We start from the raw sequence: 144179 nt of genomic DNA on the forward strand, positions 1-144179 counted from the left end.
TAAGTGTCCTGACTTTGGGGTGATTCAAGACCCAGCCTGGGCTTTGCACCTACTCTTCGGGGAACTTTTTGTCCTGGGGTGCTGGTAATCAGTCAATAACAATGCTTAGACTAGCTACCTTTCAAGAACCACAGAGGAACTCTCCAAACTTGGGTGGGGAGGGGTGGACTGGGGTGAGGAAGATGCCTAAGTGATGAAAATATTTCCTGTGTCCACACTCTCACCCGAGCTAAGATGAGTAGCTCAGCCCTGAGTTGAATGAGACTTGAGAAGCACAAATAAATCTTGTGTTTTTCTTCCATTCACTCAACCTAAAAGGATAGAGTTGATAAACGATTTGTCAAGATGACAAATATTTTCTCAGGGGAATATATAGTACCTAGAGAAAATGTTCCTTCCTCAGCAACTGGTAGGAGAATTCTCTGTAGGAAAAGATGCAGATTCATTGGAGAGAGATTCGTAGTAGAATCCAAAGAAGACTTCCAGGTTTTATGAGGAATAGGACACTAATTTATGTAATATGAAGGAAGTAGAGGGGAAGGGTGGGGAGTGCTATTAGCAGCAAAAAGGTACAAGTTTCCATAAAGAAGATAAGTCGGGGAACAGTGGCTCATGTTTATAATTCCAGATACTGGGGAGGCTGAGGCAGGAAGGTCACAAGTTTGAGTCTGGGAAACTCAGTGAGAACCTATTTCAAAAATGTAAAACAGAGGAAGAAAAGGAAGACAACATACTTAAGGCTCATTGTGATAGTTGGTGCACACTTATAATCCCAGCAACTTGGGAGATTGAGACAAGAGGATCCCAAGTGCAAGCCCAGCCTCAGTAATTTAGCAAGACTCTGTCTCAATACAAAAATTAAAAAGGGCCAGGGATGTATCTCAGTGGTAGAGTGACTATAGTTCAATCTTCAGTACTGCCAAGAAGAATGAGAAGAAAAAGACAAGAGGAGGAGGAGGAGGAAAAGATGGTGGTGGAAGAAGGGGAGGAGGAAGAAGCCACACATTTAGATTTCTGAACTTACAGACTTTAGGGAAAAGGGAAATTTCTAAGATCTTGTTAAATCATGGGCAAAAGACAGTAAAATTCAGCAAATACAGAGCAAAATTCCTCCACTTCTATTATGAAATTACCTTGTAATGCTTTCATTTATGATTAATACTTTCATAGTTTTGTGTTTTATGGGAGTAACTCAGAGCAAAAATTACCTGCCTGATACTTGAATTAGCTCTTGTGACAGTTAATTTTATGTATCAAATTGACTGAGCTAATGAATGCCCAGAGAGCTGGTAAAAACATTTTGGTTGTGTTTGTGAAGATATTTCAGAAGAGATTAGCACTTAAATCTGTATATTGAGTGAAGACTATTGCTCTCACTAGTGCCAGTGGTATTATCCAATCCACTTAGCACTCCAACAGTACAAAGAGGTGGATTATGGGTGAATTCTATGTTAACTTTAACTGGAATATCACTCCTAATTTTCCTGTCTTCTGACTCAGACCAGGACTTAAACCACTGCTCTGCTGCTTCTCAGACCTTCATGCTTAAACCAGAATCTCACCACTGGTTTTCCAAAAGATCACAGGACATTTTCAACTTTGTAACCAGGTGAGTCAATTTTTCATAGTAAATATCCTTCTGTATATCTACATATGTCCTATTGGTTCTATTTCTTTGGAAAATCCTGACTGGTACATTTCATGAAAAATGAAAGACTTCAGAAATACAGCCATTGATCACTGTTTTATCAATTGCTTATAGAATGAATACCCATAATTTTAACACCATCTTTTCAAGTTATTGTTTTCTGAGTTCTTCACAACAAAATGATATGGATAAATGAATGTGTTGTCATCATCCTTCTGATTTGTGGATGAGGAACAGTGGTTCACAGAGTAGGCAAATTGACCAAATTAGAAGTAACTTTGATTAGAAGTTACTTTGATTCTTGCCAATGAGTTTTGGGTTTCAAGGAACAAAAACCACTCAATTGCTAAATAAGGGGTCTCAGTGGTGCACTGGTAAATGTTTAACAAGTGAAAAAAAAGGCCAGAATTTGAATATTTCCTAGATTTCCATGGTGTGAAAACTTTTCTCCTCTGGCAATTTCAAGCCACCAGTAGTAATGATGAGCTGGGAAAAACTGTACATAATTGACAAGAGCAGTAATAACCGGCTCCAGCACACCCCTGGGTGTTTTATAGTGAGGAAAATAGGCAACCTTGAGGACATCAAGAGCAAGAAATGAATTATAGCTAGGACTTCTTTGAAAACATTTGATGGAAAATTTTTGTAGATTTTTTTTGATTTGCGTGGACATATTCACCCATCTTACCCTTGTCTCTGCAAGTTTACTTGGCTAAACTATGACTTTCAGAGTCCAAGACAGGAAAGGAAAGTTGCAAGTAGAGTCACCATGGTAATTTTCCCCCCTTCAGGGATGTGTAGCGGCAGGTTTCTGCTGATGCCAGAAGAGAGGTACTAAACACCAGGGCTGTCCTTGATCCCCCAGAAGTGTGCCATGGGGATGACAATCCAGTGAAATACAATTCAGAAACATGCAGCAAGAAAAACTAAAATTCACAGGAGGTGACTTTTCTCTCATAAGTTCTGAAACTTATATCACAGCCATGGAGACAATGATTCTGTCAGAATCTCCTGAGAACAGATAATTTTCTTATTAGAGAGATGCTACAAAGGGAAAAACAAGTAGGATTAGCTACATTGGAAATTTCCATTGGCATAGATTATGAGAATATCTCATGCTTAGCCCAATTTAGGACAAATAGTAGATCATCAATAAATATATTTAAATGATAATTTTTCAAACACTAGCACATATAAACATTCTACTTAGGATTTTCAAATGATCAGTTGAAATAGTTTAATATCACATGTAACTTGAAACAAATTCCTAATATCTACCTCCTTTATCTTGTGAAAGTAACTGGTTCTTCTAATCAGCAAGGAAGTGTACCCTCTGAACCAGGTTAAGAGGTACCTATTATACAAATGAGGACTCATAAAACATTCCCCTTAAGGAGATTATAGCCTAGCTTAAATCTTCAAATTGAAACCAAAAATAAGATTATGATTTTTTTTCAAAAATGAATTCAAATATACTAAAAAGCCATATTAAAATCACCTTAATTTTTTGTCTTTAGGAGCAAATATGTTTGCAATGAAATTTTATTGACTTTTCCTTCTTTCCTTGGGAGGATAAGAGGAACAATGCTTATCAAATGTTTAGCATAGATGTCTGGAATGGCAGGCATATGTTTATCTGTTATTTAATACCATTGTAAGTGCCTATCACTTACTTGTAAGATATCTTTTGGTGACAAGGTACTGTCACCAACCAGAACTCCATCTTTCTGTGTCTTTCTGAGTGACTGTTTTGAATAAACCTTAGAATCGTAACACACAGGGATTCCACCTCTTGGGTCCCCTTCTTCCTCCGGGAGAAGTCTTTTCTGCTGTCCTTTAATAAACTTCTAATTTCTACTCTGAAAAAAAAAAAAAAAAAAGAATCGTAACACACAGGATTAAGTCCCAAGCAATCTCTTTTTTGTGTGTGTGTTTAGGAATGGGTTGTTACAAATGGCACTAACTCTCCAGCATTCTTGGGTGACATAAGCAACCCTCTCCTTTTTGCTGTTGGATTCCTAGAAACCACACACAGATCTCTCCCAGGGCAGATACTTCACAAAATGATGTTTGTCTTTCTGGAGATCCACCTTGACTTTATCTCACTGCTTATGGACAAATGATTAGGCTTAGGTCTCAAAATGGTTCAAGTGGGAAATTATTTTCCTTACATTTAAAGAAACAGACAATTTTTTCCAAAAGCTTCATAACCTATAATGAGTAAGCAAGATCCAGGTGATTATATGAAATAAATTTCAAAAACATTGGATGGGAAGGGAATTGTGACTGGGGGGGGGCAAATTATAAACTTAATAGGAAAAGTGTATTGATATGAGACCATCGTCATCTTTGATTTAGAATATAATACCTTGACCTGGATGTCTGAAGTCAGCCCTAATATACTCTGAATTGCTCCTTGGAGTTTGAAGATAAGGATGGATGGTGGTGGAAGTGCCAACATTGTCTTGACAAAATATTGAGGAAGGCATCTTAATGCTCATTACCTAAGAGAACTCATCAATGGATTCTGTTACCTAGAAGGGCCTGGGAAGGCACTCTATATTAAAACCATGAAGAATACACCAGTGAGGGGGTGTTTGCAAAAAAACTAATGATGATCTAAGTTACCTCTTGGCCAAGATTGATAGTAGACAAAACAACTTTGAAAACGAGCTTCCTAGTAGTAACGAAGATAAGATTCTGGAATAACAGAAGTCAGATGTGTTACTTTGCCATTAAAGGTAAGGTTGACATAATTACTATATAAGCTACCAGCTATATTCATAACCCAGGAAACAACCAACTTGAAGGGTACTGGCTAATCAACCAGGGTATTCCTTGGAGTTAGATAAATAAGAAAGCAGTAAAAACTATTGCTTGATTTGTATAAGGAAAAACATCAAAAGCTGAAGAGTGCCGCAGTCTGGCTGGGCACACAATCACGAGCCACCACACAGCTTGTAGATTCAAACAGCAACTCTTTATTCCCGAACTCACACCAGCCATCTACAATCACGTTCTGGGCAAATCCACGTTCTCTGCCCAAATCCACCTCCACTGGGCTTCTGTCTCCCAAAAAATACTGTCTGAATCCCGTGAGAACTCAAGGGGAACTCAGGCAGCAGGATACGCCCTATTCCCAGCAGGAATAATCTTAAACCTGGAACGCCCTAAACCCGATTATCCTAAACCGGGAACACCCTAATCCCGGATCCGCCCTGGTCCTTGAGCAAGGTCACCTAACTGCAATGTCACTGCAAAATGGGGTACGCTGGCAAGGAAATTGTCATACCTACTTGGCTAATGGCTCCCAGCAGAAGAGCAAATGGTTGATTTCATTCATTACAATAGAAAATCATGATCATTGACCTGGTGTCTACATCTGAGCCAGTTCTTAGATGTAGGCCTCATTAATTGAGAAGGAGGTTTCCTACGCAAAGCGTTTTGCACTGCCAGAACAAGTATATAAAATAAATATTTCACCAATTTTTCATCAACAGAACCTCAGGGCCTTTTATCATTTCCACTGACCCCTGGAAAAGGGGTAATACCTAGATCTTTCAAGTGCTGCTGGAAAAGTGTCAAAGATGACACTGATGCTAGTACTTTATAGCCCCTATTCAAGTGGTGATCTATGGGGGTCAGGTGACAAATAGGGATCCCATCCCAAGTCCATCTAATTGTATGTCTACTGAGTCTAAGACCCCCCAGGAAATAATTTCCCTAATTATAAATGCAAAATTGGATATTCTTAGCAGCTAGCAGAAATCTTACAACAGTTCCTTTAACTGTTCAAAAGACTTATAGTAAGAAAGGTCAAATGGAATTCCCTGAAACCACCCCTGCAACCTGGTCAAAATAGTAAATCAAAAGCAATCTATAGCTCAGTCAGAAAGGCAAAAATTTGTGCTATCCTATGTCCAAAAGACAGAGGAAAGAAGGGCCCTATAATGGTCTCATTTAGTCCAATGTCATGGCCCCTACAAAAATCAGATGGAACACAACAAATAATGGAAGACAACTGCTGGGTGTGGTGGTGCATGCCTCCAATTCCAGTGACTTGGAAGGCTGAGGCAGGAGGATCTTAAGTTCAAGGCCAGACTTAGTAACTTAGTGAGTTCCATATTAAAAAATAAAAAGGGATGGGGGGTGTCACTCAGTGGTAAAGTGCCCTGGATTCAATCCCCAGGACTGCAAGAAGAAAGCAAAAAAAGATGACCATAAAATTAACCAAGTGGTATCTTTAAATATTGCTGCTATGTCATATGTATGTTATGCTAGAACAATTTAATAAAACTGATGTTGAAAATACATTTTTAAAAATTTCTATCAGGAAATAGGATCAAAAGCATTCAACATTCCCCTGGATGAAGAGCAGTTCAAGTCAATAGTCTTGCCTCAGATCTATGTTAATTATCTCCCTCTTTTTGCAATAGACATTGCATAGAACATTATGCTCATCCACTAAGGGAATGACATCATGTCAATCAAACTAGTGAGCATGAAGTAGCAAACACTTGAATGCTCTGGTTAGTCATATGAGAACTAGAAAGAAGATAAATCTAGTTTTAAAAAAAACAGGGTACCTCAGTAACATTTTTATGGCTCAATGTTTTTGTTTTGTTTTGTGGTACTAGGAATGGAATCGGGTGTGCTCCACCACTGAGCTATATCCCCAATCCCAGTTTTTGTTTATTGGTTTTTTTGTTTGTTTGTTTGTTTGTTTTTTTAATTTTGAGGCAGGATCTCACTGTTTTCCAGGCTGGCACTGAACTTGGGATCCTCCTGCCTCAATCTCTAGAGTAGCTAGGATTATAGGCATGTGCAACTACACCTCATTGGTCCAAAGTTCTGAGGCAAGACATCACTTCAATGTAAAGGACAAATCATTACCACAATCTTCCACCATAAAGAAGACATGGTGCTTTAGCCTCCTTGAATTTGGAGATATTCAATCATTTGGGTTCACTATCTTTTTTTTCATTTTTTTACTGATTTTTTTTAATTAAAAGAGAGTGGAATGAATTACAATTCTTATTACATGTATACATATCTCTGGTTGTATATAAAGTATGTTGACACCAATTCCTGTCTTCATACTTTGGATGATGATGTCTATCACATTCCACCATCCTTGCTAATCCCCTCCCCACTCCCTTTCCCCTCCCACCCCTCTGCCCTATCTAGAGTTCATCTATTCCTCCCATGCTCCCCCTCCCTACCCCACTATGAGTCAACCTCCTTATCTTACATTTCTTGCTCCTTGGGTTGTACAATTTAGAGGTGTATTCTTCTCAGTCTCTCAAAGGATCCTGACTAAAATGGAGCCCTGGGTGTCTATAAGAGCAACCAACTCACTAACACTGAATCTCGGATGGACTTTTCTCCTTACTTTTTTTCTCTGCACTATGACCTACAATGCATTCTGGTGACCTCCTCAATAAGTTATATCTAAATCCTTGTTCTGCTATTGGAGGAACCTAAACCAAGAGAGTTGATAAAGGCAGAAACAAGAAAATTAGTTACACAATCATTAGAGTAATCCAGACAGGAGATAATGATAGCTAAGAGTGGTAGCATTTGTAAAAATAATTAATTGAGAGATCAACAGGCTGGGGCAAAACCCAAAACCCAGGGCTTCCCTATTCCACTTTTAAAGCCCTCCCTTCTTGTCCCTTTTGTGGAGCCGTGAACTTACAGTCTGGAGCTGCCTAATTCATGAATCACTGTTTTGCTCAAATAAATTCTTTAAAACTCTAATGTGACGATATTTATCTTTTAATTCAATGGAGGTGATAGTACGTTGTCACGAATTACTCAATTCTGCATGTATTTTGAAGTTAGATGTATGAGGTTTGATGTATGATAAGAGAAAGGAGTCTGGGGTGTCTCCAATGATTTTGTCTGGATTAGTTGGAATGATCAAGCTTCTTTCAAGTGAGTTAGAAAATATTTCAGGGACAGCATATTTTGTGGGGAAGACATGGAGTTCAATTTTAGTCAGCTCCAGTTTGATATACCTACTAAATATTCAAAGGAGGCTTTTAAGTAGGCAACAGGTTACATGAACCTAGGGTTCAGAAAGAAGATCCATACAACAGATGCATATATGGGAGTCATTGACATATTCATGATATTTCCAACAATGAAGCTGAAATGACATCATCAAGAGAGTGAAGATGGAGAGAAAGAGAAGACCTGGGCCTGAGCAGGGGAACCCTCCAATGTTAAAATTGGAAAGAAGAGACACAGATGAAGGTTGGAAGCAGGTTATCAATGGGAGGAGGAAAACCAGGAAGCAGGATGTCCAAGAATTGAGGGGTTGGAAGAAAAAAATAATAATAATGAGGAAAAACTGATCTGCTGTCTCAAATGCTGTCAAAAAGTCAGGTCAAATAAGGACCTATCACTTAGCAATAGTCTTAGCAATGGCAAGATCAACTCAAGCCTGATGACAACTTTTAGTATCTAAAGATATCTTATGAGGCATTACTTCTAGAGTCCAGAGAGTTTAATATATATCTCGGTATTTGGGAGACTGAATATGATTCAGCCTTTCTAAAAACAATGGCACATGTATGCAGAAACAGATGGTAAGACTTTTACTCTGGCTTGTTTGTAGTTTTTGCCTGAGGTCAGCCATGTCATTAACAACAAACATTGGGAATAGTATGAATGGCAGATGAACAAATTCCTCTGGGTGCTCTGGAGGAGAAAATACAATAACACTAGACACTGCTTATAGTGGACCAGATTAATTTACTGAATGCTTTTATAGTGAATTTTGCTATAAAATAAATTGGATAGTAGATCCTACTGAAAAATACTACCTGAATACCTAACTGCAGAGTGTTTTGGCTTATTATAATCAATGGGAATCTCCCAGATACCCTGGAAATGATGGCTAGATTCAAGATGTGCAGCCACTGGATAATAATGCCAGAAGGCAGTCATCTGGCAGTAAGCACTAATCATTCAATGAGAACCCCAGAGGAATAAAGCCCCCACACACACTCAAAAAAAAAAAAAAAAGCCTCTTACACAAAAAGCAACTGTCCTTCCCAAATAGGAGGCAATATCAGTCCATGTAATCATTTCATCCATTCTCTATTTAGTAAGAAGTTGTGTTAGGTGTAGTTTTAACTTTGGTACAAATTATAACCTTTTTTTCCTTCTTATGATAGCATTTGATTTAGGTCGAGGAATTACTTTTATATTTCTCCATCAATGCCTAATGACATTGGAAAATGTTGTCTACTTGGTGCTTGCTTATTTTTATTCACCTTCTTTTTCTTGACAATCACCATACTCAGAATAAAATTGTAATATAACCTATAGGGTTATTACAAAGATAATGTAATATCTTAAATCACGTAGGACATTACTTGGGAAAGAGCTTGTGCTGTGTGAACAAGTGTTACCTCTTCTTTTTAATCTTTACGGGCTAAAGGTTTATAGGGAAGAAAATATCTCTTTTTTCACCCATTGCTAGATTCATGTCTGAGGCTCCTATAACAAAGACAGATTTAAAAAAAGAGAAAAACATTCAAATTTAATGTAAACTATGTGACATAGGAAATTTCATAATGAAATAAAGACCCAAGGAATTAGGTTCACTTGTGCATTTTTATGCTTAGGTTTGATGAACTGTAACAGGCAAATACAATGAAAGACCAAAGGGTCTGGTCCGATGTAGTAAGCAGGGGGAACTTGGTGAGTCTGGTTGTTCAGATTCCTCTTAGAGTCCCTGTGTCTTCAGAAATAAGGATATTTCTTCTTCTAGGTACTGGAAGGGCATCTCTCCAATGAGGATCTTGTGACTTGCTTCAGTGAAGAAGTAAAAGAAGGTGAGCAATGACCTTCCTGCCCTTGCTGTTTTCTTAAATACCAAGGTTTCATATTTTAGGGAGAGACATGCTGACCCCATTGAATTCTACTTTTGAATAGCCTATGTTTACTTGGGTCTCTGCTTCTTGGGACCATGACAATTATAAAATAAAGAACTTATTAAATCATTGTGAGAATGAATATTTCTAATTCTTGATTCATGGATGTGCACAGGTGATGATCCTGAAACCTTCAAACACCTCACAAATTTGGAGACAAAAGTCAGTATAAACCCTGGATCTGACCAAATAAGTAAATCTAAGGCCCTGGATCAGACCTGGGAGTCTTAAAATCTCCACATTTAAGCAAAACAATTGATATCTCCTGAGTATTTGTAGCAATTTCACACTTTTAAGGAAACTAAAACTATATATCTCCCTGCCAATCCCACCCCATCTTTCTCAGATTCATCAGGTCTTATTTTTAGCCCACACGGATCACAACTTAAAGTCCAAACCTGGATTTTCTTCAGAAGGAGGCTTTGCCATTGAAGGAAACCGGACTATGTCATCCCCATATACATCTCTTACACAGAAATTATTTTGAGCTAGCAAGGATGGTGGAATGTGATGGACATCATTATACAAAGTACATGTATAAAGACTTGAATTGCGTGTCAACATACTTTTTTTGTCAACATACTTTATATACAAACAGAGATATAAAAAATTGTGGTATATATGTGTATTAAGAGTTGTAATGCAAAAAAAAAACATAGTACATGTATAAAGGCATAAATTGGTGTGAACATACTTTATATACAGAGATACGAAAAATTGTGCTCTATATGTGTAATAAGAATTGTAATGCATTCCACTGCTGTCGTGTATTTAAAATAAATAAATAAAATCGATAAAAGATAAAAAAGAAATTATTTTGAGCTAAAGGCAATTAAGAAAGAACAAATGCAAAAAGAATTTTCTCTTCCCTCCCTTTCCTGCCCCAAAACAGGAGATAATGACTCCTTTGCTAGAGAATACTCTAGACCCATTGGGACAAACCTAGCACCAGAGGAATCTGCAAATAAATCTTGCTCCATTTGCTTCCTCCTATATGTTTACCTTCCTCACAATTTGCCACCCTTGGAAGCCTGAAACTACTTTCCTTTTTTTCGTCATTTCTTTGCAAATTTGTTTTTCTTTGTTAAAGATGCTCTCTATGCCAGAGTTCTAATCTGCAGGGTTCAATTACTCTTCAAATTTTCTCGTATGTGATGTATTGCTTATATTAATAAACTATTTTTCTCTAGTTAATCTGTCTTTTTTGTTAAAGAACACCAAAAGACAAAATTACAACAGTTAGTTTAAAGATATTAATTGGTTTTATTTGCAATTCTAGACTCAGGCAACACTTTGTTCCATAAAATAGATTGAGTATTCCAAGAGCTGAGCAGGGCAGGTTGGTTTTATAGCTAGAAAAGAGCTGAAGAAAGCAGAAACACAAACAAAAAGCAGATTGGTCATTTCAAAATTACTCCCCTTATAAGCTTGTAACAAGGAAACAAAACAATAGAAAAATAACTGATTAGTTAATATCAGATAACTCTGGGTTATTTATTTTTATTTTGGTAAGGAATAAAACAGAGAAATTATTTAGTTCTGATCATGCCAATTAAAACTAGCCTGTTTGGAAATTTTGGCTATTATCTCTCTCCTGATTTCTTGAAGGTCAGATAACAACTTAGTTTTGGTTTGGTGATGTGGAACCTTAGCAGGAGTGACTCCATTTTTGTTTTTAGTCTGATCTGTTGGGTCCTACTCCAGCAACTTGTTCTAAAACAACAGCCTCCTGTAATTTTATTTAATAAGAGTCCCCAGCTGAAAATCTAAGACAGATAAAGGTAAAGTTTTGCCTCCCCTGTACTGTTAACACCTGGGCACTGAGATCTTTGTGGTGTCTGGGAGCCTTGCTAACTGGAGTCGGTCTTTATTCTAGGAGGTGCTGCATGTACCAGGATGCTGTGAGTACAAGGAATGCAGTCCTGCTACTTCCAGAATCCCTGATCACCAAACTCTTTCTTGGTTTATTGTCTTTTACAAAACAAAACTTTCTTAACACTGCAATACAAACCTCAGGTCATCATTCAATCTAAAGCCCAGCTGCGACAGAAAAGGGTGTAAGAGAACAGGGGGAAAAGCTCTTGTGCTTCTGATCCATATATATAACTGTAATGATCAATCTGAATTGTCTACTTGATTGGATTAGGAGATGTTGAAGATTAAGAGGTTTCTAGCTGTGTCCAGTGTGTATAGGAATAGTTGGCAGGCGGGATAGTGAACTGAAATAGAGACCCTCCCTAAGTGTGGGCAGGACCATCCAATAAGATGGTGGCTTGGATGGAATAACAGTTATTAGAACAAGGAAGGAAACTGCAGATGCAAGCTCAATTCTTCTTGAATGGGTTCTTGAGTGCTACTGCAATAGCCTAAGGCTATCAGACTCCTCACTCCTTCACTCTTCCAAAACAGACTCTGCCAGTGATTCTCCAGGGAGTTTCCAGAAGCCTTCCCTCTAGTCTGGGGTAACACCATTGATTCCTCTTGTTCTGAGGCTGAAGCCTCTTGGACTGCACAGCTACTGGTTCCTCCAGCTCTCCAGTCTGCAGAAGGCCATTGTGGACTATCTAGTTCTGGTCATGTAAGCCAATTTAATAAATTCCCTTTTTATAATTGTACTTCCTGTTGATTCTGTTCCTCTAGAGAACTCTAATACAGTAACTGTGTAAATAAAACAGAAATTAATATCTCAATAGATGATCTGGCACACAGTAATGAAATGAACCATACCATCCCTTGTCTCTGACCTTCACATGTACAGCCTCTTCTGCCAGGAACCTATAGCTTCCCCCTCCTTTTTAGCTAGCTAACTCCTACTCACTCTTTACATCTTAGTTTAAACCTTGCTTAGCAAATTTAAACTATGGCTTGATTCATTACTTCAAAGAATCAACACAGATTAGAAATGTTAAGAACAAAAAGAAACTTCCTCATAGATGATATTCATTAGTACAGTGAGGATAGATGGCCTCCATGACCTATGAATAAGGAAAAGTTTCTATCAAGGGCTCCTGCTTCCCTCCAGCAACCTCCTCCACCATCCACTTTTTCAGGAGCTGTGGGCTCTACCCTGTCCTTCACCCTGTCTCAAGCTCTTTCCCCAGAAAAGAATCTCTGATCTTTCATTTTCATTTGAGTGAAAATGTAACTGGATGTGCTAAGTCTCCCAGGGATGAAGGAGATACTCTGGTGGAGTAGGAGACTTTGTTCCCAAATATAGTGGTGTTAAACTGTAAGGAGAAGGATTTTACTTATTTCAGTTCAGTACTGAGTGACTTTGAGCCTGCCCTCACCTCCATCAGTAAAATAATACTGAATATGATTTTCCCAAGGGTTATTTTCCTAAAAACCAAATGAGATAATATATTTGAAAATATCCATAAGTATGAAGTATTACACAAACGTGAGTGCTATTATTAGTAAATTTTATGAATTTAACGTTCATTGGCATTCAAGGCAAATCGGGAGATTTCTTATTCATAACTCCCAGATCTCAAAGTTGCTTTATTCTGTTCTGCAATTCAGTAGAAGTTGTAATTCCATGTAGATTTAACAACAGGTTCAGACTAGCTTCATAAAGCAAGAAAACATTTTTCTTTAAGAATAAAACAATACATGTGTCTTGCAAAGATGTTTTTTGTAATCTTTCTGAATTTTCTTTTCTGTCTCAGTGGGAATCTTCTGAGCCTTCCTTTCTTTTGCACCAGAGAGCATTCTATTTTCCTGTATGACTTGAAATATTTCTTTCCTGTCCTACCTATAAACCAAACTTTGATATTTATTAAAGTAAGTCATTTCTTCATTTTAAATAAAAATTGATTACCTCCTTCAGAAAAAAAAAAAGTATTTCTTATAGTCAAATTACACAGATCACTAGGGCTTTATATTTTAAAAATACATTTTTCTGTCATATCAAACATATGCAGTTCCTATATTAGCATGCATTTTGTATTTCCTGCATATCACTAAGGCACTATATTTTTTCTTTGATCAAATATTATGAATTTGCATGATTAAAAATAATCATTGCCAACCCATATTGAAAGTATATTTAAATATTTCCAAATACTTCAAGTTTTCCTTTTAGTGGTCCTTGTGAATCTCTTTTTCCCTGAAGTCAGAAAATGTTTTTTAAAGTAGGAAGTAAATTATGCTAAATAAATAAACAAATAAATGAAAGGATATGTTAATTTATTTTCTGTTTTATATTTTCTTTTCCAGTTCTGGGGACCAAACCTAGGACCTCACACATGCTAAACAAATTCTTTACCACTGACTCATAAACCCTGCCCCTATTTTCTGTTAAAAATGATATATACTAAGGAAGAGTATGGCAGCTTTATGGCTAGGTGGTAAATAATACTCTCTAATCCAAAAATTAAATGAGCCACTGAGTTTTTGTCACAATGATCCACTTAAGCACAATCGATCAATTATTCCCTAAACTAAGCCAACCTATCTCACGGGATCATTTATGTTGTCCACAGCTCTGGATATCAGAGAAATGAGTCAGCATTTTTAGATCCCAAGAGTGTTGAGCATTATTTTCATTCATTTATTCACCCACTATGCATTCAGCAAATATTTTTGGCCACTTACGTTCCAGGTACCCTTTTAGGTGAACAAGTCTGAGCTAGGCCTTCAGGTAAATAAGACACAGCATCTCCTGCCTTCATGAAGATCAAGATCAAGTAAGAAGAGTGTAAGGATATAAAACAAGATAATCAAGATGCAGGGTAAGGAGGGAGACTGATTGCACTAGGAAGGGGAAGGCAATTAATTTATATTAGAAGGCCAGGCAGTGTCTCTCTGAGGGCATGAAATTTGTTTCAAGATCTTAAGAATAAGAGACAACAAAGAATCAAGGGAAGAATGGTGCTGGCCTAAGGAACTGACAAGAACAGCCTTCAATTTCTTAGAGTTTCTGAAAGAAGCCAGTGTAGCTGCTACTGAGTAAACAGAGGGGAGAGTAGTGAACATTTGAAGTTCAAGGCAGAAGTAGGGCTATCTCACCAAGCTCATGAAAACCAAATAAAGAGTTTGGGTTTTACTTCAAGTGGGGGAAGCAGCCATAAGAGAGTTTATAGCAAAAGGAGCAAAAAAGGGACTGGGTCTGTTTGCCCTTACAAGATCACTGCTCTGTGGAGAATAAAGTGTCAGAGTAGAAATTCAGAGAACTAAGAGTGAAGTTGTTGTTGTAGCCTAGGAGAAAAATGGTGGTAATTTGGACCAGGATAAGAGTGAGGTAGTGAGAGACAAGTTAATGGATTTTTGATACATTTGAATACAGAGGCAACAACTATGAAATAAAGGTTAGATATTAAGAGAGGATGAAAGAAAGGGAGAAAAAGGGAGGAATCAAAGATATCACTTAAAATTTTTAATCAAGGCAGTGTGTTGATGGTGTGCCACTTACTGAATTAGAAGGCCAAAGGAAGGATACATTTTTGATGGAAAAATCAAGAGTTCCAAGAAAAGCGTGGACCACAGGCTGGAGAAAGTAACACACTAAAATAATATAGCAATTGGGTTATAGAATAAAACATATCAACCAGTGCTGGATGAACTGCAATTAAGCAGGCAAGAAATGTGGTTATTCCAGAGTTATCTTTCCTATGCTCAGAAGACCAATAAAGGAGCATAAGTAATTTAATGGGCTGTAGCTTAGGGAGTACAATGATTATGTTTAGGTGGAAAAGTACAATGGAATCATGGCACATTTTACAGAATATTGTAAAACAATGATATATTCCATTTCATCATATAAAGGAATATTTTGTTGGCAGAAAAACTATATATATATAATCTTGAAAAGTACATTTCTCATAGTATATACTTAAGAAATATTTGCTGAATGTATACAGTATGTATAAAATAATTATGAGTACATGTGCTCATGAAAAAGGCAAGTAAGCATCATTAACTATTTATAGTTGTGTCTAATCTAACTTGATTGTTAGACAAATGGTAGCAAATAACAAAGGTGAATACATAACAGCAGGTTTCCAGAAAATATGTAATTTGAGAACCACTGGGATAGTAGAATTCATTTTGAACTGGAGGAAAAACTAGATCCAGGTATCAGTTCTGCATAAATTATTAAATTTAGGACTCTCAAACATAAATGTCTACAGCCAGGCAGGAAGTAGGTGAACAAAAGGGACCAGAGGTATGTCCAGTTATGGATAATTTTTCAGATTTTGGAATACTTGCACATACATAATGAGATATGTTGGGGATGGAACCCCCCAGTCTGAACATGAAATCTGATTGCCTTATATATCTTATCTACCTAGCTTATAGGTAATTTTATACATTTTTAATGTACCTGCATGTTGACCACATGTAAAGGGTCAGCCCTTCCCATGGTAAAATGTGGATTTTCCACTTCTGAGGTCATGTCAATACTTGTTTTAGTCAGCTTTGGCATCACTGTGGCCAAATTCCCAACAAGAATAATCTAGAGGAGGGAGAGTTTATTTGGGACTCATAGTTTCAGAGATCTCTGTCCATACGCAAGTGACTCCATTGCTCTGGGCACAAGGCAATGAATAGGGGAAGGATGTGTCAGAAAGAAGCTGCTTCCTTCTTGGCAGCATGAAAACAGAGGGGAGAGGAGAAGCAGCCACAGGGAAGACACACCCTCTAGGACACCCCAGCCAGTGGACTCACCTTCTCAAGACACATATCAGCTGCCTAGAGTTACCACCTAGTCTATCCAAAGTAAAATGAACTGATTCGACTTTGGCTTTCATAATCTAATCACTTTACCTCTGAATAGTTCTGTGCCTCATAGTCAAACCATAATAATACTCAAAAAGATTTTGGATTTTGGAGCACTTTGGATTCTCAGATTAGAGATGTTCAACCTGTATTGGGAGTGGTGACCATGGGATAAACTGAGAGAGGCCACTTTCTTGGATCCAGGGGGCATACATTTCTCTGCTCTGGGTAGATACTTATTGCAATGCTACAACGTCATACTGCCAGATATTCCCATTTTTCAAAAACTTTTTTAAACACTCCAGTTTTTAGAAAATATATCAACTGTCTAAATCTATTCTTGGACTCTTAATTTTGACCTTGGAATTCATTTTGGGGGCCTTAGATTATGTAATTACATGACATTGATGTACAAGCTAAATACTATTTTCTCCCCCATGGTTCATAACACAAACTCCTTTACAAATTTGATGATATTATGGGCACTTTGCTCCCCCCCCCAAAAAAAAATCTCCAAATCGATGACATTTTGGATAAAATTTTACAATGTTCATCGATTCACTGAAGGTTGTTAATAAATTATTAAGAATTACATGGACTCATCTTAAGATTCCCTGGTTGAAAGAAATACAAAACCAAAGTATTACAATGATGTCTCTCTGTTTTTTTTTAATTGCTGATACAATATACAGGCTCAGTTCTGTAGCTCAATTATAATTTTATAAAATCTTAAAATATCTGATTTTTGGTTTGACTTTGCTCCTTAGTCTTGGCTTTGTAAAAAAAAATTCTTATATTACTTCTATTCTCTGAAATTATAAACTATGTTTCAAATATAGTTGTCTAGTTTATTGACTCAAATTTTGCTGCCCATCTAAAAAATTCCTTACACAAGAAATAAATAAGAAATGATAGTGAATCACATTATGAGTAATGCTAGTTTAGTCATAAAATTTTGTATCAAAATTTTTTTTTAAAATAAGAGTAACCATGAACTTGAGACAGTTTGTCTTGGCATCCTCAGACCTTTCTTTTCTGCTCTCATTTTCCCTGTATTGGTATTCCTCTGCCTCTTTGAGTGTGGCCTCAACTGCTCAGAGTTCTCCACAGGGCTGCTGTTCCTTGGCAGTACACTGTCTAGGTCTCCGACTCTGTGGGGCGAACCCCCTTAGCCTCTGCTGATGTTGCTGTCATTCAGTAGAACTTCGGGAGCACTTTCTGATCCTATGTCTCAATCTTGACACTTCATTGCATTCTGCTTCACTATGTTATTATATGTTCCACAACGTGATTGTGTCATAGGGCTGCTTAATGTTTGGTGTCTTGTCCCTCTTACAAGCTCCATAGAACTGAGCAACGGGTTCAGGATATATAACAGCTTAGTAGTCACAGATTACGTTTGATGGAACGGCTTCTGTTTCAAAGCTTCCTATTTTTCCACTTCTTTTTTCCAAATAGGGCAAATCACTCAACGAAAATGTCATTTTTAAAATAAGCTTTCACCTGCTGATGCAATGAAACCTGGATCCACAAGGGAACCTGAGGATTTGGGCAGATGAAGGATGTTCCTGTCTGGAAACTGTAAGAACTCATGCTGCAATGGCTTTGACTGGATTCTAGGGATGATTAAGTGAACACAGATCACTGGGAGCAGAAGATTAACTAGAGAATATGTTCTTTGCTATAGAGTAATAAGCTGGGAGTTTATGGTTTCTGATAATTTATCAATCCATTTTACATTTTTATTAAACCTGTGTTATTGGAGTAGAAGTTATTAGAATTTAGATGTAGCCTGTTATTCATCTCAAAACATAGCCTTCAAGTAAATGCTAATATGGCTTTTAAAGGTTAATGTTGCCAGTGTCAGATTTTTCTAGGCAGCAGTTTAAAAGGCTTGACATTTGCTGAGTAGCCCCTGAGAAAGTGCTTCTTATTAAAAGTGCACCTCCTCCCAGAAAGTGCAGTTCCAGGAGCTAAACTCAGTGCAGCAAAGAGTAAGTGCTATGGTATACAAGGCATCCTAGTGTGGGGAGAAAAGAGTGCCTATACTTAAGGCAGTGGAGACAGAGATTAGATTTAAACAAACAAACAAACAAAAAAAAACAACAACTGTACTCTGCCCATTCCCCACTGTAAAGAACCCAATGTGGACAGGTAACAAGAGAGTGTAAAGAACAACCCCACACCTGCTATAAGGCCCTGGGAGGACCAGAAAACCTTCCTGAAGGAGGTTACAAAGCAGCTAGTGTTTCATAGACAAGTTAGACTTAATGAGGTTTACTTGATTGATTGATTGATTGATTGATAATGGTGGTGCTGGGGATCAAACCCAGACTCTGTGTGCTCTGTCACTGAGCTAAAGCCCAACCCCTGATGTTTACATTTCTGATATCTATCAATACCACATATGTATCGTCCATTGTTTCTTTTTTATAAAAAATATTTCTTTTAGTTATAGATGGACACAATACCTTTATTTTTTTATTTGTGGTGCTGAAGATCGAACCCAGTGCCTCACACATGCTAGACAAGTACTCTATCACTAAGCCACGACCCCAGCTTCTCCATTGTTTCTTATATCTAAATTTGTATTGTATTGCTGGGCGCATAGCACATGCCTCTGCCTGGAGCCACCCTGGAGACGAAGAAGAGCATAAGTTTGAGGCCAGACTTGGCAACATAGCAAGACCCTGTCTCAAAATAAGAATTAAAAAAAAAAAAAAGACTAGGGACATAGCTCAGTGGGAAAGTACCCTTGATGTTTTAGTCAGCTTTTTTGTCACTGTGACCAAAAGACCCAACAAGGATAACTTTAGAGGAGGAAAAGTTTATTTGGCGCTCTTGGTTTCAGAGGTCTCAGTCCACAGGTGGCCAACTCCATTGCTCTAGACCTAAGGTGAGGCAGGTCATCATAGTGGAAAGGTGTAGAGGAGGAATGCCATTCAGAACACAGCCACCAGGAAGCAGAGAGAGCTCTTGCTCCCTAGGGACAAAATATAAACCCTAAAGTCACCCCCAGCAACTCTCACCTCTTTCAGCCACACCCTACCTGCCTAAAGTTACCACTGTAGGATTAATATACTGATTAAATTGAGGCTCTCATAATCCAATCATTTCACCTCTGAATCTTGTAGTATTGTCTCATACATGAGCTTTTGTGGGATGTCTAATATCTAAACCTGAATACCTGGATTCAATAGCCAGTTTAAAATATGCATATATATATATATATATATATATATATATATATATATATATGTATTAATTGTCATCTAAGCATCTAAGGATGGATATCATCTTAACTGACCAACTTTATATATTCAAACCACTAGAGTTTTAATCAATTCTTAACTTACACAATTGAAATATTGTGCACTTCTCAAATTTTATGCCCAGAGCAAAGGCTTATAGAAATACCTTTAAAGATGAGGTGTACCTGTGCACAGGTGCTGTGACATTCCTCAGACTTCAAGGAACATATTCTATTACTAGAAGTTTATTGAGTGCTATAGTTTGAATCTTCATTGTCCCACAAAGGCCCATTTGTTAAAGAATTGGTCACCAACCTGTGGGGTATTAGGAGATGGTGGAACCTTTAAGACATGAGCCTCATGGAAGGAAGTTAGGCCATTATATGTGTGCCCTTCAAGGGGACACTGAGACTCTTGCCCCTTCCTGTCTCTCTCTTTGTATTCTGGCTGCGAACAGTCATCCTTTACCACAGGTTTCTGCCATGATATACTATGCTGCCACAGGCCCAAAGCAGCAGGACTAAGCAACCAAGAGCCCAAATTAAACTTTCCTCATTTTAAGTTGATTATTTTAGCTATTATGCCACAAGGAAAGAAAGATAACTAAAATATTGGGCAGGGGGTGTAAAATGGTACATGGGAAAAGATGGAGGAACATTGTTTAAGCCTCACAAAGACTCTGAATGTTTCTCAATCTAAAGATTTTAACATAGCTTTGAAAAGAAAAAAAAAATGTTTCAGACTCTGATATTGACCTAAATTAGTACAAATATAAAACTAAACCTAAATTTCTTGGGTTCATAACTCTTATAAACTGAAAAAAAATGCATAAATAAAAAATAGAATTTCAAATTAAATATAAAATGTACAATGAATGTAATTTCAATGAAAACATTAGCATATATACTATTTGTTTGCTAATAAAAAAATTATGAAACATACTCAGATTTTACATTTATATGTACATTTTTGGGGGGGAGGGGAGTACCAGGGATTGAACCCAGGGGTCTTACCTTCTGTTATGATTTGGATGTAAAGTGTCCCCCAAAAGCTCACACGTGAGACAATGCAAGAAGGTTTAGAGGAGAAATGATTGGGTTGTGAGAGTCTTAACCCAATCAGTGATTAATCCCCGGCTAGGGATTCACTGAGTGGTAACTGAAGTGGTAGGGTGTGACTGCAGGAGATAGGAATTTCGGGGTTGGCTTTGGGGTATATATTTGTATCTGGTGAATGAAGTCTCTCTGTCTCTACTTCTTGATCATGTTGTGAGCTTCTTCCCTCTGCCACACTCTTCCACCTTGATGTTGAGCCTCACCTTGAGCCCCAAGGAATCAAGCCAGTCTTCCAAGGACTAAGACTCTGAAACACGAGCCCTCAAATAAACTCTTCCTTCTCTACAGTTGTTCTGGTCAGATCTTTTAGTCACAGCAGTGAAATAGCTGACTGAAACACCTGCTGAGTCAGATCTCCAGTCCTTTTTATGTTTTATTTTGAGACAGGGTCTTGCTAAGTTGCTTAGGGCCTCATACTTTATTAAAATTTTGTATGAGGTCATTCCTGGTTGTCATTTCATTAAATCTACTTTAAATAAGTACAGAGAGCCAGTTATTGGGGAAGAAAAGAAAACATCTATAAGATGTGTCTCCTATTCACTAAGTTGCTGAGGCTGGCTTGAACTTACAATCCTCTTGCCTCAGCCTCCCAAGCTGCTGAGATTACAGGCCTGTACCACTATACTTGGCACAATTTTTAACCTCTGTAAAAATAATACAGAGAATGTCAATTCACTTTAGTATTAGTAATTTCTTTTAAGTTATTTATTTTTATAGTATCTGATATTGACTCCAGGGGCTCTCTGAGCTACATCCCATTAATTTTTATTATTTATTTGGGAAAGGGGCTCACTAAGTTGCCCAGGCTGGCTTCGAACTTGCAACCCTTCTGCCTCAGCCTCTCAAGTCACCGGGCTCATAGATGTGCACCTCTGTACCCAGCTAGTATTGATAATTTTAAGAATGTGCTTGCTATTTGAAAATAAAAAGACCTCATACTTTATTAAAATTTTGTATGAGGTCATTCTCGATTGCCATTTCATTAAATCTACTTTAAATAAGTATATAGAGCCAGTTATTGGGGAGGAAAAGAAAACATCTATAAGGTGTATCTCCTATTTACTACATAGAAATGGGACATGCACCTTGAATCTCTATTAGTTTCCTACTAGTGATACCCAAATTGTCACAAATGTGGTGGCGTAAAACAACACATACTCATTCTCTTTCAATTCTTAAGGTCAAAAGTCCAAAATCAACTTTTTTCAAGTTCCATTACTGAGAAACTGGTATTAACTTTAGTTTGCCTTTAACTCAGTACATAAAATAAAAATACATCATAGAAACAGCATGAAATTGCATGACAGTACTCAACCGTAAGGTGGCCTTCCCAGTGATCCATAACGTGCTTGTCTCAGTTGATTTTTCAGACTATAACGCTATTAGCAGTCTCCAAGGCCCAGTCTAGCAGCTATGGAATAAGCATCAACAAGTACAACTGTGAATAAAGGACTTCCGACAGAACTGCTTCTCAGGCGGCTCTGGGCACTGCAGTTTGTCAGGGGTGTGCAGTGAAATTGCAAGTTTAATTGCATATATTTTTTCAGTAAAAGGAAAACACATTCCATGATTATGAGTCAATGGAATAATGAGAGTCACTAAGTAGTTACAATTGAAGAATACCCAATACCAAAGAAGAATACCCAAATTCATTAAATCTTATTCATTATCAGTTAAGCTGTGTACAAGGTTAAACATATTGCTGAGCACTTATGACAGAGAGGGAGGTGAGCTGAACTTGAGAAACCTGTCCAGAAGCTTTTATATCTTTATTGATTTTATTGCATGCAGGAGGTTTCTTCTCCTTGGAAGAAAGGAAGGGAAAAAATTGTTAAGGAAGGAATAAATGCAGAATCAGGTAAAAGCGAGAGAAGCCCATAGGAAAGACCAAGTTGCAATATGTCTAACTTTCCCAAACAAATTAAGTTGGAAAAAAAGCAAAAGAAGAGATGCAATAAAAACTTAAAATTTATGAATGTTGTGACTTCTAGAGTGAGCGGAAATCCCATTTCAAGCCACAGCATTTACACCTACAGTTCAGGATTTTTTCCACGACAATTTTATACCTATCATCTATATTGTCAAGAATTTGAAAGCTTTACAGAGATGGCATATGATGACCAAAGATGTTTTCAGTTCCATAGAGATTGTTTGGAAGAAAGATACAGTACTTACCATGGTTCAACATATTCATATTTTTTGCCATGTACTTCTCATGCTAATGTGTAATTTTTAAATCCCCTTAGGAAATTTTAAATAATTGGATAATTTTATATATACTGCTAAGTTTCTAAGAACTTACTAAATTTTGATATGCATGAACTAACCCTACTGTGTAATTGAGTTTACTGAGAAATTTAATTCAAAGACTAACAATCACTGAGATTAAGATAACATTTTTGTTTGTATTACTCCCCAAACTATAATTGCATTTTATATTGTCATAATTTATAATTATTTTTCCTACATATATCAAAACTTAACAAAAGTTAAGATCAAACTTACAAGCTGACTAATGATTTTTACCAATTTAAACTATCTTAGCAAAACACAATTAAAATAGAAAATATTTTATTGTTGACAAAGTATAACTCATACTTAAAAGTAGATAAGCAATTTTTCTCTACTTTATCTTTTGTAAATATTAAGATGAATAATTGACTTACTAAAAACAAGGTGTGTATTCCCAAAATTTGTTATTATGCCTTAAGAATAGCATAACAAGATTTCTAACAGTGAAATGATAACATGCTTCTAGGTTACATTTCCTTCCTATGAAAGTCTAGTCATTTATGTAGTATGTTTGGAATGACAGGTCATTCTTGATTACTCAGAGATCAGGATAGTCTTTCTCATGAGTTTTCATTATTGAATTTCTGGAATCGTACAAAATTGTGTAGGGAAGTAAAATACAAAATACATACAAATACATAATACAAAACTAGCCACCAAAAAATTAGTTACCAATCAACACAGAATTCTCTCTGACAAACTGTAGCTTCTAGATTTCCCATAGCTTAAAGCATTAATAGCTGGACAGCAAAATGTAAAATCCAATTCAAAGTGAAAATGCAAACATTACAGGAGATGTAATTTCTTGAAGTCATCAAAAGTACAAATGGAGATCTGTGAAAATCACAATCAAATGAGAGTAAACCACTCAACAACTGGAAAAGAGAAGGACACAGGTATGAGAATCCAAAGAGATTTATTTGAATATCAAAGGATTAAGACAAACCCTGAGAAAGATGTGGATTGAGAATGCCATTTTATACTATCAAAAACATTTTTAAAGTAAAATAGCTGTATTTTTTTAAATAAACTATTTTTTTAGAACAGTTTTAAGATTTATAGAAAATTTGCAAAGATAATACAATGAGTCCTATATATCCCATACTCGTTTTTCCTATTTTTTTATATCTTATATTAATATGGTATATCAGTTCCTATAACTTAGCCAATGTTGATACATTATTGTTTAACTAAAGTCCATATAGATTTCCTTAGTTTCCTGTCTAATGCCCTTTTTTTGTTACAGGATCTTTTCCCAGATACTACCAATATATTAAGTTACACTGTCTCCTTTGGTCCTCTCAATTGTGATAGTTTGACAGAATTTCCTGTTCAAAATTATTTTTTTGAAAAACTGGGTATGGTAGCTTGGAGAGCTGAGGCAAGAAGATTGCATATTCCGGGGCTGGGGTAGTGGCTCAGTGGTAGAGCACTTGCCTAGCATGTGTGAGGCACTGGGTTCGACTCTCAGCACTGCATATAAATAAATAAAATAAAGGTCCATTGACAACTAAAAAAATTTTTCAAAAAAGAAGTTTGCATATTCAAGGCTAACATAACAAGATCCTGTCTCAAAATTAAAACTAAAAAGGGCATGGGATGTAGCTCAGGGGTAGAGTAGTCCTGGGTTCTATCCCTAGTACAGCAAACAAACAAAAAACATTTCTTTTGCAATGTTAGAGATACAAACCAATAAAATTTTAGCTTTATTTTTCATTCGAAAAATCATTTAGTTGTAGTTATAAACTGAAGGTGAAATTTGATCATTTATTTTCACAATTTTTATTTTCTTTTCCATGCCAAAGAACCATCAAATCTTTTTAATCTTCCTCCTCTTCTTTCTTCTCTTCTTTTTCCTTGTTGGTATTCATTATGAAAATTTGGCCCACATGTTAAGGAGGATCCACCTTAAGTGAACTTTTCTCAGAGCCAAATAGTGTCAGATGATGCAGACCATCTGTACAATTACAGAATAAACCATGAGCCAAAGCCATCTTGAAGTTCAATGTTCTGAAAAAGAGGAAAGGGCAGGCACCTTTGGGACAAAGATGATAGCAATTGTTCAGGATTACCATCAAGTTTTTGGAAGAGTGTCCAAATCCTGTGTCCTGTTACCAATTCTCACTTCTCTTATCACTGGAGTAATGTCATTTAAAAAGACACTTAGAATTCCAAACACTTCTTCAAGGTACTTCAAGCCTAAATAATACATCCATTAAATCTTATGCATTAATGAAGTTTATTTTTTTTTCCCTTTAACCTTCTGATGGCTTGCTTCTCTTAACTCCTAACTAACAGCAGATATTTCCAGAAGTGCTTATCTCCTTTTCTCTGAGAACTATCTTCTTGAATGTTTTAGGAATCAGGAATCATGTTTTGAACTACTTTATATTTCATCTGGTAGAAAGGTACATTTCAGAAATCTTTCAAAATACTTTCTGAACAAAACAAAGTTCATTTTCTACATGAAAATCAAGTTTTAACAAAGCAAACAGTTGTAACTCGCAAAATCTCAGGAGGCCCTTATTGTATTACTGTTTTGTTGTGTGTAGAATAAATCTCTTTTATTCTGAATTTGAACTTTAATCTTTTCCCTATCTGTTATATTTTCTTTTAATTCTAAATATCAGAGAATCCCCTTGCCTGAATAAAATTTCAATCTCTTCCTGGGCTGAGTAATTGAGAAAGAAGATCTGACTGAATAGCCTTGCTCACATGTTCTGGCTAAGGCCATCTGTACAAGTGAGGAACAAGAAATATTGGTACATTCCTTCCCAGTACATTCTAATGTACCATAGCTAATTAGTACTTGATATTTTGATCATATTTGGTTCTGGTATAGATGTATAATAGAAGTAAATACTGGGCATAAATTTTAGTTTGAGTTCCAATATTAAGGGGCTATCTATAATTGCAAATTATATTCTTTAGCTACCTTGTAATTTAATCTCAAAAGACTATTTTAAAGAAAATTTGACCAGTGATATGGCTCCATATTTAAAATGTGAAATTATAAAGGATTTTGTTATATTTCACTTAAGTAATTAGGTAAAATTAAATAAAGTAATTAGGTAAATAATCATAATCTTTGATTATTATTATAAACTTTTATAAAATTTTCATGATACTCTTAATTTCACTGATGTAGAATGAATAGCACATTGTATGAGGAAGTTCCTATCCCTTCTAAATTCATGTTGGAAAGCAATAAAAATGGAGTATTATTTTTAAAAACAATTCACGATTTAAGATTATTCTTCCTATACTTCACTTCTGTGAGTTAAAATACTGCTTTTCACAAACTTTATTTTTTACTTTTATTATGTTAAAAAATAACAAACTTTGTAAAATAATGCAAAAACAACATTTTTATTCAAAATTATTTTTATTCAAAATATTTTTATTCAAAATTTATTCAAAATTCAAAATTCAGGCATGTTACCAGACCCAATTCCAACTGTTTACCACTCAAAAGCCAATACTCACAAGACAAAAGTAAAAAGGAAATTAATTTATTTAAGGGGTAGACATTCTGAGAAGATTAGGGGGAACTAATATCCCCAAAACAAAGACAAACTGAAGGAATTTGCATTCGTGAAAGGACTTTTATGGAAAGCTAAGACTTTAGCCAGGTCATAGACAGGAGGCCATGTCCTAAGTTGCTCACCCAGGTTCTATAACCAGCTCTGTCACTGAGGGCATGTTTCCCTTGGAATATCCTTGAGATAACAACCAACTTTAAACTCATAGGCCAGTCCCTGTAAATCTTTAGACAAATACATTATTTCCCTGCAAGTGAAATCATCCCACTATTAATTAAAGAACAAGAGTAGAAAGTCCTTGGCCTCACTTGGATATTATCTGAAGAACATCAGTTACTCCAAGCTTGGAAAAATTAAAGATTGTTGATTAGGGGGTCTTGGGACCAGAGCTTATTTAGTTCCTTTTCCTGCAGTAGTTAACTCTACAGTTATTTTCTTAGTCATTTTTAAAATTTAATTAAATTTTATATTTTGGTATGGGGATTAAACCCAGGGGCAATTTGCCAGTAAGCCACATCCCGAGCCTTTTTTTAATTTTTAATTTTTAAAATATTTATTTATATCTTAGTTGTAGTTGCACACAATACATTTACTTATATGTGGTGCTAAGATCGAACCCAGGGCCTCGCACATGCTAGGTAAACCTTCTACCACAGAGCCACAACACTGGCTGCATAATTTCTAATATAAATATAGACTCTCACTAAGTTGCTTAGGGCCTCACTAGGTTGCTGAGGCTGTCCTCGAAATTGCGATCGTCCTTAGTCAGCCTTCCAAGTTGCTGGGATTACAGATGTGCATCACTGTTCCTAGCTGTCTCAGTCATTAAATCAGTTTTCTTTAGAATGACAACATGAGTCAAAGGGGGGAAATGAAGAATAACTTTACAAGGGGCAATTTGCAAATTTAGAACTAATCTAAAGTGAGATGACATAAGACACAAGGATGTTGCCATTATTGTAGTTTCAGCCATTTTAATAAATAAACCATTTGTACTAAGTAGCATGAAAAACAAATCATTACATTCCAAGTACATTCTACTTGGAAAATGAAGGTATTTCCTTTCTTTTCCAAAAAGTGTAGTGTCATTTTTTCACCTTAAGTTTTTCCTTTAAGAAATGCATTACTTGGAATTCATATTGCTCTGTTACCAAGGCTGGGTTCTTTGCTGCCTTGACAGGATATGAAGGTCTTGATTCATGTGTGCATAGAACTAAGCTATCACAGTATATCATAGCACTAATGAACTATTTTACTGGCTTTCTGTCACATTACAAATTGATTTTAAAATATGTTTGCTGTATAAAGGCAAAGACTGCATTACTTGTGCTTCAACACTGCATAAACCATATTTAGTGATCTGTTTTTTTATTCATGTTTGCACGGATCACATTGCTTACACTTCAGAATAGCCAATTGTCTGCCATAATTTACTGCAGAATATTTTCCCCTATATTTCTAGAATCTGTAACTCTTTCAACCATATGAATTTAAAAATAATGAGTCAGTTTAATCTTACATACTATAATAATATATGTATACACTGTTCAATTGATATACATTTGATCTTAATTTCGATATATAGTGGATTTGTTCTATGCTTACTTAGTTGTAAATTTAAGTGAAGTGCAACAGAGAAATGCATACTGATACTGATTTAGTAACTGCAGACACATTTCAGTTTGTGGAAAAGATGATGTATTTATCTATTTTATTGTCTTATAATGTCTATATGGGTATCCTTTTTTTTTCAAAGTTAATAGCAACTGTATTTGGAAAATCAATGGATCAAATACCCATTAAAATGTCATTACCATTTCTGAAAATATGTGAACAAAATCAAAGTGTTGGGCTGGGACTGTAGCTCTGTGGTAGAGCACATGCCTTGAAGGTGTGAGGCCCTGGGTTCAATCCCCAGAACCACATAAAAATAAATAAACAAGTAAAGATTTTGTGTCCATCTACAACTAAAAAATTTTTAAAAACAAAACAAAACAACAACAACAACAAAAAAAAAAAAAAACCAAAGTGCTTTTGCTATTCTCTCACTCACCAATTAAAACAGAAGAATTCTGTGTCCCCCATTGCCAAAATTTATATGGGAACTTGTCCCTACCAGCAACTAATTAATCAGTTCTGTAGTGGACAGCAGTTGGCTGTCCTCTAATTCAATTCAGTTCTGACACTGTATCTGGAGGTACCAGTAGATCCCACAGGTTGAGGTCTCAGTCCCTCAAGACTGCTCCCAACTTTAGGTACCAACTGCAAGCTTCCTCCCTTGGGTTTGACTAATTCATTAGTGTGACTCACATAACTCAAGGGAATACTTACATTTACAATTTATTACAATGGGCATCACAAAGTTTACAGGTAAAGAGATGTATTGGGCAAGGCATGAAAAAGGGGTGTGCAGCTTCCTGCCATATCTGGGAGCTCAGTCCTCCAAGAACATCCATTATTTAAACCTGTCCCTTTCATGTTATATGAAGTTTCCATTATGTAAGAATTATTGATAAAAATCACTGTCCATTAGTGACCAACCTAACCTTTAGCATCCTGTCCCTTCCCCAGAGGTCTGTCAGGAGAGCTGTGAATTTTAACCCTGAGTACTTTTCTGGGTCCCCTGGCAGCCAGGGCTCAGGTCCTTTGGTTATGTAAAGACTTTTAAAAAATCACCTCCTTATCATAAACTCAGGTGAGGTTGAAAGGGGGTTGTTATAAGTAACAAAAAAGCTCTTTTACCTTTGAGGCTATTTAGCAACTATCTTAGGAGCCAAGGACAAAAGACTACCATTTTAAGAAAAGATACTTATTTTTCTAGTTATTTAGAAAACTTATAATAGTAGCCAGATGTGATGATGTCATGCCAGCTACTCAGGAGGCTGAGGCAGTCAGATCACAAGTTCCAAGCCAGCCTGGACAACTCAGTGAGACCTTGTCTCAAAATAAAAAATAGAAAAGGCTGAGTGGTAGAGCTCTTGCCTACCATGTGCAAAGCCCTGGGTACAATCTCTAGTACTGCATAAAACAAAAACAAAAATAAGACAAACAACTACCAGATTATTCAAGCTATAATCCAAGAACTGGGGCAAAACCCCAAAATATCATCATAGCAAAACCCTATGTTACACCTGGTATGCTTATCGACAATACTTAAAATATAATACTCATTTGAAGTAATATTTAATTTTTGAATTATGATAAAACATTTAGGAGAGCTGAGCTTATCAAGATTGCTTTCTCTGTGAGGATGTCAATCCTGTAATTTTATTTAAAGAAACAGAATATAAATAAGAACAGAAGAGGACATAGGGCTATGGTTCTATTTGATTCAAAATTAAATTTTTTCTCTACGAGACAAGAGAAAATTATTGTTTTAATTTAATATTTTTTTTTAAATTAGCCTTAGGTATGGATTTTTCACCGTCTTGTGCTGATGTTGTATAATAAAAAATTGCCTAACATCTGAGGATATTGCTATTAAAGTTACAGTTTTTTGGGTTTTTTTCTTTTGTTTTTGTGTCTGCAGTTCACCAACCAAGATAGAACAAATTAGATTTCGTGATTCTTACTCAATACTTCCACTGTTTATTCTGGCACCCTATAATTCAAGAAAGGAAATTTAATTCCTACTTGGAAATGAACCATACAAGCGAAATTTCAAAGGAAGCCACATTACCTATTGATCATAATGGGAATTGCACAAAACCTTGTGAGGTTTTTAAAGGAAGGTTTTTATTCCCAAAGGCAATTGCGCACTGACAATTGAAGTTAATAATTTTGTTTTAACTTTAACAAATGTGGGGTTGGCTGAGTACTTATTCTAGTTTGAACAAAGGGAAGTATAATAATAATCTCTCACATGTATGGTTTACAAATTGCCTTTACATAATGTATCCTCATTTGATCTTCACAGCAATGCTATGAAAAGGCAATTATTATTTTCCTTACTTTAGAGTTAATTAAAGGGAAGCACAGGTTGTATACTCTATGAGGCTGTGAGGATAGAGTTGGTCACTCATTTACCCCTGGGTTTCTAGAACCTAATAGTGACTGGCAGATGGGCAAGTGATAAGCTCTCCAAACCATTCGATTCATGAGAGTATTTGAAAAAAATTAAGCATGAAATAGCTTAACAAAGGTTAAAAAAAAATTGGAGTGTCTCGGCATTGACATATATTTTTCTAGCTTTAAGAACACCCCCCTGTTTTTTCTTTTCCCTCCGTCCCAGCTCCCTTTGATATTCATGCCTTCTTGTATTATACATCTTAAAAAATATTTTTCCTTTTAGTTTCAAGTACTCTTTACCATTAAAAATAGTTGGAAAACAAAGAGTGTTTTCTTTTTTCCGATCCTTCTTGGTTTTGATAATTACTGCTATCACAGCATCCACAATCACCTAGAGCAAAAAGCCAGAAAGATGTGAAAATCTTTGACTTGAAGTTACTGACTGTGAAAGCAGAACTCTATTGAGAGGATAATATGATCAGAAAAAAAAAAAAAACTCAGGTAATATGCTTTACCCATCAGGATTGTCATTTCTTACCTCTGGCAGGATGAGCCTGCATTTCATGGGCTGGTTGAAAAGTTTTAGAGTGAGACTGGAAAACAGAAACAGCTATTGGAACCTTTGCTTGTCTTAATCTAGTAGCAAAACATTTCCTGTTGTGGGCAGGAATTTGGTTTTTTTTTTTTTTTTTTTTTTTTTTTTTACAAATAACATATATCAATATGTGCATAGCTTGTTTATAAATCACCATGGTGTGGCCAAAGGGGCAGGGAGGGGTGGAAGGGAGGAGAGAGGGAGGGAAAAAGAGAGAAGAAGAGAGCATGGCTTCAAATATATTAATATATATCATATTTAATATATTAATATATATTATATATGATATATATTAATATATATTTATATAATATATTTGATATATTAATATATAACAAATACATCTATATTAATATATAAATAAATAAACACCAACCAACCAGTAAAAATACTAGAAGCCTGTGATACAGAACTCTATTAAAAAGATTAAAAAGATTGGATTTCAGTTAAGACCCTCCTCCCTTCATTCCTGTCCCCTCCCTTCTTCTCTCTTTTTTCCTCCCTCTCTCCTCCCTTCCATCCTCCCTGCCCCTTTTGGCCACACCATGGTGATTTATAAACAAGGTGTGCACCTACCTTTGCTTTCACAGAAGGGACCTGTTGGGCATGTAGTTTCTTTATCTTTATACTCAGTTATGTAGCTTTTCCAGGACTCATAAATCTGCAGATTTCAGGTTTGTTTCCATAGCAATCTTGCATGCTGCTAAAACATTCCCTATTGGCATCTCTTCTAAGTTCTCAGCCACTCAAATCCTAGAACTTTTCACTGGCTGCCTTTTCTTGTTTAAATCTGATCTCATGACATCTTGCCTCCTTTGCCTCTTCTCTCTCTTCTTCCTTTCCTGGCCCTAAACCTAGTTTTTCTTTCCTTGCCTCATGAAAAACAGTGTATACATTGTCATATTTCTACTTTGGGTTTGGCTAATAATCCCCATAGCCAAGGGTCTTATCAAGAATGGTCCCCAAACCATTGTATAAATTTGGTCTGAAATGTTAAGAAAGTAGATTTATTTATTTTTGGTACTGGGGATTGAACTCAGGGGCACTGAGCCACATCCCCATCCCTATTTTGTATTTTATTTAGAGACAAGGTCTCACTGAGTTGCTTAGTTCCTTGCTTTTGCTGAGGCTGGCTTTGAACTCGTGATCCTCCTGCCTCAGCCTCCCAAGCTGCTGGGATTACAGGTTTGTACCAATGCACCCAGATAAGCAAGTGGATTTTTAAGAGAAAGTTTTTGTATTAATATGTAAGTTGTAGGTAGAGCACATGCTTATTTTTTTCTCTTAAGACAATGTATCGCTAAGTTGCCCAGGGTGCCCTGGAACTTGCAATCCAAGGAGCTGGGGTTATAGGCCACCATGCCAGCCTCCTGGGTTTGATCCTAGCAGCATATATACACACAAATTTTCAAATAGTCACATATATAGATTGTATTATAATTGCTCCAATTACAACTTTATGTACAGTTAAGGGATGGCATGAAGAGAGAAAATAGACTGCAGCTATGCCACACCTATCAAGGAGCCAGAAGAACTGAGTCATTTTAGAAAACTCCTTGGACACAAATGATCTAGGAATCTCCAGGGGAAATAAATATATGCTAAGGAAACAGGAAAGAGAGCAAGTTGGGTTCAGAAATAATGCCTTAGCATCAAAAAGCCAAGTTGGTTTTGACCAATTTGTGAGTTCCTGTTTTATCCCTGGTGCTTTTCTGGATACAGGGGATGTGGTAATGGATGCATAAATATCCCTATTGTCTTGGAGCTTGGCATTCTATATAGAAATACAGATAGCAAATTAGATAATCGGGATAAATATTTAATGATGTGTGCTAGAAACAAAGGAAAAGTGGGCAAGGAAGTGTTCCTCCACACCAGCCCCTGGTGGCTTTGTAGAAAGCACAACAAAACCAAAAGAGTCAGTTTCATACCCCACTTCTGAGAGATAATGAAGGCAAAAGGCAATACTAAAAGAGTTCTGAGTCAGCCCCAAATTGAGGAAAAAGCATTTCTCCTTATTTTAATAGAGCAGTGTTGATATGGCATTCTTTGAAAGTTAGCAACTACAGATAGTTTTGGACTGGAGGGGTTCTGGAATCCAAAGAAACAAGGAACTTGTGATCTCTGGGCATGACAAGCTTCTGAGCCTAGGCAACAAAAATCCTCATGGGGCTCAGAGAAAGCCTGAGAGGAGGGGGAAAAAAATCAGGATGCCATGTTGTGAAGGTAGCCGCGTGTTCGTTAATAAATGTGAAACAGCCCAAGATTTCCACGGGATAGTAGTCATGGGAGACAGAAAACCTGATAGAATGGCTAGATGCACTGATGTGCTGGTAAATATTGAACAGTGCACTTTCTGTGTGAAGTTCCAACATACCTGTTGGTTGAAACTCGTGTTAAAATAATGGGCAAGACCAAAGTGAAATTTGTTCATCAGTGATGTGAGTGATCTGTTTGCTGAGCCAGTTTTAGATACTACAGATGATATCATCAATGTTTTGGGTCTGTTCACAATGCAACAGCTATAGACATTATAGTGTCTTGATTTAACATCTGAGCAGCCACCTTAGATGTTAACCACCATCTTATGAGATGTTTCCCCTTCCTGTACTTCCTCTTACCCAAACCCTCCACCCCCATTAGTGACTTATCCCATGGTACCATCTACCTAAACCAATCCCATACTATTCCCTACCCACCTAGCTCTGATGTAAGCACCCCGGATACTATCCCATAGCACCACAACTACAACTCTAAATTCCTACCCCACAAAAGCTGAACACCTGAACATCTTGGGGCCTCTCTCTCCTATACAGAGATGGTCTTTATTTGTCAGCTCTGACAAATCAACTCTTGTGTGTATCTCTGCCTGGTCTCCATCTTTCATTTCTCGCTTACCTGTCTCTCATTCCTCACTTTCCCTTCAGACATGACATTGCTTTTTCTGTGCTGGGGATAGAACCCATGGTCTTTGAGATGCTAAGCAAGCACTCTACCACTGACTATGCCCCCAGCCTGGCATAACATGCATTTAAGTCTAATCTGTATTATCAACACTTTCTTCACCTAATTCTAGAGTCAACAATGAACAAAACTATATATGAAGTCCAAATTGATAGCATAAATACTCTTACCATGGCTGATTTCAGGCTACCAAAGTGGTGTCACTGAACATAGGGTTGGCAAGAGATGTGCAAGAGCAACCCTTCAAATACTATAGTACTTCTGCCACAAAGATTTTAAAGAATGCATATAACATCAAGAACATAGATAATAAGAAAATGTAGTATAATACTTAGTTATGTATTGCATATTTATAACCATTACTTTAAAAATGATTTAATTCTAAGCTCACATAATATAATTTTAAATGACTATTTTGAGTAAATAGATGGTAAAATTTCTAAAAATGTAATACATGGTTCTAGTGAGTCCATTCTTGTCAGTTACCATACACCACGAATGCCAAAGCTATATAAATGTAGATTATTATTAATAAAGTGACAATGTTCAATCTCAAGCTCAAGTTGCCCTGAAAAGCAACTTGAGTTGCTTTAAAACAGACATTTCGGTTCCTTTTTTTTTTTTTTTTCTATTTCCTTTCATTAGATTAGGGATGTCTCTAACTAAGCACCACATTTTCAAATCTCTCTTCAGGTGAGCAGATAATTATTCAACCATTAGTTGATTCCTGCTAGCTTCCCTCTCCAATAGTGACTTTTCAAAAATTCCTAGGAGCTCCTTACTGCATTTGGCTATGTAATAACTGTAATCAATGCTACCAAATATGTATTAAATTGAGCCAAATGAAATTGCTATTGTCTGACCTTTTTTGACCTACGAAATCAGCAATTTCAAATGCTTAAATCTAATATCTTGGCTCTAGTAGAAGCTAGTGTTGTTTCCTTGTCATGTGTATGTTCATATGACTTTTCCTGTCTGAAATAATCTTAACCCCGCCCTTCTATTACTTAAAACCTATCTTCCAAAGACTTAATTCCTATTTTCACCTCTCCTACATAGCTATCCATGATCACTTCAATCTTCATTAAGCAATTTTAAGTATTCTCTCCCTTAACCTTTTTTGATACTTATATGTACACCTATGATTGAATATGTAATTATAGTCTTCTCATGTTATTTGTATTATTTCTTCCATTCATCTTGTCAGGAAGTTGGCAGTCAATTCTCTGAGAGGAGAGACTACAATTTAAAACTTCTTTTGCTGAAAATTAGTATGCACCCTAGTATTTAAACTGATTTGCCTTAAACAAATTTCTTTGACATTGGACTTAATTAAAACTAGGTTATGTAGATACTGAAAGCTCAGACTTTAAGATCAAGCAAACCTGGATTTATTTTCTTCTCTGCTACCTATAAGCTGTGTGTCCTTGGGAAAGTCACTTAACAATTCGAAGTCCCTTTTCTTCTTCTGTCAAGTGGAATGATGATGATGTTTATACTTTTGGGTTATTGTTAGGATTATATAATGAATCAGGATCATATACATTATTTTCTATAAATTAAAATAAATGGAATTTTTTCTCAATGATTTATATAATTTAGAGAAAGGAAAGTTTATCATTATGCATGTCTGGCTTAATGAAGACAAAGGTGCTGTCATGAAAGTTATTTTTTTAAGATACTGTATTTTGGTTTGACTCAACTTCCCAATCTCCCTAAAAGTGGTGCATTTAATACTTAAAAACGATGCATATATGCTTATAGATAGATAGACAGGTGGTTGCATATAGAAATAACTACATGCATACCTATGCATGGCTTTTGAGGGGCACAGATATTTTTAAAAGCTGAAATACACAGTGTTCCTGTCCAGTTAAGTATCCAGGAGGATATTGTGGTTACCTAAGAAAATTTTTCTTATCATTTTATTTTATTTTAATTATTTATTTTTTGAGATAGGATCTCGCTGTGTTGCCCAGGCTACTCTAGAACTCATAAGCTCAGGTGATCCTCTCCCTCAGCTTCCTGAGTATAGTCATGTGCCTTGAGGCCCAATGTCATTTTATTATTACTCTTGAACCTAGAGTTTTTTGTAAAGTAGTACATACTCTCATTTATTAAAAACTTACTATGTTGCAAGTACTTTGCTAAGTGCATCTGCTTATTTTATCCATACAACAGCAATGAAGTAGTTTCTATTTTCACTACTTCACTGATGAAAAAGACATGTAAGACATCTTTTGAGGTAGGGAGAAAAGTGACTATGTAAATGCATGTGCAATAATATCAAGGAGAGATTTAATAAACTATCTCTCACAGAGAGTGATTTTACAGTAGTAACTAAATTTTAATTCAGCTTTTTAAACTCTAAAATGTATTGTTGAAGGGCTATTACGGGTTCCTCCAAATACTAATAAAGTGAGTCCAATACAAACAAGGCATAATTTCCAAAATAATATATATGGATGGAAAAAATAAAGCTGAAATGCAATTTGTAATTGGTCACTGCTTTTATGGACAATGGCATACAATCATTCAGCATTTATGCCCATATTTATTGAACACTTATTGTGAATGAGGTATACTTAAATGTATCGGTTACTTCTTAGTTGTCGTTTGAAAGAAATTTAAACTATTGCATGAATTTTGATTAAACTGATTACAAAATTTTGAAACACAATGAAGCCCAAACTAGGGCCAATGCTCATTTCGTAAATGAACATTTTATGTGCAAACAAACAGCTGCTGGGATCCAACAGAATTTAAAACAAGCTGTTTGTAAATTTTACTGACAGCTGTTTTTGGTGATTTTTGTCAACAGAATTTTCCTGCTTTGCATCACAGCATTCTTTTATTACAGTGTCCCCTCGAAGAATAACTTGCTTGCTTTAATCACGTTTACAGAGATTTATGACTTGATGCTTATTTGGTGGTGGAGCTTCTCAACACAAAATGTCACTGAGCCTGTTATAAATTGCTTCTGGCATTCCCACTCTATCTTTTATTTGGCTGGGAGTATTTCCACCTGAAAGTGATAAATTCCTGCTATAACCGCTTTATGTGCTTCAGTAATTACACTGTACAGAAAAAGGGGGTTTCTACTGAGGTGTCTCCTTAAAAATAAGCAAGCAATAAAAGGCAGTGGAATGGGCTGAACTCTGAAGTCTATTGAACAAAAAACAATGACCAGTGAAATATCTGTGTCAGACCAAATTTGATAAATGATCAGGAAGTACAGAAGATACCAAAACCTTTACAACAATTGTTATAGGGACATATTAATGTAACTATGTCCTTAGACTAGTTGCTTTTGATCCTGTGACAGAAATTTGGCAGATGCTTACAAGAATGGAGTAAACATCCTTCCAAAAACTGTCTTAAACATCTAGTAGATACTTCTAGAGGCTTGGGTAAATTTTCACCGAATACCAAGGTCTACGTGACATTGTGACTGAATTTGTATGTGGGAAGCAGAGACTGTGGCAGTTCAGAATAGTTCAGGACAGCCCATTGCAGCCAATAACTTGATCAATACACATAAGCACAACTGAACCGATCAAGAGAAGATCCGCATTAATCATGATACCTATGGGTGGTAAGTATAGATTGGTTTTTGATCTACGTGGTGTGTTTACATCATAAAAACTGTCTGTAGTACACAGGAGCAAAATAGCTGTTTTTAATTACTGAGGTTTTTTTTTTCTCTTGAAGAAGCAAGAAAATGATTTTAATAAAAGATCTCCATGTTAATTAAACCAAAATTTTAAAGATTTTCATTATTAGGTCCTAATGTCATGCCAAGGATGGTGTTAGGAATATAGTAGCTGATGTATTTCAGATGATACTAAAAGAGATTATGAAAAAAAAAAAAAAAAAAAAAGTTTAATTCTTAGAGCAAAAAAAAAAAAAAAAAAAAAAAGAGATTATGATCATTAAATAGGATTTAAGCTTCCTTTCAGGGTTATTACATCATTTTACAAAGGAATTGCTATAGCAAGTATCTCTGTTCTAACAGTTACAAAATGAGAGGCTCCTTCTTGCGTAGAATATGTACTCTTTCATGAGAGAATTTTAAAGCAAATATATCTGGCTTAACTCAACAATGATAAAACCAGTCCTAAAAATGGGAAAATATATTGAGTGCTTATTGTACGTTAAGCTTCGATATTATTCACTGAAGTTCAATGAGTTAGTTTATTGTAATCAGCACCTTTGCTTGCTAACTGTATACCCAACCACTGCTGAGATTGGCAGATATTAATCCTAAATTTACAAAACATGAAATAAGTCCTCAGGTAGGTTAAACAAAAGATGAAAGACACAATCTTAGTAAATGGTAGGACCTGGTTTATAACCTGGTTTTGCTTATCTTCACTCTGTACACTTAATCACTATGCCACATTGGATTTCAGGAAAAAAAAATAGCACAGGGCATATCACTTTAACTTTGGCTGATAGCATTTCACACAGGGAGGCTATCTTAGATAATGCACAGAGCAACAGAGCAGACTCCATAGTCCTAGACTCTGGGGTGATTTGTTCCATTCTGTCAACTACTATATTTGATTACTCCTCATCAATTACTTTTGAACTGCATTATCTTTTTCCCCCTAAACTCTAGATTTCCTTTTAGTTCTTGCAAACAAAATTTGTATCTGACAAAGAAGATGAACTCAAAAGTATCAAAGTGCTTGATCCTATTGCATGATACCCTAATGAAAAGCCAGAAGAATTAGTATAAAGGCTGGAATTTGTAAAATATCTTCACGCTCCTTGGGAGGAGAGTCTGGGTATTACGATTATCCCATTTTTCTTGTTAGATAGGCTTAGCCAAGTGAATACAAGAAAGATTTATTACTTTCTAAAACCCTTCACAATACAACAGAAGAAAAAACATTAGTGATGAGACAGTTTTCAACAAACCATAATATTGAGCCTGAAGATTAGGAAAGAGATTCAGGCTGGAGATGCCTTTGTAGCAGAGCAGCACTACAGAGGATAATTGAAGCACTGTGTGGAAGAGGGAGGAAGCATGGAGAGAATCCTCCAGGACCAGAGTGTTACTCTGGGGGAGGGTGAATAACTTTGAATCTAACACACTTGGGGCTACTGCTTAGTTGGAAAAAAATAGACCAGGAGAGAGATGGAGCAATAAACCTAAACTTTTATGTACACAGGAAGTCCTTGCAGAGAAAGTCTGAAAGGAATATAAGAGATATCATTAAGCCTTTTTTAAAGTGAGAAGATATTGTTAATGCTGTAAACTGAGCCTGTGCTAAGACTTTATTGATGGATTGAATTTCTTTGCAGAACTTTTTTCCTCTGGGAGAAGAATTTCAGGATTTTATTTATTTATATGTTGATGTCATGAATTGAACCTAAGGCATTCATGCATGTGCTATATCTCCAAGCTACATCTCCGACTCAAGAATTCCAGGATTGTACACAATGTGGTGTACCTGGAAGAGTTGCTGTTTTTTGTTTTTTTTTGTTTTTTGAAGGGTTGCTGTTATGGTTTAGATATTAGGTGTCTCCCACAAGCTCCTGTATGAGACAATGCAAGAAAGCTTAGAATTGAAACAATTGGATTATGACAGCCTCAACCTACCGGGTACATTAGTCCACAGATAAGAATTAACTGGGTGGTTACTGTAGGCAGGTAGGGTGTGGCTGGAGCTGCTGGGTTGCTGGAGGTGTATCTTTGGGGTATATATTTGGTCCTTGTTGAACAGAGCTGTCTGCTTCTTGGTGCCATATTCTCAGCTGCTTTCTTCTGCCACAGTCTTCCGCCCTGATGTTCTTCCTCATCTTTGGCCTTAAGGAATGGAGTTGCCTCTTCATGGACTAAGACCACCTGAGTCCCCTAATAAGCTTTTCCTCCTCTACAGTTGTTCTTGTTGGGTCTTTTGATCACAGCAACAAAAAACTTGACTAAAACAATTGCTCATTGTTTACATACAAATGTACATGGACAAGTGAGAAGGAATTGGTTCTTGAAATTCAGGATCTAGTACTGAAGGGATTAACTGGTTCAAAAACACAACCCATCTCCCCTGAAAGCAAAGCACTAGCAACTTGAGCTATAGCAGACTAAGGCTTGAAGGAAGAAACAGGGATAGGAATTTGCAGTGGGAGAGTAACCTTGCTAGTTCTCTTTATGAGTTTACTATGGTTGTCAAGAATGTCATGAGCCTTGGGGAGAGGATAGAGGGCAATGTAGAAGGAGGGAAAATAGGAAACTAATAGGAGAAAGAACTCATTGCACCTGTATAATAACTGATTTATAGTATTGTACAAACAAGCCAATTACAATTGTCTGGCCCCCAAAGTATTTTACCAAAATGTGATTTTTTTATTTACTCTGCACAATTGTATCCTAACTTTAAAAAAAGAGTCTGAAAAAAATATAAAAGCATCTGATAAAAATACTCCATGGTATTTTTTTAGTAAGCAAAGCAGTAATTGTACTGATTATAATATACACACAAAATCATCTTCATATTAGATACCATTTATTAAGTATTTATGATATAGGTGATTTATATTTAATCTCACTTAGTAATTTCAAACATCTATATGGTAAGCATCATTTTCCCCCTTTTGCAGATAAAGAAACTAAATGCTCAGAGAGCTTGAGATTTGACTTAAATAGTTCCTAATGTGAGATCAGAAGTGGAACTGACTCAAGATGCTCAGTTTACTCCCTTAACACTGTAGTGTCTGTTCAAGTTTTAACATTAACGTTTTCTAGAGCTTGACTTTCCCAGTCCCCAGAAGACTAATCAATGGCTTAACAGGGTTCATAATCAAGGAACAACTTCTTAGGTACCTCTGAGTTTAAAAAAGTTATTTGGCTGTTATGGGCCAGGCTATATGGGCAATGACCAAACAGACTCCATTTTACCTTGAAACTCCAGGTCATGTAAGAAATGCTTCTCCCATGAGAAAACTCTGCCTCTGCCATCCTGAGCCTGCTTAGCATACCCTGCTTAGAAATGCAAATGTTTCTGTTCTTCTTATACAATGTAAAATTGTTCTCTTTTTGGTTATCATTTTTCTTGGGCAATGGACCCTAACCACATAGAATGTTAATGTTTGTCTAGAAGTTAGTAACCATTCTTCGACTTTTACACATTTAGATTCCTTTTGACCCACCTCCCCTTTTGCTTATGATTTTAGATCTCATGGTTTTTGTTTATGGTTTTGAATCATGACAACAGCCACTTATGGTTAATGTACTGATAGGCTTTACTTGTGGTTTTTGCTCTAACCCCCGGAAGGGGTCACAGAATGCAGGCTTGCAGCTTGCCCTCATCCTGCCAGCTCTGGTGAATAAAGATGGTTCCATCTCCTACTTTAAAATTGACTCAGATTTATTGCAATCTCACCATAACATGGCTAGCTTATATACATTCATAGGTCTAGTTAAAACATTTGTAAGACCTAATTTAGGAGCTGGGAGTATAGCTCAGTGGTGAAACACTTGGGTGACTTGGGGTTTGATCCCTAGTACTGGAAAAAAAAAAGACCTAATTTAGTTTTGTTCATTGAACCTGCACTAACAACTGGATGATTTCGATCCAGCCACTTAAACTTGTTGAACCTTCATAATTTAGTGGAGCCGTTGAAAATCAAAAAAGTCTGGGTAAAAATTCTGCCTCAAATCAATTAATATCTCTGAGCTACACCTGTATCCTCTTATGAAGGATGCTCCTTCCTTCCTTCCTTCCTTCCTTTCTGACATGGGGATTGAATCCAAGGGCACTTTACCATTACACTACATTTCTGGTCATTTTTATTTTTTATTTTGAGACAGGGTCTTGCTAATTTGCTAAGAGTCTCACTAAATTGCTGATGCTTAAACTTGTGTTCCTTCTGCCTCAGCCTGGCTGGGATTGCAGGCTGTGCCTGGCAAGTATGCTATCTTGGTTGGGGCTATTATAACAAAATACCATAGTTTTGATGGCTCCCACAAAACAAATGTATTTCTTACAATTCTGGAGGCTGGATGTACACATGTAAATTTGAGGTAAATCCAAATATTCAATTCAAAACAGATACAATACTCACTCATAGTGTTCCTTGGAGGCTTAAAGCAGGTATTATGGTGGTGGCAGTGGTGATGGTGGAGCAAAGCAGGCCTGCCATAAATGTAGTCCAGTAATTCCAATCCTTAAGACCTATTTAGAGTCATGCACTACATGTTACAGGCTGTTGCTAACTGGGGATCAGGTCAGACAACCAGTCTTTCGGGGGGGTTTGTACTGGAGGGGGAAACACATATACTCATATATGTATCTATGTATGCAGATTATAATGACAGGAAGCACTTGAAAGAATCTATTTGAGTGGCCAGGAAAGCATCTGAAGGGCTGTGTTGGGAGCTGAGATGGGTAGAATGAGTCTTGGTCAACTTGGGGAAGAGGACAAATCCAGATTCCAAATTGAATCTTTGTGCAAAAGCCCAGAGGCAGCCAGGTCCTTATTTGAAGGAAAGCCCTGTAGGGGTGGGACACTATTAGGTGGGGAATGTTTTGAGAAGCATCAGAGGTCATGTGAATCAAAGGGCAGGGAAATATCCTTAGAGTTTGAATAAAGTGCCAAGATGAATTTTGCATTTGGAAATATTTTAGATATTTCCTAGGATAGGAGGGAACTTGGGTGGACAAGCAGATGCCAGTTGAAGTGTTATACATCAGTACATGTGAGGATGAGACAACTGGGGCTGCAGAAGAGACACAGAAGTGGGTGCATTAAAGAGAAGGTTGGGGGAAAAAAAACAAAAACATGGACTTGGTGATGAATTGGGGTGGAGAATGGACAGGTGCTCCATTGGTGTTATTTGTAAAACATGACCTTTATGGAAAAAGTAAACACACTCTCTAATAAGCAAAATGCTTTTTGAAATTTTATTTGTCATATTGTAAAGTAAGCCAGAACTTTTTAAACATGCATTTGAAGAAATTTTTGCAATTAGTTTCATAAAATGAGATAGAAACCTTCCTTGTTTTTAATTGGCTCTTATACTCCACATTGGGGTAGGGAGAGGGAGAAAAGAAAAAGTTACTTTCTTTGGGGAAAAAGAGAGTGCTATCTGCATTGTCAGGGGCAAAGCTTTTCCAAGTTCAACAGCAGGCAAAACTTTTTTTTTTCTTTGTGGTGCTGGGAATCAAGAGTGCTTCAAATCCACGCTAGGCAAGCGCTCTACCCAGGCTACACCTCTCGTCCTAAGGGGCACTCTTTATAACGAAAAGTTTCTCCATTGGTGATTTTCAGTGAGTTAAATTTGGGCGACAGAACCATGGACTGGCAAAGACCCTGGGCTCCACCTCTCCCAGCGGCCGGCCCCACTTCCCGCCAACTCCAGGCGCGCCTCCGCGGCCCCTCCCACCCGGCCCACAGCGTGCCCTCGCGGCCCCGCCCCTTGGTCCCGCGCGCCGGGACTTTCAGCGCGATTGGGCCGCTCCGCCCCCCGGCGTCCCGCCCGCCCAGACGCGGGAACGGGTCGACCGGGTCGGTTCCCCGGCCAGCAGTGTGCCCCACGCTGCTCGAGTCCGCCTGGCCCCTCGGCCCCCGAGGAGCCTTTCCGCGACAGCGAGGCGATGCCGCGCAGCCGGCAGCCGAGGGTCCGCTCCGGGAACGAGACTCTCCCCGCGCCCGACATGGAACCGGCGGGTGACGGGGCCTGGGCCCACAGCCGCGCCGCGCTCGACCGCCTGGAGAAGCTGCTGCGCTGCTCGCGCTGGTAAAGACGGAGTCTGGCTCAAGGGGGTGGCCACGGGGGCAGTGGCTCTGGGCATGGTCGACCCCCGAGGGTCCTCTCCCACTTGCCGTTTCCTCCTGAGGTTCCTGTGCGGCTTTCGGGCCGGCGTGCAGAGTTAGTCCTGCCCCAGCGATCTGGCGTTAGTCGTCCCCGCCCAGGTCCCCATTCCCATCCTCTCCGGCCGGCTTTCCAGCCTCTTGCTCCATTCCGATCTAAAACGGAAGTTCTGGAACTTCAGCCGGCTGCAGAAGTGCTGGAGGTGTGGCCAAAATTGTGGGTCCCTGGCTCCACCTCCGGGGTTTGAACCTGTTGGGCTGGGGTGGGGCTAAGGCTTTGGCGCGTTTTATGGTGCCAGGCACGGTGGGAAGCCCTTGAACCCGGAATGCCCAGGGCTGGGGCCGCAATAGAGGAACTTGAAGTTTGAAGGGTAGTTAGTCTTTGCTGAGCTGGCCTTTTTGACATTTTCCTCATAACAACTTTAGGGGAATAGAGTGGAGTGTTAGAGACGCTTGTTAGGGGCTTATTGACAATGACGATGTGATGGGCACCACTATTCTAATTTTCCTTTCCTTGGTTGGATCAAAGGCCAGTGATATCCTGTATCACCGAGCCACATTTCTAGCTCCCCTCTTAGACTGTGTATTCGTTCCAAAGGCATCATTTAAACGACTGGTGTTTCTTGCTGCTGCTTTTCCTGTAGCCTTTTCTAGTATAGAATCCAAGAAGGTTTGTGAGTTCCAACAAGGGCTTTTTCATATCTTTAAAAGCATTTATTAAGCAACTGTTGTATGCACAGTTGAGTATTTCTGCATCAGGATCATCCTGGCATACTTTCTGCTTTTAACTGTCACAACAGTATTTCCTTTTGGACTTCGTTTTGATTTTTTTTTTTCCCTTTGATTTCCAACTTGTAGAATTCAGTTATTGCTGTGTTACATGCACAGATATTTTTTCTTTAAAAATAAAAACGACTTAACTGTCACAGAAATTTTGCACTTAATATTTTGTTTTACAAAAACTTTATATCTAACAAAATGACATCATTAGGCTCCTAAGAACAGTGGCATTTTTGCTAGAATGAATATATGAGGATATTCTGAGTTGTGTGTCTTTGTTTTCCCTAAACATATGGGTCATTCATCTGAGAATAAAAAATTTAAATGTAGCATTTCTAGTTGTAATAATAGAAGCAGTTGTAGTTCACACCCTAACAGTCAGTACTCTAAATTAAACGTTTAGATGACCAGTTTCTGTATGGAATGCATTTCACTTACTTAGACTGTAGACTGCCTGAGTTCATGTTCCAGCTTTGACACTATTGAATGAGCCAAGAAGTTCATTCTCTGTGTGTAAGTAATGATGAGCTCATTCTCCTGCAAGAATTTATTAATAATAATTGTAATAAATTTTATTCACCACCTGCAAGGTGCCAGATACTGCTCTGGGGACTTTGTAATAAACAAAGCAGACAAACAACTTTTATAGACCTTATATTCTGTGTGGAGAGGGGAGAAAATAGATGAAATTATACATGTAAATTGTTGAGTGGTGATTATCATAGAGTAAATGATAACTAATAAGTGCCATAAAAGTACAAAAAGATGTCTCTGCTTCTGAATGAACTAAACAGGAAGAGCCAAAAGTCTGATGGTAGCCATCAGTACCTAGGCCCAGATTTTTTTTAAACATAGGTTTATTTAGGAAGGTAGATACACACTCAAGGGAGAATGAATAAATCTCATAAAAAGAAGAAGCCTTTGGGGTAAAGCAAGGAATATGCACTCCAGGGAGAATGTGGGCCATCTTCAGGGGGAGAGATAGCCCCAGATTTTTTAATATCTTTCATCTAGTTGCTGAGAGAATAATACTGAATTCCGTTTTTTAAAATTTAATATTATAAACCACTAGTGGATGAACTGTAACTTTTTTAGAGTGTATATTCTCATAAGGCTCCACAGTTTTTTTCTGTAAAGTGTCAGTACATATTTTAGACTTTGAAGCCCTTGTTTCTATTCTTGTTTTTGTTTTTTTTACATCCCTTAAAAATGTGAATACCATTCTTTGCTTGGGAATTGTATGAAAACAGACTGCTGGCTTGATTTGGCCCACAGGCAATATAGTTTGCCATCTCAGTTTTAACAGGAAAAATGTCTTTAAATATAAAATTGTTTTTGATCTAAAATTTTATATCACATGGCACTTAATATTTAGAAGTGATTTTGCTTTCCCCTCTTGAAAGTTTGGAACTACTTATAGTGAGCAAAGATGGCCTGTTGTACCTTACCTTAGGGGGCAAATATATTCTTCTTATCTCTGTCTTTGCCCTAGTAGCTGTGTGACATTATTGCTGGAAGGTAGTAACTCAGGGTGGCCCGCTTCTTTCTTGCTTTCATTTGCCACCATTCAAAGCAGTGTCATGTTATTTGAAATTGTGTCAGTATGTCCTTTTACAGAGTTTCAAAGTTCTATCCAGTGGGCTAGTGATTACCCCGATTACCCTCACATTCAGCTTACAGCTGTCATCTATCTGGTGTTCCCAGCTGTCACCTGTCTTGGGTAGCACATTGGATCTGTTTTGCAGCAAGCATTTCTTGCTGGTGAGGGTGAATTGGCTACATTACAGGGCATCCTTTCTTGACCTTTAACATGAGTATAGCTTCAAGGTGAAGCTGATGAAAGTGTTCAAGAGGCCAGATGTGACATTTGTGTTAGGGCCAAGTCTCACAACAAGATAGAAGCTATTTAAAGATTTGGAAAAATGAGGCAGGAAGACCTTATCATTTGAGAGGCTGGCAGAGAGCATAGTAATAATGTATTTCTACAGGAAGCAGGAAATAGTAATAGGAGCTGCCCTATAAAAGCCCCAGGCGTTATATGGTGGAGTTTTGTGAATTAATTAAGTACCTCTTGTCATAAATTGTGGGTAGGGTGGTTTGGACTTACAACCATTGTGTTTTGGGCCTTTGTTATTATTTTTTGCAATGCTGGGATTGAACCTAGGGCCTCATGTGCTCTAGGCAAGCACTCTTAACACTGAACTTCATCCCCAACGCTATATTGGGCTTTAAAATTTTTTTTTTAGTAAAAAACTAAAATGTGATTTTATAACTTTTAGAGTAGGTGGGTCCCCCCTCCCCCACATCACCCTTGTCATTTAAAAGGCAATCAAAATTAATTTTGTATTGTTTTATATTTTGAGGCAGCCTAGCTCAATGGTTGTTTGAGCATGGATTCTAGAATCAGACTCTCTGATTTAAAATCCTTCAATGATTTTGGCCATGTTATTTGATCTTTGTATGCTTCCTTTTCTTTATCTGCAAAATGAGCTAGTAATTGTTTTTACCTTGCTAGGTTGTTATGGGAATTAAATGAATTGATACTCATAAATAAAGGATAGATTTCCTGACTCCAGCATTCAGCTTTTATCTTTCTTTAGGAGTTTTGAATGTTCAGAGGCATTCTTAACGGGCCAGTGATCCTTTAATGGAATGATTGCTCCCCTTGGTTTGCTCTGGTGCTGGTTATTCATTAGAATAACAAGAAATCACTGAAGCAGTATATTAGTTAGCATTGATGAATTTTATATCCTTACAGGATGTATACTTAATTTTAAGGGGTAAAATGTACACACAGTTCAGGGTATATTGTGATGAAGGCCAAGGGGATGTGGAGAAGCATACTTTGGGTGGGGGTCCAGTGCAGGAAAGCTTCATGGACTTCTGAATTAGTCTTTGAGGTATGGATAGATTTCTATAAATGGAGCCATTTCTAATAATGAGAGGGGGGATTATTAACAAATGACAGTGTGCTAAAAAGAATTGTAGGATAAATGGAGCTAAGACAGGATCAGATTGATACAGATTGTTCCATTTGTTCTTGTAGTTAATTTCCTACAGAGAACAATTCACATAGCTTTCCTGGACTCTGTTGTCTTTCTCTATAATATGAAGAACAAGAACTAGCTACCTTTAAAACCTGCCTGCACTTTGCAGGTTTCATAATTATTAGTGTTATTGTGTGTAAAATATTGGTAAAACTTTTTATCAAAATTTAATGTAGGGCTGGGATTGTAGCTCAGTGGTGGAGCATTTGCCTAGCATGTGGGAGGCACTGGGTTTGTTTCTCAGCACTGCAAATAAATTAAAATAAAGGTCCATTAACAACTAAAAAAATATTAATGTACACAAAAAAGGAGCACACACATTGTTGGTGTTCAGTTTGCATCATATCCTCCAAATTTGAATTTAATGTTTTGTGGGATTTATTTATTTATGTGATATTTTGATTGATGTTTGTCTCCTTCAATTATACTAAATATTTCATAAAGACAGGTTTACATTTTTTGCCACAGTACCAGACATGTAGTTTTTTAGTGTTTCTTAAATCATGAAAAAATTTAGATCAGGTAGGATCACAGTTACAAAATGGTAATACCAGAATGACCTAGTTAATTCACCTGAATCTGCAGGAATCCTTCTGAGGTTTCTGGGGTTAATTAATCAAACTGAGCAGAGACTTAAGCCTCAGGGCATTTGTAGATCTTGGTCTTTCTTTTGGGAGTTAGAGCTAAATCCACCATACCCACAGTTCTGTAATGGGTGAACACCCAGCTAGCATGACTGCTGGAGAAACATACAAGACATGTGGACACCCTTTCTTAAATTTTTCTTTTACTTTTTTTTTTTTTTAACAAATTATTTTGAGATAGGTCTCCATGTGTTCCCTAGGCTGGTCTCAAACTCCTGAACTTGGGTGCAGGCCTCTGCACTCAGCTGATGACCCTTTATACTGTCCCCCATAGCATAGGAAATGACTTTACAAGTGAAGTTATTGTTAAGCAAGTCTGGGTTCAGGAGAGATTTTAGGATGGCAGCAGGAAGTTTGATGCATATAAATGCTGATTGAAGGACCACTTCTAAGGGGGAGAAGGGAAGAGAGGAATGCCTAGGTGTGAGCCATGTACACTTAATATTTGAATGTCAGGTGGAAGAGATGGGGCTTTAAAAGATCAGGAAGAGGAGCAGTTACTTAGACATTGCTTTATTTTGGAGAAAAGAGAATAAAAGACGGAATAGCCAATACTGTTTAAGTCAGGCATACGTGGTATTCTCTGAGACTGAAATAGTAGATTCTCCTATGGTAATTAGATTTTATATTAATTTCCTGTTAAAAGACAGACTTCTGTTGCCCATTTGACTTTTGGGATATTTGACTCTATCATTCAATATTTATTGACTTTAAACAGTTTGATAAGATTTTGAATTTTCCCTTGTGATTTACTTGAATCTTATGTAAAAAATAAGTATATTGAACAAGATGCTTCCATGTCATTATCCATCACCATACTTACTAAAGACTTTGTGTATTTATTCTCCTAAAGATAAATATAACAAATTATTTGATTGGTTTGGAGAGCCTGTACATTTTCATATAAAACGCATTGGTCCATGACTTAAAAATACTTTGGGGATTCTCTAAAATGTAAGAGCACTGAGGTAGTTGTCCTGCCTAATTTTAAATAGCATTTGATTTCTTATAGGAACTTAGGGAGCCATTCAGTTAAAAAGTAATTCTCAGTCTTATAATCTAAACTGAGTCTTTTTTTCTTTTCAAGGAAAATTTTATATCAGTAGTATCTTTTTTTTTTTAAATTATTTGTTCTCACAACTTAGTTCTTCCCTAAATTATAATCCACTGACTGAACTGATCTAGTCAAATCAACTTAAAAAGTTATAGAAGTATGACTGAAGATGGGAAGAAAGTAGTTTAGTTGAATTTTGAAAGTACAGAAATCCTGTTTCATGCAAGTAAATGTCTTACTCATCTGGATTTTTTTATTCTAATATTTGTGTATATAAAACAGAAAAATAGATTAAGGATAAAAAGGAATTGCTAATACAAATACATTTTTGTATGTAGTCTTCTATTTGGTTTATTCATTAAGGATTTACTGAAATTTGCTCTCATGTAGCACCATGTTAGGCAGGTAATGTTGGGTTGGGGAGCTCAGATAAATGAAATTCAAGGTTTCTTGTCTGAAAGGCTATAATTTATTTGGAGATAAGGAAAATAGAGAATCAGTTAAAATTAAAACAAACAAAAACCCAACAACTTAGTTGATAATTGATAATGACATGGAATGGAATGCTATTGCTCATATTTTTTGGAACCTTATGATGTTTTATTCCTCTCAAGTCATATATTAATTTGGTTTTTATAACCATCCAGCTAGATTATAATTTCCTTAGGAAAGAGTGACACATAGTCAACTTCATGATCTTTATGTTTCTGGTGTCTGATGCGAATTTTGCATAAATGATGGCATGGAAACAAAACCCCAAGAATTCCTGTGCTTATTTGTTTAGCATCATTTTTATTAAGTGGGTAATGTGTTGGACTTGGATAGTTGCTTGGAAGATTGGAAGGTAGTCTGAGCCAAGTCCTGGGGCTGGAATTGAACATAAGATACTTGAGAATTGTTGCAGACACTGGTTTCACCAGAGTAGAACTTTTGTTAAGGAGCAGTGACAGAAAAGATGGCATGGGTAGAGTGTTAGTGATTATGAAGAAAATTTTAATGTTACATTATTTTTTCCCAGTACTGGAGATTGAACCCAGGAGTGCACTGAATTATACCCTCAGCCCCTCTTGATTTTTTACTTTGTGACAGGGTCTCAGTTGCAGGACCTCCTAAGTAGCTGGGATTACAGGTGTGCACCGTCATGCCTGGCTTACTGTTAAATTTTTAAAAAGTGAAAATAACACACACATAAATTCCTGATGGAATTAGTTGAATTACATTTGGCCTGGGGTTGTAGCTCAGTGAGAGTGCTCAAGGCCAGTCCCCACCACTAGCATGCACAAGGCCAGTCCCCACCACTGCAGAAAAATAAAGTTTGTTGCATTTAAAATTTTGGTCAGTAACTCCTAGTTGTAAAAAAAAAAAAAAAAAAAAAGTTCTTTTATTTCATGGCATCTTCTCAGCTAAAAGCCCTAGCCATTCTCAAAAAGCCTGGCTTTGGTACAGATTGGCGCCACTTCTGTGCATTGTCTGCCCTCTATCATCTTCTCTTGAACGCCATTGAGAATTGGCACTACCCAGTCTCTGCCTGGTCCTGAGCATACAGATATGCATATGCTTTTCATTCATATTTCCCTCATTTATTAACAACCTCAAAAAAGTCATCTAGCTCACTAATTAGAATAATTAGTTCTACTGATCAGTTATTCATAGATATTAAGTCACTGCTAATTACATGATAGCATCTTATTGCTAGGGTGAAGGGTAAGAACTATAGATAAAGGGTTCAGACTCATCTGAAGAAGTCAATTTAAAGTTTTGGAAGCAGAATCAAGGCACTGAATGAAGAATCAACAGAGAAAGCCAGGAGGCTGAGCCTGCATGGAGGTGGGTGTGCTGACATCCAGAGGTAGGAAAAGTAGCAGCTAAGGAAAAGCTAAAATGGGAAGGAGATGGAGTCTGCTGGTGTAGAGCACTTACTTTAGAGCTTTTATTTGTTCAAGACTGGGAGGAGCTGGGTCAGAAGGTAGAATGGGAGGCAGAGTCAAAAGGAAGTGGTTTTTAGGTAGGGGGAGAGATTACCTGTGCATATTTAGGTATGAGTGAATGAAGAAGCATAACTAATGATAATCAGTTCCTTTAGGACACATGGAAGATTTGGAAGCTAGAGACAAAGTATTCCATCTGAAGAAGGAAGAATGAGTGAAGACCTTGGGGAAGGGGAAGATTACTAGTGAAGTCATAGAAATGTGTCTAGGTTGTCACAAGCTCATACCATTGAGTCCAGTAAGGTTAAGGAGGTTTGGAAGCATGGTGATTGTTTTAAATAGGTATCTATTGGTTTGTTTATTCAAGATCATCTAATTCATCTAATACATCACTTTGGTGAGATACAAAGTTGAAAAAGATGCCAGTTTTTTAGGGATAAATTTGTGTATCTTTCTTTTTATCATGGTTCTTCATAGCCTGAGCAGGCAAGGAAGAAATAGATTCTGACTTGTCTAGCTTTGGAGATTGGTGTTCATCAGCGTTGAAGAGCTCAGCGGTATTAAAGTACTGGTAAAAATGGTTCTGAGGAGTTAAACCTGCAGCCTGTGCTGGATAGAGAATGCAGGGAACTACTAGGCTGAACAGAATCTTCTCAGTGTGGGGAGCAATTGGTATTGGCAAGGGTGATGAAATTAAAGAGAAAGAGGAAGGGTATTGTGATAGGAGAAAGTGTGATAATATCACACTTAGATCTTAAGAGGCAAAGCTTACAGTGAAGTAAAATTCAGCACACTTGATTGAAAAAAAGGGGTTAGTTTTCGTAGGTCAAATAATGAGCAAAAATTTTAGGGCAGTTTGAACATTGTATAAAAAAGATGATCTTAATTGCCAGAATCACAGAAGTCATATTTTTATCTGTATGTTCTATGTAGTGTGGCTGAAAAATCAGTTATTGTGAGTTTTTAAAAAGTAATGGGTTTTATAATGTCAGTGAGCACCCTTTTCAGTAGCCTGAGAAATAATATTGTGGCTGTGTACTCAGTTCTTTGTGTTCTTTCTGAAAGCTCAATTTCACTTTAATGTTTATATCTATTAAAATGTGCAGTGTGTTGCATTTGATCTTTCAAGAAATGGGCAGGACTATTTTTATTGATATGTGGTATGTGTGCAGAGGTAATTGAATAATGATGGTATAAATACCTGGAGATCCTGGGGTTGGCGTTATAAACCTAGTGCACATAATGTTCATCCATTCACGGCCTTACTTCTCTGGGTGCTCCTGCTGCATAATATGCACTGACTGTAGTGATATGTGTTTTTGATGTGTGTTTATTAGGTAGTACCGGCAGCTTTTTAGCGCTATCAAACTTAGCAGGTATTTGATGGACAACATTGGGAATATTTTGTTTCTGTCTTCTCTAAATGAAGTGAATGTCTTTTAGTCTATGGACTGCCAGCTTGATGATTTCTGTTTGCAGTTGCTGAAAGAACAAAGCAATCAACTTGCTGTGAATTGAGAGTGACTTTTTTTTTTTTTTTTTTTTTGGACAAGACATCTGTGAGAAATAGATGGCTACTTAATTGTCAGAAATACATGTTCGCGGGGCTGGGGATGTGGGTCAAGCGGTAGCACGCTCGCCTGGCATGCGCGGGGCGGGTGGGTTCGATCCTCAGCACCACATAAAAATAAAGATGTGTCCACCGAAAACTAAAAAATAAATATTAAAAAAATTTTTTCTCTCTCTCTCTCTCTAAAAAAAAAAGAAATACATGTTTGCTTAGGGGAATCTCTGGATTCTTATGGTCAAGGTGACTATATGTCCTAGTTTTCTTGGAATAGTCCTAGGTTGCATTTGTTGGTTACAGTTATCAACCACCCAAGAAATTTAATTATCAAGAAATTTCTCCATTGGATGGTAAATTATGTCATTGTGATTATTGGGTCACATTTTGAGACTTGTGGTCTTTACCATATTGGTTTTATTGTTTGGTGAAGATGGACCTTAGTAGGTGAAAGAAGATACCAATGGTTAGTTTTCTCACCAAGAAGTTTAGAGGTTTAGTGATGATTAAGCAAGGTCATTCCTTTGACTTACATTATAAAAAATGTTACCACTTGCACTGGGTTTTGATAGTTTTCAATTTGAATTCAGCAGTCATACTATGAGCATATTTAACTAGGGGAGTAAAAGCTTTTTAAATGAATTTATTCTTAGTATTTTCTTTCTATTTGGTGAAAGGAAAAATGTGGTGGTATTGGGCCTTGTTTTTAATGAAATAAATGTTGGGCATGAAATGTTCGTAATTTCTTAAGTCTTAACTATTTTCCTTTGTTCAAACAGCACTAATATTCTGAGGGAGCCCGTGTGTTTAGGAGGGTGTGAGCACATCTTCTGTAGGTAAGTAATTAGGGCTTGATATATATAATGTAACTATATTTTTAAATAGGTAACCATTGTATAATCATGTTGATAATGGTACTTCATGTCTGTGTAACTTTCATAGCCTGCAAAGCAACTTACTGTGCATAATCTCATATTGATCCTTATAACTGACGTAATTTACAAATAAAAATTAAGCTCCAAGAGTATAACTTGTCCAAAGTCACAAAGCTTAGTCCTTTGCTTTGCTACTTTTTGGGGAAGAATTAATGTCTTATATAATTCAAATGCCCTTTTTTTTTAAATCTAGACTTATAAATTATGAAAGTCTAATTCTTAGAATTTTTGTGTCAGTTTCCTGGGGCTGCTGTAACACAGAACCAAGAATGGATTGGTTTAGAACAATAGAAATTTATTGTCTTCAGAGTTCTGGAGGCTGAAAGTACAAGATCAAGGTGTTGACAGAGTTTATTCCTTCTGAAGGTTCTCAGAGTCTGTTCTTGACCCCTCCTTGTTTCTTCAAGGTTGCTCACAATCTTTGCAGTTTCTTGGCTTGTAGATGTATCTCTCTCTTCCTTCTTTGCTTTCCTGTTCATGGCATTCTCCCTTGTTGGCATGGCATATTTCTCTCCCTGGTTACATTTACCCTTTTCTAAGAATACCAGTTCTAGGGATTATGCCTCACCCTAGTAATTTCATCTTAATCATCTACAAAGACCTTGTTTCCAAACTGTGTCATATTCACAGGTACTAGGGAGTTGACTTCAGCATCTTTTGAGGGAACACAGTTCATATAATTGTATGGAATCATATCCATGTTATAATGTGAAAGGCCCTGGTTTATAGGTTATAAGATTATATTTTTATCTCATTTTGTTTCTTTGTCAGGAGAAATTAGTTGCAGAGTTTAATGTCTTGACCTAAGCATATAATATAGGCTCCTTTGAATGAGTCTTTTAATTATTTCTAGTTATGTGAGTGACTATCTGGCATGAACAAACTATATTCTGAAGTTTGAGTATGTATGAAAACAATTTAATATGTGAATTCAGTGATTTGAGGATACGTGGGAGGCAGTATGCTTGGGGTCTCATTTTCTTTCTAGAAATATATCCATATTACTTGAGGGTACATACAGTAGGAGGAGGGGTTAGGAGATGGTATTATTGCCTACCTGATATCTCCATTTGTATAATGAAACCACATTTCAAACTTGTTATGTTCACAGTACATCTCTTGATAATCTTCCCTTCATCCTGTTCCTGCCTTGGCAGTCTTCATTGAAGACTGTCTTTGCTTAAGGCAGAAAACCGCAACTCATACCTGATTACTCATTCATCTTATCCCACATGATTAATTTTTATCAATTGCACCTTAAAATGTGCGCTGAATCATGAATTTTCCTACTTTTTTCTATATTTGCCACTGAAAATCTTTTTTGTTTTCTTTCTCCCCAGACTGTTGTAATAGTTTCATACCTAGATTTTCCTTTTTGGCATCATTACCTCTTGTCCATTTTCTACTTTATTTATTTATTTTTAGTACTAGGGATCTAACCCAGGGCTGCTTTACCACCGAGCTACATTGCTAGCCCTACTTATTTATTTTTTTGAGACAGGACCCTGCCTCCAACTTGGGATCTTTCTGTCTCAGCCTTCCAAGTCACTGGGATTATAGGTGTGCTGTGCCTGGCCATTTCTACTTTCTTGTCAAGTGTTCTTTTAAATGTGTAAATCATATCCATATTATTGCCCTCCTTAAAATCCTTCAGTGGCTTCCTATTACAATTAGAATAAAGTCCAAACTCTGTATGTAGGTTCACAAGAGGCTGTACAGGAACTATAATTCTTCCTGTCTTGTGGACCTCATTTCCCTGTGACTCATATTATTCTAGCCACTTTCTCCTTAAACACTCTAAACTCGCCCCGGGGCTTTTGCACTTGTTATTTCTTCCATGTGGAATATACCTTGAGTCTGACTTTTCATGAGCTATGTTTCAGCTGAGCTGTCACTGCCTCCTAAAATACCTTCTGTGATCCCCTTAAGAATTCATCCACTCCCTGTCCCCACTCTGTAGCAAGCACATCTTGTTTCAGTTAATGCACCATGGGTTTGCTCACTGTGTACAATAGGTCACCAACAAAACTAGTAGAACATAATGAAATTATATGTAAAATGTGTGTGAGGAGAAAGAATCCATACCTTTAATCAGATTCTAAGGGGTCTATAACTTAAAATGGCCAATAAAAGATTAAGAGAGAAATGAGAATATCTTGAAAGAGAAAATGATTCTGTGTATATAACATGAACAGAGGAAAGAATCCATTCGGTGCAGTTAGGATTTGTTGTGATTAGATTATGCCAAGCATTAGGGCAGGTGTTTAGATTCTTTGTAGATTTTTTAAGTTTCATAAAACTGATGACTAGTGAATGTTAAAAGATGATTTTGAAATAATTCAACTGAAATAGAGGTAGGGCAGGGTGAAGAGGTACAAATTTTAATATTAAGTGTTGTGGTAATTTCAAGGTATGGCTGACTCTCTCCACAGTTCTCTTTCCTACATTCAATCAAACAGATCAAAATATTTAAAACAAAATTTCATTCCTATTAAACATATACAGGATTTTTTTTCATTTTCCCTGAATAGTACAGTTTAATAATAACTATTTTATAACATTTACATTGTATTAGGTATTACAAATAATAGAGATGATCTAAAGTGTATGGGAAAGCTGAGTGGGTGGCATGCGGAGGAGTGCAAGTTCCAGGCCAGTGTCAGTACTCAGCAACTTAGCATGAAGAAAGAATGAATACAGGAGAATGTGTATAGGTTATATGCAAATATTATGCCATTTTATATAAGGAACCGGAGCATTCAGAGATTTTGGTATCCACAGGGTATAGGGGACTGCAGAAGTCCTGTAACCAATCCCCTGTGAATATTGAGGGATGGTTATATGCTTGTGCCAATCCCTGATAAAGTATTTCATGTGCTCTCTTTAAGGTATAATTAATTTAAGGCATGTGGCAAGAATACTCAAACTTTTGGTCTCAGATCATTTTATACTTTTCAAAATTGAGAACCATAAAGAGCTTTTGTTTGTGTGTATGTGTGTTTGTGTATGAATTGATTGTATAAAATGGAGACTTTTTAAAACATAATAACTCATTTAAAATAACAATAAGCCCATTATGTACTAACATAAATAACACTTTAAAAATAACTGTTTTATAATCCAATTATTATACATTTTTGCAAATCTCTTTAATGTCTTGCTTAATAGATGACAACTAGATTCTCATGTTTGGTATAGTTTTTATTCTGTTGTGATGTGTGTCATTTTGATTCAAATATGTAGGGAATATCTCACCTTATGCATAGTTGTTGTTGGAAAAAGTCATGTTTTAATAGCTCTTTTAGGTAAACTATACCAAAACTTGACAAGTAGAATCTGAAGCTATATGTTTTTGGACTGTCTGCATTAAATTCCATTGGTTTCTCCAATACTTTGAATTGATCTTTTGGCTCACTGCATTATGTAGATCTATTGAGAAATGATGTATTTTTCAGAATTCTGGATTGATGTTTATATAATAATTTGAGAAAGTTATAAAACAGAATACAACTGAACATTCCTAATCCAGAAATCTGATACCCAGAATGCTCTGAAATGTGAAACTTTTTGAGTGCTGACATGATTCTCAAAAAGTTTTGGATTTTCATATTAGGCATGTTAAACTGATAAAGTCTGTACAGATATTCCAAAAGTCCTAAAACTTCAAGCTCTGAAACACTTCTGGTTCCAAACAGTTCTGGTTTCAGATGAGGGATGCTTAATCTGTATCTAAAATATAAAATAGCCTGCTCTAAGTAGTATTGCAGTGTTGGAAAGTGACTTAACTAACTGGATCTCATTTGCTTCATCTGAAAACATGTCAGTGGTTCTTAAGGAATGGATTTCAGATTGTATTTTACTGGTATTCCTCAAATGTTGTACACAAAAATCTATTTAAATTGCCTGGGTGTGTTGGGATCAAGAGAGTTCTTTTTCTTTATTTTGTAAATTTATTTATTTTTTTCTGTTCTTATTTGAGATAGTGTTCACTATGTAGCCCAGACTGGTACTGGGCTCAAATGATACTCCTGACTTAGCCTCCTGAGTATCTAGGACTACAAGTTCACACTGCTGTACCAGGATCAAGTTAAGCAGTGTAAGCAAACAAACTTAAGGAGTTGCTTTGGTAAAGAATTTGGGCATTTATTGAATTAGATGATCTCAAAGGTCTCTTCCAGCTCCAGAATAGTTGTTACAGATTCATTTTTAAATTTTTTTTTTTTTTTTTTTTTTTTTTTTTTTTTGTGGAGGGGGCAAGTGTTTTGTGTCAAAAATCATGCTAAGAACCAAGGATTAAAAAAAAAAAAAAATTGAAATACCACAGGTTTTGTCTAAGGATAGTTCATATTGTAGTGATCCTTTGTGCCTATAAATGAATGGGTTACATGGCAGTATAGTGCTTGGGGAAGACCTGACTTTTACAGTTATTATACTCCCATGTTAACTAACACCTATCTGATGAGGCAAAAGAAGGAGTAGATTTATAGGATTCTGGAGTTCAAAAATGTGCCTCAGGGGGCATTGTCGAGCACCATTACTCTTTTTAAAAGTTTTTACAGGAATCTGTATTTATGTTCATAAAATTTCCAGAGGGTTTGTAATCCCAAAAGTTAGAAAAACACTTTTATCCTAATGTTGAGACTGTAACACTCAGACAATTGAGGTAATTGAATCTACAGATTAACTTATCTGAAAGAACCAAAGATCTTCTCTCACAAACTAAAGCCTTAACATACTTGTCCAAAAATGAAACTAAAGATACTTTTCCAGTCTCTTTGCACTAGTTTTAGGCATTTCCATGAAGTAGAGTGTTCAGCTTTAGGATAGGAGAGGTTCAGATGCATGGCTACATTGACTTAGATACTGGATCTGTTTATTTACATCTTCACTTTACCTCATCCTTTAGCAGCTGTGGATTTATTTGCCTGATCAATGTCAGGCAAAGTGAAGTCTCTCATAGCAAATTACATCAACAGCTTTAGATTTAGATTTTATGTGTGTGTGTATGTGTGTTTGATAAAACACTAACTGAACAAATTGGCTGTTACATGTTAGAACAACCTCTGCTGTTTACTTCTGCTCAAAATCCACTGTTTTTTTATTTTGTTTTGTTGGAGTTCAGATTCTGATGTTTCTTTATTTTTTTAATTTAAGTGATTGTGTAAGTGACTGTATTGGAACTGGATGTCCAGTGTGTTACACTCCAGCCTGGATACTAGATGTCAAGATCAACAGACAGTTGGATAGCATGATCCAGCTTTGTAGTAAGCTTCGGAATTTGCTACAGAACAATACGCTTTCAGGTGAGAAATCTCTCTCTTCCTTGGTTAATCAACTAATGAATTGGTATTACTCGCATAAAGCATCTTACCAGAAATTATGAAAGACATTTCAGACTTTATGATCTATAGTGGTTGTTATTGTTTTGTTTTTTGGGGAATCATTTTGATAATTGACAGGAAACATAAGAGATGATCAATCTAAATCCCTTGTTTAGATTTAGATGGGAAACCAAGGTCCAGAAAGGTTAAGTGATCTTGCTTTCAGTCATTTATGTAGTTGGTAAGAAAAGCATTCCATTTGATTGTCAGTCCAGCAACTTTTTTTACTACTTCATATTGGCTGCTTTTTACAGTTATAATTTCTGTGGAATATATATAGAATAGTGATTTGGGCCTTAATAATGCCTAATTCACTTAAATGTACTTTTGCAATATAGAATACAGCTTTCTTCCGTGGATCACTTCTAGACTGAATTAATTAGATGAACACATTTTGAAAGAGCAAAAATCTAATATTCATTTTCTTTTCTATTTAAATAGGGGTTAATGTTTTTCAAATTGTTCTTAGTCTCTGTTTATTAACCATATATCTTTCCGTTGGGCTTTCTACTGAGAACTAATTAGCTGTGAAAAGAAAGGAAAGTGTTTTGAATCTTCATAATTGGATATTGGAGTTATCTTTTTATTGACCATATCATGTCATTTTAGTGTGTGTTTATAGGAGAACCTTTTCTTGCTTGGCAGGATGCCATTAATGATTGATAATGTTCATATAAAATTATTAAATATCTGTTTTTCAGTCTTTTGTTCTTTGAATTCTGTCATGATGTTATTGTCAGTTAATAAAGGTGAAATTGAAGAAAAAAAAGAAATGAGTTAAATAGGTAATGTTCATAATTTTAAGAAGAATTTAAATCATAGTCTACCTTTGACGAGTTTCATCTCATTATATGGATCATTGTATTAGACTTCATTTTTTATGATGAAATATGTTATGATGACATAGTTCTTATTTTCAGATATAGTTGTCCACAATTTTTTTTGAGGTGCTCTTTAAAAAAATAATATTATAGTTATAAACCTCTTTTAAGAATATAGAGGGGAAAAGTTTTGTCATTAGTTTTCTGGGCTCTTTCTCCTTATTCAAAGATGTGCTCGATGTGTTTATTTTCTAGTTGGAAAGATTGGTGTGTGATCTTGCCTCCCCCACCATACCCCCATACCTGTAGGCACTATGGATTGATGCAGGGATTCTCAGGCAAGGGTCTGTGCATCTTAAGCAGTGTTTGGAGTTGGTCAGGAAGGATCAGTGAGCCCCTTGATTCAATTGTACAATATGAACAAATTTCATGTTAGTGTGAAAGTGGCTTCATAAGATTCTTAAGAGTGTGTAATATGTTAAGATAATTTGCTGTGCATTCACATTTTGGGTTTTATCTTGAACTTTTTTTTTTTTTTAACTCTTTAAACATTTACTTCTTCAGTTTTAATACACATGGATGCTATTATGGGGCATGGGGAGGGGCTGAAGAGGGGCAGGTTATAGCCTCCATTGGGATCAGAATGTCAACAGTATTACTTATAAATTATATTACATCAATTTTATTTACTGATCTAGGGAGCCAGAGGATGGAAGGATATACAATGTGACGTAAACACATTCACACCAGGGGTGAGGGATGCTAGCAGGAGACACAGCTTTTTAACATCAAAAAATATATAAAGTATTTAGCAAAAGTTACAGAAAACAGACCAAACAAGCAAGTTTCTTTTGTTAGAAAATACTTTGAGACTCTTATTAGACAAAACTCTTCTAGTTATGGTGTAGTAATGTATCCATTTATTAGAGATACTGTAACAAAGTGTGACAGACTGGATGACTTAAAGAAGAGAAACTGGTTGTCTGGAGGATAGGAGAATGAGATCAAGGTATATGCAGAGTTGGTTACCTTTGAAGTCTGTGTGGGAGAATCTGTTCTGGGATTGACTCCTTGGCTCAGAAATGGCTGTCTTCCTGTTCACATGATGCTCTCCTTGTATGAATGTTTATCAAATTTCCCTTTTGTCAGATGTGGTGGCTCTTGTTGGTAATCCCATTGACTCAAGAGACTGAGGTGGGAGGATCACAATTTGAGGCCAGCCTGGGCAACTTAGTGAGATCCTGTTTCAAAATAAGAAATAAAAAGGACTAGAGATGTAGCTCATTGGTACAGCACCCTTAGATTCAATGTCTAGTACCAAAGGAAAGAAAAGAACTTTCCTTTTTTTTTCCCCCTGGAGTACCGGGGATTGAACTCAGGGACGCTCAACCACTGAGCCACATCTCCAGCCCTATTTTGTATTTTATTTAGAGACAGGGTCTCACTGAGTTGCTTAGCACCTTACTCTTGCTGAGGCTGGCTTTGAACTTGCGATCCTCCTATCTCAGCCTCCCAAGCTACTGGGATTACGGGCTTGCACCACTGTGCCCAGCTGAATTTAACTAATTACATCTACAATGATCCTGTTTCCAACGAAGGTTATATTCTGAGACACTAGGGTACATGTCCTCAACAAAGAACTTAGGGGACAAGTAAGGGACAACAGTTTAACCCATAACAAGTAACAATGACATTTTTAATAGTGTTAAAATGAGACGAGGACCATGCAACCTTAACTGCCCTCAGTTATGGCATACGGGGATCCTGGGGACCTTGGGGTACAAAAAAGAACAAGATCCACTCTTCCAGAAATTTTACTGTACTGAGTCGTTTGAGTCATTGGTATAATTTTCATATTTTATAGACTATGCAATATGAAATGCTCTAATATTTCATTATTAAAGAAGGTTTAGGAAAATTGAGTTTACAACAAGGTTCTAGGTGACATCTGAGGCCAAAAATACTGTCTAATCTAAGTATAGGTGAAGTTGGAAGAAAGATAATGGTAATTCATTTTCTGAAGGCATTTTGTGTTTATTTTCCTTACTATGATGAGTAAAATGCAAGGCCCTGGGTTCCATTGCCAGCACCAAAAGGAAAAAGTAATAATCCCTTCAGTCCTCGACAGAACTTAAATAATGCTGTCTTCAACATTACCTTATTTTAAGATGAATCAGAACTTCACTCTTTCAGATAAAGCATAACCAGTATTTTAGAAGAATAGGGAATCGTCTTTAATTCCCTCATCCTTGTAGGTGAGTAGACTGAAGACCATTTTTTTTTCCATTTAGTGCAATTTTTTGTTAGAAGTGTTAGTATTAACTTTTTCTTGAACTGAGTTGGGTGAAAAATGGCAGTGCTATTACTGATATCGTAGAAACTAAACTTAAGTAAAATAATATTAAAACAAATTCTGATATTTTGGTTCACATGATTCCTTTTGTATAATGTAATACCCTTTTTTGCTATTTTGATAGATAGTAAATCCATAGTATAATTAAGCTGAAATGTATCTATCCAGGTATGTTAATTCCATGTACAAAGCTTTTTAAAATTTTAATGTAAATTGCATCATTACAAGTTTGTCTACTTAAAGTCCTCCCAGAATATACTGGCCTTTAGGAGTATGTGGGATTTTTTTTCTGGGAGTATATTCCTTTATTTCCTTGTAGTTTATCTCGTTGGTACATTTAATGCAGTCCTCTGTGTTAGTTTATCTAGTAAGTACTTTTAAAACTGAAATGGTAATAAGGTATACCATATAGCAGCTAAAAGGAGACAGTAATTGCAAACAAATGATGTCAGTCCTTTTTATATGAAAATGATCTCATTATAAGATAAGGGTGTTAGATTAAGTGACTCTTAAGGTCTAGCTCCAAAATTGTATAATTCTGTTAAATCCCGTGCTGAAGATGATGAATTAAGTGGAATGGTTAAACATTTCTCACTTTTTCTCTGTCTTTTTAAAAACCATGTAGTTCACAATTTATCATCCAAATGAACCTTGTTACTTGCATTTACTATAAAATATATAATTACTGTAATTAAGGTGGGTAATTAGGAAGAACTTGTCAAATCATGGACATAGTGTATGGTATATTGAAGATAAAGAAGCCTGATTTATAGTAATACTTGCTTAAATCAGCTTCCAACAGATTTTTCTTGGTTCAGTGTACATTAAAGAGAAGAGGTTGTCTTTCATATTTTTCTGATGGCCATTTAGGGATAATTTTACCTTATTCTTTATAACATAATCTGCTTTGTACTAATAGAGTAAAATTTTAAAGTTTTTATTTTCCCTTGAGCCTCATCATATTAAATTAGACCTTGCAGGTGCTGGTTGAGTTTTATGAAACATGTTGGTGTTGGTAACATTAAAAAAAATGCTTTGATCAAGCTTTCATGGGTTCACAGTTTTCCAATTTAGAGAGAGATGCCAGTCTTTCTGGAGTGATTATATAATGTTTCATATGTGCAGTAACTTTTTGTGATAGATGAAGATGAGGGCCTGAATAGCTGTGTTGCTGTTGTTTTTTAATAACACTAAATACTTCTTATAAAATAATCATTCTTCAGTGAAGGTGTTAATGTTATACAGATGATAAGGAAAGTACTTTCCTTTGATTTTTTTAATAAGGGACTAGTTAGTCAAAGAGATTTCTCAACTTTTGTTGTGAAACTTATAATAGAGAATAATTTGAAAGGCACACAATGTACATCATTATAATCCTTTGATGTGGATTAATGATAGTAAGTCACATTTTTCTAATTGCTTCTCTTTTCTATAGTTTTATTAAATTTTAAGAAAAAACTTGGCCAAGCAGCTCCTTAGTAACATGTGCATCTCTGTTCCTGTATATTTTGAGGTGTGCTCTGAAATATTTAAATTCAGAGAATAGAATTCTTTTAAATGTCATCATTAAGAAATTTGCTGTGTAGAAAAAGGACCAATATTTTTCTTTATGAAATTAATATGATAATTTATCATGCTTAGAATCCTTCGCCCATAAAAACAGTTATAGCTGTTAATTGTATGATTTATATTCTGGTGGTAGTATTGTAGTTGCTTTTTACAGTTTTATCTTAGATAATGCTGTGTAAAAGTCACCAATCAGCTGTGGCCCTTGCTTAGTTATACCAAATTAGGTAATTAAAATCTTTTGAGCAAAGTTATTATTACAAAATGATCAATAAAATTATTGTGTTTGTATACATTGCAGAAATAGATACTCTTGTCATACATTTCTTTATAAGTTACGAAATATGTATATCTGATAATGAAATGTGTTTCCTTTTTAGATTTAGTGTTTTTAGTCAGTTGAGTGTGTTAGTACACTCGTAAACCTTAATTTTCTTTTAAAAACTCAATTCTGCATTTTGTAAGATTATAAACCTTGAGGACTTTGGGATTTGACTTATTTTTATTGAAAATGTTAACATCTGTGTTTAAAGAAACAAATTTTAAAAGACCAAATACAGGCTTTTACAGATTACCTGAAGGTTAACCTTTAAATCTTTGTAATCCTGAGTCTGTCTTTAAAAGTAGTCCTGGTAACATTTCCTTTTGACCTTTCCTCTAGTCTTGAGATTATATCAGAAATGGCTTGGTTTTCAAATCCACTTAGTAGTGCAAAGAAAAGACCTTGTTGAATTTAGATGTAAAATCACATTGTGAACGGATGCTTCATTCTGATTGTTTTAGTTCCAAGATCCTGTCTTAGTAACACTTTGTGGACCATATGATGTTCAACTATGATATAAAAAAAAATATTTGAGCTGGCACTGTGGTACATACTGTAATCGAAGCCACTCAGGAGGATTGCAAGTTCAAGGCCAGCCCTGTGCAACTTAAAACCCTGTCTCAAAGATATACATACATATATATATATATATATATATATATATATATATATATATATATATATATATAGGCATGCAGCTCAGTGGTAAAGTACCACTGGGGTCAATTCCTAATACTGCAATCAATCAATCAGTAACCTGATAGAAAGGTTAGGAGGGTCTTTCCTTATTTAGATACATACTTCTGCATCTAGGTGAGTTATTGGTTTTCTGTCTTCAGTGAAATGCTTCCTTTTCACCAGAAGGAAGTAGTCACTGTTTGGGAGTATACTTGTTTTTTTTTTCCCCCTTCCGGTTAGGTAGGGATCAGGTTTGAAATTTCTGCTGAGTTAAAGAGTAATTATCTATTTCTCAAAATCAAATATTTTTCATTTCTTCTTACCTTTTACTTGGTAAGTCTGTATAAAGATGGAACTTTTGTACTCATGGATTATGAGGTAAAAGACATAAGACAAAAGAAGTGACTTTGAATTTTATATAAATTGAAACAATCTTCTGATATGGTAATAATTTTTTTTTTTCATGGTATTGTGCATTGAACCCAGAGGCACTTTACCACTGAGCCACATCTACAGCCCTTTTTATTTTTTATTTTGATACAGGTTTTTTTTTACTAAGTTGCTTAGGGCCTTGCTAAGTTGCTGAGGTTGATCTTGAACTAGTGTTCCTGTTTTCTCAGTCTCCCACTTTGCTGGGATTACAGGCATGTGTCACTGTGCCTAGCTGGTGTATTAATAATTTTAAATTGGTAAACAATAAAACCATGGGGTTCTCAAATAAAGAGTGACTGGAAGGAAATAAAAATATATGATAATGATAATATACTTTGTAGTATTTCTAGACATGAATGTTTATACTTGTGTTTTGTTTGTTTTTTGCAACTGTGACCAAAAGACCTAACAACAACAATTTTAGAGGAAAAGTTTATTTGGTACTCACAGTTTCAGAAGTCTCAGTTCATACAGCAGCTGCACTGCTCTGGGCTTGAGGTGAGGCAGAACACCATGAAAGGGAAGGGTATGGAGGAGGAGAGCAGCTCAGGACATGACAATCAGGAATCAGAGAGAATTCTGCTTACCAGGGACAAACTATAAATCCCATGGCAACACTTTCAGCCACATACAACTTACCTACAGTCATCACCCAGTTAGTCCTATCAGTAGGTTAATGCACTAATTAGCTTAAGGCTCTCCTAACCAATCATTTTACCTCTGAACTCACACACACACATACACACACACACACCCATACTCCCCCCCCCCCCATTTAATTTTAAATTTTTTATTTTTTGGTACTGGGATTGAACCCAGGGGCACTTAACTGCTGAGGTGTTTTGTTTTGTTTCATTTTTGAGATAAAGCCTCCCTAAATTGCTTAGGGCCTTGCTAAATTGCTGAGTCTGGACTTGAATTTGCAATCCCTTCTGGGATTACAGGCATGAGCCACCTTGCCTGGTTGTACATTTGCATTGAGCTTTGGGTGGATACCTCTTATATCTAAACCATAATAATGAGAACATTGAAAAGAGTTATTCTCAAAAAAAAAATTTTAAATTAAAATTATTTTGAGTCTTTAAAGTAACGAAAGTTCTTAAGAATAAGCCCATTTGAAAATTTTACTTAGCACATTCCACACAGAGTGGCTGCTATTAGTCCTTTAGAATGAGGTGCACCAAGTGTGGCTGTTTGCATTTTTCTTAAAGAATCTAATGTTTAGAACTCCGTTCTATTAATTTTTTTTCTTTTTGGTTCTGTAATGTAGGAGTTTCTTTTTTGTTTGTTTGTTTGTTTACAAAATTCTTGGCTTGAATGAGAAATGACATCTGAGGAGGAAAACATGTCAAGTAATTTCCTTTTAAAATTCTTAATAGGACACATAAAGCATATCCCAAATGCTGCTAAAAATATATGCTTTACCACTGAGTTGCAACTGCAGCCTTTAAATTAATTCTAATGTCTCTTATATAAATACTTTTCAATTTTGAAGAGGATATCAAATAATTTATTCATCAATATATACTGGGCATTATCCTTGTATTCACCACTGTGCTGCCTGACCTGGGTTGATTTTATGTATGTGAATATGGATGGGAGGGGCAGGAAGAGTGACTTCAAGGAAAAAAGAAATTCGAGGGGTTTTGTTTGTTTGTTTGTTTTTGTGATACTGTTCATTGAACACAGCACCTTGTGCTTGCTAGGCAAACATTCCACCACTGAGCTATACTCCAGCCCCAAGAGATTTTTTTTTTTTTAAAGAAAATTAATTGTATCAAAGGCAAAAACAAAGTAAGACAAAAAGGAAGTTGGCTGTCAGAATCAGAAAAGTGGGTGGTTTGTACAATTTGTTGGATAGGAAAAACTTTTACTATACTCTTTTAGGCACAAATTTATTCAGTAAATTTATCACATTTTTTGAGACTTATCCCTAATACTCTAAACTTACAGATTTTAACCCTGTCATTTTACATAGATTTCTATGTCTTTTCATTCTCTATTAGAACCATAAAGTGTATGAAGGAAAAATTTCCTCTCTTCTCTACCATATCCCTAGTGCCTAGAATAATGTCTGGCATATAGTAGATGCTCAAAATATTTAATGAATGAATGAATGGGTTTTTTTCAATCTACGAGGCATTGTGGATCTCATTCCAACCCAATGCAAAGAAAGGATATATTTTATGCTGTAGAAGCAGTTGAAGAAGTTCTATTACTAATTTGCTGAGTCTTTTTTATTAAAATTTTTTTAAACACTTTATTTTTGTAGAGCAGAGTTAGTTTACGGCAAAACTAAGAAGAAGGTGCAGAATTCTTATATCCCCTTTGCCCCCATTCATGCAGAGTCTCCCTTATTATCAACATCCACTAGAGTAGTGTTGTTGCTGTAATTGATGAACCTATGTTGACTCATTATTCTCAACTAGTCTATAGTTTACATTAAGGTTTACTCCTTTTTTTTCATTCAAAATTATTTTACTTGTTAAAATTGTACATATTTTGGTGGAACTGTGTGATAACTCAATATATGTATACAATGTATAATTTTCCAATCAGGATAATTTGTATGTACATTTTCTTTAACTTGTATCATTTCTTTGTTTTAGGAATTTTTCAGTCCCTTCTAGTTCTTCATGAAATATATCACAAATTTATGTCAGCTGTAGTCACCCTACTGTGCTGTAGAATATTAGATCATATTCCTCCTAATAGTATCTTGATACCCTTATCCAATTTTCTATCTCTACACCTCTACCCTTACTAATTCGTAGTGACACTCTTATACTCTCTACTTCAATAAAATCAACTTTTTAAAAGTTATTCATGTGAAAGAGAACACATATTTTTTTTAATACCTGGCTTATTTCACTTAACATAATATTCTCTAGTTCCATTCATATTTCTACAAATAACCATATCTCTCTTTTTTTAAAAAAAAACAAACAACTGAATGATATTCCATTGTGTATGTATACTGTACTTTCTTTATCCATTCGTCTGTGGGTAGACACTTCTTGGGTGAATCTATGTCTTAACTATTGTGAATAGTCATTTCTTTGTTGTACTGATTTGATATCCCGTGGGTATATACCCAAAGGTGGAACGACTAGTTCATGTGTTAGTCTAGTTTTAGCTTTTTTTTGGTACCAAGTCTTCAAAAGAAAAAGAAGGAATTATGTTGAATTTTATCAAATTTTTATTTCTGTATCTATGGAGAACGTCACATGATCTTCCTTTAGTTTGTTGATATAGTAAATTATATTGATTGATTTGCAATTTTTTAAAAATTAAACACTAATTATTTTCTGCTTATTAAATCCTACATCTGTCCTTTTCTTCTTTGCTTTCGTTTTCTTTTCTTTCCTTTTCCTCCCCCACCTCCCTCTTTCCCTCCCTTTCTTCCTTTCTTTAAGTATTAATTTGAGACAGGGTCTTGGTAAGTTGCTGAGGCTGGTCTTGAACCTGTGATCCTCTTGCCCCTGTCTTCCACATCTCTGGGATTACAGGTGTTCACTTCCACACCCAGTTGTTTCTTTCTCTATTTTATGAGTGTATTTCCCTCCATATCTTTTGTCACCCTCTGTCATACTATATATTTCACTTATTTTTCTGTCTCCCTTCAGTTCCATGTTGAGTTCTCGCTTTTCCTCTAGTTTCTACTATGGTGTCTACCACAAAGAAGGATTTAGCAAATGCTTGTTGAATGAGCGTCTGCCTTCTTGCAAAGAGTCCATAGTCTAGGAGTGAGAAAGAGGTACACAAACACAAATGTATGTACCTTAGAAGAACTATAAACAAAATTCTTTGTTAGCTCAAGATGGGAAAGGTTAGTCTCTATAACAGATCTTTTTCTTTTTTCTATCAGATTTGAAAGATGATACATCTAGAACAAATATATTCAATGATTCGGAAAACAAGAAGAATTCAATAAAGATGTGGTTTAGTCCTCGAAGCAAGAAGGTCAGATATGTTGTGAGTAAAGTTTCAGTGCAGACCCAGCCTCAAAAAGTAAAAGATGATAGTACTCAGCAAGCCTCAATGTATGAATTTGTTTCTTCAAGTCCTCCTGTAGTTGTTCCTAAGAGGGCTAAAAAGGCTTCTACAACATCTGCAAAGAAGCAAAAAAAGAAAACTTTAGCTGAAATCAACCAAGAATGGAATTTAGAAGTGGAAAAAGAAGCTGGTGAACTTGACTCCAAAGAGGAATTTAAGGAAAGGGTCGTATCCTTCTGTAGCTCACCATCAGTTATCACTAGTCCACAGATAAATGGTGAAATAGACTTACTAGCAAGTGGCTCTGGAACAGAATCTGAAAGCTTTGGAAGCTTAACTGAGGTCTTTTTACCATTGGCTGAGCATATAGAGTCTCCAGACCTTGAGGGGAAGAATGAGGTGACTCCTGAGGAGAAAGAGGTCACTGACAGTGATCTTACAACTACGGCAGCTTTGGTCTCCTGTCTCCCTGGCAAACGTGGGTGTTGTCGCAGGTTGTCTGGCTCGATGTCTAAGAGATGTAAAAGCAGCATTCCAAGCACCAGTGGAGATTTCGTTAAGCAAACAGTTCTCTCAGAAAACATCCCATTGCTTGACTGTTCCTCCCCACCTCCCAGCAAACTTAAAGGGGATGACATGACGAAGAGGAAAAACAGTAATACATCAGATGAGTCCATTAGCCTTTCACCATGTACACCACCATCTACACTGAATAGTTCAAGTTACAGACGGATGATGTTGAGTCCCTCTGCGATGAAGCTATTGCCTGGTAGCTTTATGGTTGGGAAAAGAAACCATAGAGGAGAAACTTTGCTTCATATTGCTTCTATCAAGGTAGGATGGTTACTCTGAAGTGCAATCTTGGAGTGAAATTGTGTAAGCCAGTTTTTTCTGTTTCTATAACAAATACCTGCTGTAATCATCTTACAAAGAGAGGTTTGTTTTGGCTTTCAGTTTTGGAGGTTTCAGTTCAGGACCAGCCCCAGTGCTTTGGGCCTGTAGTATTATAGCATGGTGGGAATGTGTGGTGGAACAGAGCTTTTCACCTCATGGCTGGGAAGTGAAAGAGGAAGAGGAAGGTGCTGTGGTCTCACTGTCCCCTCTGAGAGCATACCCCTAGTCACCTAAAGATTGATTGCTCACTAGGCCCCATTACTCAAAGTTTTCATCACCTTCCAATACTATCACACTGGGGACCAAGCCTCTAACACATGGACCTTTGGGGGACATCAAAGACCCAAACTATAGCAAAGACCACCCTTAAGGCAATTTCTTTGGGGTTTGTGAAAAACATCCTAAGTTTACTAGGATATTACTGCAGATACCATACTTCTTCAGAACTGGGGAAGTGAAGTTGACAGGGACTGATCCTTGGGTCTGGGAAGTATGATCTTATATTATAGGAGAAAACTAGTATTCAAATATTGCAGCTTCTGCTTTGCCAAGTACTTTTGCTGTTGTCTGGTTCTGTTTTCATCATCTTGTTTAACCATTCCTCCCAAGCTTTATGAATATAGACAATAGCTAAGTTATTGCTAGCAAGATGTTTTTACCTAGCAAAAGGGCTGGAGGCTGTGTGAGAGGGGACAAGCTTCTGTCTCTGATGCTCCTTGTGGGCCCTGCCAAAATCTGGAACATTGAAAGATGTATATTTTTCAAGTGACCCTGGGCATTTGACTATCACAAATGACTCTATAGGTGGGCATGGTGATGTATACTTAATCCCAGTGACTTGAGAGGCTGAGGCGGGAGGATCCAGGCTAGCCTGGGCAATTTAACAAAACTTTTTCTCAAAAAATAATATGTACTGGGGATGTGGCTCAGTGGTAAAGCACCTTGGGGTTAAAGTCCTAGTATCAGAAAATAGAACAAAAACAAACTTCGGAAGTTTGCCACAAAGGAGCTACCTGTGCCTCACAGTCAGCCATTTCTTTTACTAGCCATTCATCAAATTAATTTTCTAATTATTGCCTCAGTACCTGGGATGGCAGTGCTATTCTTTGGAACCTGGACAGCTTTCTGAGAATAAGGTGCACTTGTGTTGACACAGTACTGCCCATAAAAGGGGATAGTAAGCTCAGTAGTCTTATAGACTGCTCTGATTTGTTGCAAGTAAGTGATAGGAAAAATAATGTGTGGAGCTTAGTCCTAAATTAGAAGAGCTCTTATGTTCTTTCAGTAACTTCACGTGGAAAATTCATGAAATCGTTAGATGGATAGAGAACTGTGGGTGGTGTAGACGGAATCCTTTGGAGGTTCCTAAACATGAAGCTGGTGGGCAACATAAAACATCTGGGAAAAACAAGCTGTGGACATTGAGTATGCCCAGCAGTTCCTGTATTTTTGTGTGGAGAAAGGGAAAAGCACAAAATGAGCATTTCTTAATTGTTTTTCTTCCCCTTTACTTTTATATTAATGTAGACTACTCTGTTACTGTTGCCCTTCAGGGGCTGGGTGAAGGGGACCTGCAAATCACCATGTTAGGGATCTCATTCTTTAGACAACTCAAGATTTTTGACATTTACTATGTTTAGGTTTTATTTTTGCGAGGCATGACTTATAAAATCAGGATTTTGGGGGGGGTATTGTTTTCATATGTATGCATATTATATCTATGCACATGATCTATTATAATCTTAATGTTACAGTGTTATCAGTGCTTCATAGACATAAGTAGTTACTGTAATAGTATTTTTTTGTTCATTTTTCTTACCAATAGATATGAATGTAACCTACTTTAGTTTGTGTTTTGCATTTTGGAAATTTTCAAACCACCAGGCAAACATCCACTTAGGTTAGTAGAGAATTTTTCTTCTGATTCTAAAAATAATTTTTCTTTATTAATGAGGGTATTCTGAGCCTAGGGTCTAGGCTAGGCTAGGTTTTGGTACCTCACCCCCCTCATTTTTTTTCCTTTGTGTGTGTGTGTGTGTGTGTGTGTGTGTGAGAGAGAGAGAGAGAGAGAGAGAGAGAGAGAGAGAGAGAGAGAGAGAGAGAGAGAGACTGGGGATTGAGCCCAGGGTTGTTCACAACTGAGCTACATTGTCAGCCATTTTTTATTTTGAGACAGAGTCTTACTAAGTTGCCCAGGCTGGCCTTAAATTTGAAAAGTTTCTGAATAGCTGAGATTACTGGTGTGTTCCACTGCACCCATTTTAATAAACCCTTTCTTAAGGAGGTAGAGTAAATATTTACAGCTTTGTATGCCATGTGGTCTATGTCATGACTGATCAACTCTTCCATTCTAGAGCAAAAGCAGCCATGGACAATAATATATAAACCAATTAAACATTATACTCAAAGTCAGATTGGCCCACAAGCCACAGTTTGTGTTCTTTTGGTCCAGGCGTGGAAAAAAGCTACAATAGAATATTAAGATAGGGAAAAAATAGTGGTATGATCCTGTCTTTGTGAACTTTCTTTGTTGATATGTTCATGATTGATTCGTGTGAGTTTTGTCAACTTACTTAGAATCTTACTAGAATTAGATTTACCCATTTTGTTCTTTTGAACTTAAATTATTAAATGCTGTTTTTCTTATAAGTTGGAAGGCTCTGATACAGTACATAAAGTCTGTTCATTTCTATTGTTTTAAAATCATGAATTAACAATAGTTTTTTTTTTGTTGTTTTGTTTTTTTCATTACTGTAAACAGAATGCATATCCCCCACCTAAGTTTGATCTTCAGTGAGACATATGCTTGGGAAAAACAATGGATTTGTCATTATATTTATTCTTGTAGAAAAATATTTTCATCTTATTCTTATCCTGATTGTCTCATTTGTAGCCGAGAGTGACCAATCTGGGTGTACTAGAAAACCAAATATTGTAATTCTGCTATCTCAGTTATGTTTTTTACCCACCTACTTCAGAAAAGGATTTGAAGGGGCTTTAAAGTTAAAGCTACCATAAAATGGAACAGGGAGCAGGGAAAAAGGAAAGAGTTGCTACTGCATAATGAATTTAGATTTGGTGACTCTTAAGGCAGCCAAAGGAAATGAAGGAAAGTAGCAGGTTTTGTGTTGTCAAAAGCTAAGGTTTTTCTTGGTGCTTGTTTTTCCCTAAAGCATATTGGTAGACTTGCAGTTTTCATAGTTATATGTAGTTCTCTTGGGTTCAGGAGGTGTGGTTGCCTGTGCATACTTGGTATGTGTATTGAGAGGGCACAGAATGTAGTAGGTGTACTATTATGTTGAGTTGTTTAGGTTCCTCTGCTGCAATTAGGACTTTGTAGAATGATCTCTGAACTTGGGAATCTTATTAACATTAACATTCTTTAATATCTTGTACCAAACTTATCTCTAGGCATCATGTTTGGCATTACCCTTTGTCTTTTTTCTCTGATCACTTGTGTTAGCTTTCTGTATAACAAGCTTTAGTGACTTAAAACAGTGCAAATTAATTTTTTTACAGTTCTTTGAGTCAGAAATTTGGTATCAGTCTCATCAGATTAAAATGAGTCTGTCAGTTGTGTTACCAGAGGCTTTAGTGAATGATCTGTCCCTTACTTATTTGGGTAGTTGGCAGGAACTGCAGAGTTCTTGGTTTCTGGCTTTCAACTGAAGGCTGTTCCCAGGTTCTAGAGTCTGTCAAATTCCTCAGTTGGTGGTATTCTTCCTCTGTCTTCAGATCCAGCAATAACAGGCTGAGTCCTTACATGCTTTTTCTGATGTAGCCAGGAAAGGTTCTGTGCTTTTAAAAGACTGATTAGATTGGGGCCACTAGCACAGATGAATCTCCCTTCTCAAGGTCACATTGCAGTGTTACTTTTCTATGTAAGCTAATATATTTACAGGTATTGAGATTTAGCATGAAGTCATTTTGGGGAACAACACCACAGAGTTAGCTCCCTAATTTCTTGCACTGCTTTCCTATTATATTTGCATGACAACTAGAGTAATCAGAGAGTCAAAACTTGGCTTCTCTGCCCACCCCATAATTCTATAACCCTCTTTTTATATCATTATAACCCATGTTCCTATTTGAATATCTGTCACTTATACCTAAAATGCTGTTGAAAACATAATGAGAGATTGATTAACACTCATATTGTTCATTCTTTTGATTTAGTAAAACATAAAATACTAAGAATATAAAGAAAATTTTCCATTTTCTATTATGTGATGACAGTAGTGCGTGGGAATTTGTAAGTACTGGAGTCAACATCGCTGTCATCCCAGGTTCTCTGGCACAGATTCTTAACATGGCCATAGTTACTTGTAAATCATGCCACAGCACTGAACAAGTGAGATAGAATGGCTCAAAGCTGGCATGCCATGATGTATTTGTGAACCAGACATAATAGATTATATTTTGAAGGCAACTTAAAGGCATGGTCTGCTTAAACTATAACAAAGCTGGTGGAGATCTGCTTAGTAGAGCTGAGCAAATCCCTAGGGAGGTGTCTCCTTCAGGGTTTGACTTTGAAACTCACTATACTAATAAGTCACATCTTTTTTATATGTCCTGCATACTAGCTTCATGAGAAAGTAAAGGACATGAAAGTAAACTGGCATTTATGATATGTTCACGATTTTAATTTGTGGAACACCTTGGAGTCAGCATTCACGTCTTCCAGTGAGTCTCCCACCATTCATGTGCAAGTCTGCTTTTATAATAGTAGTGATTTATTGTAATATTGAGTAGGTAGTCAGAATCATTTATGAAATTATTAAGTAAATTCTAAGAAGCTAGAGAAGTGTTTAACATTTTATAGTGCTATCCTAGATGGCTTTTTTATTTTTAAAACAACATCTCATTGCTAAAAGGAGAAGTTTTAGCTACCTGTCCAGTTTCTTTTTGTGGAAATGTTTAACTATGCTGGGTAAGTAATTTTTATTGTAATGTTCTCTACTGATTTTATGAAGATCTTTATTAGTGATATTTTAGAAGAGTTACCTTTGTAACATGGAAAATAATTTTGTTTGTATTTTTGGAAAGTTAATTTATATTGCTAAAATATGCACGTATCTGCAATATGTGAGAATATTTGAAGAATTTTTCCTTTCATTGAAAAGTTAGCATATAAAAATTCAGTGGACACATTCTCAGCCTTTAAAGTATTACTTGAAAATACCAAATCTGTTTTAAATTTCTTATAAGCCTTTGTAAATTCTTTGCTTGGATGATTTCCCACCCACCCCCTTTTTAGCTGTGGTTTAAGGAAACCTCAATTATTCTTCTAAGTTATGAGGAATAAGAGTGAGTGCTTCTTACTCAAAATATTCTTCTAGAGAAGAAAGTAATTTAAAGAAATGTGAAGTAGAAGTTAATTTATTTCCTGGAAACTTCATATCAGTTCAAGCCTATCCAGTTACATTGGACCCTATCTAATTATCATAATTTTATTTATGTGCATGACTATACATTTACATAAAGTAGAAAGATGAAAATATGACAAACTTTTAAGTACTAGAGAGGAGAAAGCAGATTGGGTATAAGAAGTAAGGAGTTTGTTAATCAGTTGTACATTTCAAGGGGTGAAATATTAATAGAAGACACCTTTAATAATATGAAGAGGTGACATGAAAGAAAAATAGTGACTTAAAAGAGATTTCTGTATTCTCCAGAATGTCACTCTGTTTCTATTCTATTTTAATGTTCCATATTTACTTCCATTCTGCACTTGTGTTTATATTTTCTGGACTTCTTTAGGTTATACTTTTTGTTATTACCATGTAGAATTAAAGCAAGGTAACTTTTGAGGAGGGTTTGTGTGTGCATGTGTATTTTTGTGAATACTTTCATGTTGAAGGTAACGAATGTGTATGGTTCTGGCTGTTTATCTCTTCGGTGTTCAGGGGATTGCTTAAAATGATTCAAATTTATTTCTTTGTAGATATTCCTGATTTCATTTGGAACTGACTTGGGTGTAGAACAAAAGTTGCTAAATACATGTTATACTGGAAGAACAGAATTTGCAACCTAAGGGATTTGGGGAAAATGTGGGGGGGTTTTGTAACTAGGATAATCTGTTTGGAACGTATATAATGCTTATTTTTAGGTCGGTTAAACCTTTAACGTTATTTTGTTTTAATTTAAGACAATAAAAACATGATGCGTGTGAATTTATTTTAAAACCTTAAGCTACCTTCTAAAGGTTCTGTACTTGAGAAGTAGCCAAAATATGAAAATAGAAATAATTTTTTAAAAAGCAAAAAATTCTTAAAAATCAAATGTTAATTATATTTAGGGGATTAGTGACTTGTACACATCAACCCAATACAAGAAAACTTTCATTTCAAGGGTATTGGCTAAATATAGTTAGATAAGAGTAAGAAGTTCTGGTGTGTTGTTGCATAATGGGATGAGTATAGAAGATGATAATAAGTGTTATATATTTCAAAAAGGTAAGGAAAAATTTTTTTAAAATTTTCACCATAAAGAAATGATAGGGAGATAGATATGTCTATCTAAATTTAAACATTATATAATGTATACATATACCAAAGCATCATTCCCCATAAATGAGTATAATTTTTATGTTTTATGTCTCAGTTTAAAAAATATAAATTAAGCTGGGCATGGTTGTCTGTTATCCCAGCAACTCAATAGGCTAAGGCAGTTGGATAGCAGGTTCCAGGCGTTACGCAGCTTAGTGAGACCCTGTGTCAAAATAGAAAATAATGGAGGATGGGGATGTGTCTCAGTGGTTGAGCACCCCTGGGTTCAATCCCTGGTGCACAAAAGAAAAAAAAATACACACACACACACACATAAATTTAAAAAGTATTGGGGGTAGGAGATTTCATCTCCATTAAAGAAGTGTTTCACAAAATAATTCACAACATTGTATATGTTTTTTCTGTCATATGTAGCTTATTTATTTAGCCTTCTTCAAAATAAATTCAGTGATTTCTTTGTGTGTGTGTGTGTGTGTGTGTGGTGTGTGAATTTAGTTAAACTATACCTCTCCTGTTAATCCTAAACGAACAGATTTAGTTATATTTGCTGTGACCTGAAATGGTGTAATTTCAAGAGAATTTTATCTTCATCTCACTGCATAAATGCCATTCTTCTTCCTAAAGCCTGACATTGTTTTAAAAAGAGGCAATAACTTTTATTTTATAGTTAGATGTTTCTGGTAGTACTAGGGATTGAACCCAGGATCTTGTACATGCTAGCCAAGTGCTCTACACTGAGCTACATTCTCAGCCCCCAACTAGAGATTTTTTAAGAAGGCTTTAAGAATTGACCAATACTGAAAGAAAGAAAGGGAGGGAGAGGGAGGAAGAAAGAAAAGAGAGAAAGGAAGATGTCAGATATCTTTGCATATTATATTAAGGTCTTAGTTTGGGGAAAAGGAACAGTAGAAATTTGGCCTAGTTTAGCTGAGTGGTGGAATGTGTGCCCAGCATGTGTGAGGGCTTGGGTTCAATTTTCAGTCCTTCCCCTCATCACAAAATAAAGAAAGAAAGAAAGAAGAGTGAGATGAGATATTCCCTGAGATTAATTCTTTCAGTCTTAATTTATTTACCAGGGTTCACGTTCATTGGAGGCTGGCAACATAGTTTCCAAGCTATGTCATTTACTTTTTTCAAAAGACGGCTTCTTAATTCCATTCATCTATATTCGGATTTAGTTAGATCAGGATACATAAGACACAGATAGTTCAAAATTGGAAAGGGATTTAATTTTAATATCATTTAACAATGAAAAGTACCTTAATAACTTAAAGATAGAATTAGTATTGTCTGCCTTTAATTTGTTTTCCTTGTCTTGTGCCTTAATTTAATTCACCTATTCTTGATTTTATTCATCTTTTTCAAAAACAGGCTTTGATTACAAAAATGTTTTTCTTATTTATATCTTTTTTTCCTTTTCTCTCCAATATATCTGTGAGCTAATGTTATAAAATAATTGCATATACTTCCAGAGTGTTGAAATAAGGATTGAAAACCTTTTGTGTAGTACGAAAGATTTTGTAAGGAATATCATAGATTTGTCAAAATTTATTTTCTGTAATTCAGTTAATTGATAATGGGTGATGATTTTAAATCTTGAACTCTGGAATAAACATCGAATGTTTATTTCATATGTTGTTTTGAATATGTTCTTCTGATCCCTTTTCTGCCATTTTAAATAGCTACTGCTTCTGCCATGAAATATCTCTAAGCAAATAAGGTGAATATAAACTAAATTAATGTGTTAGGATAAATAAAGTAAGTGCCAATAAAGTAACAGATTTTGGCAGTTTAACATTGGCTTCACTCAGTACCTTTCTTGGCTATAAATAGTGTTTGTTTTAAATAATACTCAGATATCATTTTCATGTATGCGCAAAAAGGATTTTTGCACAAATGAAATGACAACTTTAAAAACTTCATCATGATCAGATGGTCTTTGGCCAGGATTATTTATATAGTATCTTGAGATGAATTTTGAATATGGGTTGCTAATAAAAATTTTGTACTCCATATTCAAGGATAGACAGTATAATGCAATATATTGGTACTATTCATACATGCATAGCCTAATATTTCTTAGTTCTTGAGCAATAGATAGTAGAGAAAAGATTTAAGCTTAACTTTTTCTTGAAGAAAATGGAATCTTTAAAAAAACAAAAAGCCCAAAACCCTAAATATCTTCCTTATGTTCTTGATACCTTTTTCCCCTCCCAGCAATACTGGGGAATTGAACCCAGGGTCTCCTGAATACTTGGCAGTCACTGTACCATTGAACTACACCCCCAGGTTTTGATATTTTTTAATATGTTTTTCTTTTTCATTGTTCTACTAGGGTGATGTTCCTTCTGTTGAATACCTCTTGCAAAACGGAAGTGATCCCAATGTTAAAGACCATGCTGGATGGACACCATTGGTAGTTTTCTATTTTGTTTTGTTTGTTTCTGGTGCCGGGTATCTACTTTTTTTTATTCTTCTTCTCTTTATGTTCATAGTTCTTAAAGTTTATAGTTTTATGATGTCCATATATCAGCCTCTGCCATCTCTATACTCATTTTAAACTGAAGAATTTATGTTTTCATTAAGTATAAAAAATAATTATTTTCCATCTTAACTTTTCAGTTTTGACAGACAAGAAATTGGCTGCCTTTTAACTACCTTTAAATTTAGGAATCCAGTTATACTACATTGCTGAATTTAACTAATGTATAGAGTTAATGAACATCAGGATTCGTTCTATAGCATAGCATGTCACTGGAACCTAATTAACTGTCTTAAGTCTTTACTTGTTATTACTATAAAAGCAATGTGAAGAATGCTTTGGAAAAAGAATGGTAAAAATACTTGGAAACAATTGCTATATGCATTCATTACATTAAGACAAAAGCATGATATTTGAATGAAAGCATAGAGTGTCAGCAAATGAGGGTTTTTCTTTATCCTTTAAACAAGAAGTTAAGCACAGAAATTAGTAGGCTGTCATTAGGCTAGATGCAGAAAAGGTTGAAAGGTATATATAATGACTTTTCCTTAGCAAATTCTTAAACTGGGAGGGTTTAGTCTGGATCACAGTCACTTTATTGTTTAGAATCCAAAGGCTGGCTAAACTTTTCAAAGAAAAGTTATTTATTTATTTTTAATGCCACTAAGGCAAATGGTAGTAAAGGTCAGTGGGTAATTTCAAGGATCTGATGCCTAGTTTGAGTTCCTTTCTCCTAGTTACAGACTTAGACATGTTGAATGTAGTGTTGCCTATTAATTGATACATGCTAAAAAAAGCACAATATACCAGAGATTTATGAGAATACAATCTAGTGAAATTGTTGGCAGCTCATTAGACATAAAGAAAGATTTGCATGTAATATATCTTTGAATATTCCATTGTTAGCAGTTCTGTTATTTATTTAGTAAGCTGTTTTGAAAGCCTACTGTGTTAGTTCTGTTATCACTGACACCATCCATCCAGCAACCTCTAACTTTAGCAGAGAACTTGTCTTTTAAATAACTCTTAGGCCATTCACTCTGCTGTGTGCACATGTCTGTGTGCTGGTCTGCCATTTAGTATTGACCTGATACAGTGCATTTTCTTCAGCCTTAGAGAATTTCAGATTTTATACATGCTCTGGTTGTTAAATACCAGGTCTTTTTTCCTTAGTGCTCTAAAAGTATTGTGGAACAATTGAGGAGCTATAGTTGGTTTAAAGCTGCATTATCTTTAAAACAACAACAACAACAAAGAAGAGTGCTTTACCCATGGCTCTTCTTTTCCGTGATTTTTGATTACCACGTATCTCACCACAAAGATGATTTATTCACAGTGACTTTTACTCTTCCATCAACCCTATAGTCTGTATGAGTATTTAGGTAAGGATAAGTTTACTGACTGAGGTTTCCATTTATTTCTCTAAGTATGGTGGTATTATATTATCCTTTACTTTTCCTCATCCTTCCCCCTGCCCCCACTTTTGTTGTTGTTGTTGTTTTTAACTAAATTAGCACGAAGCCTGCAACCATGGGCACCTGAAGGTAGTGGAATTGCTGCTCCAGCATAAGGCATTGGTGAACACCACTGGCTACCAGAATGACTCGCCACTTCATGATGCAGCCAGGAATGGGCACGTGGATATAGTCAGGTTGTTATTGTCCTGTGGAGCCTCCCGGAATGTGGTGTAAGTAGTCCTCTTAAAAATTGTTTTTAAATTGACTTGTATTCCCAAATCAAGGTACATGATGAAGCAAAGACTGTTCTACCCAAGTTGATGTTTTCCTCTTTTTTCTAAAAGTAGAGTTAGATGTGACCATTAGGTTCCATATTTCAAATCAGCATGTGTGCTCTTTTTCTTGATGAGACTTTACATACTGGAGATTTGCTATATTTTTTCAGAAACAGTTGCCAATAGTTTCCATTTTGGAAACTTTATTTTATGAGCAAATTCTCTTAGTGTTTATATTCTGTAGATTGATTCATGCTTATTTATAAAAATTTATAGACTTAATTATTTTTTTGTGCTCTCAGATTCATTAGAATTAGTTTAAATATTTCATTTCTTCATGCCTTTTTCTGTATATTTAGTATAACAACAGTTAAAATATATAAGATTTCAGATATTAGGCAAGTGCAGTAGAATTATTTCCTAGATTTTTCACATTATTCAAATGAGGCTCTGAGTAAATTGTTTTGCAGTGTCAGGGCACAGAGGCACATTAGTGAATGCTGGCGGCTGCATTTTAAAATTGCTATTGTCAAGAGTATCACAAGCAAATGCCGTATGTAGATTTTATATCTTTAATCTGTAACTTGGCTCATGTCTCCCTATATATTATTTTACTCTTTTCAGTTAATTAGGTAGTTGAAATGAAAATGTCAGAATTGCCTCTCTGTGCCCCAGTTGCTTCTATAGGTTTTGAAAGAGCACACAAAAGTCAGGTTTACCCAGTTTACAGAGGAAAATAAGAATTGGAAAATATAAAGCTTCTAAGTTGTAATATTTTATAGGTAACAATTTAACATAATTGAAAAACAAAATAATAATGCAAGAATGTACCGTACCTTAGTGCTGTTAATTTCAGTAAGTGTGTCTAATCTCCTTTATTTCTTTTCACAAGTCATAAGATAGTTGGGGGTTGGGGCATACTCAAGGGATATATATATATATATTTTTTTTTTTTTACTTTATATTAGATTATATAAATATATATATATATTACATATATATATATATATATATATATATATATATATATTTACTTTTTCTCTGTGTGTGTGTGTGTGTGTGTGTGTACACATGAATCTAATAGAGATATCTGTGTCTATATAAGGACCTAACAGATTTGACCCCCCTGAGGGTGTAGCAAGCCATTTGATAAAGCAAATGGTTTCTTGAGTCAGGTGAAACTGAATAGTTTCCATCCTGGGGTTCTTAAATCAGCCGTGACTACTATAATGAATGGAGCACTGGTCAGGGTGTTAGGGAATCTAGCTTTTATTTGTGACTCCATTATTGACTTTATAGCCTCAGGCAGGTTAATTTCTATGCCTTGGTGTCCTCACCTATAAAACATGGATGATGCCTGCTGCTTTTCTATTTCTTCAAAGCATAGTGAGGATTAATGAGCCAAAACACAGTGCCTGTCTTTGTGGTTTGTACACCATGATTCTTCATTGTAGTGTGAGGACTTATTAATATACAAGGAGTGGGTATGAGACAGTGAATGAGCCTGCCTTCACAGGTGTCTTCTCAGAGAGGACAGGCACTTGTTTTAAATATGCTTACCTAAAGAAGTGACAGACTTAGGTTTATGTATAGCCCAGCACTGTCCAGTAGTCCTTTCTTTGGTGATGGAAATGTTTATATCAATGCTGGGCATTCAGTAGCCAGTAGCCATCTGTAGATATAGAACACTTGAAAATTAGCTATCGCTACTGAGAAACTGTACTTTAAAATGTATTTAATTTTTAATTAAATACTTACATGTGATACAGTTGGGAAGAGGGGTTTATTTAACAAAAGAGGATAGGATTGATACTGGATAAAAAGGTCTCAGTCAAAAGTCAGATGCAGTTGTTAATGTAGTTCTTAGGCATAATAGTATGGTCTCTGTTTCTGAACATTGTTATATATTTTGTAGACTATTGATTATCATTCTGAAATACTGTCCCTGTGGTTTTTTGCTTTTTGTTTGATAGTTCTTGTTCACCTAATTGGTCTTACCAGTGTCCTGCTGGCCTCCTCCTTTTCAGATTGTTTTTCTTTAATTTATTACCCATTCTGCTGCCTGAGTATTTTCAAAAAATACAAGTTCTGTCAGATTAAGTATTTGCTTAAAACTCTTCACTTCCTCCCTCATAATGTTTTTAAAATAAACTTTAAACTCCAAAGTATGATTTTTAAGACCCTGTGTGGTCTGGCACTACTTACCTCTTCAACCTTGTCTGTCTTACCACTGAACCTCTTGTCCCCCTTTCCTATAAGAATTTTTTTTCACTAGCCTTTCTGAATTTTTATTTCCTTAAAATGTGCCAGGCTATTGTGGAAAAACGAACAAACAAAAAAAGCCTTTACATACGCTTTTAGTTTTTCCTCTGGAGTATTCATTTTGGTAATCAATTTCTCATTCTTTTGAGTTTCATCTCAGCACTTCCTTTTGGTTGCTTTTCCTGATTCCTCATGTTTGTCTATAGTGGTTCTCCCTGGTCACACAGTTTAAGTGCTGGTGTGTTTACTTTATATTATCTTCTTTTTAGATTGCATGTTTTATGGATCAGGGATCATGTTTGCCCTTCCAGGCTCAGCCAAATGCCTAATATAGTCTATACATACAATTATATGTGGAGAGAATCATTAAGTGTTTGAACAAATGGAAATGTGGTATACTTTTTCCTCTTTTGATAAAAAGTCAGATAAGAGAGAAATTGCCTCCTTTTGCTACCAGCTTTACTGTAAGTGTGACAAGTATGTTGAAAACCAAGTTTCTATAAGTAATACTCTTTTTTTTATAGTAAAGGATATGGTTCCTGGTGCTTGTTTGAATAAATATCATGTGTTCCCAGGGAGAATTCTTCCTCTCTTGCCCTTCTGGCATTATGGTATGTTATCTTTTGGGGATTGTGACTGCCCAAGGCAATTCTTGTAGTATTACAACTTTTAAGGCCATTTTATCCCCCTCTCCAATTTGCCAGTGCTCTCAAGTTTAAAAAATATTTTTCTAGGATTTTGGTTGAAATTGAGTAGGAATATAGATTGCAGTGGATTATTAAGGTTACTTTTTCATTCAAGACCCTGGTATGTTTTAAGTCTTCTGTTTCATATATCTTACAAAGTTTTTAATCTTTTGTGTATGTGTGTGTGTGTGTGTGTATACAGATACACATAACTATTTTTTGAGGTTATTTTAGGTATTTGGTTCTTTTGATGACCTAGTTAATTTAATGCTTTATTAATAAATATAACTTACTCCTGATATATAGGAAAACTATTGATTTTAGTCCCCTTCTTTACTATCCAGCCAATACCTTATATTAAGAATATCATTATGATTTATTAATTTTCATTTCTTACTACAATTGTCCAAGCATATAGAAGAATTATTGTAAAATAATGGCGATAGCTTGTTTGCTTTGTCCTTTATAAATTCTGACTGTAGGTTTACAATCAATTTGACATTGATATTATAAATATTGATGTTTTTTATTGTCCTGTGGAAGCTTCCTTCTAGTTGTTTACCATTATTTTAATAAGTCTGTATTTTATTAAATGACTTTCATATTACATGAAATGATCCTGTACTTTTTGTGTAGTGATGTCACAAATACATGATACCCCATCTCATATATTTAATGTTGAACCATTCTTGAATTCTTAAGATAAACTTGGTGTGGTATATTGTTGTTATTCTTATTCTTATCATCATAACTATTCTTTTTTTTTTTTTTTTTTTTTTCTCTTTTCCCTTTTTTGAGACCTGTCCTCATTATGTTGCTGAGACTAGCTTCAGATTCCTAGTTGCCGAGCCTGGCTTCAAACTCTTAGGCTCAACTCTTCTCCTGCCTCAGCCTTCTCAGTAGCTGGGACTGTATGCATGTACCATGGCACACAGCTTCTTCAAACAAATATTTATGTCAGTTCACTAGGAGTTTCGCATAATTATAAGTTAGAATAGTTTGAGATTTTTCATGTTTTGCATTTAGATTTTGATATCAAAATTATACTCTTAGTTTTTTAAAAGTAATCAGAATGCTTCCAGTCTTTTTTCTTCCAGATCATGAATAGAGTATCTTGCAGAAATAAGCTTGTACCCTGAGGTGGTACAACATTATCTATTTTGATAACTTACATATTATATGATTTTTAGAGATCTCTCCAATTTTGTTATTAGTGGTATTACTCTGAAATACCAATTAACTAATAGAGGAATCAGGCATTAAAGAGAAGATGGACTTTTATTTATCCCACTAAGTTTATGCTTACATAATTCCTGTGGGACTATAAAAACAAACTGCCTGTTTTGCAGTTTTATCTGAGGCTATGATTTTTCAGGAGGATGCCCAAGAAGATTATTGTACTGGTGGTTAGCACTGAACACGGCAATGAGACAGGGTCTGTAAGGAAATACCATCCCTGTTTTATTTCCCACATGTATAATGTTGACATCACAAACCCTTAAAACTTGAAATCTTTCTTTATGTATTTTTTTTTTTTTTTTTTTTTTTTTAAATGTTTATTTTTTAGTTCTCGGCAGACACAACATCTTTGTTTGTATGTGGTGCTGAGGATCGAACCCGGGCCGCACGCATGCCAGGCGAGCGCGCTACCGCTTGAGCCACATCCCCAGCCCCTCTTTATGTATTTTTTAATCAGATGCTGTGGTAGTCTTTTTGTATACTGAATGCTAAAACAATATTGTTTCTGTTTTCACATATTTCAGGGCTCTGTAGCTAAAATATTTTTTGATTTTTGTTACACCAAATATATAAGGAAGCAGTAGTTCTGCTGAAAGCATGTTTGATAAAAGGACCATATCCTCACACATATGCAGATTTTACTCAGTATTTGGTACATGGTCTTCTTTTACCTAACAATGGGGATACATTCTGAGAAATGGCCTTGTTAAGTGATTTCATTGTTGTGTGAGCATCCTGTCCTACATAAACTAAGATGGCTGTGACATCATTAGGCAGTATAGTCTCACAGGACCAGTGTTATATATGTGGTCATTTGTTGACCAAAATGGCATTATGTAGTGCATTTCTGTATTTTCGTTGAACTTTACAACTTTTCTGCTGCTATATGAATTTTAGTATGAATTATTTCAGTTAGAGGTAAACCAAACTATAGGAGTAAAATTTTTGTAATATAGTTCTGGGGGAGAGAGAGGGAAAAAAAAAAAAAAATAAAGACAAAATCCAACCTTGAGTTATTTTAGATGTCTTTAGGAGAGAGAAAAACTTGTTAGAAGAGGACTGGGGGAGCCAGATTAGAAAATTTTAAGGTTCTGGAATTAGATTGTAATGAGTGATGCCCAGACCACATGACCCTAATAGTGGAGGCAGTGCTTAAGAACTGTCTTTTCAGTAGTGTTTTATAAAATGTAAATATAGCTGAGAACCTTTTTGTAGCCCAGAAAGTGGGGAGAGTCAACAGCTCAGTAATATATTTAGGTAACTGTTAACGGAAGACCAGATATTAAATAAAAAAAAAAGAAAGAATGGAATATTATCACTGCAAAGCCAATTGAATTAAAAAACTTCTTGAATATAGGGAGGAAATTTTGAATCTTATAAGGCATGATATCCAAGAATTAACCATATATAGCACAAATTAAAAATATAGTCGACACTCTTTATTTGCCATCTTCATTATGTAATTTATAGGTTCTCAGTGATGTCTTCCCAGCCCAGTTTTTTCCCTTAGAGGCTATGCTCGGATGATGAATATTTTTATTGCAAGGTTTTGGGGCCCTGAGTCGTTATGGACGGAATGACCATGCAATAGAAAGTCATGTCTTTATTTCAGATTTTATCTTTTTTTAAAAATTAATTTGAACATTTTTCCATCTTACTGTGAAGTCACATTTTAATAGCTTTTAATGTATTTTCAGCTTTTGTTATGTAAACTTTTTAAATAATGCTAATTCATTTAACTCTGAATTTACTTGTTTGTTGCTCAAGTAATTTACCTTTCTGAGCTAAGAATTCATTGTCCAAGAGGAAAGATTAGTTCTATTTTAATCTCAGATATTGAGAAAAATTTTTATATCTTTTATAATATTTATTAACTGGGAATTTTTGTATTGTTAACTGTTCAAAATCTTGTTGGCCATCCGTCTGCCCCACTTCTTTATGTATATCCCAGTGCAAACCCAGGACTAAAGTTCTCACCTTGTGGAAAATATCAAATGCTTTTTTTTTATTATTTATTTAAATAATAGCTATGTAGGATTTAGAATTTGGTATTTGGTCTGCTATTAACAGACTTTTCCTTGGCAGAACATTGAATTCTTAGCTAGAAAATATTATATGGATCATTGGACCTATTAATTGTCTTCCTGTGCTAGTTAATTCTCTAAAAGTGAAATCACCTACAACAAGGATAATTTATGTTTTACAGCTTTAAGAAAACATGTTAACTTTTTTCAATGATTGTACTTTTTTCTGTTCACAATAGGCAAAATGACTTGAAAAATTAAATCTTTATATTTGCAATTTTGTACTTGTTAATAAAGGATTTCATTTATGGACCATGTTGGCTTTCTGTCATGGGTGACGGGTTTAGCATTAGTAAAAATGCCTTTTTTGTATTTGCTTTTGCAGATTGGATGATCTGTGTGTTTGAGTACAAGTTTAAATTTGTACTTCTCCCTTTTTACTTGTGGTGTTTTTCACTCAGTGCACAGTTGCAAGCAGTTTCTACTGTGTCATTCCTGTAGGGAAAAGGACATTGAAGGGTTTTACCTGCATTGTGAACTTTGCCCTTGGGGTGAAATTGAAACATTAAACAATTCAGCTTAACCCTTCCTTTCCATCAGTCTTGGTGATCAGAAAGAATCCTGTTAGGAAAAGGATTTTCATTTACCTCCTTACACTCTTTAGATTGTACCAAACAGAAAATGAAAATCTATTCTCATTGTAATATTCAGAACACATGCTTCTGTACTTTTCCCTTACTAAACTTGCAAATTATCATTATAAATCCTACATGAAGTATATCGTAAAATCGAGGGAAATGATATACTTCAGATATAACTTACTATGTTCTCTTACTTTCCTTTTTAATCTGTCTTCTAAAAATGCACTTTGACAATGTTAAGGCAGTTACTCAGACAATATGTCTGGCAAGCACTGTTTTAAGTGGTTTTGATGTATTAATTCATTTCATCCTTGTAATTTTAGAAAATAGGCTATATTATTATTTCCATTTTACAGATGAAGAAACAGAGGCACAAGAGGCTTAAATAATTTGTCTTAAGGTCACATAGCTTTTGATTGGCAGAGCTGGAATTTAAGTTTAGGCAGTCGGGTTCTACAACCCCTGCACTTAACCAGCGTACTCTGTTAGTGCCATCTCTCCTGCTTATGGCTGCTTAGGAAACTGTTCTGAGGTGGAAGTTCAGTTCTTGAACACCACCCCTTTGTTTTTACATAATGTGGCTGCAGCTTACACTCCAGAACGCCTCTTTACCCATCACCCCATTCATTCCCTGTGGTGCTTGTCTTACTCTCTTTCTTCACTTTCTCTTTTCTTATCTTCTGTTTCTGATTTACTGTGCTACCTTGCTTAAAGGCCTTCACATACACTTTTCTATTCTTATTCTACCTTCTCTTCATTCCCTTTTCAGGCCTTGGAACCTTTACCAGATTGCAAAGTCCCTTCTGTTTGCTTTTCTCTATTTTGCCCATTGAGCTTTGTGAAGGTAGAATAACCTTTTATCTCATTGGTTCTTTAGAGCCTAGAAGAGTTCTTGGTACATTTAAAAAAAAAAAAAAAAAGCTATTGAAATCGAATGCATGAATATTTTCCAAGCTGATTACAGACCATATGTAAAGAAGTGGAATAGATAAGAGGTTGTAAAAATTACTTACAATTGAAAGACAGTGGATGGACAGCATTGAATCTTACTGGAAAGAACAAGAGCATGTTATCTTAGTCTAGTCATTGGAAACTGTTCTTCTTTATTTTCCTGTCTATAAAATAAGGGGCTCCTACTGTGATGTAAAGTCTCTTCAGTGTAACACTGTATCTTGTGAATCAGTGCATGCTGAGAAGTTTACATCAAATTGCTCTCTGGACAACAATGGTTTGTTCTGTGATGGCTGTGATTATTATAGATTAGAGTATATATATGTATTAAAATTAATTTTTAAAGTGTCATGTTTTCTGCTTTATTAAATTATTTGTCATGCAGCATAGTTTTCCTTCTAATGGATCTAAATGCCTATGCTGTGTTATCTAATTTTGTATTTGTTTATACAGACTATAGAGCCTATAATAGCTATAGTAAATGATTTATATTTGCATGTGAAAGCATCTCACCCATAGTGATTAATGATTAGGAAACCATGTTTTAAAATGTGAATATGAATACAGAAAACGAGAGTTGTGGAAAAATTCAAATATGAGTTAAAACATATTCAATTAAAAATACTCTGTGTAATGATTTGGTGTCATATTGAAATTTCACATCTTTCTTCATTGAATTCAGTAGCTTTTGATACTGGATCCATGTGCCTAATGTGAGTTCTGAGTCATTTATTTTCATTAACATTGTGTATCATTAAGGATGTTAAAACAATTATTCCACCAGTACATCCATTTTGTTAAGAATCAAGTCACACATTTTATTTACTTAGACCCATCTGCATTTATTTTACCAGTAATATATTTGGTCTTCGGCCTGTGGATTATACAGACAATGAAAATATGAAATCATTATTGCTGCTACCAGAGAAGAATGAATCATCCTCAACTAGCCATTGCTCAGTTGTAAGTATAGATTTAGCTTTGGGACATTTATATCTTTTATTGAAATTGGTTATGAAAGGAACATAATGGAAAAATTTCCAGTTAGCAAATGGCTTTCATTCACCAAACAATTATTGAGCACTTCCTTAGTATTAGCTACGGTGGATTCAGAGACAATCAGAGTAAGACTATCAAGAAATATTTATTGAACATTCTCTGTACTTAAGGCAGCGTTCATACAACAATGACTATGACTGATACAACCCTTACTTCAAAGAACTTGCCTGCTAGTGAGAAGCAGAAAAGAGACAGATTGAATAGATAAGTTCAGGGGACTTACTTGCTAGTGTGAGATAGAGAAGAAAGATAGACTGTGAATGTGTAAATATTGTAAGTATTATGGGGAAGGGAATCTGTAGTAATGTACACCAATTTTATATCAAACAGTAGGTTGTAGGATATGTGATTTTGGAGCTAAGGAGAGAGGTACAAGTGACAAAGATACAAGAGATAAAGTAGAAAGAACGCCTTTTCCTTAGGAACCCACAACTAAGTAGGGAATACAGATATAAAAATTTTACTACACATTGTAATAAATTTATAATAGAAGCACTAAAAATGTACAATAGAATCAGAGAACGTAAATGAAAACTTCAGAAGGGTTCAGGAAGAACTTCACAGAGAAGATGACAGAAGTTGTCTCAGTCTTCAAGGTAAGAGTTTTAGCAGGCTATCTGTTAGAATGCTGTTAGATACAAATATTAGAAAAACTTTACACAAATGATTAAAGTTTTTAGTTTATTATCTTAAAGGTGATCCCACCATAGGCTAGCTCTGCATTGTTTTACACAGCAGTTAAGGACTGTACCAAGGACCCAAATTCTTTCTATTTGCTTTGCCATCCTGTATTTGTAAGCTGTGTCCCTTTAGTGGTCATAGGATCATCGCCACAATTTCAGATGTGACAGTGGCCACCTGTAAAAGAGTCACTAAAACTTTTCCCAGGGATCTTGTTGTTAATTTCCCCAGTGTCTGATTTGTCAGAACCAGTACTAAATTTGTTTTGACATACCTTGGGCTTGGAAATAGGGTCAGATCTTAAAAGGTCCATACCTGGACTTTTGGTAGTATGGAAGCAGTGAGGAATGGGTTTTGTCTGGACAACAACGTTGTTCACTTTTATTAGTCTTAACATCGTGAAGAAAGCAGTTCAATTTTAAAGAGCAACTGCTAGGAGGAAAGGAGACATAAAGAACCTTAGAAATTCAAGGCACTGTACAGTGTAGGGTGAGAGGAACTGAGGTTTGTTAAAGTGGAATTTGGGCTAAAGAACTGGGTTGGGATCAGCCTGTGAAAGGCCTTGAATTTCTTGATAGGGACTTTAGACTTACTGGGGACCTTTAGTGTGTTTAACTGGAATGTGGTGGTCTGGAGGACCCAGTTTTGAGAAGGAAGAGGTTGAGGCTGACAGAGAGACTATTGTGGTAGAGTTCAGGTGTGAAATGGTGAAGCCTGGAATTGAGGGTGGTGGTAATGATGTGGAGATGGAGAAAAGAAGGAGTTTGAGAGAGAAAGAAAGAGTTGGTGGACTTGCTGTATCTTGGTAACTGCTCAGATGAGGGAAGGGGATAAACTGAAGGAAACACCATTCCCAGGAGATTTCCTGTCTAGGAAGGGCAATGGATTAGTGATTGATGCCTTGTTGAAGTTACAGAGATGGCCGAGGTAGTTACAATTTGATGTGGTCATAGGTTCCATCACAGGCTAGTTTCTTTTATAGTTGCAAGCTCTTTATCTTCTGCTTTAGACTGCAACCTTATAAATGTGCTCCAAATTATAGTTTTGGAAATGAGCTAGAAGAGAACCTAGAAGTCAGCAGTTTAATTTATTCCTTTTACAAATGAGAAAACTGAGACCTAGAGAGGTGTTGCTTTGCCCGGGGTTATTAACCAGACATTAAAAAAAAATATTTCTTAATGGACCAGTTAGAACTCAAATTTCTTAAGTCTTAGGTCAGTTCTCATTCAGTTCCACCATACTTAATAACTACTTAATGCTACTTATTTTATTCATTTATACTTGAACTCTCCTGGCAGAACACAGCATATCAAAGTTGTCATTTGTCAGTGTTCCTTTTATGTAAAAGCTGAAGAAGGATCATATTAAATGTGTCAGAAATAAAGATATCTTTATGGTATTCTTGGAGTCTGAGGATGGCAATGCCTTCAGAAAATAAGGATTTTTATTATTGAATATGAGAAATCTGTACTGTCATGTGGATATGGCCTGTGAGTATCATTTACTGTCTTAGTGGTTGATAACGAGGCTGAAGAAAAACCATTACCTGACCACGAGTGTCAGTTGAAAGCATAGCTTCTTTATGTAGAACCCTTAAGATGTGAACTCTGGGATCTGCTGCCCCCAGGCATTTTCTGCTCACCTTTTTAAGCCATATGGGCTGCCTTTGAGTCCACCAACTATGTTCTCTGTCAGGTCTTTAGCACTAGTTGTTTTCTTTGCCAGGAACGGATGTGGGGAGCCAGATGTTCATGTGACCTATTTCCTCATTTCCTTCCAGTCTGACTGTGCCACTCCCTGTGAAAGAGCACCTCCCAAGGTTGCTCACCCGCTCCCTCTGTATTGTCATACCACAGATTATCTGGTATCAGATGTTTTTACTGAATTGTTTTTTTCCCTCTGCTCCAACTAGAATATAAACTCTGTGAGGACAGGGACTGACTATCTTATTTACTATATTAACTCTGGCATTGAAAACAGTTTCTGGCATATATTAAGGGCTTAATAAGTATTTATTGACTGTGTGCAGGAGCACTGTAGTGCCCTGTTAGAGGCATGCTTGTCCCTAAAATGAGCACAAGTGCTTGGTGGCTGGGTCTGGAATCCTTTCCAAGAAGCTGCTTCAGGGAATATCAGGTGAAGGGAAGGGTTGATAAGTATTAGTTAATGACTATTTGAAGGCATTGCTTTGAATCTGAGACATATTCTCTGATCTTAAAGACCAACAAAACTGCAGGCCATGTTCATTTGGGGATTTCTCTGCCCATGATCCCTTTTGAGCATCACATTTATTTTTTTATTCTTTCCAGATTTTTAACTCCATTTTTATAAACTCATCACTAATAATAATTATCTGAGAAAAGTACCACATTGAATTATTATTTGAGTAAGAGTGAGTTTAATGCCGCTGAACAAAATGTCTAATTTCTATAAAATCAGGGTATTGAGCTCTTGGATTATTTCTTGAACCTCTTTGGAGCCTCGTGGTTCTGAGACCCTTTCTTATTCAAATAGAATCCCCAGCCCCCATGCTCAGTCCCTCCCTAAGTCAAACGTGTGCTTTGGCAGCTGTTTGCTTTATATTTTATTATAGCATTCCTTCACTATGAGAAATTAGTTTCAGTTTCCGTTTTTTATGGAAATTTTAAAAACTATGATGGGAAAATGCTTGACCCACTTTGGTAGTTTTCTTGGTACAGATAGTATAACATGCTATATTTAGATATGATATCTTTCCACTTTTGTGTTTTGTGCAGTGAACTAATTTAGCTGAAATAGAGTTATATAAGTTGAAGAGTAATGTATTCTATTTAGAGCTAGTTTTATGGCACTTATTTGCCTAACTCAAGATTTTTTGACATACTGTTTTTTAATATTATCATCATATAGTAATTGAACAATTATAGAGTATATTGAGTGTACTGAACATTCTCATGTTATAGAGTGTTTACAGTGTTTAGTTATGTTTACATCGTTTTATAATTTAGTGACTAGGAAAAATGCTTATAGAAATGTGATTGTAAATTGGTGTGGAATATGTACCATGCCCAGTAAAACTGTTGCTATTGGAATTTGCAATGAATAAGTAAGTATGCTAGTTGAACTTTTAAGTACTGAATACTATTATTTTTAAAACAAAATCTATGCAAATCTTTTAAAAAATGACTTATATGCTTGCTTCATACACAGTAGAATCTCATTTAATCTTTTTTGAGGGAATGAATAATGAATTATTGAAATTAGCCTATTTATAGATGTAGCCAACGACTTAAGTGTAATATGAATTATAATTGTTGTGCTGTGTGAAGTGAATACTGACTTTCTCCCAGCTCTGTGGGCTTGTGCCTTTATCATTCTTCTCATGTACTTCAGAGCTCTGGAAAGCCCAGATGCCCAGTATACATACATACACAAAGGGCCCTGTGGCTCATGTTTGAAAAGGACAGTATTGCATTTGGCATTTTATCCTTTAATACAGCAGTACTGATTTAACTTTTCTTCTTCACTGGATTATTATTTCTGTTTCATCAGGTAGCTTTTGGAAATTCATTCTAATTCTATTTATTAAATTTCTATTAGCTGTTCTTTAGCCACTTTGTCATTGTTTCTTTGCATCTTCCATTTCTAATCTTTAATGACATACATTGATGTCTTCTCTTTATTTTTGTATCTTTTTGTCTCCTAAACTCTAAATATAATTGTTAAAATAAAAGTGTAAGTCTTTGTTAGAGTACTACTTCCTCTCTCATGAGTGACATGGACTTCTCACTGTTATGGATCCAATCTCCTAACTTGAATTCTTTTTTCTATTTTCATTTTTCCTTAGCTTTAATAAACATTTGTCTTCTTTGAGGCCATAAAGCTTCAGTATTCTTTGACTTTACAGATAATCTCAATTTCAACTAAATTGAACAAGTTGAGTTTGACTCTGTTGAATAATTGGAGGAGGCAAAGAGAATTGATCATTTTAATTGATACTTTGGGTTTACCAGTGACAGACTAAAATTTTAAACCCTACAGAGATCTGGTTTGACAACAAGGAAGAACAATGTCCTGGGTAAAGAGAGCTAGCCCAATTTATGTTTTCTTGGGAGGAAAATAAAGGAACAGAGAAATAGTTACTCAAATATGTTGAGCATCAGGGACGTGAGTGTAGGTTCAGTAGACGTTATTGGGAATTATTAAATAGAGTAAGTGAAGTAATGAAATTCAGTCTTTTATCAGGTGACATCCTGTTGAATGTCTCTCTCTTTCTAAATTTTACTGCTGTGGTATTTCCTTTTTCACTAACAGGTGAATACTGGGCAGCGTAGAGATGGACCACTTGTGCTTATAGGCAGTGGACTTTCTTCAGAACAACAGAAAATGCTCAGTGAACTTGCAACAATTCTTAAGGCTAAAAAATGTGCTGAGTTTGACAGTACAGGTGAGGATTTTGATTTTATTTTTGGCAGAAAAAAATTTTAAATAGGTAATCACTTTGGAAAATTAACTTGGTTAACTTTGATATGCTTTAACCATTGAGATATATACTTTGTATCTTGTAACAACCTAAAATGTTTTTGTAGTAATAAACTACTTACAGGTTTATTGTTACTACAAAATGTGAAGTTTGAAACCTTATACATGTTTTAGGACAGTATGTCAGAAGAACAAATTTATGGGTTTGCCAGTAACATTAGAATGCTATGTAATGCAGTAATTCCTCAGTTATAATTTGAATATAACAGAAAATTTGCATTTGCTAATGTGACTTCAACTTTACTATTGGTAAATTATTGATCTAATTTTTCATGTTGATGGTCAGATTAGAGAATGATATAAAAAGTCCTTTATTTGTGTATAAAAATTGTGACCTTTGAAGAAAGTTCAGGTATAAGTTAATAAAATGTACCAACTGGTTATTTTTTTAAAGGATATTAATTACTTTGGTTTATATCTCTGTTTTTCTTACTACTATATTTATGTTTTAGTAACTCATGTCATTGTACCTGGTGATGAAGTTCAGAGTACTCTGAAGTGTATGCTTGGAATTCTTAATGGATGCTGGATTCTAAAGTTTGAATGTAAGTATTGGATTTGGGAGAATTGCAACATGCATGAACTAATGTAGTTTACTTTTCAAAGTGCATTATTAATGTGCCTAATTATTTAAGGAACATATGCTAATTTTCTTACCTCTTGTTAGTCTCTGTATTTTGAAAAAGCTTCTGATATTAATGCTATTATATATATATTTTTAATAAAATGTCCACAAATATATTCTGATTTTCAAGTCTTTTTTTCTATAATACCAACTATTTATTTTAGTAAGGAGTAATGGAGTACATTGTAGACTTTCCATATTACTGTTAAATGATGTATTTAACTTAACATACTCCTGTTTTAAATATACTGCGTAAGAGGTCTATGAAATGAAAGTAGTTTATTGCTTTCCCTTTAAGATTTCTAAAATATTACCTACCTGACTCTTTTTTGTTCTCTTAGTTTTAATTCATCATTTTTAGGTAGCTGTTGAGAAATTTAGACTGCATTGTACTACCAGGTCGGGGGTAAATACATGAGGTGTTACCTGAACCTCCACTGAAAATATGGCCCTCTTTCCTTGTTACTGTCAGTCAAACATCAGTACTTCTAAGCTGCCTTCCATCTCTCCTGCTGTCACATGTATGCTTTTTTTAATCTTGCATTCATGTAGGACTTTAAAAAAAAAATGAAACCTCATACTTGGTTATTTTCTACTCCTCAGTAGCTAAGTATCTACCTTTGATGTAATAGCTGAAGTAGGACAGTGGATTAACCTACCTTTGTTAATAAATTGTTTAGAAAAAATTAGTGGTTGCAAAAGAATACCATGGGAAGTCTTGTGATTATACAGATTAGGGTTCTGATCATAGTGATGTTTATGGTACAAGCCTGCACGTGTGATAAAGTGTCATAGTTACATGCACACACACACTAGTGCATATGTAGTTGCTGTGAATTGTGTTGATGTAGGGTTGTTGATAGCGCTAGAGTTGTTGGAGGGAAGGTAGCTTGGAACTTCTCTGTGTGCTTCTTTGTAACCTCCTTTGACTAATTATTTCAAAATAAAAAGTTAAAGAATAATGGATATAATTAGTGAAACTTTTTTTCTAAGAAGTAAATAGTGTAATAAAATTCATTTAAAAAAACATTGTTTTATGGCTTTGTTCTTTGAAGACTTCATGGTATAATGCTTAATTTATCAAGATTTTAAAAACTTTTTTAAAAAAATTATTTATTTATTTTTGGTACCCAGGATTGAACCCAGGGGCACTTTACCACAGAGCTACATTCCCAGTCCTCATTATTTTTTTTTTTATTTCAAGACAGAGTTTTGCTGAATTTCTGAGGCTGACCTTGAACTTATGATCCTAGTGCCTCTCAGACTCCTGAGTCCCTGGGATTACAGGCGTGTGCTACCAAAGATCTTAATTATATTATTTAATCTAAGTTTGAAATTTTTTGGTTTGTAAACAGTTTCCTTTGTGTTCATGTCCTTTTCAAATGAGGCTTCTACTTTCTCTTTTCTTCGTTGATGCTGTTTCCCACTGATGTGGTTGAACCCACCAAAGTGTCTTGTAACCTGCAATTCCATTCCATCTGTCCTCATTAGTCTCTGTTATTAATTCCTCCATGTTCTGACTAGTTTGAGAAATAAGTGATTGGACTAATTGATCATTTGCATAGGGGAAAAAAAGGTTTCTTATTATGTCTCTTTACATTTGAACTTTCTTTTTTCTTCCAAATCTGTGGTCTTATTGAGCCTGAATGTTTAAAAAACTCACTTAAAATGGCACCATGACTATGTATTCTTTTCTCCTGTGCCAGAAACTTTGCCAGTACTTATAAGAAGAAATAGAGTTTCATAATGATAAAGTCTCAGTAATAAAAAGGCCATGTGAAATTTTGAGTGTTAAGATGTTTTCCACTTTGAGTCTAGTTTTTGAGAATATGCTGAACGTTGGTATTTGGTTACATAAACAGGCTACACAATACATTTCTATAAAATCTACCTTCTTTTGGAGATGTGAGTTTTGTCACTTCATTGGCTTGGCCGTGTTATTTTCATAAAATTGCTAATGAACTCAAGATGACCTAATATTTTGCTGTGTAGTGATTCTCACAGTACCGATTAACATCTTCTAATATCAATGATCTTTTTAGGATAGAGGGTAGTTGGAATATCTTACTGAAGTTCATATCCTTATATTTGCTAATATAAAGTCCAAAAGTGAAGTAGGCTGAAGGTTTGAGACAATTACTTTAAATAGTCACTGGGTTTATGAAAAGAAGGCAAAAACTCTCAAGTACCTTTTTTCTTATATATATATTTCTCACAGTTTCTATATTGTTCTTAGTGTCAAGCATCTCAGTTTGGTCTGAAAAAGTGTTTCAGAGTTATTCAAACTATCTGAAAATCATTTAAATTAAAAGAAAAAGAAGTGGACCAAAACTTTCAAAATTAATTGTAAAGATGTATGACTTAATAAAAACTAGGTCTCGAGTTTGATTGTAGGCCCTAGCTTTGTTGGTAGAGAAACCTGTATTTTCCCATAAATCAAATAATTCAAGAGGAATTTTATTATCAATTTTTTTTTCTTTAGATACTTGACTAATTTTACAAATTAACAAAGAATTATTCAAAACTTTTTGATCTAGTAGTTCAGAATTTAACTATTTTCTGTTTTGCCTTATTTTGTTAATAGCTCTTATTTTCCATATGTAAATATTTTATATATTATATATTGTGTGTGTGTGTGTGTGTGTGTGTGTGTGTATCTTAGAATGGCATAGTCAATAGACTTAGCAGGAAGATTCTGAGACTAGGCCCTCATTATACTGTTGTACCAGCCATTCTGTCTCATCATATTGTTTAACAGGTCTTTTACGGGATAGTTTTTATCTTATATTTTACAGAAACTATAAATAGGGAAAGATCCTTCATTATGATCATAATTGTTGGGGGGCTGGGGATATAGCTCAGGATAAAGCACCTACTTAGCATGTACAAGGTGTGGGTTCAGTCCCTAGAACCACCAAAAGAGGGAAAAAGAATATGTCAGATCTGTGGATAAGATTCTGCCTCTGTTCTAGTATGGATGCTAATTCCTCATAAGCTTCTAATAACTACCCTTGTAGAAGGTGAATTTTGGTAATTAAACAAATGACATGACTGAAAGAATAGAAATTACATAAATAAGATATTTTATAAATCTATTATGAATAATAAGTTGAAACTGCATACCAAAAAGTGCAAGCTACACCTTCAATAAGTATTTTTTACCCACCGGTTTCTTTAGTACACTATTTTCAACATTTCTCTGGCTTAATCTCTTTTAAAAAAATTGAATTCTGCGTCTTCTTTCTCACCTCATTGTGAAAGGCAAGCAGATGGCTGTCATCTTTAATGTTCTCACTCTTCCCCTTTTCTCATCTAAGTTTAAATAAAATTGCAGCTGTGGAAGTTTTAAAAGTTTTAGCACCTAAAGGAGTTGCTAGGGGAATGTGCCAGACATTTTGCATTGGACTTGTGTCTGACCGAGGAAGGGCCGTTTTTTGTTTTTGTCTTTGTTAGCAATGGACCCTAACAGACAATCATTACATCACGGGATTATAACTAACCTCATAATCAGCTTAACAAATTCATTCTTTTCTGCTAAAGTGAGCTTCTTAAATGGATATTAAGAGTGTTTTGGAATTCTAAAGATAAATGTAATTTTTATTCAATAATGTTCGCTAATTATTAAAAAAAAAAAAGATAACAAAGTGTTCTATAAATTAAGATTGATGATGCAACTCCATGCTTCCAGAAGACCTCCACTAAAGATTCTCTAAGAATAAAAGAAAATTCTTTAACAGTCCTACTTTAAAAATTTTACCATAAACAAGTAATATAGGTAAAAGAAAAAGAAATGCTAGCATTGTTATTTCTAATAGCAAGAAGTAGGAAAATAACCTCAATATGAGAGAATTAAGATTCTGGAATGCTTAAAGGTATTCTCTGAGGGCTGGGTCTGTGGTTCAGTGGTAGAGTGCTTGCCTAGCACTGGTGAGTCACTGGTTTCGATCCTCAGCACCACATAAAAAACAAATGAATAAAAAGGTTAAATTTTTTCTTTATTTTTTTTAGTTATTCTCTGAGAAAAGTTTGTATTTTTATACAAGTAAAACAAAAGTATTTAAAAACAGGATTTTTAAAATTAAAAAACAAAACCAATTATGTCTTTCTTACAGCATAAATTATGAATGCATGTAGGCAAAAGAAGAAAAATATAGTAGGTTGGAACATTACTAAAGAGGCCCATTTGTTTTTAAGAGTTTTGAAAACAGTGTGTGCCTATTAGTTTAAATTCAAATTCTGTAAAAATAAGTTCAGAATTTCAAGTTCAAATATATTAGATAATATATTTTCTTTTTAGTCTTTCCCAGCAATTAATTGAATAGGTAAGGGCTTTGGTCTTTAAAAAGGAAAATTAGAACCTGCATCTGTGGATATCTACCACTTAATTAATATACCAGATCTTTTATACTTGTTAATGCAGGCCTAAAAATACATTTTCATACGATTTTACTAATCTAAGATTAGAAATTTATACTCAGAATTTTAATATATCACCTCCAAAGAATCATGAACATAAGTTTTCAATTGTTGGAGTTTGGGACATTAGACTGAAGAGGTTGTCATTAGATTTTAATGACATCTTTAAACAGACAATTTTGGTATTATTTATTATATAAGGTATGAGAACTGATACTCAAGTTTTGCTTAAGAAAATTTTATAATAGTAATATATTTTTAGTGATACAATTTACTTCTTAGTATGCATTAAGTAAAATAAACTTAGCATATTATCTTAAAAGAAAATGTATTTTATATACTAAATATATGTACAAGTAGAATAGTAGCTTAAGAAGTAGCCCAAAATAAATAATTGTTCAATAGAATTTATATGGAATCACAAAATCTACTGATCCATGACTGTAATTTCTGTGATATTTCAAACTAGATGTTTATGATGGAGTGAATTGAACATTTAGCTTTTATTTTACAGTTTCAGCCTTCATTTTATTGTCTTCTGACACTGTTTTTTCAGGATTTTGTATACTGTGTTTATTTCTCTACTCATTTAGTTGGTACCCAATTTGTCAGAAATTGCAGTGATGGTATAGTTGTTCTTTCCGTTTTCGTCTTTGTTGTAGGTTTCTTCTTGTGATTTTCCTTTTTTCTAAACTTTATTGGTTTCATAGTTTACTTGGCTAAAAACCTAATGTAAAAACATTTGCAAAAAAAGAAATTATTTTATTTTACAACCCAGATATTGATTATGATTAGACTCTGAAGAGAAATTCCTGTTTATTTTACTTATATACTATTATTTTGAATGACATAAGTTCCTACTTTGGATCTAATGACATGTTTTATTAGGACTTTTGGTTTTGCCATGAAGTGATGTTTGATTAATTTTTTTTAAAGGACATTTGTTGTTATCTAAGAGTGATACTTAATTCTGATTACTGATGCTATCTCAGTTACAAATAACTGGCAGCTCCAAAACAACGACAATTTGTTAAAATATGGATTTATATACTGTTCTAGCCTTTGAAGAGAATGTGTACATTCTGTGACCTTCTATGTAGGGTTAATCCCTTCCTTTTGGATACTTGAAACAGATCTTTATTTTGAAGCTTTATTCCATCTTCATTTTATTCTCTGATCATATTGCATAGATGTGGATTCATGAGCTCCTTTTTCCTATTCCCTCTGCGTTGTATATTCCTTTTTGTTTTCCCCTTCTAAAACTAGAAGTAACCAGGCTTAATATAAACCCAGGAACATCATTAGTGATTCATACTGCTAAAATGGAAAATATGCCTTTATGAGGTAGGAGGCAGGAGTGGTTACTAGTGATAATAGAATAAACAAATACCTCTCTGTATAGTATAAGTTTATTTTTTAAAAAATTGTACAGCCCTGAAATTTCTAAGTTACATTAATATGCAAATATTCTAGGCTTTGTGAAGGTAGCCAAAGCTGCCTTAATGAGTTTAAGTTAATGACTTTGAGTCAAGTAGTATGTTGGGTTTGTGTGTATATATATATATACACACATACATACATTTAAAGTATTAAGATCCCAGGGTAAGGAAAGTTTACATGAAATGATGGATATGATCAGGAATAAATCTGGGCTAGAAGAATCTCTTCATTTCAGTAGCTAGGTTGTTGCTACTATTATTTGTTTTTCAGTCAAAATCTTTGAACATGTGAAAAGAAAGATGAAATAAAGCATACATTTTATAAAGATAATGGCTTTTTTGACACATTTTAAAGTATGTATCATTCTGGCATATGAAGAAATCTATCTTTTCATAAATAACATTACTTACTCATGTAGTCATTTCATTTTGGAAATCACTAGCTGAGACAGCTAACAAAAATGTGACCTTGCATTTGCTCCTTTTTTTTCCTTCAAAAGGGAGAATAAGAGTCTGTCTTTCTGACGAAATATTTTGGTAGCAGATGATGGAATAACTGTGTACTTCATTAAAACATTTATTACAAATATTAAATAGTTCAGTTTAGTTTCGTAAGTATTTTAAATTGGTAGAAAATGATTTTGTTAGTTTTAAAATCTTATATAGAGAGATTAAAGATTATGATATTTACTATACCTTAGATGAGTTAATTATTAGGAATTTGTGAAAGTTCTCATATTTTGTTTTAAATGGAAATAGGTTAAGAATTATTGTTACAGATTGCTTAGCTTTTACTGAGTTAATAAAACCTTAAAATAACCATTGTTTAGGCCTGCTAAATATGTAGTGTTTGACTGGTAGATACTTCCATTTCATTTGATATTAATGTGTCATCATTTAAACTGTTGACAGTTAATTTTAAAGCACCTCATTTTCTTTTTTTACTTACTTAGTAAATTAGTTCAGTTGGTTTACTTCAAAGGAGGTTCATTGGAAGTTGTATAGATTTGTGACTATGATAATGTCTACTGAGGAGTATGTCCTCATTCTGAAACCTGTAGGGTGTAAGTTAGAGTGGCAGCTTTGGCATCAGTCAAGTTAAATGAGCTCATTGATCCACAGAGGCAAAGCCAAGTGCATTATCCCTCTCACTGTACCATCCTTTCCCCCTCAAAGTAGTCAGCAGTTTTTGCCATTTTTGGCATACTTTTTGGCTAATCTCAAAAATAATTTTTGTTTCTATTAAGTACTTATGTGATTTATCTTAAGAGAAGTTATAGTTCCTTGGATGCTTTGTTTTTTATGACTGAGAATAAAGATTTAAGGAAAAAAATGGCTCAGGAGTTGGAGGATATGAGTTTTCTTTTCAGTTGTTTTACTGGGAAAGCTGCTTAAATCTTTTATGATTTATGGAATCTATTTGATCCCTGTAGGCATCCGAGTTGCAACCCTTGGACTAGATGTCACTCTCACCTTTCAAAAAATTTTTAAGATTTTCTGTGCTATGACAGCAGCTCTACCAAAATACTTTGTCACCATTCAAACATGTTGCTTTAGACCTAGGAAATAGTTTCTTAGTTTTTAGGGAGGAAAGAAAGAACTATTTTTTTTTTTTCATCCATCTTTAGTTGCTACTAGGTAGCATAAGAAGTTGACAGATTGTTACTTATAGTAAAATAGTATCAGCAGAGTTTTTTGGTTTAGTAAATATAACTAGAGTACTGGATTTTTCTGACCTTACAGAAAATTTTCAACTGCCACAGAGCTGACATTTGTATGAATGCAGGCATACTCACACTATAAAAGTAGCAGTGCCTTCCCATTGGAAGTGCCACGTGGCTCTCTTGATGTATGCCATTTTATTTCTCTTGCTGCCATACTTAACCAAACTCTAATGTCTGTTCAGGCTATATTCTTTTGACTGGCTGGTGGCACACGTGGTTAGGATCAGTTGATACCATTTTAATGTGTTAATTGTGATAGTTTAAATAACCAGCCAGATGAACACATAAAATGGATAAGCAACCAGCATAGGTACAAACCACTTCCTTATTTCTGTAATTAGATATTAGCTACTTCTGATATAGTAGGTATCAGAGCAGCATTTAGTGTTTGGTCCTTGGCTCTGTGTGCTGGTGTACTCATTCACCTAAAGAAACTGTTGAAGATACTCTGTAAATATCCTTAGGAAGGACATTTAGGAAGGGGACTGCATTCCAAAATGATTTAAAAAAAAAAAAAAAAGAAGAAGAAATGAAAATTATTATCACATGTAAAATAATGAGTTTAAGTTAATGATTTTACTACATTGGTAGTACCTTTTGGATTGGTATTTAGTATAGAAACAGTATATGATGTAATGCCATTGAGCACACTGGCAGTGTTTCTAGGATGGTATTTTGACCTTGTTAAAATTTTCGTTTTGAGTTTCATTTTCAATATGTGTTAGAGTTAAATCTTTTATATTAGATTCATTAGTTTTTTACTTAGTCGTTATTAAAAAATTTGATACTAAAATTTATTATGTGCAAAAAACAATTTATAGAATATTTATAAATTGCAAATACTAGGATTCGAAAATTCATCTTAGCAAATTCAGGTGATATGATTATTCTATTAAAAACAATGAGGGAAAGAGATTTGAGCCCTATGACATAGGAAAAACCAACAAATTAAGACTCACATGATAGGGAATTATGAATGTCCTGGGTGTATTGGAATATATATTAACCACTCCAAGTTAAGGAAAAACGGTCTCTTGACAGAGCTCTGTTTTCTGAGACATGGAGTATTAAGTTATTAAATCTTCTGATATTATATATTAAGCAATATTTTGGAACCGTCAGTTAAAGCAGCTTTAAAGCTTTGGACATATTCACAGTCATGTCTTTTAGAAGGTTTATTTATGTACCAGAAAGGTATATTTTAATGTAAAATGCCACAGGCATTAGAAAACTGAGTGGACTTGGGTTCCAGTCCCATTCTACCACTTACTAGCTAATGGTTTAAGTCACTTAACTTCTTTTGCTTCATTTCTCTCCTCTGAAATAGAAATAATATACAGTAAATCCTCATTGTTCAATAATTCTTTCTATTTTTGAATTTGTATACTTCTAAAATTTTGTAATCCCACAATCAGCGCGTTGCTTTTGTAGGCGTAGGCAGAGTAGCTTAGACTTTTGAGTTGCCAAATGAGCACTTTCCCAGCTAAGGTCAGAGATGTTCTGCCACCTTTCTTCAGCTCTTACTCTAAACAATGAAGTATCCCTTTCACACTTTTAAACAGTGCATGGTTTTTAGAATTCTGTTCATTTTTGTTCATAATTTCACTGTTTAAAATGGCCCCTAAATATAGTGTTGCTGTGCTGACCAATGTTCCTATAGTCAAGAATCGACCTTTCAGAGAAAACACTTGTTAGTAAAACTTTGTTATGGCCCAAATTGTAGAGCTCTTGGCTTGAGTTTAATGCTTATGGATAAAAACAATAGAATGACTAAGGTTTTTTTTTTTTTTAAACACAAACACATTGTCCTGAGTAATACCAGCTACTGAGTAGACTAAACCTCTGGAGTATTGCAAGTTTGAGGTCAGCCTCAGCAAATTTGTGAGGCCCTCTCTCAAAAAAATACAAAGGACCTGGGATGTAGCTCCGTGGTAAAGTGTCCCTGGGTTCAATCCCCAATATTAAACAACAACAACAAATCGCAAACACACATAAAACATGATTAAGTTTTGGTCAGTAAATGAAAATGTTGGGACCAATTATAGGAGCCTAACCCTGTATTTACTCTTAAGAGCAATAGTTCAGTGTCCTCAGCATTTTTATAGAACCATGACTGCTGCAGATAATGAATATCTACTTTAACAATCTTGCTGGATTGGGGGAATGTTCTAAATGCTTACAACTCAGATAGTAGCAGTTATTGTAATAATTTTTATCAGGGTCTTTCCTTAGAACAAATAATTGTATCTTTGGTCATTTTAAATGAGAAGTCATTTTAAAAAGAAAGTATAATGGAATAAATTGGGCTTTAATTTTGTTTTTCCTTTAATTTAACCGGAAAGTTATGAGTATATGATAAGCAGATTTTCTACACTTTTAAAAAATATATATTCTTTTTAAATTACTTGGGTGAACTTATGATTGTGATTATTGTGTTTTGTGGACAATTAATGTTTGAGTATTAGACAGTGTTTACACATTCCTAGTACAATAATGCATTCTGCTCCTAGCGTGAGTATTAATGTAACAGATTCAGAGTTTATATAAAGTGCTGCTGCCATGATGGTTCTCCACTAATGAGAATTTATGGGAAGAAAGTTTTGTCTTAGAGGATTTACAAGTGTAAGAAGAATAAACTTAATAAATAAGCAAGTAAATTTTGTTCACATTCTACTGTTTGTGCCTAGAGAAGTAACAATAAAAAAACTTGACTTTCTATATTTTCTTACTGATATTCTGCTTTTTCTTTCAATGTTGAATTTTTTTGTTGTTGTTTAATACCATAAATAATAAAGACCTACATCCAAATCACCAATACTTCTAGAATATTTTATTGGCAGTTTTTAAATATTGAAGATAAATTGGTCCTACATTACTTTTAGAAACAGTTTTACACTCAGATGTTTTTCTTTCCTTTACTGTTTTATGTATCTTGACTTGAGCTTCTCTTGGTGGCATCCTTAACATCTTTAGCACAAATTTTAATGAAAAACTAAATTTGATAATGGATTAATTGCTTACCAATAAATGAAAATAAAGCAATAAAATTTCACTTTAAGCACCCAGTTAAAATAAAGCCTTTCGATTTTAATGGAAGTGATCAGTTAGATTATGGAATTAAAGAGTGACAGGAAACAGTAGGAATATAAAAAATGAGTAACACTTCCCTTCTTAGGGGGCAGAGACTAACTCTTTTGTACATAATAGGCACTTAATAATTAAGGTACAGGAAGAGCACTACAGTGAAAAGCTATTTTGTTAGGAAGTAGTTAGCTTCAATTTGGCCATATTACCAGTGATCTTAACAAATCACTTTATGTTTCTGCACTTGACTTTTCAAATCAATAAAATAAGAAAGTTGGGCAAGATCATTAGGATCTTTTCTAAGTCTTTAATTCCATAATTTTAAATATTTTCAAAATCCAAGTGTTTTAGGAAGATTGGAATAAATATAATAAATAGGGTTCAAATATCCCATTTTTCCTCAAAACGTATTAGTTTTTTCAATTTTTGTCTCTTACTGCAAGTTCTGCAGATTGATTCATGTAGACATTGATGAAGTTTCATTATTTTGTGAGTTTGGGATAATAGAGAAGAAAGTTTAAAAAGAGTTGTCTCACAAAGTCGAGCTCAGCCTAAAGTGAGATGTTGTTGACTTCTGCAAAGCACTGAGTTTGTCTTATACAGCATCAAGTTTGCTCTTAAGGTAACAGGGCAAGAGGCCTTTTATCATACTCAAATGCAATCTGGGACAGTTCTGATGCTTGGAGTGATTAACTTTTGTTTCTGGGCCACCCTTCAGTTCATAAAGGAGCCCTTTTACAGATATATGCCATTTATAAGCTAAGAGATTCTTCTTCTGCATTGGAGTTACTCTACTTTTGAATTGAGTAGGGATTACCTGGACAGAATTTTATCACCAACATTTTTCAGGTTTTCTAATATGATGTTAAATCAATTTGTTTCCAGCATATATGCATAATTCACAATTGAAAGTAGATATTTATGTAGCTGTTAGTTTTTTCTGGTTAAGTTTTAAGCTAGTAGATATCAAGTGATGAAAGATACAACATTTTTACATAAAAAAACTTAAAAATAGCTAAGAATTTGAACTATAATTCTGAAGTCTTATAGATGCTGTGTATTTTTTTTAATTTTGTTCCTACAAATCCTCATGGATTGCTTTTACAATATTGAGGTATGTTCCTGTTATCCCTAGTTTTTCTAGAGTTTTGAACATAAAGGGATGCTGTACTTTGTCGAATGCTTTTTCCGCATCTATCGAGATGATCATATGGTTCTTATTTTTAAGTCTATTGATGTGGTGAACAACATTTATTGATTTCCGTATATTGAACCAGCCTTGCATCCCAGGGATGAATCCTACTTGATCATGGTGTACAATTTTTTTTGATATGTTTTTGTATCCGATTCGCCAGAATTTTATTGAGGATTTTTGCATCTAGGTTCATTAGAGATATTGGTCTGTAGTTTTCTTTCTTTGAAGTGTCTTTGTCTGGTTTAGGTATCAGGGTGATGTTGGCCTCATAGAATGAATTTGGAAGTTCTCCCTCCTTTTCTATTTCCTGAAGTAGCTTGAAAAGTATTGGTATTAGTTCTTCTTTAAAGGTTTTGTAAAATTCTGCTGTATACCCATCCGGACCTGGGCTTTTCTTAGTTGGTAGTCTTTTTGTGGTTTCTTCTATTTCCTCAATTGATATTGGTCTGTTTAGGTTTTCTATATCCTCCTGACTCAATCTGGGCAGATAATATGACTTAAGAAATTTATCTATGCCTTCACTATCTTCTAATTTATTGGAGTATAAGGATTCAAAATAGTTTTTGATTATCTTCTGTATTTCTGAAGTGTCTGTTGTGATATTGCCTTTTTCATCCCGTATGCTAGTAATTTGAATTCTCTCTCTTCTTCTCTTCGCTAGCATCGCTAAGGGTCTGTCGATTTTGTTTATTTTTTCAAAGAACCAACTTTTAGTTTTGTCAATTTTTTCAATTGTTTCTTTTGTTTCGATTTCATTAATTTCAGCTCTGATTTTCATTATTTCTTGCCTTCTACTTCTTTTGCTGTTGTTTTGCTCTTCTTTTTCAAGGATTTTGAGATGAAGTATGAGATCATTTATTTGTTGTTTTTTTCTTTTTTTAAGGAATGAACTCCAAGCAATGAATTTTCCTCTTAGAACTGCTTTCAATGTGTCCCATAGATTCCGATATGTTGTGTCTGTGTTTTCATTTATCTCTAAGAATTTTTTAATTTCCTTCTTGATGTCTTCTATAACCCATTGATCATTCAGTAACCTATTGTTCATTCTCCAAGTGATGTATGCTTTTTCCTTCCTTCTTTTATCGTTGATTTTCAGTTTCATTCCATTATGATCAGATAAGATGCATGGTATTATCTCTACTCCTTTATAAATTGTCTAAGAGTTTCCCTGTGACATAATATATGATCTATTTTTGAGAAGGATCCATGTGCTGCTGAGAAAAAAGTGTAACTGCTTGATGTTGGGTGGTATACTCTATATATGTCAATTAAGTCTAGGTTATTAATTGTGTTATTGAGTTCTATAGTTTCCTTATTCAACTTTTGTTTGGAAGATCTGTCCAGTGGCGAGAGAGGTGTGTTGAAGTCTCCCATGATTATGGTGTGGTGGTCTATTAGACTCTTGAACTTGAGAAGAGTTTGTTTGATGAACATAGCTGCACCATTGTTTGGGGCATATATATTTATGATTGTTATGTCTTGTTGGTGTATGTTTCCCTTGAGCAGTATGTAGTGTCCCTCTTTATCTCTTTTGATTAACTTTGGCTTGAAATCTATTTTATTTGATATGAGTATGGACACGCCTGCTTGTTTCCGAAGTCCATATGAGTGATATGATTTTTCCCAACCTTTCACCTTCAGCCTATGTATGTCTTTTCCTATCAAATGCGTCTCCTGTAGGCAGCATATTGTTGGGTCTTGTTTTGTGATCCATTCTACTAGCCTGTGTCTCTTAATTGGTGAGTTTAAGCCATTAACATTTAGGGTTATTATTGAGATATGGGTTGTTCTTCCAGCCATATTTGTTTATTTCTGTTACTAAACATGGTTTGTTTTCCTCTTTGATTATTTCCCCCCCCCCTTTACTGTCCTACCTCCCACTGTTGGTTTTCATTGTTATTTTCCATTTCCTCTTCCTGTAATGCTTTGGCGAGGATGTTTTGAAGAGATGGTTTTCTAGCTGCGAATTCTTTAAACTTTTGTTTATCATGGAAGGTTTTAATTTCATCCTCCATCCTGAAGCTTAATTTCGCTGGATACACAATTCTTGGTTGGAACCCATTTTCTTTCAGTGTTTGAAATATGTTATTCCAGGATCTTCTAGCTTTCAGAGTCTGTGTTGAAAGATCAGCTGTTATCCTGATTGCCTTACCCCTAAATGTAATCTGCTTCCTTTCTCTTGTAGCTTTTAAAATTCTCTCCTTATTCTGTATGTTGGGCATCTTCATTATAATGTGTCTAGGTGTGGATCTCTTATGATTTTGCACATTCGGCGTCCTGTAGGCTTCTAGGATTTGGGATTCTGTCTCATTCTTCAAGTCTGGGAAGTTTTCTCGTATTATTTCATTGAATAGACTGCTCATTCCTTTGGTTTGGAGCTCTGTACCTTCCTGTATCCCAATGACTCTTAAGTTTGGTCTCTTAATGTAATCCCATATTTCTTGGATGTTCTGCTCATGGTTTCTTAACAGTCTTGCTGAGCTGTCTATGTTCTTTTCCAGTTGAAATACTTTGTCTTCATTGTCTGATGTTCTATCTTCTAAGTGTTCTACTCTGCTGGTAGTATTCTCCATTGAGTTTTTAAGTTGGTTTATTGCTTCCTGCATTTCTAGGATTTCTGATTGCTTGTTTTTTATAACCTCTATCTCCCTGTATAGTTGATCCTTTGCTTCCTGGATTTGTTTGCGTAATTCGTTGTCGAAGTGATCTTTCATTGTCTGATTTTGCTGTTTAATGTCTTCCTTGATAAAAGCAATCTATGCTAAGCCTCAGGCTAGCATCATTCTGAATGGAGAAAAACTGAAGGCATTCCCTCTAAAATCTGGAACAAGACAGGGATGCCCTCTCTCTCCACTTCTCTTCAACATAGTTCTCGAAACACTGGCCAGAGCAATTAGACAGACGAAAGAAATTAAAGGCATAAAAATAGGAAAAGAAGAACTTAAATTATCACTATTTGCAGATGATATGATTCTATACCTAGCAGACCCAAAAGGCTCTACAAAGAAACTATTAGAGCTAATAAATGAATTCAGCAAAGTGGCAGGATATGAAATCAACACGCATAAATCAAAGGCATTCCTGTATATCAGCGACAAATCCTCTGAAATGGAAATGAGGACAACCACTCCATTCAAAATATCTTCAAAAAAAATAAAATACTTGGGAATCAACCTAACAAAAGAGGTGAAAGACTTATACAATGAAAACTACAGAACCCTAAAGAGAGAAATAGAAGAAAATCTTAGAAGATGGAAAAATATACCCTGTTCATGGATAGGCAGAACTAACATCATCAAAATGGCGATATTACCAAAAGTTCTCTATAGGTTTAATGCAATGCCAATCAAAATCCCAACGGCATTTCTTGTAGAAATAGAGAAAGCAATCATGAAATTCATATGGAAAAATAAAAGACCCAGAATAGCAAAAACAATGCTAAGCAGGAAGTGTGAATCAGGCGGTATAGCGATACCAGACTTCAAACTATACTACAGAGCAATAGTAACAAAAACAGCATGGTACTGGTACCAAAACAGGCGGGTGGACCAATGGTACAGAATAGAGGACACAGAAACCAATCCACAAAACTACAACTATCTTATATTTGATAAAGGGGCTAAAAGCATGCAATGGAGTAAGGATAGCATCTTCAACAAATGGTGCTGGGAAAACTGGAAATCCATATGCAACAAAATGAAACTGAATCCCTTTCTCTCGCCATGCACAAAAGTGAATTCAAAATGGATCAAGGAGCTTGATATCAAATCAGAGACGCGCCGTCTGATAGAAGAAAAAGTTGGCTACGATCTACAGTCGGTGGGGTCGGGCTCCAAATTCCTCAATAGGACACCCATAGCACAAAAGTTAATAACTAGAATCAACAAATGGGACTTACTCAAACTGAAAAGTTTTTTCTCAGCAAAAGAAACAATAAGAGAGGTATATAGGGAGCCTACACCCTGGGAACAAATCTTTACTCCTCACACTTCAGATAGAGCCCTAATATCCAGAGTATACAAAGAACTCCAAAAATTAGACAATAAGAGAACAAACAACCCAATCAACAAATGGGCAAGAACCTGAACAGACACTTCTCAGAGGAGGACATACTGTCAGTCAACAAGTACATGAAAAAATGCTCACCATCTCTAGCTGTCAGAGAAATGCAAATCAAAACCACCCTAAGATACCATCTCACTCCAGTAAGATTGGCAGCCATTAGGAAGTCAAACAACAACAAGTGCTGGCGAGGATGTGGGGAAAAGGGTACACTTGTACATTGCTGGTGGGACTGCAGATTGGTGCAGCCAATTTGGAAAGCAGTATGGAGATTTCTTGGAAAGCTGGGAATGGAGCCACCATTTGACCCAGCTATTCCCCTTCTTGGTCTATTCCCTAAAGACCTAAAAAGAGCATGCTACAGGGACACTGCTACATCGATGTTCATAGCAGCACAGTTCACAATAGCAAGACTATGAAACCAACCTAGATGCCCTTCAATAGACGAATGGATAAAAAAAATGTGGCATTTATACACAATGGAGTATTACTCTGCATTAAAAAATGACAAAATCATAGAATTTGCATGGAAATGGATGGCATTAGAGCAGATTGTGCTAAGTGAAGCTAGCCAATCCCTAAAAAACAAATGCCAAATGTCTTCTTTGATATAAGGAGAGTAACTTAAGAACAGAGTAGGGATGAAGAGCATGAGAAGAAGATTAACATTTAACAGGGATGAGAGGTGGGAGGGAAAGGGAGAGAGAAGGGAAATTGCATGGTAATGGAAGGAGACCCTCAGGGTTATACAGTGGAGGAGGTAGAGAGAGAGGAGGGGAGGGGAGGGGAGAGGTGGGGAGGGGGGAGGGTGGAGGATGGGAAAGGCAGCGGAGCACAACAGACACTAGTATGGCAATATGTAAATCAATGGATGTGTAACTGATGTGATTCTGCAATCTGTGTATGGGGTGAAGGTGGGAGTTCATAACCCACTTGAATCAAAGTGTGGAATATGATATGTCAAGAAATTTGTAATGTTTTGAACAACCCACAATAAAAAATTAAAAAAAAAAAAAAAGAATAAAGTTTTAAGAATGATTAAAAAAAAAACAACAAATCCTCATGGAATTTCTTCAATGATAAAATTGAGGTTATTGATCACAATAATGTCAAGACAAATAACAAATGATTTGAAGGCTTTTTTTTTATCATGAAGGTAATTATTACACAATTTAGTTTCTAGAACACTTCTTGCGTTTTTATCCACAAGAAGCTTTGTGAATGAAGTAGGTGATATTGTTAGTTTCATTTTTTCTCTTTTCATAGGCAAGGAAGCTAAGGTTAAAGAGTTTAAACAATATTTCAAAGAAAATGATTGGGATAACAAAGTCATTTGACTTCAAATCTTAAATTGAGTTTTTTCTGTGCCATCAAACCTAGGAGTATGGTAAATATATATACATGGCATTGATGTATATATATTTACCATTGATGGTGCCTTTCAATACACTAAGATGTGGTCTTTAGATTAAGCTGCTTGGGTACTCCCATCTGATGATCTTTGGCACCCGAAGACTCCTGTCATCTCCAAACTTAGCTAGACAGTTGGTGCTGGCTGTTAGCGGGTGGTCCTGCTTAGGACTTCTCCTCCCAGGAGCCCATTAGAGGAATGACTTTAGGTAGCATCATGCTGGGTACTGGTTGCCTTTACTTTATAAACTGAATCTGAGCACACGTATGCAAGCCATCAGAAGACTGTTCTTTTTATTGTGAAGCCCAACCAAATATTCTCTAAACTAGTGACTTCAATGTCAAATCCCAGGCAATAAACACTGCTTATTTTTTTTTTTTATTTTAACAGGTACTGTCGAACCTCTATCATATGACTAGCTATGTAGGTGCTGTGGACTTAAGCATTTTTCCTAATGTTGAATTCTCTGCAGTCTAACAGCCAAAATGAGCAGTCAGATGATAAGTGCTTAGTTCAGATTATTGTGTGCTGGACTCAAATGATGCCACAGCCCTCTGCATCCTCTCCGCCTTGTGGTACTAAAGATTGAACCCAGGACCTTCCTTATGCATGCCAATAAATAAATGTTCTGCTACTGAGTGAACTCCCAGCCTTTTATTTATTTTGAGGCAGGATCTTGCTAAGCTACCCAGGCTGTTCTCACACTTGCAGTCCTCTTGCCTCAGCCTTCTGAATAGCTGTGTGATGGACTTTTTTATTCACATGAATTTGGATAATTGCTATTAGTAAAACTGTTGATATATTTTCTTGTTTTTGAAATAGTGTATTGGTTTAGATTGTTCACAAAGGAGTTTAAAATTACTGTTTAGTACTAACTCATTGCTTAATCCTGAAGGAAGGATTTCTTATATTTTCTTTATATGGAATATCAGTTTTGCTATATTTTGGCCTAAATGAAGTTTCTATTTCAGAATAATACTGAGAACAACCATGAAAAGGAAAAAAAAAAAAACAAACACTTTAGTAAATTGTCTAATTTCAATGAGAGAAAAATAGTGTTCACTTGATATTTATTTTGATTTGTCCTTGTGTTTTGTCAGGGGTGAAGGTCTCTCTACAAAACAAAGTATGTGAACAGGAAGAAAAGTATGAAATTCCTGAAGGCCCACATAGAAGCAGGCTCAACAGAGAACAGCTGGTATTTTTCTTTCCATACTACTTTCATTGTTCTTATTATGACTTCATATTATTATCACCATCAAGAAAACCTTCTTCTGCCCTTTCAGCAAGTACAGGTGACTGATTAAAGTTTTAATTGTGCTTATTTCAAGCACTTGATTCTGAAAGATGATCACGATGTGCAGTAAAATCCAGAAGTTAATAATTTCATACTGTTAATGGATTTTTGGCATCTTGAACATTCCCATAAACCTTTCAGAATCTGAGGTAAATCTCAGATACAGGAAGTAGCTTGAAAGAAGACTTACAGCTGCTGCTCGGATTTAGTTACCATATGTCTTTATTGCTACATATTGCAGTTTTAATGGATAATATTCCATTATTTTATATATATATATATATATATATATATGTATATATATATATATATATATATATATATATTAGAAATGACCAAAAAAAATTTAGTGGAGGGAATTGTGAAACTTTATTTTTCTGTAAAGCACAAAGAAGTATGTCTTGTAACTAATTGGGTTCCTAGCCATCATTTCATAATCTCTGGAACCCTTAGGTCATACTACCACTATGGCTGTCCTAAGGACCTGAAGTTGGAATTATGCAGGGATCTGATATGAGTGGGCAGAATTGGATGGTCTTTATAGTTTAGTCCAGTGTCCCTGAAGCATATCTCAGATATTCTAGGCCTAAAGTCCCACCTCGTATGCATAAGAATGCTGATAAAAGAGGTTTGATGAACATTGTTTAAAAAAATACAAAACACACTTAAGTTTTTAGGAGAGTGAAAAGGAATTGAGATGGTAGTGACTGATTGGTTAGAGAAAAAATTATAAATAGGAAACCGTTATTTGCATAAGTATTTTTCTTGATCCAATTAGTTCAGTTGAAATACAGCTTGTACCAGCACCTCATTAAGTAGTATCTTAGCTGCTCTTCACTATTATTTTTATCCTTCATTCCTGTGCAGTATTTTTAAATATTTCAATCAGCTTTTAACAAAATTTTCCTTGTTATTTCAGTTGCCAAAGCTATTTGATGGATGTTACTTCTATTTTGGGGGAACCTTCAAACATCACCCAAAGGACAACCTTATTAAGCTTGTCACTGCAGCAGGCGGCCAGATCCTCAGTAGAAAACCTAAGCCAGACAGTGATGTGACTCAAACCATCAATACAGTTGCGTACCATGCCAAGCCCGATTCTGATCAGCGCTTCTGCACACAGTATATCATCTATGAGGATTTGTCTAATTATCGCCCAGAAAAGGTTCGTCAGGGCAAAGTTTGGATGGCTCCTTCAAGCTGGTTTATAGACTGTGTGATGTCCTTTGAGTTGCTTCCTCTTGACAGCTGAATATCATACCAGATGAACATTTCAAATTGAAGTTGCACAGTTGTGTGAACCTAGCACAATCTTTGATCATTCACATTTTTACAAATAGGTAGAGTCATTCACATTGTTATTATTACTACTACTACTACTACTATTTTTTTTTTTTAGTTTAAAAAAAAAAAAAAAAGGTGCCAGATTAGGAATTCACACTCTGTGTTTAGCATTTAGATGCTGGGACCACTTTTAAAGAATTTCTTTCTGTACCTAGGATTATATCTCAGTAGCTCAGTAGTACAGCATTTGCCTACTGTGCACAAGGCCCTGGATTTGATTCCCTACCATTGAAAAAAACTTTTTTTTTTCTTTTTAAGATGCCTGTTTTTGATTCATCATATGCTGTACTCTATCAGCTATCAAAGATTAATGAGAGGCTATGATAACTGTTGGTTAAATCTGTAAATAATATCATCATACTCTCAATTTTTTAATATTCTTTGATGTAAAAAGTCCACACCTGACATCAGCAAAAATTACTTTCCATCCTTTATTAAGCAGAATATTGTCAAATGATTTTTTTCTGCATTTAAAAGAGAGTACCTGGTCTAAATATGCCATCATAGGTGTTAAATCCTCCTATCTGCAATTGTCTTCATTTTATATTGTGTGTATTTAGTTTCTTATAATTTTCTTGAATATCTGTTTCCTAATTTTTATCCCTTTTTAAATCTTATATATTCATCAGGAAATCATGCTTTGAACCATGGCAGCATTGTTTTTTTGGTAGTGAAAATCAATGTTAAACCTGTTGTACATATTGTTAAGTATCACTTTGTAACTGTTTATCTGTTATCTGTATCTATTGTCTATGTGTATATAGAGTATTTTCTCTGACATATTTTAGTGTCAGCATTCCTTAGAAGGTGCCACCAATCCACAAAATTGTCAGTCAGATGTCATTACCTTAAATTAGAAGTAGGTTTTTTTTTTTTTTTTTCTTGGTAGACCTTGCTAGGTATTGCTAAAATAATTTTTTGTGTTTTGTTGTTGTTTTTATTTTTGTTTTGCGGGGCTGAGAATTGAACCCAGGGCCTTGAGCATGCTAGGCAAGTGCTTTAACACTGAGATACACCCCCAGCCCAGTCTAAATAAAAATTTTAGGTTGGCATGTAGGGTAAAAGTTGGAGATTATTTGATTTAGAATGGATTTTTTTCCCCCAAGTAATACGAAAGGGCATAGCATTAAATGTATAGGTAAGCATGAGAAGGTATTGCTCCCGATACCAAAACAGTCTATTTTGCATAGTGGTCAGGGTTAGGGCCAACCTGGGGAGCTTGCTTTATGTAGTCTGAATATTCTCATTGTACATCAACAGGAATAGAATACATAATTTTAAAACATTTTTTAAGAAGCAGAATTTTTGCCTGTTATGGGGACATACACCTATAATCCCAGCTATTCAGGATGCTGAGGCAGTAGGATCTCAAGTGCCAGCCTAGCCTGGGTAATTTAGTGAGACCCTGTCTCAAAAGAAAAAGGAGAAGAAACAGGATTCTTTATGAAAACTTTCTTAGAAATTGAATGTACTTAAAATATTACAGGCTTGGAGAAGGAGATGCTATGAGACTGCCACTTTGGTCTCTCACAAGCCAAAGAGAACAGTTTGATAACATTGGAATAGAATTTAAATACTGAGAATCTATGAGGCTAATCAACATTTGAGACTCACTTATTTGAAACTTGGAGATTCTGCTGATAATTTGAAGATACATTTTACGTCAGTTCCTTTTTTGACATATTACTTTTTTCATGTCAACACATGTGTTAAGTGAACAAAAATAATATTTTTCTGACCCTGACATTACAGGGTGAATTAGCTCTGAAGCTCTCTCTCTCTACGGCCATTAATGTGTTTGTTCCACATTTCATTCTGATGGAGAATGATGAACATCATTGCACCAAATGAATCTGAGGAGTTGGATAATGTCTGGCCTAAATAATTTATAACTGGGATTCGGTTGTCATTTTTTATTTATAACTTATTTTAAGTTACTTTCTGTTGCTTATGATCCTAGGTCACATTCCCAGACAGGTTTGTATCTGTTCCTCGCATCTGAATTCCTTTTTTGTGAAAACACTTTGGAGTTTCCTGCTCACATTCCTTCATTCATTTTCTAGGTTTATTCTCCCTCTCTGCTTTCTTTCTCCTCCTCTAATAAGTAATATTTTTGGTTTCTTTAAATATTTATCTTGACAGCAGTTGGTTTATGTTAAGCTCTTGAAACCTGGAGTTATTGTGTAGATATACTTGTAATTATTTTCATTTTTCAATCATATGTAAGCTTCCTTTTTATTTACCAAAAATCATTAAAGTTATTTGTGTTTCCATGTGTGTATGTCTTCTGTAAAGTGATCTATTCTGCACTATTGAAGACTGAGACTCAACATGACTTGTGAGGAAATCTTTCAGCTTCTTGAATGTTAATACTTTTTAAGTAATTTTACTTTTTAAGTGAAGTATATTAGATCCTTCATTATGTTAAATAAATTATTCTGAGTAGAGTGTAACTGATGGTTTGGAATCTTCAAGAGCACCAGTCACACAGCCGTTTCTTCCTGGTTCCATTGGAGTCATTTGACCTCTCACCTTGTCTGCCAAGGCTTCCTGCACGTGCATTCTGCCTACTTGTGTCGCTTTTCCTCTTCCCCTGACCACCGCAGCTTTGTAATTATTCATCTGTCTCTACAAATGCTTTATCATATCTAATTGGTAATTCTTTTCTTCTGACTTGCTAAAATAATGGAAACCAGATAGGAAGCATATTAGAGTTATGACAAAAATAATATGAGGGTGTAGTGATGGACCTGAGCTAGATACTTGAATTTTTATAGACACATCTTGCCATTTATTTCATCTGTCTCAACTTCTTCTGAGCCTGTTTTGTGAATTAAATAGTTACGTGACCTCTGCATAGATGAAGATTATGTTATTTCCTGTGGGAATAAGACTCAGGAGTAGGCGGGTGGGTCGGGGTAGAAAAAGAGATAATTTATGTTTTAAAGGATCATGAAACTCATTATAGTCACAAATGTCTATTCTGTTTCCTAACCAGAAGAAACTAAAATGACAAGAAATAATGCTCATTTAATAACTAAGAGCCACTAGTTTTTTGAAGTTAGGTTAAAATACAAATTATAAACTTAATGTATGAGCCTGTCTATCAACCTCTTTCAAAGGTATGTGCATCAGACTACCTTTTGAGTGAAGATAGAGCAGTTGCTCAGTTGAGAGCTAAGTCTGTCTAGTATGTTTGGCTAATTAAGCTGCGTGCTCCCTTGTGAATTAGGAATTGGCCATTATTTACTTCCTAAGGTATGAGGTGTACTTTTTGGTACCTGAGAATTTCTAAATGATGATGCTGGTAAGGTGGGAAAAAAAGCCCTGGGTTATTCTGACTTTGACTTGGCTTCAATGATTAACTACTAACGTCCAGCTTCTGAGGTGGGGGTTTCCTACACAGGCTTTTAAGTCTGTCAGACCTGTGTTTATCATCTCTTTTCTAGTTTATCTAACTTGGGTCTAAAGTTATAAAGTGGAAGATATACTGTCCTCTATGCTGAGCACATCCAAGGCACTTGCAGGATCACCCTTCAGGACCTCTGAGACTAGGACAGTTTATAAATGTCGCTAGAAGCAGCTCATGGTGTCTGGTTGGCTTCTGTCTCTGATGTCTTTTCATCCATCTGTGCTAGTGTAGCCTTCTGTAGCCTCCTCTGCCCATTCAGCTCAAATTCTGTTTAGCTTTTATGCCCTGAACATATTTACTGTGGACACCAAGATGGCTTAGGCCTCCGTACTTGAGTAATGTACCTTAGGAAGCCCTGTAATAACTTTTGTCAGCATAGTCACAAACCCATTCTGCCACCTCAGCTTGAGCCCTTATTATGATGGATGCCCTTGGGGTGACTTGACTTTATACTTCACTCTAAAAGTAAATAAAGCAGGCTGATTTATTTATTTATTTTCCTACTTTTGGTTTATAATTTGTGAGACTTGCATTTTCACTCAATACTAATTTGTCAAAAACCACTCCCCATTTGCCTACTGCCTAAAATAATGTGGCCAAACCCATGTCCAGGGATCATAAACTAATAGTTTTGTGTGGCCTTCATAGTATTAAAAAACACTGAACACCATTGACAGGGCACAGATACTCCATGCCACAGTCCCAACCACTCCTTACTCTCTCCATTCCATTTATTTATTTAATTAAATATTGTGTTAACCCACAACTCAGTAATAACAACAATTAACATTCTTGTCTTTTTTTAAAAAGTATTTATACAGTCAGCTCTCAGTATCTTTGGGGATTTGTTTTAAGATCCCCTTGAAAACAAAAATGTATAGATGTCCAAGTATCTTACAGAAAATGGCATAGTTGGGTGGAGAGTCACTTGAGCTCATGAATTTGAGACCAACCTGGGCAAGGCCCTGTTTCCAAAAACAAAAGAACAGATGTGGTGGCATGTACCTATAATCCTGGTGACTAGAGGCTGAGGCAAGAGGATTGCAAGTTTGAGGCCAGTCTCAGCAAATTAGTAGGTCCTGTCTCAAAAAGGCTGGCAACAAGCACTTAGTTATCTCCAATACTGGAAAAAAGAAGAGCATAGTATTTGCATTTAACTTGTGCATACTCTCCCATATACTGTACCCATCTCTAGATTAATACAATACCCAGTACAATGGCAATGGTTGTCACACCGTCTTGTTTAGGCATAATGATGGGAAAAAGTCTGCATGTTCAGTACAGATGGATTCTTTTATTCTGTGTATTTTACATCCATGATTGAATCTGTGGGTACAGAATTCATGAATATGGAGGACTAATCATATAGCTTTTATAACTAAGAGATTAAAACTTTATTTTGGGGGGTGGGGGGTAGTACTGGAGGCACTTGACCACTGAGCCACTGCCCGACCCTGTTTTGTATTTTGAGTCAGGGTCTCACTGAGTTACTTAGTACCTTGCTTTTGCTGAGGCTGGCCTTGAACTCATGATCCTCCTGCTTCAGCCTCCCAAGCCACTAAGATGACAGGTATGTTCCACCATGTCCGGCTACATTTTTATTTTCTGTATTTTATCATGTAATTAAACATAATTTTCAAATAATTGAATAGTATGTTATCAAAAGAATGTATCTTAATTTATTTAACCAAGTCCTTGCTATTGAATATTTGGATTATTTCCTTTATAGTAAATCTGTATAGAACATCTATATAATAAGTTTTAAATGTTAACCAAAGTCAGCATCTGTCATTTGTGCAGAATGCAGTGTACGTGCTACACATTTTAAGACCTATAATTATGTTTAAAATATAAAAATTAGAAAATGAGCCTTAATTGATTGCCATGATCTTCATGAGTTGATGAGACTACCTGGAAGCTTCAGAACACCAGAGCCCTTATGGATTAGAAACTAATCAGAAAGAAGAAAAGAAATCATCTTCTTTGGTAGTGACCTGCAAATCAATCTGCCCCTGAGGGGCTTTTGTGTTAAGATGAGAATCTAGGCCTAAAAACCCTCAGTGACTTGCCCAAGGTTGGGCTGCTCACTAATGCCAGGGCCTGTGTTAAATACAGGTTTCTCTTCCCTTTGCCACACGACCTCCAAGAGGATATTGGGTTTTGTTTTGTTGGTGGTGCTATGACTTGAACCCAGGGCCTCATGCATGCAAGGAAAGCTATATCTCCAGCCCCATATTGGGTCTTTAAAAGCATTTGCAATCAAGTGAGTCTGTGATCCAATGTCCACTTGCATGAACTTAGGCCTGGGACAGTAAGAAGTGGAGATAGTATTCCATATTTTCTGTAAATTCATCTCAATTTCAATAAACATTAAAAACACTGTACTTTGATTATGAGAAAAAAACTAGAACTTTTTAAAAAACTTTTTAAAAAACTGATGATTTATCAGCTAGAATTTATTTACCATCACTAAACTAAGCCATGTTTGAAAACTCAATTTTTAGGTTTTTGTGTGTGTTGCTTTCCTCTGCAACTCACAGGAAATACAGAATACACTCCATTCAATTACTGTGACTCAGCAGCATGTCTCACATGGGAGGCCATGCTCCCTAGTTGTGGGTAGAAGGCACAGTGAACTGTTTTAGTCAGCTTTTCTACTTATATTACTAAAAGACCTGACAAGAACAATCAGAGGAGGGAAAGTTTAATTTGTGGATCACAGTTTCAGCTGTCTCAGTCCATATATGACCAACCCCATTCTTTGGGGACAGAGGTGAGGCAGAACATCATGGTGGAAGAGCGTGGGGGAGGAAAGATACAGCACCAAGAAGCAGAGACTAAGCTCAGCTAACAAAATATGTACCCCAAAGGCGTGTCCCCAATGACCTACCTCCTCCAGCCCCATCCTACCTGCCTACAGTTAATCATAATCAGGGAATGAATGCACTTATTTGGGACAAAATCATTTCACCTCTAATCTTTCTTGCATTGTCTTGCACAGGAGCTTTTGGGGGACACCACATATTTAAACCATAACACACACACCCTCAAAAGCTAAGAGGATGCAGAGAAGGATATGGTTTGAAAAGTTCTCCTGGTGAGCTTAATGCCTGTTCTTAACCACAATTGCAAGACACTTCCATTTATTGTTGGAATTACCTATGAAATGGTTGCACCATTTAGAAATTACATTTCAGATTCTAGCATTGGTTGCAATGCAAAATGTGTGTGTATTTGGCTAAATATAACCACATATTATGTATTCAACGCATCTAATTCCCCAAGACATATCTAAAGTGAAGATATATGGAATTTGCTGTACAATGTGATAATATGCCTTAACGTCATTACTGTTCTTATTTTAATAATCATTTCCCCTTTTATGTGAGTGCTGAAATTTTGACACCTTGTGGTAAATTCAGATTATTTTTTTGGCTGTGGAAGTAATGATTATCATGTTTGATGTTTAATTTATATTAAAAGAGTTCATAAATTCTGAAAAGTAAATGAAGTCTATGGAGATAATTTTTTTTTCTGTTGACCTTTCCTTTGCAGATAGGTGACAGCATAAAGAGCAAGCAGTTGACTTTTTCAGTAAGTGTCCTCTTATTTAAAGTGCCATGTAGAGATTCATGTGTCATTTTACATATGCATTTTATCCTTTAAAAAAAGACAGACCTGGTTTTACATTTATAAAAGGAACTTGAATAAGAGTCTGATAATGATGCACTGAGTAATTTGTACATTGATTCATTGAATATTTATCAAGAACCTCCTATTGGGTATCATCAGACTTACATAAGACATGGCCACAGTCCTCAATGGATTAACTACACTCCAATAGGTGCTATTTGGGGTAAAGCACGTCCCAGTTAACCAGCCAGGAGGAATGCCTTGAAGAGACCTGCACACTGGTGGGTCAGGACACCCTTAGCAGTCTACCTTGCTGTACCTGATGCACTTGCTAAAAGAACCAACAGGTGATTGTTCTGGACATAATCAGGTATTTTAGGAAAGGTACCTAAGATTTACTTTAAAAATAGGTAAATTAATATTCACCATAATATGGGCTAAACATTTTTTTCTCTTGAATGATACTTGTTGTTTTTGCAGAAAAGAATGACATTTTATCAATATTTTATTAGAGATTTTTTTTCCTCCAATTAGGAATTCAAGTCAGAAATGGGAACTGCAGCTTGCTGAAACCATAAATTTAAAATGAGGGTTTTTTTTTTTTTTTTTGCTATTCATGTTTAATTTGCTAAGTTAGCAAATTTAATTTGTTGATAATTTAAACAGTAGTTAAATCTATCCAGGTTTATTTCATCTACTTTTAAAAAATGCATCTTTTTAATATTCGTACCAATTTTCTATGAATTCAGATATAGTTGTTAGAAGGGAAGGTTTTTTTTAATGTCAGAATAGCTTTAAAATGGATTGTTGGCATTTAAAAAATATTATGTAATAAAGTAATTTGTGTACATGTTTTGAAAGTCCAATAATGCTTACAGATTTAAACTTAAAAATGTGTCTCTGGGGCTGGGGATGTGGCTGAAGTGGTAGCACGCTCGCCTAGCATGCGTGAGGCACTGGGTCCGATTCTCAGCACCACCTAATAATAAAATAAATATATTAAAAAATGTATCTCTTATACCTCTCATAACCTGAGCCCAGAAACAACCACTTTGTACAATTTTAATAGTCTGTTTTGGTATTTACCCTCTGCCACCGTCTGGCTGGGCGAAATAAGCGGGGGGCGAGTGACAAGGAACTTGTGAAGGTTGATAGAGCAGGAGCGGGAGCCGCTTTATTGCAGGACAGCAGAGGTATATATACTTGACTAATTACACACAGCTTATCTTAATTAACATAAACTAGATGCAGCAGTCAACCAATAAGGAATCCTCATCATCTTAATGATTACACACAGCTTAACTTAATTGACATAATCTACACACAGCAGTCAGTCATTAAGGAATCTCTATCATCTTAATGGCTCGCTGGCATTACTTCTCAAACCACTCCTCTTGGCAAAGTGCCAGGTGCCATCTTGTCTGTGGCTCTCAACAACCCTCTACATAGTGAGTATGTCTCTCTTACATTTTCTTGATTCATTCGTTTTAGATGTCTATTGATTCCTTATTGTGGTAGATGGTTTGGGCGCTCTAAAATTCCTTCTCTGTCTTCCCGTCTTAATGATAGGTAATTCAAATCTCTTTTCAGAGTTTTCATCATTATTACTATGGGTATATATGGAAATATATATTGTTCTTTCAGGTTGTTTGTGATAATTGCATTTATTTCTTGTAAACCTTTGTTTTTCTTGAATTTTTAAATCTGCATTTCAATGTTTGAATGTATATCTAAATCTTCCTTTATTAATTCTGACATCTCTATAAAAAGTCTCATTATTTTTAGCAAAACAAATCTTTTAAAATAATAGATTGTTTTCAGTTTTTCCTTGGACATATCCATTCTGAAGCCCTCCATTTTCTCTCCCATGTGGACTGGCTGCCTGTGAGATCTGTTGCCTACTTTCCTCCTGGGACTCCCCTTTCCCAGACCCTGGGAATCAATTCCTTCTCTTCTCTATTGGATTTCTTGTTTTCTACTTTACATCTGTATTTTGTTGGAGTTTATTTTCTAGTAGCTCATGAGAAAGAATATAATCAGTAAATATTTATGTGAAAAAGGTTTTCATTCTGTCATCACATCTGTTTGACTTTACATAATTCTGAGGGGCAATTACTTTTTCTCACAGTAGGGTTTTATAGGATGAATCACCTCTTCCTATCTGTGTTCCCCCACCCAATGCTGGCACTTGGGTTTGACTTTACTGCCATCATTTATTTTTATCCACTGGATGTCGAGGATTACATTATGTTGCTTATTATTTTATTATAGTACAGTTTTCAGACAGAAAAAGTGGCAGTAGAGGAACAGTGTCTTTAATGTTCATACTCATTCTTTTGAAAATCAGAAATTTTTACCTTTTTTAGGTATTTAATGGTTACTTCTGCCGTTTGGAAATAATTGACATAGACTTATTTAAAATAACATTTGACTAAATAAGGCAAGTTAGGTATATGGGGCTTGGGACAATTTGCTAACAAATCTTAGCAAACATTTGGGCCTTTGAATGATGGTTGTAAATGACTGAAATATCCCCCGCCTAGTAAAGGTCAGTGATTATAGGGCTGGGGATGTGGCTCAAGCTGTAGCGCGCTCGCCTGGCATGCGCAGGGCGCTGGGTTCAATCCTCAGTACCACATAAAAATAAAATAAAGATATTGTGTCCACTGAAAACTAAAAAATAAATATTAAAAAATTCTCTCTCTCTCTCTCTTAGAAAAGAAAAGGTCAGTGATTATATCAGTCAGTATGTTTATAGTAATCTTTTTAGTAGCATGCCTTTTTTCTGATGTGGTACCTTCCTTGAGCTAATATTACTGGGTTGAGATTTATAAATTTTGTAATTATAACTCAAAAGTTAAGGAAGCACTCACATAAAATCTGATCAAATGCAAATGTAAGTCATTTAGGTGTAAGAGATGAAGGGTTTTTTTAAAAGCATAAAAGGAGAAAATTTTCAGTTAATGATGACACAAAAAGATAAGTCAATCAGGGTAGATGACCAGCTGGACATTTTGGAAAATGAATTATCAAGTAGAAAGCTAACTAACCCACTAGAGGGGAAAAAGAAGAAGGAGGAACAAAAAAAAATTGAAGTATGTATAACTGCTAGTCTTTAATTTCTCAAGAATTGGCAAACAAGCCATTTCTCTTTACTGCAAGATAAACTTGTGGTTTCGTGGTTTTCATCTGTAAAATATATATATAGCCATTCAAATTTCATTATTTGTGCACATTGTGGGAGTTATGAGCAATAAACCAATTAGCCTATTTTAGGTCTTGAATAATCTGTAGAAATATCATATTTAAGCCAGTCACTGTGGTGCAGGCCTGTAATCTCAATGGTTTAGGAGGCAGAGGCACAAAATCGTGAGTTCAAAGCGCCAGCCTCAGCAAAAGCAAAGTGCTAAGTAACTAAGTCAGACCCTGTCTCTAACTAACATGCAAAATAGGGCTGAGGATGTGGTTCAGTGGTTGAGTGCCCCTGAGTTCAATTCCCAATACCCCACACCCCAAAAAAAGAAATATATTTAGGTGGTAATCTATGGGGAATACTATAAATATTATATTATGATTTTTGAAAGAAAGGAATCCATAGAGCATAAAGGAGGAATTCAAGGATGCAAATGTCCTTGATGGGATCATTCTGACCAAAATTGTCAGGCTGTGCTTTGTGTCAGGAAAAAATGAATTAAACTCTTGATCCTGAGCCATTTCCTTCTCTTGTTTTGAAACTTTTCCAAAATTTTATTCCTTTATAAATCATTGCCATTTGTAGGTGAACACCAAGATCACTAAAAATAGCATACTGCTTCAGTTCTCATCTTGTTTAAAATGTTATCTCACATGTAAGCTAAAAGGCTACACAATTGGAGCACCAACTTTTATCTCCTTTGATTATTGGATTTTCTTTTGTTCTCCATCTTGTACTGGGGTGTTTTCTTCTTGCTAATTCAGTCACTAGGTATTTTAAATGGGGTCTTCCCTAATAGAAAGGGTTTTGCCTTCATGCTGGTCCTTACATATTGAATAGGAGGCTGATTGCATTGTCCTGGGCTTACTGTTGTTTTCTGCTTCTGCTAGGCTTCCATTCACACTAATACCACCACTCCCTTGCTCTCCTCTTTCTTTTTTTTTTTTTTAAAACCCTTGTTGACTGTTCAGTGGCAGTCAATTCTGAGCTTATATTCTCTCAACTATTTTCAGCTTTTTCATCCCAGAGGAAAAAAGGGTTCCACAAGATTCTTGGAATTGCCTTCAGAAGTTAACCTACTTCCATGAATGGAACATTACTACTTCTTTTTTTCACTTGCCTTTTAAATTATTAGATTCCTTTCTTCTCTCCCTCACTTCTCCCCAGAATTTGACTTCAACATTCACTCAGAACTGCTCTCAAAAGTTTTACCAAAATTTTTATTTTTAGGTGAGAATCAGTGGCCCTTGGCTCTGTGATCAAGTTGGTATAAGCTTCTTAAAGCAAGGACTGTGGAGTAATTATAGCAGTGGATGTTTTCCCCACAGGGTGCCTGCTGGGATCAGATATTGTTATGGTTTGGGTCTGGAAAGTCCCCTAAAGGCTTATGTATTGAAATCTTGGTCTTCAAGGTGGCAATGTTCTGAGATGTGATTTTGAGGAAGCGATTGAATCACGAGGGCTCTGACTTTATCAATGGATTAATCTATTGAGGGGTTCATAATCTGATGGCATTACTGGGAGGTGGTGGAAACTGTAGGTACTGAGATATGGTTGGAGGAAGAGGGTCACTGGGGACATTTCCAGGAAGGGTATTTCTTGTTTTTGACCTCTTTCTCTTATTCCTGGCTGCCATGAAGTGAGCAGCTTTCCTCCACTACACCTGTCTGCCTTGATTTTTGCTTTATTTCAGGCCCAAAGCAATGGAACTAGTCAGCTATGGACTGAATCTTCTAAAACCAAAAGCCAGAATAAATCTTTCCTTCTTTAAGTTATTCCTATCAGTGACATAAAGCTGACTAACACCAATACTGTTTTCATTGTTATATATGATAGTAATTCTCACAACTTTCACTTCCTTCTTTTGTCCTATTTTAAAGATGAGAAAACAGACTCAAGTAACTTGACAAAAGTCACACAGAGTCGTGCCAAGAGATGACTCAATAGCCCAAACTATGAACTACCACCTTCATTATCCACACATTTCTGAACCTAGATGTGGTTATCAAAGAGTCTTTGATGCACAGAATAGGCCCCTGAGCTCACTGGCACAAGGTCTCAAGAGTCTGAAAGGCAGTAAAACAGGCATAGAGGTTAATGATGGGCAAAATTTAGGTTAGAAATATTAACTTGAAAGATCATGGCAAGCAACTTCATTTCTGTGTGAGGGGAAAATGATGCCTTGAAGGGCCCTAAAGATTAAATGGAACCTATAAAGTGTGTGGCATAAAGAGATCATATAAATAACATGGTATCTGTTTAAGGAGTAGATCAGTCACATGGATCTAAAAGATAGTGGCCAAACCAGACAGGGAATTATTTTTTTATTATGTAACCTGAAGTCCAATGACAAGTGGTCCAAGGCTGGTCCAGTGGCTCTGCTTCTTTACTTTTCATTATTGTTACAGGGTAACACTAAACATTGTTACAAGAGTCCCACTAAAATTCTGTCACTTCTGTATTTTAGACTTAAGGAGGAGAGGGCTAAAGAGCCCACCGACTCTGCAGTCACACCTCAAAGCTGCTTCCTATGTCTATTGGCCAGAAAGTCACATGGTCATTCCATCTGCAAAGTGTTGACTCTAGTTCATAACCCACTTGAATCAAAGTGTGAAATATGATATGTCAAGAACTATGTAATGTTTTGAACAACCAACAATAAAAAATTTAAAAAAAAATGGAGCTGTTAGCAAGGAAGAAATGTGCTAGAGAGTGTGGGTGTGCATGTCTGGATGTGTATGCACATGATGATTGTACATGTATATTATATTCCAGAAGAGCAGAAGAAAAAAAAAACACAAAGCTGGAGGAGAACAGGTTTACCACCAGCCCCAGTAGCAGCAGCTAGTAGAGGCCAGAGGGAGTAAGTTGGAAAGATAATGAGAAGATGCTTCAGCTACGTATGTTAACTGTAATTAATATAGAAAAAAAAAAAAAAAGATCACAGTCCTTTCAAAAGAATGACATACAAATATTTAAGAAGGAAAAAAAAGGCTACATTCAAGTCTTAAGAAATTGCTTTAATTGGTTAGACAGAGTAATAACAAAGCCTCTGTGCTGGGCTTGAACTCCACAACGATTCACTACCTGTCACCTTATTTATCGTTGGACAACCTTGTAAGTGAGGTTACAAGAACCTTGTAAGTTCAGGCAATAATGTGGAATCTTCTCTCAGCCTTTCCTATTCCCATGGGAAAAGCAAAGCAAAACTACGGAACACTCACTTAATAGAAAATGGCCATAGCCTTGTCTTTACTATAAAAGACAAGAGCTAGTAAATGATGATGGACCTCATATAGTTGGCTTGGAGTATAGGGGTCATAAAGAGCCCATTTATCATCAGTATATCCTTTTCTGGAGTTATCCTTTCTTTGAAGGTGTCCTATGCCCTAAGATGATCTAGTGAATCAGTTGTCATTCACCCCATGGAAGTTGCTTTCACCAGCCTAGTTAATCTATGCTGGAAAATAGACTTTCAATGCCCAGGCTTCATTGGTTAGTCTCACCCTGAGCACATGATCAGATCACATTTACATTGCATTTAGGTGTAATTGTGATTATGAAGTTAGCCTCTCCTGACGACAAATGCAGATTGAGTTAATCTAAGCACATTTCTAAGGTTAAGATAAAACAGGGAAATGGCAACTTTACAGAGCAAGGCCATTTTAATGATATTGAGTTTCACTTAATCCAGTTGGCAATATTTAATAGCTATGGTTACACATAATAGGTAAATGAGATTTTTAAAACCCAAATAATGGATTCAATAAAAGAAACTATATGCATTCCAATGGAAGATGGATAAAATAGAAATAGAAAGAAAATATAACCTATGAAGGATACTGTTCAAGTTCACTGCTTATAGTAAATATCTTATAATGCTGGGAAATGGACTGGATGAAAAAGATAACTATGACTCTTCTCATCTTCTTTAAAACATGAAGGTAGTATGATTTCAATATACCTGACATTAAGAAAATATAGTTGCCTGTATTCTTCTTCTTCTCTCTTTTTTTTTTTTTTTTTTTTTTTTTTGGTGCTCTGAATTGAACCCAGGGCCTCCTGCCTCTTGCATGCTAAGCTCACACTACCACTGAGAGTGAGAGAGAAAGAGAAAGAATACACATTTTTCTCTCTTCTGGTATTTATTTTTGCCTTTTTAAATGATAGGCCATTCCAGAGATCTACCTTGTCTATTAAGTTAGACTACTTACCAAAAAATGCAGAAAAGTAATGTATTCCATCTGGTGCAAAAGGAACATTAGATAATTTGGCGAAGTATTCAAATGCTGGGCAGTCTTTGGGTTTTTCCAGAAGCCCAGAACCAAGTCTTAAGTGTGTAGATTTGAGTTGTCATTGCCCTTGGAGGAGTACTTGTGTCCTGCAGTAAAGAGTTGAGCTGTTTCACTGTGGCAGTGATTGAGTCTGCCGGCTTCGGCTGCTGGGTTTTTGCCATTATAAAGATAAGGGCCGATGCAATCATCCTTAGGCCCATGATATTTATGTAGATGTACTCTCAATGCCTTGAAGAATTCTGCTTTACCTAATTTTAAATCACTGCTAGGCATGATTGGGCCAACACAATGTTTCTCAATTTCTTGGAGCTTTGCTACATATTTCTGCCACATAAAAGTCAAGGATTTTATTAAATTAAATCTCTTTCTCCTGATAATGAGATCTGTGACTGCCACTCTTATATCAGAGCACATTCTTATATCCACGACTTGAGATGTCAAGTATTTCTGTCTCTATCAGAATAAATCCCAGCATTTCTGAAACAGGGTTCAAATTTAACATTTTATCCAGTATATATGTTTATCTTATATATTTAGAGCATGACACTTAAAACATTGTTTTGTTTTTCAACAAGGAAAAGTTCCTTTGCCTTGTGCATCTTGCCGATGATGGTGACTCTGACAGAGTTTAGTCAGCAATTCTTTTGATTCATGAGGCAGAATAGCAGGCATTTTGCTCTTCTGTAGCAATATTGGTTCTGCAGGGGAGGTGGTAGTAAAATATTTATTTTTCTGAGTAAACTAAGCAGACATGAATCAGAAGACACACAGGAAAGAAATATATGATCTTCTGAGATGCTGTTTTTGCAAAGGCTCTTTTCGACAATAACCACACTTTATATCCCTGTCCTTTACAATATTCTGTAATTTCTAATACAACATAAAATAAATTTACACTTTCCTTATGAAGACAGCAGTTGTGGACTCTGCTATCAATCCCTCAATTCAAAGTGTATTGTGTGTTCTAAAGCAGACTGGTTGATCTGCAAGCAAGGTAGACCAGTTGTTGAAAATTATATGGAATCCCCATTAGACTATTTACTGTTGGCTTGGCCAGGCCTTTCAGCATCTCATTTTCTTGACTTATATTTCACAAATAACAATCTCTAGGCATCCCATGAGGTTGCTTTGACATCAAGTAAGATAATGCATGTATAAATTGCTAGGCTTCCATAGATATATGAAATTATGGCTTAGGAGGCTTTTTACACTCTCCTACCCTTTGTAAGTTCAGGGCTTATTCCAACTAAGCTAAAAAAATGTAGCTGATAGCTGTACACAGTCAAGGCAGACAAAGTAAATGGCTGTTTCGAGAAATGGGAAGAGTTTTTGATGTCATATAGGTCTGAGGTCTGATATCTTGGAGGTAGATAGCATTTCCAGCAGCTCCCAAAGTCAAGCATAGATTTGCAATAATTGAAATTATTATTATAATATTTACAACCTACCTATATTTGAAATGCTTCAAAGACACCAGATAATTGAAGGTAAATAAAATCAATAGTATCTTTAGGGAATGCCTTACACTGTATTAAAATCATGGAATGTTTTTGTTGTACACAAAGGCATAGTTATTATGTAGTTCAGATTATAGTTCAAAGTGTTTATTATCTTTCTTATAGATGATTTCATAGTAGTAAGTAATTTCCTGAGAGAGATGGTTTACATTCTTAAATAAAAAAGATATTCTTAGATGAAATTTCTTTTTATTCCTAAGCCTCATAATGTTTTTAGTCTCACAGAAGATAGAGAATATTTTCTTGAGCTATTCTTCATAGTTACATTACTTCAGTGGTATAGGGGAATCATAAATTGCTATCAAGATTAGTAGATTTTTAGTCATGCATAGATTCCCTATCACTTTTACAAATTAGAAAGGGGGGCTATAAATGGCACAGACTATTAAATTCATGAAGTAATCACATGAGAGGAATCTAAATAATGTCTATAGTCTGAAGGTTTGTTCTTTACAATGTAGTAAAAATATGTAAAATTCAAATTTGGCTCTGAATGATACACTTGCCAAATGCTACATAACAGTACAGGAAATATGTTTTGAAAAGTAGTCAGAAATCAAAGGTCAATTCAATATGACTAACAAAATAAGAGATTGCCAAAAGTGATTTTCTTTTTCTTCCTTCCTTTTTTTTTTTTTTATTATTGGAGGAAAACATTCTATCTGTAAATGTCACTCTCCTTAAAATGCTCAAGATAATTTCCAGAAGAATAAGTCTTTTATTGAAATTCTTACTGCTTATCAAAAAGTCTTCATTCTGTATACATTCACTTACGTTTGACATTATAAATGTATATCTCTTGAAAAGCATCATTTCCTCAATAAATATTTACATAATGACTAGGTCCACTGCTAGTTAAGGCAGTATGAATTTGAAAATGAGATGGGATAGTCTTGATTCAGGAGGAGAAATTGGCATTTCCTTATGAATTAACAAGTTTAAGAATTATTATTTTAAAAAGACAGCAAATACTTTAGTTAAAGTCAGGAAAATAAACCAAATTGTATTTTATCACTGATTTAATGTGGTGGTGGTGTGTGTGTCAGTTATATATTATTGTATAATGAAGTAATGTCTTAAAAATATATTGTATTTCACGAACCTGGCTTGACAGGCTCAGCTGGAGGGTTGCGCTCCATATGGTGTCACTGAGGCTGTTGACATTTGTAGATCTGTGCAAGTTCATCCCACTCGTGTGACCAGCAGTTGTATTAGCTGCATGAACCCCCTGGTACATTGATTCTTCACCACGTGGTCTCTCAACTTGGCTTAGAGAGAGAAGATATGGCAGCTGGCTTCCAAAAGGAGGCATTTTGAGCAGTGAAGGAAGAAAATGTTTATTTCTTTAGGACTCAGCAGCTACACAGCATGGCTTATGCTGCCTTCTGTTGATTGAAGCATGTCACAGGGTCAGACAAGTTCCTGAGAGAGGAAACAGAGTCAAGATCAATGGAAGGAGGGGCCAAAGAATTGACAACAGTGTCAACCTGCTACAGGATAAAAGCTTTTATGTTTGGTGAGAAGTTGTCATGACCTCCTATAAATTGATTCACACCCTATCATTTATATATTTGGACTAACTATCATACCTCAGAGCATAAAGATTCAAAGCAGAGTTCCTTGTATACATAGAACATTATGACTTTTTGATCTTTCACATGGCTTTGGAATAATGTGTTATATATATATATATATATATATATATATATATATATATATACACACACACACACATATATACATGTGTATATATATGTATATATATATATTACATATGTATGTAAAAAGGCTGCAGAATAATTAACATAAATTCATAAAAATAGAAGAAAAACTTCAAACTTTTAACTCATGGGAGCTCATAAAAATTTCTAAGTGCAGTTTATAAATACAAATTGTTTGTGCTCACCATGTAGTTAGACTTGGTGGACTGACAGAAATGTTCATATTGTTACACATACTCCTCATGGCACAGATTCCTAGGTGTCTCTTATTATTTGTTTTCTCCTCCTTTCTTAGTGTAGATTTATACATTTTTAGCTTAAGACTGCATTTCCAAGTGTCCATGGAGTTAGTTATGTGACAGAGTGACAATGCTCAGTCATAGGAAGTGTTGATAAGCCCCTTTTGTCTTCTCTCACGTCACTGTTTAAAGGGGAAGGGACTGCCAGACAAGGATCCTGTCCAGATGTCACCCAGTGGGAAGATGAAAAGAATCTTGTTACCTGATGCCATAGTGGTGCATCTGTGCTGCCGCAGTCTGGCTGGGCACAATCAGGAGCCACTTGTCAAAAGAAACTAACTTTATTTTTAGAACCGCACACGCCAAACAAAACAGCCTCTCAGGAAAAATCCTCAGAGCCTCAACTGCCACCACCGGCTTTCCACAAGCCTCTCTCTCCCACACAAGCTTCTCTCCACTCCCACAATCCTCCTGCTCTTGAGGCCGATTGGCTGGGTCAAGTGGGCGGAGCCAAAAAAGTCCCCCAATGAGCAGCTCCATGGTCTGAAAGGGCAGGGAAACAGCCCAGTGAGCATCACCGCAGAGGAGCCAATCAGCTAGATGTTGCTGGGGCCGCTGTGAGCCAATCATCAGCCGGCAGCTGGAAGTTTGCTGGGGCCCCTTCGGCTGTGGCTCTCAACATCTCCCCCTCTCTGTTTAAACAACAAGCATGTGGCTTAGGGACTGTGCCTGCCTTAGGTTGCCCAATAGTACATATGGTCCTTAGGTTGGTACCATTGCAATTGGATCTTACCCGTCACTGACTACCGGTCCAGTATAAAGCCACACCTGTGGAGAGGTCTTTGTACCAGGGTGAGGTTCTTTGCCTCACCTCTGTTGGCCCCCAAATTTTAGCTGGACGATCATGACAAGCAGAAGGGAGGAAGATACACCAAGCCAATTGACGGCTCCTTTTGGAAAAATTGTACCACCAATGACATCATCAGCAAAAATACCCCAACACTACCACAAGTCGCTGCACCAACAGATAGTTCACAATGCATACAGGTGAGCTCACAATGTGTCCAGGCAAGTTCTGCAAGCAGTTCAGTGATGGCTATTGTAGAAGCTGTAGATTGGTTTTATCTTTGACTTCACCAGCACTGGGATGAAGATAGGAATTCTGGCAATAATGGCTAAAGAAAAAATTATGTAACATTACAGAAGGCACTAAAAGAAAACAATTTTACATTGTCTTCACCAGCACTGGGATGAAGATAGGAATTCTGGCAATAATGGCTAAAGAAAAAATTATGTAACATTACAGAAGGCACTAAAAGAAAACAATTTTCTTAACAATTTACATTATCTTTAAGAGAATTATTAAATATAATGAAAAGGAAAGGTGAAAGTAAACAAACAGATCTGTTAACCTTCTTTTTTGTTTACATATTAAAACAATCCTCAACAGTTGTTTACCCAATTTAAATTAAACCATATAAATCACGTGAAAAAAAAAATATTTGGATCCATTTTATCATGAGCGCTCATCATATATGATATATGGACATACATACATTCAAACATATAACACAAAACACAAGTGTGCACACATAATATAATACATACAACACATAACATTATAGTAAAGGCCTTATAACTTTTTGCAGGTGAAATCTCCATTGCAATGTTTAAAAACTCTATAGTCAAAAAATAGAACTGATCAGCAAAACATTAACCTAGGTCTGTATGAGCTCAAAAAACAAAATAGAACTTCATGATATGGCAAAGGGCAATAATAAAATAGATATTGAAAAAAGCATCCTGGTTCTGTTGCAGATGTAAGAATAGCCAAACTGGAGTTTTGGATATCAGTTGTTATGGATTTGAGCCAAATCATCTTCTTTTTGGTCTGTAGAAATCGCTTTAGTTAATCTTTCTGGAATCCAAATCGGCTGCTGTTCTCCCTGTGGAAACACATAAACAGACCCCCGACTCCAGACAATCACTGGGTCAGGACCTTGGTTAATCTCTCTGGAATCCAAATCGGCTGCTGTTCTCCCTGTGGAAACACACAAACAGACCCCCGACTCCAGACAATTACTGGGTCAGGACCTTTCCATTGTCCTGTTAGAATATCCTTCCAAAGTACCTTGGGCTTATGCACATTTTTTGGACACATATGCCTTTCCGCAGCACTAAGTCCTGATGAATCCAAATTTAAAAAGTTTAGAGTAAAAAGGGTTATTTTAATTTTATCTTTGGGGAATATATACCCCTTCCCAATTCCTTCTTTTTGCTTTAATAAGTACATTTTAATAGTTTGATGAGCTCTTTCAACTATGCCTAGTCCCTGTGGATTGTATGGGATTCCTGTTATATGAGTAATGCCAAATGTTGAGCAAAATTGTTTAAAAGAGGTAGAAGTATAACCAGGGGCATTATCTGTTTTTAACTGTTTTGGAACACCCACAGTGGCAAAATTTTGTAAGCAATGAGCTATAACATCTTTAGTTTTTTCTCTGGCATGAAGGGAGCCCATCAAAAATCCAGAAGAAGTATCAACTGTAACATGCAAATATTTTAATTTTCCAAATTCTGGCAAGTGTGTGACGTCCATCTGCCAAATATGGTTAGGTATCAATCCTCTAGGATTGACTCCAAGATTAACTCGTGGTAAAAAGGTCACACAATTTTGACATTGTTTTATTATTTGTCTAGCTTGTTCCTTAGTTATTTTAAAGCACTTTTGTAAAGTATTAGCATTGACATGGAACTTTTTATGAAAATTTATAGCTTCTTCTAGTGTAGAGAAAATATGTATGTCATGTGTAGTTTTATCTGCTAAATCATTGGGCTCCGGGCAATCCTGTATGTGCCCTGATATGTCCTATAAAGAATGGATCTTTTCTGTCCCAGATTAGACTTTGTATAGTGGAAAGCAAAGAGAAAACAGTAGAAGAAGGGGAAATCCTACCAGCATCTTCAAGAGATACTATAGCATTAACTACATACTGACTATCAGAAAATAAATTAAATACAGAATCTTTAAACATCACAAAAGCTTGTAAAACTGCATTAAGCTCTACCTTTTGAGCTGATTGTTTGGGTACTAAAAATGTAAAAGTTTGATCAGGGGTAACTACTGCTGCTGTACCATTATTTGACCCATCAGTGAATATATTTGGAGCATTCATGATAGGTGTTTTTCTTGTCATTTTTGGAAAAATTACAGGATGCAATGACCAAAAAGACAATAAAGGATTAGATGGTAAGTGGTTATCAAATGAAACATTAGATTTGCACATGATTATTGCCCAAGTATTTAACTCATTAGCTAACTCATCAATTTGATTCATAGTATATGGAGTAATAATTTTATTGGGAGAAATTCCAAACACTCCCTTTGCTGCTTTTGTTCCTTTGAGTATTAATTGTCCTACAGCCTCAGGATACCTAGTAAGAATAGTGTTAGGAGAATAAGATAAATGTATCCATAATAATGGACCTTCTTGCCAAAATACTCCTGTAGGAATATTTTTTGTTGGTAGTACAATAAATAATAAAGGCAAACTTATATCAATTCTATCCAAATGCATATTTTCCATATATGTTTCAATGATTTTTAATGCCTTTCTTGCTTCAGGCGTTAACATTCGGGGTGAATTTGGATCTGATGGACCTTTTAGGATATCAAATAAAGGTCCCAACTCTCCTGTTGGTATACCTAAATAGGGCCTTATCCAATTTATGTCTCCTAATAACTTTTGAAAGTCATTAAGTGATTTGAGTTGATCTACTCGTATTTGAATTTTTGGTGGACGGACCATGGTTGAGGATAATAGAACTCCTAAATAATTAATTGGAAAATTTAATTGTACTTTATCTATTGCTATCTCTAGATTATAATTTTTTAATAAGTTTGTAAGTGTGGCATAACATTCTAGCAATGTGTTTTTATCTTTGTGTGCTAATAATACATCATCCATATAGTGAAATATTTGTAGTTCAGGATTTTGATTTCTAAGTGGCTGGATTACTTTGTTAACATAAATTTGACACATAGTTGGGCTGTTAGCCATCCCTTGAGGGAGTACTTTCCATTCATATCTCTGATCAGGACCTTCATGATTCAGTGCAGGGATAGTAAATGCAAAACGTGGATTATCCTCAGGATGAATTGGAATTGAAAAAAAACAATCTTTAATATCTATAACTAAAACATACCAGGTTTTTGGCAAAGCAGACAACTGAGGAATCCCTGATTGAGCAGGTCCCATAATAACCATCTCATTATTAATGGCTCTTAAATCTTGCAATAATCTCCATTTACCAGATTTCTTTTTGATGACAAAAATGGGAGTATTATGGGGAGATACAGAAGGTTGTATATGTCCTTCTGCTAATTGTTGTTTGACCAGGTCATGGGCTGCTTGTATCTTTTCTTTAGTCAGGGGCCACTGAGGAACCCATACTGGTCTTTCTGATTTCCAAGTAATTTTTATTGTCTCAGTGGCCCTTTCTGAAAATCCAACCCATGTCTGTCTGTTCCTTGATCTATTTGTATTGGTGCTGTTATAACTTGTTCTTGTTTTTCTAATCTTTTTCCTTTCCTAAAACCTTGTCTAGTCATAATAGTGGGTGCATTTTGGTTGATGTTATTTGTTAATGTCAAACCTAATTGATCTAGGACATCTCATCCCCATAAATTTATGGGAAGATGATCCAATACATATGGCTGTACAGTTCCTTCACATCCTTCAGGATCCTTCCAATCTAATACCATTGCACTTCTTTGGGGATTAGTTGCCACTCCTAGGCCTCGAGGCGTTTGAGTGGCTTGTTGTAATGGCCAATGTTTTGGCCATTCTTGACGAGAGATGATGCTAAGGTCTGCACCTGTATCCAGTAGTCCATTAAATTCATGTCCTTGAATATTTAGTTTTAGCATGGGGCGAGAATCTAAATTTAAAGAAAGCATAGCCCAATCTACACCTGTGGAGCCTAATCCCTTGGAACCTCTTTCTACAGTACGACTGGAAAATTTATCATGTAGGCTGGGTATTATTAGTAACTGTGCTATTCTATCTCCTGGTGAAATTACTGATATACCCTTTGGAGAACTGGCTATAATTTATATTTCACCTTCATAATCGGGATCAATTACCCCAGGACTTATCATAAGTCCTTTTAGAGTAGAAGAGCTGCGTCCCAATAATAAGCCTACTGTTCCTTTGGGAAGAGGTCCTTTCACCCCTGTGGGAATGATTTGAACTCCCATCTCTGGAGTTAGTACTGCTCTGGCGGAGGCGCAGATGTCCAACCCTGCGCTCCCTCTGGTTTGTCTGATGAGGGATCTGATGGACAATGTGTCCTGGGCACTACCCTGATGGGGTTGCTGGGTTCCTCCAGTGCTCCGTATATTTGTGGTTTCGGGCCCCGGAGCATTGGGCCCCCCTGTCCATTTTTTGGCAATGGAGCCCGATGCCTTTCTCCACGATATCGTGGATAAACACCTGGTCCTTGTTTGTTTTTTGATAATGGAGTACCCTCTATGGTGGTTTGAGAACGGCATTCATTAGCCCAATGTCTCCCTCTACGGCATCGTGGGCAAATACCTGGTATTCTACTCCTTTGATACCTAGCTTTGTTAAACCCTCCTCCAATGGGGCAATTCCTTTTAAAATGTCCTGTTTGTTCACAATTGTAGCATGTTCTTGGCCTGGCATCTAAAGCCTGTTTTACTGCAGCTGCCACAATTTGCCCTTGTTCATTAATGTCTCTGGCATCTAAAGCCTGTTTTACTGCAGCTGCCACGACTTGCTCTGGTTCATTAATGTCTCTACATAATTTAATATATGTGTTTAAATCTTCATGTTTCCATGGTCTAATGATATCTCTGCACCAACGATTCGCTTGCTCATAAGCCAGGTGTTTTAGTAATGGCATTGCTTGTTCTGTATTCCCAAAAACTCTGGTAGCTGTTTGAATAAGCCTATCTACAAATTCAGCATAAGGTTCATTAGCTCCTTGTATTACCTTAGATAATTGACCTTGTAAACCTCCATGTCCTTGTAAAGTCTTCCATGCCTTAATTGCATCTGCAGCAATTTGTGCGTATACGCCAGGATCATATGCAATTTGTTGCTGCTGATCCTCATAAGGTCCCTTTCCTAACAACATATCTAGATTTCTCTGAGGATAACCAGCTGCTGCATTTCGCCTAGCCGTCTCCTTGCAAAATTCCTCATTGGCAACCTTCCATAACAGGTATTGTCCTCCATTTAGCACAGCTTTACACATATTAGCCCAATCTGCTGGCGTCATGTTCAAGTTGTTAATGGATTCGACCATGCTTACAGTGAAGGGTGCTTGAGGACCATAGGTTGTTACAGCCTCTTTTAGCTGCTTCACTGTTTTGAAATTTAAAACTTGGTAAAATCGCTGCCCTCCTGCCTCAAATACAGGGCATGTTAATATTTGAGATCTTGTCTCAGGATCCCAACTATCAACTGCGGGGGTTGGGGGCCTCCCAGCATATGGAGGTGGCCTTGTTAGTTGGACACTTACATCCTCTGGTGATAGAAAGGTGTTAGTAGCAGTCTCCTGTAGAGGTGGTGCTGTTGGTTGGACACTTACACCCTCTGGTGATAGAAAGGTGTTAGTAGCAGTCTCCTGTTATAACTTTCCCCCTGATGGCTTTTTCTGTTTTACACTTTCTTTCTCTGTCTGACTAGCTTGAGAGGCCTTCTCTTTTACTTGAATCTTTTCCTCTGTCTGACTAACTTGAGAGACCTTCTCTTTTACTTGAATCATTATGTCTTCTCCTTCCTCTACCATTGTCTGAACTGAAGGCTTTGGACTAAGCAAACAAGATACGAACGTCCACAATGACAATGTGCCAACTGGCAGAGTCCCTGGGCTTTTCTTTTCTATTCTTTTTAAATCTTCACCATGATGGTTCCATTGTGATATATTTAACAACTCCTCCTTAAAAAGCCATGGGCTACATTTTTGTATTGTATCAACGTATGCCCTGACTGTTCTTGATTTTACTGAGATGCCTCCTTCCTCTAACAATTTACTTAACACTCTTTCAGTTTGTTTTTTGCTAATTTCTGATCCCGTATTTCTACTATAATACAACCCAACAAGATGACGCCAAACAAAACCGAGACAGAATGAAATAAAAAGGGAACAACAAAAAGTCATTATAGCCTTTCTATCCTCCTGACATGTGCATCCGTCCTTTCTCCCTATCTGTTCCTCAGACGTAAATAGTTTTTCCTCAGATGTGAGCGGTTTTTCTTCCGTCTCACTCATCTCCAGGGACAGGCAACTTAAAACAAAAGTGAAGCAAAATAAAAGAGGAATCTTAAAATGGCTACTCATCCTCTCGCCCTGCCCTCAGGGGCGAGAAGTTTCACTTACCCTCAGTCGCTCCCCTTGCGAGCCACCAAATGCCGCAGTCTGGCTGGGCACAATCAGGAGCCCCTTGTCAAAAGAAACTAACTTTATTTTTAGAACCACACACGCCAAACAAAACAGCCTCTCAGGAAAAATCCTCAGAGCCTCAACTGCCACCACCAGCTTTCCACACTGTGCCAGGCCAAACTGCCAACACTGAGGTTCTTTTATGTGAGAGAGGTAAGCTTCTGTTTTGCATAAACTACTTTAACTTTGGACATTTTTGTTATAAGGAACCAAGCCTAATCCAAATTGATCCACCTGATAAGCAAGTCCTCCATCCTGGACTTAAACTAAATAAAATCCAGTCAGTGTTGATGACTATCTTCTCTATAAGTGATATGTTAAACATGGTTCTCAGGTTTTGTTCTTGTGGTTTGACACACACACACACACACACTTTTTTTTTTTTTGGTCTTTTTGGCCTGGCACTAAGTGATTTAGTGCCCTTAAGGGAACAAACAAACAAACTAAAAAAACCATAACACCACTATCATGTGCATATGTACTCATTTACATGGAAGGAAAATGAAGGAATCTTTTTTTCCAAACTGATTTCAGATTAGTTTTTGGTTCTTGCTTGCCAAGTCATAATTGGCTAAACACCACACCAAAGAAAGCTGATCCTTGTGTTTGTTGCCTTGATGATCATAGCACTACTAAGGGTCCGAAGCAGGAAATGACTTAAGTCTAATTCACATCAAGTAGAATGTGTGTGTGTGTGTGTATGCGTGCGCCTCCATGTGTGTATGTGTTGTTGGAGATGAACCCTGGATAGTGTACATGCTAGGCAAGCTCTGTACTCCTGGGCTACATCTCCAGAAAGTATTTTTATTGTCATATCAGTATGACGAGTAATAACATCCATTATTTGTACAAAGAAAATTATGCAACATTTTTTATATATAGTAATATTTTTAATACTGCTCTGAACTTAGAATTGTGATTTACACTCATAGTACTCATTCTTTTTAAATAGAAGACTTACTAAGATATAATGTGTGTAACCATAAAATTCATTCTTTTAAAGTATACAAATCACTGAGCTTTAGTATATCCACAGAACTATGCATCCATCACCGTCATTTAATTTCAAAACATTTTCATCTCTCTAGAGCAAATATTCTTACCCATTAGTAATCATTCCCCATTTAGACCTACTCCTTCCTTTGCCAAACACCAATATCCATTCTGTCTCTATAGATTTGCCTGTTCTGGTTATTTCATATCACATATATCATATAACATGTGATCTTTCTGACTAGCATAATGCTTTCAAATTTTATCTATATTGTAGTATTTATCAGCACTTTGCTCCTTTTTATGGTTGAGTAGTTCCACTGTATGGATATACAATATTTTCCAATTCATTAGAAGATAAATATTTGATTTGGCTATGTCCCTGAAGTATGATGTTTTTAAGTCCTTTGGGTATAGACTGAGGAGTGGAATAACTGGGTCAAATGGTGGTTCCATTCCCAGTTTTCCAAGGAATCTCCATACTGCTTTCCATATTGGCTGCTCCAATTTGTAGTCCCACCAGCAATGTATAAGTGTGCCTTTTTCCCCACATCCTCACCAACACTTATTGTTGTTTGTATTCTTAATAGCTGCCATTCTGACTGGAGTGAGAAGAAATCTTATAGTAGTTTTGATTTGCATTTCCCTAATTGCTAGAGATGTTGAACATTTTTTCATATATTTGTTGATTGATTGATCTTCTTCTGAGAAGTGTCTGTTCAATTCCTTGGCCCATTTATTGATTGGGTTATTCGTTTTTGTTTTTGGTGTTTAGAACTTTTTGAGTTCTTTATATATCCTAGAGATTAGTGCTCTATCTGATGTGGGAGTGGTAAAATATTTGCTCCCAAGATGTAGGCTCTCTTTTCACCTCACTGGTTGTTTCTTTTGCTGCAAAGAAGCTTTTTAGTTGAATCCATCCCATTTATTGATTCTTCATTTTAATTCTTGCTCTATAGGAGTTTTATTAAGGAAGTTGGGGCCTAATTCAACATGATGGAGATTTGGCCCTACTTTTTCTTCCATTAGTCAGTGTCTCTGGTTTAATACCTAGGTCCTTGATCCACCTTGAGTTGAGTTTTATGCATGGTGAGAGATAGGGGATTAAGTTCATTTTGTTGCATATGGATTTCAAGTTTTTCCCAGCACCATTTGTTGAAGAGGCTATCTTTTCTCCAATGTATGTTCTTGGTGCCATTGTCTAATATAAGATAACTGTAGTTTTGTGGATTTGTCTCTGTGTCCTCTATTCTGTACCATAGGTCTACCAGTCGATTTTGGTGCCAAAAACATGCTGTTTTTGTTACTATTGCTCTGTAGTATAGTTTGAGGTCAGGTATACTGATGCCACCTGTTTCACTCTTCTAGCAGCACAATTCACAATCGCTAAACCATGGAACCAACCTAGATGCCCTTCAGTAGATGAATGGATAACAATAATATGGTATACATATACAATGGAATAGTGTGCAGCATTAAATGATAATAAAATCATGGCATTTACAGATAGATGGATGGAGTTGGAGAATATAATGCTAAGTGATGTTAACCAATCCCAAAAAACCAAATGCCGAATATTTTCTCTGATATAAGGATGCTGATTCATAATGGGGTTGGGGGGCACATAAGAGAATTAGATGAACTCTAGATAGAGAAAAGTGGAGGGAGGGGAAGGGGGGGAAATGGGAGTAGGAAAGACGGTGGAATGAGATGGACATCATTACTCCAAGTACAGGTATGAAGACACTAATGGTGTGACTCTACTTTGTGTACAATCAGAGACATGAAAAATTGTGCTCTATATGTGTAATATGAATTGTAATGCATCCTGCTTTCATACATAACAAATTAGAATTAAAAAATTTTTAAAAGAAGAAGATAAATATTTGAGTTGTTTCCACTCTTTGGCTCTTATAAATCATATTGCTACAAACATTTATGTGATGTTTTTGTGTAGATGTAGGTTTTCATTTCTCTTGGGTATACAACTAGGAGTAGAATTGCTGGGTCATATGTTAATGCTA

The 144179-nt window shown here is 35.7% G+C and overlaps 1 protein-coding gene across 1 annotated transcript; it reads left to right on the top strand.

Moving 5' to 3' along the window:
• The first annotated feature begins 43559 nt into the window (after window positions 1-43559).
• Bard1 (BRCA1 associated RING domain 1) lies at window positions 43560-117956 on the top strand. Its single transcript, XM_046462931.2, has 11 exons — window positions 43560-43826; window positions 53697-53753; window positions 59007-59155; window positions 69274-70235; window positions 79140-79220; window positions 80801-80973; window positions 89676-89784; window positions 94855-94987; window positions 95535-95627; window positions 114139-114236; window positions 115255-117956. The coding sequence occupies exons 1-11, from the start codon at window positions 43684-43686 to the stop codon at window positions 115585-115587; spliced, it is 2331 nt and encodes a 776-aa protein (XP_046318887.1). The 5' UTR covers window positions 43560-43683; the 3' UTR covers window positions 115588-117956.
• The last annotated feature ends 26223 nt before the right edge of the window (window positions 117957-144179 follow it).

The sequence above is a fragment of the Marmota monax genome, unplaced genomic scaffold, assembly GCF_021218885.2.
Source record: "Marmota monax isolate L192 unplaced genomic scaffold, Marmota_monax_Labrador192_F-V1.1 WCK01_AAM20220418_F8-fsc00136, whole genome shotgun sequence".
Taxonomy (NCBI): Eukaryota; Metazoa; Chordata; class Mammalia; order Rodentia; family Sciuridae; genus Marmota; species Marmota monax.

What these genes read in the sequence shown, in the direction of transcription:
- Bard1 (XM_046462931.2), top strand. Translation starts at nt 43,684, where the DNA reads ATGCCGCGCAGCCGGCAGCCGAGGGTCCGCTCCGGGAACGAGACTCTC. An exon ending in ATGCTGGATGGACACCATTG is followed by an intron (nt 79,221 to 80,800) that starts GTAGTTTTCTAT and finishes TAACTAAATTAG; the next exon opens with CACGAAGCCTGCAACCATGG. An exon ending in CAACTAGCCATTGCTCAGTT is followed by an intron (nt 89,785 to 94,854) that starts GTAAGTATAGAT and finishes TTTCACTAACAG; the next exon opens with GTGAATACTGGGCAGCGTAG.